At 41.9% G+C, this 144,179-nt stretch overlaps 2 protein-coding genes and 1 long non-coding RNA gene across 9 annotated transcripts; 1 reads left to right on the forward strand and 2 right to left on the reverse strand.

Annotated features, from left to right (window-relative positions):
* Positions 1-1,098: 1,098 nt before the first annotated feature.
* LOC306659456 (5-hydroxytryptamine receptor 2A-like) lies at positions 1,099-79,541 on the forward strand. Of its 3 annotated transcripts, none has more exons than XR_013763302.1 (4): positions 1,099-2,618; positions 5,491-5,691; positions 72,920-73,027; positions 79,528-79,541. XR_013763302.1 is itself a non-coding variant. In XM_079137005.1 (4 exons), exons 2-4 carry the CDS (start codon positions 2,207-2,209, stop codon positions 38,418-38,420), a joined length of 660 nt encoding a protein of 219 aa, XP_078993131.1. In that variant the 5' UTR covers positions 1,099-1,450; positions 1,884-2,206; the 3' UTR covers positions 38,421-39,410. The 3 variants fall into 3 exon arrangements, 2 of the variants coding, with proteins under 2 accessions (XP_078993131.1, XP_078993132.1); XM_079137005.1 differs by lacking the exons at positions 72,920-73,027; positions 79,528-79,541 and adding an exon at positions 38,374-39,410 and having other exon boundaries at positions 1,099-1,450; positions 1,884-2,618; XM_079137006.1 differs by lacking the exons at positions 72,920-73,027; positions 79,528-79,541 and adding an exon at positions 38,374-39,405 and having other exon boundaries at positions 1,099-1,450.
* Positions 39,452-52,858, reverse strand: LOC306659461. 2 transcript variants are annotated; one of them, XR_013763303.1, is made up of 5 exons: positions 52,609-52,715; positions 52,084-52,144; positions 48,993-49,123; positions 47,661-47,806; positions 39,452-39,502 (listed from the first exon to the last, which is right to left on the reverse strand). It is a non-coding gene; the product is annotated as an uncharacterized lncRNA (long non-coding RNA). The 2 variants fall into 2 exon arrangements; XR_013763304.1 differs by lacking the exon at positions 39,452-39,502 and having other exon boundaries at positions 47,577-47,806; positions 52,609-52,858.
* On the reverse strand, positions 76,877-119,319 carry RUBCNL (rubicon like autophagy enhancer). Of its 4 annotated transcripts, none has more exons than XM_079136989.1 (14): positions 118,907-119,319; positions 102,863-103,492; positions 100,151-100,233; positions 99,475-99,685; positions 97,664-97,765; positions 97,136-97,196; positions 96,075-96,207; positions 94,741-94,886; positions 92,802-92,866; positions 87,446-87,684; positions 86,954-87,015; positions 80,300-80,453; positions 79,511-79,601; positions 76,877-77,746 (listed from the first exon to the last, which is right to left on the reverse strand). In XM_079136989.1, the coding sequence occupies exons 2-14, from the start codon at positions 103,365-103,367 to the stop codon at positions 77,634-77,636; spliced, it is 1,965 nt and encodes a 654-aa protein (XP_078993115.1). In that variant the 5' UTR covers positions 103,368-103,492; positions 118,907-119,319; the 3' UTR covers positions 76,877-77,633. The 4 variants fall into 4 exon arrangements, with proteins under 4 accessions (XP_078993115.1, XP_078993116.1, XP_078993117.1 ...); XM_079136990.1 differs by lacking the exon at positions 118,907-119,319 and adding an exon at positions 117,554-118,855; XM_079136991.1 differs by lacking the exon at positions 118,907-119,319 and adding an exon at positions 111,914-112,629.
* Between the last annotated feature and the right edge of the window lie 24,860 nt (positions 119,320-144,179).

A 144,179-nucleotide genomic window follows, 5' to 3' on the forward strand; every position in this document is an offset into this window, starting at 1 on the left:
CCCCAAGGCAGCCCAGGACACAGATGAAGCACCCCTCAACCAAAGAGCATCCACCTTCTATGGGTTGGAGCAGACTGGGGAAACATGCATACAGAGGTAGCACTGGACACTTGGTGGGATCTGGTCATGAGAAGGTAGGAAGAGTCGTGTATTGTCACCAGCTGTATAAATAGGGGATTCCATGAACCAGGAGAAGGAGTGGACACAATCCCTGTGATATAAGTGGGGAAGGGAGGATGACAGACAAGGCTGCAGATGAAGAATTCAGTGGGCAGCCAGATACTTAGGTCTGGAACTGAAGGAAATAATTACCTATGAAGGTACAAAATTTGGCCACAAACATTTTGAAGACCTGAGCGTGGTTGTCTAAGGGAAGAATAAGAAAAGGCAGTGGTGGACAGAAACCTAGAAAGTCCCAACTCTTAAGGAAGGAATCAATTTTCTCATCTGTAAAAATAAGAAGCTACATCTGCCTTCTTTAAACTCTATTTCAAAATATGGAAATTAAAAAAAAAGAACCCTCTTTGGGAAACAGTTTACATATAAGGCATGTTGTCATTAGTGTTATTTCTGAAAAAAAAAAAATGCAGTTTTAAACTACTTCTGGGTGGTACATTTCTGCTGAAGAAAAAATAATCTAGCTGAATGGTGTACATATTTGACCATAAATAAAAATAGCACTAACAGTTTATCGGTGTTACTGCTTTTCCTGCCACTCTGAGCCCAAGTTGCAGAAGTCAAGTAATTCCACTTGGCTGCAGCACAGTTGGCTTTGGATGGAAGTGATGTATGCCTCCAGCTCTCAGGACATTCCATTTTCTTATTTATGTTCTTTCTTCTCCCTTCAAGCTAAAAGATTATCACTGTGTGGTTTACCTGCCTCACCAAGAATCTGTACAAAAGACCATTTCTCCAGTTTCTTTTTTAAAGCAAAGAAAAAGTTCTCAATGTTAACATGTATCAAAAAGGAAAAAAAAAATCCTGTTTGGTCAGCCCTCCCTGGCTGTTGCTACCTTGCAGTTAATGACATACACATAGAGGGAGGTCTGATGAAGTGAAGGAGGCAGCGGAGAGCTGCTCCATTCCCTTGGAAACCAGGAGCCCCTTGTGCAGGCGGCTCTGCCTCCTTTCCCGTGCGGTTCTTTTGTGTGACTTTGCAAGGGGCTTGTGGAGGATTTCTCAATGTGTGCCTGCCCAGGCGAGCCCCACAGGGAGGGAGGACCCAAGCCGAGTGGTGGCAGAGGAAGCCAACATGGACCCCACAGTGCTGGAACAGGCTCGACGCTTGCGTGCAGTTTTTGAAGTCAGCAAAAGAGAAATCAAATTACTATCATTTTATACTGCTAGAAGTTCAAGACGAGGGGATTCTCTACCGGCATAATTACCATGCCAGATGCAGCCAGGCACAGAACAGTCAAGTGTGTCTGCCGTGTGGACCCTGGAGACAAATGTAAGTTCTCGTGCTGCTGTATTTTATTGCTGTGTAATTTTCTCTCTGGTTTGAAATCAAGCTTGGCCAAAATGTAATCATTTCCATGAGAATTTCTGGTGTGGAAAGTTGTCTGCTAATCTTCAGGACTTTCTCTTTTTCCTTTGTTAACTAAGCAATATAATACAAGCTGAAATTCCTGATAGCAGGTATGGCAATTCAGCCTAAGACTGACTGAGAACTATAACCCAAAGTATATCCCATTACTATAGGATTAAATCTGGATGCATTTTTAATGGACTTTCCTAATGCCAACTGCGTACAACCTCACCGTTTTGGATAGCATACTATTTTAACATTTCTGTGGCTAAACTAGGTGACCAGCCTATCCAATCAAATGAGATATAACTATAAGAGATTCCTAGTAGTTACAAAACTTTTCTTCTTTGGCCAGGACCACATTTGACTCCCTGAATTCTCAAAACTCTGCAGCCTCTATGATAAAAGTTCATTCTGCTTATTTTGTCCTTCTTTGGTGGAAAAAATATATAACCCAACAGAAGACTCCACTAAAATCGGGACAGCAGGAAATCTAGAGAGCACTGCCATTCCTTAACTACTCTCATAATAATGGGAGAGGGGAAAGCCTGCAAAGGAGCCCCACATGTACACTAGCATCAGCACAGTAGAGCACGGGGACAGAAAGATGAACGGTGAGCAGAGGCTATAACTTGTCAGTCTTTCAACACTTCATCTGTTACGAGTTCCGAGTCAGACATGGATATTCTTTGTGAAGAAAATTCTTCTTTGAGCTCAACTCCGAACTCCTTAATGCAATTAAATGATGACCCACGGCACTATAATAATGACTTTAACTCCAGAGAAGCAAACACTTCTGATGCACTTAACTGGACAACAGATTATGAAAACCGAACCAACCTTTCCTGTGAAGGGTGCCTCCCACCAACATGTTTCTCCTTACTTCATCTCCAGGAAAAAAACTGGTCTGCTTTATTGACAGCTGTAGTGATTATTCTAACCATTGCTGGAAACATACTCATCATCATGGCAGTGTCCCTAGAGAAAAAGCTGCAGAACGCCACCAACTATTTCCTGATGTCACTTGCCATAGCTGATATGCTGCTGGGTTTCCTTGTCATGCCGGTGTCCATGTTAACCATCCTGTATGGTGAGTGGCGTTAGTTTCCCAGCTGTACCCACACTGATCACAAAGAGCATGTGCATGCAGTTAGCAAATAAGCAGGGGCTCAGCGGGTGAACCCTAAATAGGAGCTTTGTTTATAGACTAGGGTCTACCATCACCCTGTGCTAGTTACTTAAATTTTAACCCTTAAAATGATGTTTCACTTGGAAAAAAAAAAATATTAGCTGATCATTTTGGTGCTTTATGCATACATTTTAGCAAGATAATGATAAAGTTTTGTGCTTTAAAACGTGGACATTTTATGCAGTAATGATTATAAGTATCCCAATACCATCATCAAGCAATAACTTACCCATCATTATGAAACCACTTGATTCTTGGGTCTTTATATTCCCACCCAATTATTCCAGCCTTAGGAAAGAACAGTTTTATCTTTGTCCCACAGTTTTCAGCACTTCTAATGGAGTTGTAAAACCTTCCCAATTACCTTGGAACATTTGCAGAGAGAATATTAGTGGTGGAGTGGGTTTGATGTTAAAACATTCAAAGTCTCCATTAGAATAAATGAATTACTCCCTGACCAGAGAAGCTAATTTGGAAAAGTGCCTTTGAATTACCCTCAACTCTTTAAAAATGCAAATGTATAAAACTCCTCCAGTCTGGTTTGGAAGAGAGTGGAAAAGAAATGGAAGATTAATTTTGCTTTGCTTTCTTCTCCACACAGTTTGACACAGACCTCTCAGCAAGTCGGCAAACACTGGGACAGCTTCACTGGGGAGAATGATATTCTTTCCAAAATATGAGTAATACAGCCAGATTTCTCCTTAAACAGAGAGTGAGGGAGAGAACCTAGAGACTGCCCACATCGGCACATTAGCAATCAGCTGGACCTTAGAGATGGGCTATGAGGGTGCCCGGGAGAGGGGATTTTCTAGCCAAGACTTAAAGTCTAAGTTTTCTTTTATAAAATTCACCTATCCCTGAACAGTGTGAAGGAGGAAGGAGGTGAGGAGGTGAGAGCAGGCATCAGTTTGTACAGGGTCACTGTGATGGCTACAAGGCTAACCCTGGCTTCACCGTGCAAATGTCACACCTAAATAATTTCCTTAAATGTGCCTGTCATTTCCCAGACATTCTGGAGGACTTCTCACTTCCTAAAACCCGCCCCACCCTCAAAGACAAAATCCGGTTGGGAGTGTCGGGGGTGACTGTGCAGGAACCTCCGCAGGAGGGCAGGGTGACCCCTAAGGGTGGGCGGGACCACACCAGCCTGGTTAGGAAAGCGACCCCTCCGCGCTACCCGCTCAGGATGCAGGGGCGCCCCCTGGCGGCAGCCGCTCAGCTCATGACTGGTTCCACCGGGAGTCCAGCCCCCATCCCCAGTCAAGTCCCTATACCTCCTGCAGTCAGAGGGGCGCCCAGCATCTCGCACGAGGAAATGTCCCCGCATCCCCACCTAAAACGCAAACTAAGGTCTGCAGAAGCCTCCTTCCAGAAAGCGGAAAAAAAAAAAAAAAAAAAAAAAAAACCACTCAGTCAACATCAGTTCTACACAGGCAGAGCTTGCTTTCCCTGAGCTGGGGCTCTGCTAAAGAAAAGCACTGCTTTCTGCTCAAACTCTTTGCAAATGCATTTGAAAGTCTCCAAATTAGGCTTGTGTCCCGCATGCACCCTTTCCTTTTCTAAATTAGCCATGGTGGCATCTTGGTAGACAGAGTATGTCCACATACGGAGTGTTTGCTCAGGTTTGTGGTCTGTGGTATCGTGAAGGAAAATGATCTTTACAATTTTCCTCCTCTCGTGCAGGCAGATCTAACACCATTACTTACACTGTTAGCAAAACTAATTAATGCTTTTTGTAGCCGTTGGCTCCCTCCAGAACACACACAGAAACACAACAGTTTGCTCATGTCTGTAAGGCATCTTCTATCTTCCTAACACAGGAGGTAGTCTGCTGTGCTGCCTGGATTGGAAATTTCTGGGGGGCTCTAAAGCCCTTAGGTGTTTGCAGCCCACCTCTGGCCATCCTTCTGTATTATTTAATTTAACTGTTTGCCCTGGGCATCAAAGCCATGTCTAAAGCTCTCCAGCTGATCCTAATGTGGCATCCAGGAGTGAGAACAGCTGTCCATGTTCTCCAAGTGTGGTCCTTAGACCAGCAGCATCACCTGGGAAGTTGGTAGAAATGCAAATTTTTCAGCCTGCTCCATAGTTACTTGATCAGAACCTTCAGAGGTGGGTCAAGCAGTCCCAGTTCTAAGAAGCACCTGAATCACCTGTTCCCTAAAGTTTGAGAACTACTGCCCTGAAACAAAGCTCAGAGAAAGGACACAATTTTCCCCAAGTTTGAGGTCAACACCAAAAGCATCATTGGTAAATAATTTATCATTTTTACAAATAAAGACATAGTCCCCATCTGGATTTTTAACCAATTAGCCACTTGTGCCAATACTATTTATTGCCATCCCTGTGTGACACTGGATGATTGTTACAATAAGATGGGACTAAACTTAGGACCTATAACCTGAAGAAAAATATGACAGTTCAGTGGGAGAAGCACTCCGATAGAGGAACTCCAAACCCATTGAAACTTTGGACATAATTCATTTGAAAAAGCATTTTTGCTATGTGAGTAGGGCAGGGAGAATCCCTAAAGAGGAGCCATCCAAGTTAACCATACCACACTGATAATTCCAGACACCAGAAATGTTCACACCTCTTGTTCATCAGCCAGGGAAACAGTACTGCAGTTTAACACAGTAGCTATTAGAGTTTGTTCAGATACTGAAATTTTCTTGTATCATCCCATGCCACCACTTGTGCCTGTCACCAAAATGGAAATCATTGCCCCAGGAGGCACAAGGCTGCCAACTGATGCTAAGTTTCTGCATTGCAGGGTACCGGTGGCCTCTGCCTAGCAAGTTCTGTGCAGTCTGGATTTACCTGGACGTGCTCTTCTCCACGGCCTCCATCATGCATCTCTGTGCCATCTCCCTGGACCGCTACGTAGCCATCCAGAATCCCATCCACCACAGCCGCTTTAACTCCAGAACGAAGGCATTTCTGAAAATCATTGCTGTTTGGACCATATCTGTAGGTAAGTAGAGCATCTGCCAGAGTCGTGTTTGAAATGACAGTTCATGCCTTCTCAGGAGACTGGTTCTGTTTCCTTGCATTGGAACCTGACATCCCCCTGAATCTCTTATTTTGTGTATTGCAAGATTATGTCCCAACATAGTAATTATCAGATTTGCCACAGGAAAAGAAAATCTGTTTATCTCACTGGCTGACTATATTATTTGTATTGCTTTGCCCAGGTAAGAATAAAAACAGCTCTGTGCAGGGACAAAATTAGGAATATTTGTGCCGTTTTCCCCAGTTCTCACTTTCAAGTTCACTATTCCAAATTCTGAATCTTCCAGAAACCTCAGCTATTATAATTGGATTTGTGATCAATAGAGATGCCCATACTAGAGAACATAAGGCTTCTGGAGAAAGATTCCAGGTTCTGCAACCCAGAGGAGGAGAGGACAGAGAATGGCAGGACTTGGTTAGGAGCCACACATTTCAGCCTGCCCAGTTCCTCTGGGCCCTTCACTGTTTTTATACCACAGGCCACAGGATTTCAACACGCTTCAGTTAGGTTGATTACATACATTCACTTCCTGACAGTATTGATCATCTATCACACACCTAAGTCAGGAAAGCCCAGGTAATGGAAACTGAAGGGACAGCTCCCTAGCAGCAATGTCAGTTGTACCCATCACCTCAGCAACCTTGGTTGTAACCAAAGATTCCCTGAGACTTGTTACAAAGTCTCAAAGCTCCTAAGATGGAAATGCCATATTCACTTAAGGTCACATGAGTGATCATCTCTACTTCTATGAGAGACTATGGGATTTGATGACAAGTTGAAATTCAAGAACTTGTGTAAAGATACAACTTTGTAATAACAATGCCAATCAATAGCAGCCAGTACAGCAATACAACCTCTTGTGTTTACTTCCCATTTTTTTCTGCAAACAGTGGCTATGCACTCAGGAGAGTAGATATCTCTTTCATAGATGGAGAAACTGGGATAAAAGTTTTATCTATTTTCCAGTTTGAACTTTACATGATGGTTTATGGTAGAAAATTCTATCATGCTTATTTGATAAGTTAGGTAATTTGAGAACAGAGGTCTTGTGGCTTTCTGAGTCAGACCTTCAACTTGTATCATGGCTAGGACTCTAAGCTTCTAGCACCAAACTTTGCTCTTTCTGCTGCCGGTACCACTTTCCTTAGGAAAGAGTTTTTGCTCCAGGAAAATGCTGTGGTTTCTGGGCTTCTGCAATCTAGGATCCATTGTACTAGGAGCAAGAGAGTGCATCCAATCCCAGGTGCACATATAATCCCCCTGGAGAACATTGATTTAATTGGTCCAGAGTGCAGCCAAATGATTTTTATGTAGAGCCAGGGTTGAGGACCACTGAGACAGATTGCCAGACAGGGAGATCACTTGAGCAAAGGAAGTTCAAGTATAAGGCAAATGAAGCAGCTAAGTAACTGGTAAAGTTACTCTACTTTTACCCCATACACTATCCCATTGGTGAGACCAACTGGGAGGGTCTACCATCTCTTATTCTCGGCCATACCAACTCCCTCATCTTAGTGGAGCTCCATAATAGTACCATTAATGAAGCTGTTTCTAAACATCGACTACAGACCCAGTAAATGTCCTAAACATCTTATAGAAAATCACCTATTGCACATGATATTGTTGATAATCAGAAGTCAATTCAGGTCAGTTGCCTCCGAAGACTAGGCTTTATATGTTACCCAATAAGGCAGTCTGCATCTGGCTCTTTCTGGCTATCACCCCAGGAGTCAGGCAGGAATGGTTGTGGGGGTGCCAGCCAAGGGTCATCATTCATTCATTTGGCCAACAAAAAATTTATTGCATATCTGCTATGTCCTTGGCACTGGGCATGCTAAAGCTTTCCTGTTCTAAAGCAAATCTGAGGCATGTAATACACATTCAAATCTCACAGTGCAATAGGAGAAGGTAGTTAAGCAAACACATAAAACAAGTTACTCAGCCTCTATTCTAGAAGTCTGCAGCATGTGTGGCTGAGGAGGGAGCAGGTAGTAAGTGTAAAAATGAAAACGTCAGTTCTATTGAGGAGCCTGAAGAGACTCAGCACAAATATTTTCCTGAATTTTCTTCTAGTATTTCTGTTTCTATGGTTGTTATTTTGTTTGTTGTTCAAGGTTTTATGTTTTAGTTTGTTTGCTCCATTTTCAATTTAGATCCTTAGTCTGGTTGGAATTTTTTTATTTTTCCAGTTTTCCTGAGGTATAACTTAAAAATGGATGGATTTTAAGTTTCACAATGTGGTTGATAGCATTTCACAAAATGTAAGCATACCACAATTTCATCATCCCACCCAACTACCTTTAGTTTTGTGGTGACAACATTTAAAAATTGCAAGGATGAGTGCATATTATTATCTTAGTCACCATGCTGTACATTAGATCCCCTGAAATTCCACACCTCCTATCACTTAAATTTGTACCCTTTGACCTACGTTCCCCCTTTCCCTCATTTGCCCCTGGTAACTGCCATCATCCTGTTTCTATGAATTTAACATTTTTAGGCTTCACATTCAAGCGAGACCATGCAGTATGTATCTTTGACTTCTTTCATTTAGCATAATGCTTTCACAGTACATCCATTGCATTATTTGGGTTTGTGTCTGTGTCCTCTATTCTGTACCATTGATCTACCTGTCTATTTTGGTGCCAATACCATGCCATTTTTGTTACTATTGCTTTGTAGTATAGTTGAAGTTCGGGTATTGTGATACCCCCTGTTTCCTTCTTCCTGCTAAGGATTGCTTCAGCTGTTCTGGATTTCTTTTTCTTCCAGATGAATTTCATGATTGCTTGCTGTATTTCTGTAAGGTACGTCATTGGGATTTTAATTGGAATTGCATTGAATCTGTATAGCACTTTTGGTAGTATGGCCATTTTGACAATATTAATTCTGCCTATCCAAGAACATGGGAGATCTTTCCATCTTCTAAGGTCTTCCTCAATTTCTTTCTTCAATGTTTTGTAATTTTCATTGTAGAGATCTTTTACCTCTTTGGTTAGATTGATACCCAAGTTTTTTTTTTTTTTTTTTGAGGCTATTGCAAATGGAGTTGTTTTCCTCATTTCCCTTTCAGCCGTTTTGTTGCTTGCATATAAAAATGCTTTAGATTTATGTGTGTTGATTTTATAGCCTGCTATTTTGTTGAATTTATTGATGAGGTCTCAAGTTTTCTGGAGGAGTTTCTTGAATCCTCTAAATATAGAATCATCTCATCCACAAATAGTGACAGCTTAAGTTCCTCTTTTCCTATTCGTATCCCTTTAATTTCTTTGGTCTGCCTAATTGCTCTGGTTAGAGTTTCAAAGACAATGTTGAATAGAAGTGGTGAAAGAGGACATCCCTGTCTTGTTCCTGTTTTTAAAGGGAATGGTTTCAGTTTTTCTCCATTAAGAATGATGTTGGCCATGGGCTTAGCATAAATAGCCGTTACAATGTTCAGGTATGTTCCTACTCTCCCTATTTTTTCTAGTGTTTTGAGCATGAAGCGGTGTTGTATTTTGTCGAACACTTTTTCTGCATCAATTGAAATAACTATGATTCTTATCCTTAAGTCTATTGACATGATGGATTATGTTTATTGATTTACGAATGTTGAACCATCCTTGCATTCCAGGGATGAACCCCACTTGGTCGTGGTGCACAATTTTCTTAATATGTTTTTGGATACTGTTTGCCAATATTTTGTTAAGGATCTTTGCATCTATATTCATCAAGGATATTGGTCTAAAATTTTCTTTCCTTAATGTGTCTTTGCCTGGTTTGGGTATGAGGGTGATATTAGCTTCAAAGAATGAGTTTGGTAGGTACTCTCCTTTTCTATTTCCTGGAATACTTTGAGAAGTATTTTAATGAGATCTTCTTTGAAGGTCTTGTAGAACTCAGCTGAGAATCTGTCTGGTCCTGGGCTTTTCTTGGATGGTAGATTTTTAATGGTTTCTTCTATTTCATTGCTTGATATTGATCTGTTTAAATTGTGTATGTCCTCCTGGTTCAGTTTGGGAGGAGCATATGTCTCTAGAAATTTTTCAATGTCTTTGGTAGTTTCTATTTTGTTGGAATACAGATTATCAAAGTAGCTTCTCATTATGTTATGTACCTCAGTGGTGACTGTCGTGATATTTCCTTTAGCATCATGTATTTTATTAATTTGAGTCTTCTCTCTCCTTCTCTTTGTTAGTGTGGCTAAGGGTTTGTCTATTTTGTTTACTTTCTCAAAGAACCAGCTTTTTGTTTTGTCAATTTTTTGAATAGTTTCTTTTGTTTCAATTTCATTCATTTCAGCTCTGATTTTAATTATTTCCTGTCTTCTACTACTTTTGCTGTTATTCTGTTCTTCTTTTTCTAGGGCTTTGAGGTGTAATGTTAGGTCATTTAATTGTTGACTTTTCATTCTTTTCTGGAATGCTCTCCAGCAATAAATTTTCCTCTGAGTACCACTTTCATAGTGTCCCAGAGATTTTGATATGTTGTATCATCGTTCTCATTGACCCTTAAGAATTTTTTTATCTCCTCCCTGATGTTTTCTGTTATCCGTGTTTCATTCAGTAGCATATTATTTAGTCTCCAGGTATTGGAGTAATTTCTGTTTTTTATTTTGTCATTGATTTCTACTCTCAGTCCATTATGATCTGATAGAACACAAGGCAGTATCTCTATTTTTTTTTTGCATTTCCTAAGGGCTGCTTTGTGGTATAACATATGGCCTTTTTTCGAGAAGTTTCCAAGTGCTGCTGAGAAGAAAGTGAATCCACTCGTTGATGGATGGAATGTTCTATATACGTCTATTAAGTCTAGGTTATTGATTGTGTTATTGAGTTCTATGGTTTCTTTGGTTGGATTTTGTTTGGAAGATCTATCTAGTGGTGACAGCGGTGCATTGAAGTCACCCAGAATATCATGTTGTGGTGTATGTGATTCCTGAAATTGAGAAGGATTTGTTTGATGTACAGGGATGCACCATTGTTTGGGGCATATTTACTATCATTATGTCTTCCTGATTTATGGTTCCCTTAAGCAGTGTGAAATGTCCTTCTTTATCCCTTCTGAATGACTTTGGCTTGAAGTCCACTTTATCTGATATAAGGATGGAAACCCCCGCTTTTTTACTGAGTCCATGTGCGTGGTAGGTTTTTTCCCATCCTTTCATCTTTAGTCTTTGGATGTCTTTTTCTATGAGATGAGTCTCTTGCAGGAGCATATTGTTGGGTCTTTCTTTTTAATCCATTCTGCCAGTCTATGTCTTTTGATTGATGAGTTTAGGCCATTAACATTCAGGGTTATTATTGAGATATGATTTGTATTCCCAGTCATTTGGCTTATTTTTGGTTTTTAAGTTGGCTTGGTTTCTCCTTTGAGTGGTTTTTCTCTAAGGTAGTTCCTCCCTTTGCTGACCTCCATTGTTGTTTTTCATTTCCTCCTCATGGAATATTTTGTTGAGAACCTTCTGTAGCTCAGGCTTTCTATTTGTAAATTCTTTTAACTTTTGTTTATCATGGAAGGATTTTCTTTCATCTTCAATCTGAAGGTTAGTTTTGCTGGGTATAGGATTCTTGGTTGGCAACCATGTTCTTTCAAAGCTTGAAATATGTTGTTCCAGGCCCTTTTAGCTTTTAGATTTTGGGTTGAGAAGTCTGCTGCTATCCATATTGGTCTCCCCCTATATGTAATCTCACGCTTCTATCTCACAACCTTCAAAATCCTATCTTTATTTTAGGCATTTTCATTATAATGTGCCTTGGTGTGGATCTGTTGTGATTTTGTGCATTTGGTGTTCTGGAAGCCTCTTGTATTTGATTTTCCATTTCATTCTTCAGGTCTGGGAAATTTTCTGATATTATTTCATTGAATAGGTTGTTCATTCCTTTGATTTGTTTCTCTGTGACTTCCTCAATCCCAATAATTCTTAAATTTGGTCTATTCATGATGTCCCATAGTTCTTGGGGATTCTGTTCATGATTTCTTACCATCTTCTCTGCTTGGGCAACTTTATTTTCGAGATTAAATATTTTGTTTTCATTGTCTGTGGTTCTGTCTTCCAAGTGGTCTAGACTTTTGGTGATGCTTTCCATTGAGTTTTTTATTTGGTTCATTGTTTCCTTCATTTCAAGGATTTCCAATGTTTGTGGTTTTTTTTTTTTTTGTTTGTTTGTTTGTTTTTTAGAATCTCTATCTCTTTGTTGAAATGATCTTTTGCTTCCTGCAGTTGCTCTGCCAGCTTATTGGTATTATCATTCATTGCCTGCATTTGCTCTCTTATCTCATCCTTTGCTTCACGAATCATCTTAATCATGTATAATCTGAAGTCCTTTTCTGACATTTCTTCTAACATACTGTCATTGGATTCTATTATTATAGAATCTAGATTTGTTTGGATCATTCTCTTCCCTTCTTTTTTCATGTTGTTCATGTATCTTCCCCTCTAGCAGTACAGATCTGGGGTATTGCAGATTTCCCCCTATAGGCTTATAGTGGCTCTATAGGTTTCCAAAACCCTTTCTTTAAGGGGAGACCAATATTAGCAGTGCCCAAATCAGACACTATGCAATCCTAGACCAAGTAGCCCCTATGGGGACAATAACAAAATTGTTATTGTAAACAGAAAGATTTCAAATATTATCTTCAGTAAAACAAAGAGGTTTGCAATAAGGTTTGCAGTTTCTAATGGAGGACAAAGAGGATGCAGAGGGATGTAGAATGTGGCTGTTAATTGGATAAGAAAAGAATATATAGAAGTTCTAGAAAATAGAAAGTGTGAGAGTATAATCAAAAGAAATCAAATGTTAGCACGCAAAAAAGGGAGAAAGAGACTCTGAGGAAACAGGTAACCAAAAGGAAAAAGAGCAAGAAAAGTAAAGAAATAAAAACTTAAATTTTTTAAAATGGAGAAAAAAGAAAATCTATAGTATAACAGTCATATACTAATGAAACCTCCCAGTCTTCAGTAGCCTGATGCATGAGAGGTACCTGACAATGAGTTTCAAGCCTCCAGCAGGCATCTCAGGATGGGATTTGCCCCACCCAAAGATTGGAGCTATGGCTTCCAGGATTATCCAAGATGTCTACTCTGGTTTCCAAATGTGTTGGCAAATGGGGAGCTGCAGCTCAGGGATGGACATGGTCAAATGGAGGTCCTGGAGAAGGGATGCGGTTGGTTCGGCAGGGGTCCTGGAGATCCGGTGTGTTTGGTGTGGTTGAGGAATCCTGAAGTCTGGGTGCAATCAGTTGGTCTAGGGTCCTGGTGATAGGGTGCAGTCAGTTGGTCCCTGGTGGCAGGGAGCAGGCAGTAGATGTGAGGGCCCCAGAGGCAGGGAGTGATCAGTCGGGCTAAGGGATCCTGGAGACGGGGCTCAATCAGTCTGGCCAGGGGTCCTACGGGGCCTGGTTGTTGTCTCAAAATGGCGGCAGCCACGTGTAATCAAACCTGCAGGTACTGTCACAGTGAACTTCCAGGCGCCGGCAGGCAGCTGTTGCTCCACTGGCGGTCGGCTATCAGTTTGCTGACTGTTGTCGGACCATCAGGAGGTGAACCTCGTGCGTTGGGTGATGGATAGGTGTAAGGCAGGTGATGGACAGGCCAGAGGCAGGCAAATGGCGGATGATAGACGCCTGACAGTGAGCAGTCTGCACTCAAGAAAGGCGTCAATATCCTGGCAGACTGCAGGTGATCACAGCAGACAAATTGGGTAAATACCAGGGGATCGATAAGCAGCAAAAACTGCCTCACTGAGAAACAGATATCCTCTGCTTGAAAGTGGAGTTACAGAGCAACAAGGAACTCAGCCTCCCTCTAGTCCGCCATCTTGGATCCCCTCTTCTAGAAAAGGTTTTTAAAGGGAACTACTTGCTTTGAGTCTGTTTCCCCTAAGGTGTGATATGCTCCAACTGATTGGTTCAAAATTGCAAGTTAGCAATTTGTCACTGAAAAAATGCTAGGGGAAAAAAAAAAAAACTTAAAGGAGACAAAATTATTTTGGTTCCTGATGTTAGAGGTTTCAGTCTGGTCAACTGGCTTCATTTTTTCTGGGCTGTGATGAGGCCAAACATGGCAGAAGAGTGTAGTAGAGCAAAGCAGGTCACCTCATGGCATCCAAGGAGGAAAGAGACTCAAAGAGGATAGGACAGAGAAGGAGAGAAAGGAAAAGATAGAGTCCCTGAGGACCCACTCCCTTTGAGGACTCGCCTCCTATCTTTTTGCACCTCCCAATAGTCTATTCAACTATGAATTCATCAATGGGTTAATCCATTGATGATCTAAGACCCCCTCCTGATCCAATCACTTTCCAAAAGCCCCACCTCTGAGTATTCCTGCATTGGGAATAAAGCCTTCAATACATGAGCCTTTCGGGGACATTCCAGATCCAAACTTAACCCTGCATCTGCATTTTCTACGTGCCAGGAACTGATTGTTGAGGTTAAGTACACTTACGAAAATATTGCAGCTCATTTCACTATAATGGTTCAGATCTGGCAAGGAGTTCAGATCTGGTTCTGTATTTTTGCGTACTTAGACAGAGGTCATTTTGAGGTTCATAAGTAAATTTTTTATGTAGCAAATTATCATGCTCCTGGACCACTGACCCAGGAACTAAAGAAAATATCAAGACAATCTATTTCTGTCATAGAGATAATAAAAGATGGCTATCCCGGTTGGTGTACTTTCAATATTTCTCCTTATCCAGGGCTCTTTTAGGATATAGAGGGATAAAAATGCCTACTCTGACTTTAGTTGGTGAGTTAGTGACTCACAAAATTTTGTTTTAGTCATCAGTTCAGCCAGAGACAAGCCCTCTTCTTCAGAATTGTAATACAAACAAAAATAGGCTTTGCCAATTCCTTTGAGTACTGTTTCCCCTCTTCCAGGTACTAATTTTTCCAAAGTAGTACACGTCACATGATTCAGTCCCTATAAAATTTCCATCCAGGCTAAGATTCTAGTTGATAAGATGTAGTGGATTGTAAGTTACCACCTTTTCTAAAAATGCTTGCCTTTTAAACAGGGAGCCAGAAAGATCGAAATGCTAGAGAGATTCAGAGAATTGAGTCTGTGAAGGGAAAATTTCAGGAAGATGGGGAAATAATCTGAGCTGGAAGAGCCCTTTCCAGTATCTCCCCAACTTTACAGCAGAGGCAAGTTCACGCCTTTGCCCACAGCTGGTTCTGCCCAGGAAAATAACATGTGCTGGCTGATGGGTGTAATGTCATGAATTTGAAGATGATGGAAATGTAATAATGACTTGAAAAATAATGGAAGGAAATTTTTTACAATCTAAAAGTATGTCAGTGAGAAGGAAGTGACTGACCAATGAATCCTTCAGGAAAACAACAAATCACTTCCTTCATAATTAACAGGCCTCCAAATTTCTTAAGTGCTAACACACAGTAGGATTTCATCTTATTGGTTCCCCTGATCTTGCTCTTGAGCTTTTCTCCTACATTCCTCTTTAAACCTGATTGCTTTCAATTTATCGTTTCAGTTTCCCAGCAGTCATTATGAAATAGCCGGGACCTTTTAAAAGGATAAATTCTTATTTTCCCACTTAGCTTCCCACCTCTGCCTACAACAAAAACATCTGGTGAGTTTAAGTAATCAACCTCTTCAGTGTGGCGATTAAAGGATATCTATCTGAATTTGCATTCCATTTGTAGAAACTGCTTGGGAGCCACTTGGTTCCATGTGGCTCCCTGTGCTCTTCATTACTTTCCCTCTCACCCTCTCTCCCTGTGGCCAACCTGCCTGAGTAGGAAGCTCTATTTCACTCCAGTCTTACACTCAGCAATGCAAAACCATTAGACAATGTTAATAATAGTAACCTATCGACTTCATTATTTCAGTAATGGAACCTGTCAAGGTTAGCCACTGATGGCTGTTAATGCCCTCTTTGTTGACAGTCATGGCAATAATATTCATTTTAAGCAAATAAAATATATTCTGATTAAGAATCCATTCGGCCCAGTTGGAATCCAGTTAAGCCAGCTTTGGAAAAAGGCTCGTTCAGGATCTTTCCTCTTAATATATTGCAAAATCAACACAGTTGAAGTTTGACTTCTCCTATTCAATAAGTCTTATCTTTCATTGGAGAAAACATTGTCTTCCATCAGAAAGAAAGTAAAGGTGATTGTTCTGAAATCCTCCTTTGCCCCAGACCTAAATCCTGACCCTAAAGCAAACTCATACACAGACCCAACCATCTACTTCTCATATCTAATGCTATGGTTTTACTTTAATGTAAACATAAATTGTTCATCATTTGCAGGAATCTTTTCTTATATTAATCTAACTATTATTATAATTATTTAATTATTTATAATCCAATGAGTTATAAAGCAAGATGAAAGTAGATTCTGGCTTGGAAGTCTAGCCAAGGATGACAGTCAAAATATTTTTTTTAAGATTTATTCTCTAAATTTATTGGTGCATATTATTCAGAATAGTGGTTTCCATTGAAGACAGTCAAAAATATAAACATGTACAACACAGATACCGAGTTGAAAAAATTCCATTCCTGACCCGAGAGCTAGGGTCTGCTGAACCAGGTGTCAGACCTTAAGTTGTGGATTATGGAAAATTTCAAGGACTCCCAGAAGAAGATAGATAAAAGGATGGATAAGTTTCTAGGGACTTCTACAGCTCTGATCAGTGGCTATTGATTAATGAGAATAGAAGAAGTTCAAATTTTTTACAAATATTTTTACAATATTTAAAATTTTTTTAGATGTTGATGGACCTGTTTTTATTCATTTATTTATATGCAGTACTGAGAAACAAATCCAGTGCCTCACACGTGCTAAGCAAGTGCTCTACACTGAGCCACAACCCCAGTCCCAAGAAGTTCAAAATTTAACTAGTGTGGCTACAGAATGATGCTGGCTGAAAAGAGCCCCAACAACAGGGATTGTGACTCTTTTCTAATGGTTAACCAGTTTTTTGCAGAATGGTGATCATGTGCCAGACACAATGTGGCCATTGGTTATGCCTAGGTAAAGTAGGCAGTTTTTCCACCCTCAAGGACCTAGACATGTACTGGAAGAGAAAGACAATGGATATGTGGACAAACACTTTGTAATTTTAAGGGGATAGAGTGGTATAGATGAAAAGGACATGGTGCCACAATAGTGACAATGGTACCTATTTACTGAAGGTGCTCAGGTAAGTCTTTTCTGACCATTTTTATCTCAGGTGAAGCTTGAGGAATGACAAGAAATCAGCCATTATGAGAGCATCTTGAGGACTTCAACAGATTTAAAAAGCTGTTGCAGAGAAGTAGCTGTATTATTTGGGAAAGAAAGATGTCCTTCAAATACTGAATCATAATAGTATTTTGTCAATTTTTAATATTTTGAGTATTGCCATTTCTTTTAAAAGACAAGGCAGTTTTGCAAGTGAACTAATTCCTGACCTTAAAATTGATGAAAAGAGGTTTAGTGAGGCCACAGGTTTTTGTTTATGTTTTTTTTTTTTTTCACTGCAGATGAAATGATTATTATTGCTGGTTCTTGTAAAGAACACAAATTCTAATACTTTAGTGACTTTTTCATAGGATGTGAAAAAACAGTGTTTATGGTCAATCTGTCCCATTTTCTCACACCTACCTCTTGCCATCCCCCAGCTGGTTGCCTGTCTTATACGGTGACCCACCATTAGCCAAGGCAGGATCCAAAGAAACATCCTGCCATCTTCCTCTTCCTTGCCTTCCATATTTAATCCATTACATATCATTCCTGCAACCTCAAAATCCCTTGCATTCCTCTCCATTCCTTCTTCCTTACCCCCAACTTGGAATTTGATCTTTTTAAAGAAATAGTGCTATGTACTCTTAACTGGTCTGACTTATTCCCAATTCCTGTTCACATTCATACTAGTACCAATCCAATTTCCTAAAACACATCATCAGGTCTCCTGCCTAAAGTCTTGTGTTGGCTCCTTCCTAGTTCTGCATACATAAATCATGACCTGCAAGGCCCATCAGGAAGTATCCCATCTTCCTTCTCTACCCCTCTGTACTACCTGCAATTCCTGATGGCATTGTGATCTCTTTTGCCAACATGCTTCTGCTTCCTAGGGAATCTCTCCCTCTTCATCACCTGACTACTAACACTCATCCTTCAACAGTCAGCTCAGCACTCGCTTCTTCCTGATGCTCCTCCTCCCCCGAGATTCCTGAAGGAATCACTAGCATCTTCCTTTTCTAGGCACAGGTATGTATTGACCAAGCAGCTCTTCTCGGATATACAGCAAGTACTTTCCACATCAGCATGTCCAGAGCTGAATTACCTTCCCTCCAAAACTTACTTCTCTACCGAGTTCTTAAGCTCCATGAGAGGTACCACTCTACAAAGCCAAAATCTTCATCTTCATTTTCTCCCTTGTATCTTTAATCGCGAAGTTCTGCCAGTTCTCTTGGTCTTAGGAAACTCTCAGTCCCACTTCCCTGTCCCCCGCCACTGCTGCCTGTCACTACCCACCTCGTTCACTGCAGCATCCTCTTACTGGTCTACTTCCCTCCTAATCCATCCTCCACACACCCCAGCCATTTATCTCATTCCCACTCTCTGCCTAAAATCATTTAGTAACTACCCACTGCCCTTAGGATAAAGTTAAAACTTCTCTAAATGGCTTGCAAGGGCCTTCAAGATTCGGCTTTTGCGTACCACTCCGGGTTTATCTCTTTTGAGCACCCTTACCTCATATTAAATTACTTTCATTCCTTATTATATGCTGTGCTTTCTTGCCTCTGGGACATTTATCCAATTTGTCTGAATAAATTCTTCATATTCAAGGGCTCGGCTATCACTTTCTAAGCAAGCTATCTTGTTCAGTTCCTAAATCCAAGTTAAGTGTCCCTCCCTAGCTGATACGGTCTGAATGTCTCTCTCCAAATTTGTGTGCTAAAACTTAATCATCCATGTGATATATTAGGAGGGAGGGCTTCTGAGAGGTGATTAAATCATGAAGGCAGAGCACTCATGATTTAGTACCCTTGTAAAAGCAGTCAGAAGGCTGCTTTGAAATCTCTACCCTATGAAGATACTGTGAAAATGCACCATCTATCTTACCAGGAAACTGACTCTTAACCACACACAGAATCTCCTGGTCCTCCATCTTGGAATTTTCCAGCCTTCAGAACTTTAATAAATTTCCACTCTTTATCAGCTACTCAGTCTGTGGTATTGTTAGAGCAACACAGTTGGGCAAAGATACTAGCACTCCTCACAGTACCTTGCACTGTCCTTGTCCTAGGACCTACCACATTGAATCATAAAGGACCCCTACTCAACTGTGAACTCCACAGTGACAGGGACTGTTGTTGCTTGGGACAAAGCTATATCCTCAATGCTTAGCATCATGCTTGACAGAATATATTCAATAAATATATGCTAGTTGAATTAGTTATGGAATCAAATAATGTAACATAAGTTACAAGTCTTTTATTAAGATAACTGACAAAAGTATGTAAGAATCACCATCCCTGATTTACTAATGGCCTCTCAGTCTAATATTGTTACTGAATTCAAGAAAGCTGGAGAAGGACTTGCTGATCTTCACTTTCACAAACTTTAAGGTATAGCCAAGACTCAAATCCACTTAAAAGGCCCATACTCCATAAAGCATACAGACAACCAAGCTTCACATCAATTTCAAAGGCATTTTTCCCCTATTTAAAACCCTGCTATATTTTCTGTCTCTTGAATTTCATGAGATTTTAAGGTATGGAATGAACATTTTCTTCATTTTTTCCTACCTGCCTTTGTTAGGAAAAATCAAGGTTAAGGAATTAGACTTATTAAATTTCATTGGAAAGACAGAATACTGTACCTAGGAATTTCCATTTACTTCAAGCCCTTTCTAAACTGTATATCAATTTGATTATAAATCTATGAGATTAATGTTTTGCTCTTTAATGAATTTTATGGAGAAACATTATTTAAGCTAGATACTCTCACAAACGGGATGAGAAAGCATTGGCAGGGACCCAGGGAATGTCTGTTTCTCGTTCTCAGCCCAGTGTCTAGAACAATCTTTCCATGGTAAGTGTATAACCAGAGACAAAGGCAAAGGATTGCTTTATTCTTTTATTTTGCTTTACTGTTTATTTTGTCCTAAACCCAGGTAAAATCTCCAATTTCCCAATTTAATATGGTAAGGGACATAACAGTCAGGAACAAGGTTTAAATACAAGAACATGGTAAGCAGAGGAAAGACCACTTTCTCCCCTGATCAAGGCTGTCTCATTCCCCTGAATTGAGCACTCCTACTTTTGACACGCCCACTCTCATCATGTCTTATACATTAATGTGTCATATTACACATCACTTACATGCACATCTATCCAGTGGGCATATTTTAGATGTTTAAGTTAATGTTTGCTAATTTTACAATTGTATTTTTTGTACTTTGGATCAATACCTTTTTCCCAAGTCTTAATTTTCATGGACCCTGCACACCACCAAATATTCCAAACTACTTACTGGCTATCCTGCCTCTGTCCTCTTTAGGAAAAAGTTTGGGGTTCTTCCTCCACTTATTCTTTTCCTGCCCATGTGGAATGAACACCACCCCAAAAGCACAAGGAAAAGCCAAAGGAAAATAAGTGGCCAATATGAGCCAGGTGTGGTGGCACACACCTATAAACCCAGATGCCCAGGAGGCTGAGGCAGGAAAATTGCAAGTTCAGGTCAGCCTGAGCAGCTGAGCAACTGTCTGAAAATAAAAATTTTAAGAAGCTGCTGGGAGTGTAGTTTAGTGGTAGACTACTTCCCTGGGTTTCATCCCAGCATCACACCCACAGGCACAGTGTGGCCAGTATGTTTCCCAGGTGGGAGCGCCTTCCTTATCCTCTTGCTCCAAACAGGAAGTGGAAACTGAAAGAGACATCCCTCCACCTAACCCAACGAGATTTACTTATGTCTCACACAAGTCCACTCACTAGAAAATATATTAGGTTGTACCTTGTGAAACTGTCCTTTTATGAAAGTTAAAATGGTTAATCATCATGGTTTTTTTTTTAATACTTCAACCCAAGAATTCAGTGAGAACCCTTGAGTTTGACAAATGTATGGCATCATTTCTCTTGGAAGGCAGAGGGAGAAAAGGTAGTTAGCTTCTCAAGGCTTCTGCAGCAAAATATCAAAGTCATAGGCTTAACACAGGAATTTGTCTCAGTCTGGAGCTCAGTAGTCTGGGATCAAGGTATTGGCAGGGTTGGTTCCTTCTGAAGGTTGTGAGGGAAGGGCCTGTTCCACGCCCAACTCAGCTTCTGGAGGTGTGTGGGTTACCCAGGTGTGTAGATGTCACCTAACCCCTGCCTTCGTCTTCACATCATAGCCTGTGTGCATGATCATTTCTCCTAATTTCCCCTCTTATAAGGTCACCAGTTACACTGTACTCTCACCGTCCTAAAGACCTCATTTTAATTTGATCACCTTCTAAGAATCTATTCCCAAATAAGATCACATTCATAGCTATCAGGGATTATGACTTTAACATCTCTTTGGAAAGCACTTCAACCCATAACAGGGTCATGGGGATCTACAATCAAAATCACTATCCCAGTCAAAATCTATTTTCCTACTTTGAATGCTATCAGAATATGCTAATTATATTACCATATCCCTGTGTCTAGGAGTCTCTGCTGACTTTTGTTATTAGTCTTGGAGAGCTAGAAACCCCAAGGCAAATTTTAGACTAGAAAGAGTTGAGGTCAGATAGGGACAGACCTAGGATGATATTTTATTCCAATAATGGGCCCAAAGTCAGTATTAGAAGTAGTCTATAAAAATCAGTTCCAACAGCATCAACTCTTAGGTGGTCCAGCCTAAAATGTACTAAGCTGGACAAGCCCTATAATGTGCCCCTCTTGCCACATAATAGAAGTCTAATAAAGTAAGTACTAACAAAACCTAATGAACAATCCTAACCTAGGTGTGGTTCAAGGACACTGAGGAACACCCAAGACTCTGCTATTTGCAATGTTGCCTACTAGATGTTTTTAATTCTTCCATCGTCAATTCTCCTGTCAACACCAGTTAATGTTTCCGTCCTGTTCAACCCAAAATGTTTCAAACTCAGCTAATGTCTGAGCATCTCCTAAAAACCTATCACTGCTGGGTGCACTTCCATTTTATTTCATTTAATCCTCCCACTCTATGGGGAATAAAACTTTTTTTAAAAAATCACATCTCAGACTTTGTACTCTTAAACCCATTATGCTCTCATTTCCTCACTATTTTGTAAAGATTCAAAGCAAAATACACATGGTTCTGAGGACCAGGAACCCCTGGCTTAGTCAGACTGGGTTTCCCTTTAGTCTTTCAGGGCTGTAAGAGCAAGAGAGCTCCTAAGTCTTGTTCTGAAGGCATGCAGACTGGGGCTGCAAACTGCCTCTGCCAAACAAAGAAATTGGCAAATCTGACAGTTGGCAAGGAAGCTCTCAGAAACCAGAAGGGCATTAGGTCCACATGTGGGAGAGATGTGCCATCCAGAGAGGAGGAGGGCTGAGAGCCATGGACAGGGTAAACGGGGTCCTGGAATAGGGTCCACACTGCCCTGGGCAGGGCCTGCCTGCCTGGTGACCCTGGCAAAAGCAGAGAGGTGGCAGCAGTGATGGCCCATCGTCCTCTCCAGCCAGTGAATGTCTTCAGGAAGTGACTAGAAGTGCAGATCTCAACCTCAGCAGCGCATCAGAATCACCCGATGCCCTCAGCCCGGCCCTCCCTGAGACTCATAAAATCAGAATCCTTGTGGAATCAACCCAGGTGCCAGGATTTTTTTCAAGTGGTACCAACAGGTTTAGGAAAACAAGGACACATTGAAGAGAGAATGTGGACCATTTAGAGAATGAGAAGCAGCCCAGGTGTCAGTATTTTTAAAGCTCCTAGATTGTTCCACTGTGCTTCCCAGAACCACTGGGAGCACAGTGAGGGAGGAGAGCCACCAGCTGTCCTGAGCCTTTTCTCCTCCTGCTACATGTGGCCAGTTTAAGGGGACTGTGAGGTACAGCTGCCCAAGGAGATGTCCATGGAGGTATCATAGCAAGAGGTAGGCAAATGGGAGACTGTAGCACACACTTTATTGCTAGAGATCCCTGCCTAGGGCCTGTCCTCCTCCCTAACCAAGAATGCCAGGAGGGTCACAGTCCAGGCCTGAGCTGTAGCCCCTCCTCCAGGTGTGCAGTAGCTCTCAGGGCAGCTTATACTCCCAGAGGGACTTAAAGTCACAGGAAACATTCCCAGGCATGCGAGAATCGCAATCTCTAACAAAGACGAGCAGACCAACTTTCACCCAACAATTCAGAAGTGATACACTATGCAGAGGAGCAAAACATCAGATTGGCACAGCCTACAACACTGGATGCAAGGTAACATAAGAATCACCAGGACCTTCATAAGATTAAAAACAAACAAACAAACAAACAAAACTATCGTAGAACCAATAAGGCCTGGTTTGTTGTTTTTTTTTTTTTTTGATGTTCAAAATGAAATCATTTAACATTGTGAGTTACAATCCTTTCGTTTTCCTAAAAATTCACTGACAGTTTCAACAGTTAAGTCCAAATGTTAAAAATATTTTTTTAGAAATATGATAAAGGTGTTCTAAAACATGTATGGAAGAAGGAAGTTCATCACATCCGTAGCCTCCATGTGGAAGGACCAAGGACAGAAACCAGAGCTTCGGCCCTCTCTTATTTCACCCTGGCTTAGCCACAGCCATGACTTGCATTTTACCAGTAGAATGAAATATACTGTATGCAATGCTTTTTATATTTTAGAACAACTATCTTGCTTAAAGAAAGGTTTTAAAGGTACTACATCCATCTGAATGGTGTCAGAACTCATCAAGTGTGTCCCTTGGTCGAAGAATTTTTGTTAGGAATGCTTCTCCAACAGCACAGGTGCTATGATGAGGCCATGAAATTAAGGGAATTCTCAAATGGAAAAATACAATGTCACAGCCAGTGAGACCCAAGATCTCCCAGAGGTGCATTCCCACAGCAGCATCAAGTATCAGAGCCCCAGTGAGTCTAGCAAATGAGGACTAACTTCCTGGTGCCACTGTGACAGTGACCACAAACTTAACATTTTTGTTGTTGGCTGAAAACAACACAAATTTACTACTTACAGTTCTAAGTCCAAAAGTCCAAAACCAGTCAGTCTCACTGGACCACAACCAAGGTGTGGGCAGGGCTGTGTTCTTCCTGGAAGCTCTAGGGAAAAAGTGGTAGGTGACCCCTCCAGCTTGAAAAGGCCACATGTACTCCTTGGATCCTGGTGCCTGTCCTCCAACTGCAAAGCCAGCCAAGGGAAGCTTGAGTCTTCTCACTGAATCACCCTGAAGAGATGCTCCCATGCCCCTCTTCCTCTTTTAAGGAAACTTGTGATTGCATTGGGGCCACCTGGGTAATCCAGGGTTCTTGGCCTATTTTAGGGTCAGCTCATTTGGATATTTAATTCCCATCTGCAACTTTAAGTTCCCATTACTGTGTAACACAACATATTTACAGAATCCAGGTGTTGGACATCTTTGGGGTACCATTGTTCTACCTACTATAAAATACATCAGGTTCAAATGTTCCGCAGATCAGAGTTCAGTAAACAGCTCCCGTTTTACTATCACAAGATCTAGAAAAATGGCACGTATATTATCGAGAAGCTCACCCCTCCTTTAGCTGCATCTGCAACTGCCCCAGGTGCCCAGGATATTGCTAGAAGTAGCACTGCTCTCCAGTTACTCTAAACCCATCTTGTCCTTATACAGGACCTGAAGTGATTTTTTCAGAAATTTCTATTTCCGCTCTATAGATTTTCCATGTTAAAGTGTTGTCCTGGTCTGGCTTATTCCAATCAGCACTTCAATGTTAATACATGTGTACGTAACCCAGCAAATTGAACTCTCCCCAGCATGTTAAATTGAACATGTGTGTGCTTCAGTGCACTTGTGAATTTGAACCAAAATACACAATTTAGCAGGGAGCTCATCCTCTTTAATTTCACTGCATTTCCTTACAAACTCTCTGACTTATTACATTTTGAATGTGACATTACATTTTGTTGTGATTTTTTTTTTGAAATTATAAATTTCTTCCTATTTTCAGAAAAAAGTACTCTCCAGAAGAAGTGGAACTATAAAGCTATAAAGCTATGATTTTACTAGGAAACACAGGCACACACTCTAGACATAGCCTTTGTACATCCAGATCCAGTGATCCAGAATCTTCCATGTGTTACAAAGAATTGGGAGAATTATGCCTCTCCTGGAAATTGTGTATAGTCACATGAACTAAAACTTTTGCATTCATTGTTAAGGGTTTTCTACCCCATCCCCATTCCACCTAGACATCATCTGGAGGTCAAGTTGAAGAAAAACATTCACCATCAGCACAGATATGGTGCTCCAATTAGCTGGACTCAAAGAAAGCAAGTATTGTAAAAGATAGTGGAGGAAATGGCAATCTAAAAAGTAAAAAATGTTGATTTGGAGTTGTGCCTTAAAGACTTACAGTAAAAGATAATTGCTCCTTAAGATCAATCTCCTGCAGACTGGGATTGTGTCTCAGTAGTAGAGTGCTTGCCTGGCATGTGTGAGGCACTGGGTTTGATCCTTGGCATCACATAAAAATAAATAAGATAAAGTAATTGTTTCCTTCTACAACTAAAAAGAAAGAAAGAGAATAAGTTCCTAAAAGCTAGGTTCCATATCTTACCCACTTTTGTATCTCTCTTGTCCATATCTTACCCACTTTTGTATCTCTCCTGTGGGAACCCATAACCAATTTAAATCCTTGTTCAAGTTTCTGCTGATACGTAAAAAGTGGGAAAAATCCACTTTTATGGGTAAATGTGAAATGTATAGCTCTTGTGGCACAAGCACAGACAAAAAGAGGCTTATTATCATAGAGGTATTGCATTGGGCCAGCAGGAATTCTGGGGTCCCAAGCCTGGTGATTCGGGCTCCAAGAACCAGGCCTGAGCACTGTGACTTATTAAGTAGCATCTCTTCTGAAATGAGAGAATCTGACCCCTGAGCCCTGATGGCTAAACTGCTGAGACCAGAGAAGAGCACAGACTACAGAGCCAGACTGACTATGGCTCAAAATTCTACTTTTACTTCTCACTTGTGACCTTAGGCAAGTTACTTAACCTACATGTGCCTCTGTTTTCTCATCAGTCAGTGGAAATAATCATAATGCGATTTCATAGAATTGCTGTGAGAATTATGTGGGTTAATTTATGCAAAGCCCTAAAGACAATTTCTGGAACATAGTAAACTTTGTGTAAGTATTTGCCGCTAATATAATTTTTCTGAGTATTATCACTACCACTACTATATATGGTGCAGTTCTAGGGTGTAGAAATTTTTAAAAACTGTTATTAACAAGGATTTAAGAGAAAGGACAGTGTTGGTGGAGAGATCTCAAATTAAGTATCTTTACCTTCATTTTCTATAAATGCCAAATTTCTCAGAATCTGTTGATTTCCCCAAATGACCTATATTTGGACAATCTCTTGCCCTTGCTCTGTAACTAAGATAATAAGTCTACTATTTAATTGTAATTGTTTTCTTCCCTTCTTTTTATGTTGCATGTGTTCCCAAAGTCCTCTGCATTTCCTTCTTCATTTATTCCACCATCTTTTTCTAATTTGTTCTGATTAGTTATACATGACAGTAGAATGCATTTTGACACATCATACATAAATGGAGTATAATATCTCATTCTTCTGGTTGTACATGGTGTAGGATCACACAAGTCATGTAGTCATATATGCACACTGGGTATTAATGTCTGATTCATTCGATTTTCCTTCCTATCCCCATACCCCCTCCTCTCCCTTAACTCCCCTCTGCACAATCCAACATACCTCTATTCTTCCCTAGCTCCCACCACCATATTGTGGATAAACATCCACATATCAGAGAAAATATTTGGCCTTCAGTTTTGGGGAATTGGTTTATTTCACTTAGCATGATATTCTGCAACTCCATCCATTTACCTGCAAATGCAATAATCTCATTCTCTTTAAGACTGACTAATATTCCATCATATATATATATATATATATATATATATATATATATATATCACATTTTCTTTATCCATTCATCTATTAAAGGGCACCTAGTTGGTTCCATAGCTTGGCTATTCTGAACTGAATTTCTGTAAATGTTCATATGGCTGCATCACTGCAGTATGCTGATTTTAAGTCTTTGGGGTATAAGCTGAGGAGTGGGATAGCTGGGTCAAATGGTGGTTCCATTTCAAGTTTTCTAAGGAATCTCCATACTGCTTTCTATAGTGGTTGCCCCAATTTGCAGTCCCACCAACAATGTATGAGTGTGCCTTTTCCCCACATCCTCACCAAAATTTATTGTTACCTGTATGTTTTAGTGTTCAATTTTAAACACTAGACAGAAGCAGTGCGGCCAGCTCTGGCCTGCCCCGCTGCCAGCTCCGGCCCGCCTGCAGGTTGCTTCAGTGACCAGCAGAGGACGCCAAGGACTTCCCCAAGCAGCCCAGCCCCCTCCGTCCGGAAGCTCCTCTCTAGGCTAGCTTCCCAGGGCAGACCGCCCACTGAGAGCCTCTCGGCGCAGAGCCAGCCACAAGTCCCCAAGCCAGCGGGACCTCCGACCCGCAAGCAGTTTCTGGGACCAAGGTGGGCAGCCAGAGACCTCTCCAGGCAGCCTTGTCCCCCTCCAGCTGCAGGCTTTTTCCACGGGGCGATCCAAGATGGCGGACTAGAGGGTGACTGCATCTCCAGTCGCTCCAGAACCCAGGATTCAAGAAGGGGAGGCATTGAGAGACTCGGACTAAAATAGAACCACCGGATGAGTCTCCCCCACCCAGCGAAGCTCAGCTGGGCGGCAGGCCCCGATTCGAGCAGATTATTAGAGTAGGACAGGGCAGATAGACTCTCCCCCAGGCAGCTCTGTGCACTCTGGTGGTGAGCTACTCCCACAGGGACAGAATCTCCAGCCTCACGGAGCAGGGCCCCCAGTGAGAGCCTTTCTGCACAGAAGCAGCGCAGCCAGCTCCAGCCTGCTCCGCTGCCAGCTCCAGCCCACAGGTTTCTTCAGTGACCAGCACAGGACGCCAGGGACTTCCCCAAGCAGCCCAGCCCCCTCTGGTGGGAAGCGCCTCTCTAGGCTAGCTTCTCGGGGCAAACCGCCCATTGAGAGCCTGTCTGCACAGAGCCAGCCACAAGTCCCCAGCCAGTGGAGACCTCCGACCTGCAACCACGCTGTGGGACCAGGGCTGGGCAGCAAGAGACCTCTCCAGGTCTCTCTCCCTGGAACCAGTAGCCGGCTAGGGTCAGCGTTCTTCAGAAGCACTACATTATGAAGTTAATCCAAGACTTCTGGCTACTGAAGGTTGGTAGGTGATACACTGGAAATCTACAGGGACACTATAAGCCAATAGAGGAAATCTACAATATCACAGAGTCCCACTGACATCTGACCAATATGAGAAAACTAGGGAAGAAAATGTCCAAAACACACCTAGATACTATATCAATAAAACCCAATGACAGCACAGCAGAAGAAATATCCGAAAGGGAGTTCAGAATGTACATAATTAAAACAATCAGGGAAGCAAACGAGGAGATGAAAGAACAAATGCAGGCATTAAATGAACGCACCAATCAACAGTTAAAAGAGCAAATAAGGGAAGCAAAACAACTTTTCAATAAAGAGGTAGAGATACTGAAAAAAAAAACAAACAGAAATCCTTGAAACGAAGAAAACAATAAACCAAGTTAAAAACTCCATAGAAAGCATAACCAATAGGATAGATCAGCTGGAAGACAGAACCTCAGACATTGAAGACAAAATATTTAATCTTGAAAACAAAGTTGACCAAACAGAAAAGATGGTAAGAAATCATGAACAGATACTACAAGAATTATGGGATATCATGAGAAGGCCAAATTTAAGAATTATTGGGATTGAGGAAGGCTTAGAGAAACAAACCAAAGGAATGAACAAGCTATTCAATGAAATAATATCAGAAAATTTTCCAAATCTGAAGAATGAAATGGAAAACCAAGTACAAGAGGCTTATAGGACTCCAAATATGCAAAATTACAACAGACCTACACCAAGGCACATTATTATGAAAACACCTAACATTCAAAATAAAGACAGAATTTTAAAGGCCACGAGAGAAAAGAATCAGATTACATTCAGGGGAAAACCAATAAGAATATCATCAGATTTTTCAATCCAGACCCTAAAAGCTAGAAGGGCCTGGAACAACATTTACCAAGCCCTGAAAGAAAATGGATGCCAACCAAGAATTTTATACCCAGCAAAACTTACTTTCAGATTTGACGATGAGATAAGATCCTTCCATGATAAACAAAAGCTAAAGGAATTTACCAAAAGAAAGCCAGCATTACATTCTCAGCAAAATATTCCATGAGGAAGAGATGAAAAACAACGATGTAAATCAGCAACAGGAGGAACTAGCCTAAAGGAATAGCCAAATAAAGGAGAAACCAAATCATGTCAAAAAACAAAAATGAGTCAAATGACTAGCAATACAAATCATATCACAATAATAACTGTGAATCTTAATGGCCTGAACTCATCAATCAAAAGACATAGACTGGCAGATTGGATTAAAAAGAAAAATCCAACAATATGCTGCCTGCAAGAGACCCATCTCATAGAGAGAGATACCCATAGACTAAAGGTGAAAGAATGGGAAAAAACATACCATGCACAGAGACACAGCAAAAAAAGCTGGAGTATCCATCCTCATTTCAGATAATGTGGGCATCAAGCCAAAACTAGTCAGAAGGGATAAAGAAGGACATTACATACTGCTTAAGGGAAGCATAAATCAGCAAGACATAACAATCATAAATATCTATGCCCCGAACATTGGCTCATCCATGTAGGTCAAACAAATCCTTCTCAATTCCAGAAATCAAATAGACCACAACACAATAATACTAGGTGATTTTAACACACCTCTCTCACCGCTGGATAGATCGTCCAAACAAAAATTGAAAAAAGAAACCATAGATCTCAATAACACAATCAACAATTTAGACTTAACCGACTTATATACAATATATCATCCAACAAAGAACGAATACACTTTCTTCTCAGCAGCACATGGATCCTTGTCTAAAATAGACCATGTTTTATGCCACAAAGCTACTGTTAGCAAATACAAGAAGATAGAAATACTACCTTGTACTCTATCAGATCATAATGGACTGAAATTAGAAATAAATGACAGAATAAAAAACAACCTTCTCCAATACTTGGAGATTAAATAATACACTATTATATGATGAATGGATAACAGAAGACATCAGGAGGGAAATTAAAAAATTCTTAGAAGTAAATTAGAACAAAGACACATCATATCAAAATCTCTGGGACACTATGAAAGCAGTACTTAGAGGAAGATTTATTTCATGGGGCGCATTCAACAAAAGAAGTAGAAATCAACAAATAAACGACTTAACATTACAGCTCAAAGCCCTAGGAAAAGAAGAGCAGACCAATACCAAAAGTAGTAGAAGACAAGAAATAGTTAAAATCAGAACTGAAATCAACGAAATTGAAACAAAAGAAACAATCGGAAAAATTAACAAAATAAATAGTTGGTTCTTTGAAAAAATAAACAAAAATGATAAACCCTTAGCCACACTAACAAAGAGAAAGAGGGAGAAAACTCAAATTACTAAAATTCGGAATGAACAAGGAAATATCACAACAGACACGAGTGAAATACAAACTTAATTAGAAGCTATTTTGAAAATCTGTACTCCAAAAAAACAGAAAACCTCGAAGACATCAACAAGTTTCTAGACACATATGAATTGCCTAAACTGAACAAGGAGGACATACACAACTTAAATAAATCAATTTCAAGCAATGAAATAGAAGAGGTCATCCGAAGCCTACCAACAAAGGAAAGTCCGGGACCACATGGGTTCTCAGCCGAGTTCTACAAAACCTTTAAAGAAGAGCTCATTCCAATACTTCTCAAAGTATTCCATAAAATAGAAGAGGAGGGAACCCTCCCAAACTCATTCTATGAAGCCAATATCACCCTGATACCTAAACCAGACAGAGATACATCGAGGAAAGAAAATTTCAGACCAATATCCTTAATGAACATCGACGCAAAAATTCTCAACAAAATTTTAGCAAATCGCATACAAAAATATATTAAAAAGATAGTGCACCACGATCAAGTGGGTTTTATCCCAGGGATGCAAGGTTGGTTCAACATCAGGAAATCAATAAATGTCATTCACCATATCAACAGACTAAAAGTTAAGAATCACATGATTATTTCAATAGATGCAGAAAAAGCATTCGATAAAATATAGCATCCCTTCATGCTCTAAACTCTAGAAAAAATTGGGGTAGTGGGAACATTCCTTAACATTGTGAAGGCCATCTACGCTAAGCCCATGGCCAATATCATTCTAAATGGTGAAAAACTGAAAGCATTCCCCCTAAAAACTGGAACAAGACAGGGATGCCCTCTTTCAACACTTCTATTCAACATTGTTCTTGAGACTCTGGCCAGAGCAATTAGACAAACCAAAGAAATTAAAGGGATCTGAATTGGAAAAGAAGAACTCAAACTATCCCTGTTCACTGATGACATGATTATATATTTAGAGGAACCTGGAAATTCCGCCAGAAAACTCTTAGAACTCATAAGTGAATTCAGTAAACTAGCAGGCTACAAGATCAATGCTCATAAATCCAATGCATTTTTTATACATAAGTGATGAATCTTCAGAAAGAGAAATTAGGAAAACTACCCCATTCACAATAGCCTCGAAAAAAATAAAATACTTGGGAATCAATCTCACAAAAGAGGTGAAAGACCTCTACAATGAGAACTACAGAACACTAAAGAAAGAAATTAAAGAAAACCTTAGAAGATGGAAAGATCTCCCATGTTCATGGATAGGAAGAATTAATATTGTCAAAATGGCCATACTACCAAAAGTGCTATATAGATTCAATGCAATTCCCATTAAAATCCCAATGATGTACCTTACAGAAATAGAGCAAGCAATTATGAAATTCATCTGGAAGAATAAGAAACCCAGAATAGCTAAAGCAATCCTCAGTAGAAAGAGCGAAGCAGGGGGGTATCGCAATACCAGATCTTCAACTCTATTACAAAGCAATAGTAACAAAAACAGCATGGTATTGGTACCAAAATAGACAGGTAGATCAATGGTACAGAATAGAGGACATGGACATAAACCCAAATAAATACAATTTTCTCATACTAGACAAAGGGGCCAACAATATGCAATGGAGAAAAGATAGCCTCTTCAACAAATGGTGCTGGGAAAACTGGAAATTCATATGCAACAGAATGAAATTAAACCCCTATCCCTCACCCTGCACAAAACTCAACTCAAAATGGATCAAGGACCTCAGAATCAGACCAGAGACCCTGCCATCTTATAGAAGAAAAAGTAGGTCCAAACCTTCAACTTGTTGGCTTAGGAGCAGACTTCCTTAACAGGACTCCCATAGCACAAGAAATAAAAGCAAGAATCAACAACTGGGATAGATTCAAACTAAAAAGCTTTCTCTCAGCAAAGGAAACTATCAGTAATGTGAAGAGAGAGCCTACAGAGTGGGAGAATATCTCTGCCACTCATACTTCAGATAGAGCACTGATTTTCAGAATGTATACAGAATTCAAAAAACTGTACACCAAGAATACAAAGAATCCAATCAACAAATGGGCTAAGGAAATGAACAGACACTTCACAGAAGAAGATGTACAAGCAATCAACAGATATATGAAAAAATGTTGAACATCTCTAGTAATAAGAGAAATGCAAATCAAAACTACCGTAAGATTTCATCTCACCCCAATTAGAATGGCGATTATCAAGAACACAAGCAACAATAGGTGTTGGCGAGGATGTGGGGAAAAGATACACTCATACATTGCTGGTGGGGTTGCAAACTAGTGCAGCCACTGTGGAAAGCAGTATGGAGATTCCTCATAAAGCTTGGAATGGACCCACCATTTGACCCAACTATCCCACTCCTTGGCCTATACCCAAAGGACTTAAAATCAGCATACTACAGCCACATCAATGTTCATAGCTGCTCAATTCACAAGAGCCAGATTGTGGAACCAACCTAGATGCCCTTCAGTTGATGAATGGATAAAGAAAATGTGGCATATATATACAATGGAATATTACTCCGCCATGAGGAATGACAAAATTATGGCATTTGCAGGCAAATGAATGAAATTGGAGGATATCATGCTAAGTGAGATAAGCCAGTCTCAAAAAACTAAAGGACGAATGATCTCGCTGATAAGCGGATGAGGACATATAAGGGGGGCGGGGTAGGAGGGGTTAGTGTTAGGGTTAGGCTTAGGTTTAGGGTTAGGGATAAGGAGGGTGGTAAGAATGGAGGAAGAAAGGAATGTATAGAGGGAAAAGAGGGGTGGGAGGGGAGGGGGGAAGGGAAAAAATAACAGAATGAATCAAACAACATTGCCCTATGTAAATTTATGACTTTTAATTAAAATTTTTAAAAAAGCAAATAGGTAGACAGATGACATAAAAGGGCAAGAAAATAAAAATTTTAAGTTCCACATATATTTACAGGCCTGTCACTCCCTGGGTTAATTCTTTTCCCAGGCCTGTCATTCCCAAATTCCTGGGGAATTTGTAAATCTTAAAGTTAACCATGAATTCGTTCACATATAATAACTACCTTGTGCTCTGTTAGCCAACCAATAAATAAATTAAGCAAATAAAAGCAGATTATTTTGAGAAACCTATATGGACTTTTCAGCAAGCAGATAATTGAGACCATGTCAGTCTAAGGATCCTAAGAATGATCAGACCATCATAATCCATCTCAAGATCACCAGACGGGTGTCATCTTACATACTTTACCATATGTGCCCATCAGGTCTCCTTTAAAAGAGCTGGGAACCCTAAAAAAACAATTCTCTCTTGAGAGAGCCTGCTTTCTCCCTTGAATGTGTATCTGCTTTCCTAAATAAATATGTCTACTCCTCTCAAAAAAAAAAATTTTTTTATTAAACACTATGTACCAGACATGACCTTAGGAAAAGTCTCTCCTTTGATGGTGTTCATCTCACATTCATGGAGATGAACAGCCAACAAGCGATAAATGAATCAACAAAATAGTGTCCTATAGAGACAAAGGCCAAAGGGAAAAACAAATCAGGACAATGGCTGTGGACCGATTCGGGTCTCAGAGGCCAATGTAGGTGGAGTTTTGGGACGATCTCCTGAGGAGAGGAATTTCCTGGGATGCTGGATAATAAAAAGGAGGCAGCCTTGGAAATATTCATGGAGAACAGGTTTGTGGCAGTGGGAACAGCAAGTCCAAGTGCCCAGAGAGGGGATGAGCTCACAGGGTTGAGGAACAGGAGAGTAGCATGGTAAGAAGGGGAGAGAGTGAGTCAGGAAGGAGAGGGAGGCCAGGCCCGGTGGCTGAGGGCTGGAACAGGACGAGGAGTTTGGACCTTATGTACAGTGGGGGTCTGTGGTGGCCTTAAGCCAGGGGTACGCAGGCAAGAGTGGAAGCCATCAGAGCAGTGGGGATGGACAGACCTGAATCTTAATGGCTTAGATCACAGAGTGGCGGTGGGATAGGAGAGATAAATTTGAACATAAACTGTGTTTCAGCAGTAGTAGAAGTAGTGTGTCTAGATGTACCATCTACTGGGATAAGGAAGATGGGGACAAAGTCGCAATCCAGATTTCCACAGCGGGATGCCCACTAGAGGCCCACCAGAGGGGCTAAGTTGGTAGCTGGACATTTAAGCTGCTCCTTGCTTACTACGGCAGTGTGCTGCCCTGGGGGGTCTTATTTGTTTTCTGCTTCCTGTGTCCCATTTCTGTCCCTATGGGCCATGTTTAAGTGATATGAGGACTCACATAATTTTCAGAGGTGTCTCAAAGCTCTTCACAAATAAACACTCTTAATCCTTACAATCTCAAAGTATTAGATAGCAAATAAAAACTATCAAAAAGATACATAATCAATCTCACGTTTTCAAAAGATCAATGACAATACCTCATGACAGCATGGAAAGGCAATAGGGTAGTTTAAAAAAAAATGCACTCAACTACAGTTCATGAGGTCAAGTTCCTAAAATCATGAGGTACAGAGGAAAAAAATCAGAACTAGGTTTCAATCCTAACTGATTTATTTATGAACTATAAGGCCTAGAGAAAGTAATAGAATATATTGAAACCTCCTTTAATTTCATCTGGAAAATGGAAATAATAATTCCTGCCTCATCAGTTCCTTATGGCAATGAAATTTGCCAACGTGTGTAGAGACCTGCAAAGTGTCAAGACACTACCTAATAAATGTGGGTTTTTTCCCACTTTTTACCTATCAGCAGAAACTTGAATAAGGATTTAAATATCTCTATCTTGTTTCATTAACTGTCAAAGAAAGCTGCTTCACTCAATAAACACTAAGCTATTTCTATTGTGGCTCTTCAAAAATATCAATAAATTATCCTTTCGATAGCAACCAGATAAACTTTTCCATCAAAGCTGTGTTTTAGCCTGAAGTCAGTGCATCTTTCTGAAAAATTAAGGGCCTACATATACTGGGGAAGACAGAATTTACACACAGAAATCAGACCACAAAAATACTTCACCACTGTTGTGAAAAAATTTTTTTCTGCCTCCAAATCCTTGAACTAATGTTTTGAGGTATATAGAACTTTGTAAAAGGCAGAGTAAATGAAATTTCATTTAGTAGGGGCTTTAGTTCTGCTTGCTGCAAATACAGTTTGTGAGACACAAAAACCTAAAGCTCTTTATCTCAGGTTTCCCTCAGCTGGAAGCTTGCAGGGTGAGTCAACCAGATGTTGAGTGATGGATGGAGAAACTGTAAAGAAGCTTCTAGAATCCTAGGAGCGCAAAGAAAGAGTAGGCAGTACAAGAGGGAGATAAGCTTAGCTCAGGTTAGAAAAAGGAATTGCTAGTTAGGGATACTCTACACCTCCAAGTAGTGTGGAGGGATGCTGTCTGATTAAGAATTTAGCTTTTCTGTGTGATAACAGTTTTCTTTTCCTTTTTCCTTTTGGTTTGGGAGGGGGATTTATTTGTTTATTTTTCTGAGTTCAAAGGGTCCACATCTGAAACCAACCTGACAAAGACCCTGCATGATCTCAGCACTTAGGAACCAAAACAAAAACCTATTTGAGCCTTGTGTTAGAAATAGCATCAGTTTATTCGGATAGAGACAGTGACCCCAAGTGCAAGGCCAAGGTGAGAGGCCCATAGAGATGTGAATTAAAAAGAACCCAAAGAGTCTCTTTAAGGCTCCAAACCTGCCAGCTAGTTATGCTCCGTAAGGTGCCGTGATGCTAAATTTGCCAATGCTGAACCACTGCTCCTGGGGAAGACAGGCCAGGCACCCACAAATATCTGGTAATTATGCCTCCAGCAACTGATCAATTTATAATCTTATTTCATGTATATTTGTGTTTAAATATACCCTACTTAATGTATTTGGTTGATTCACAACATAGAATTCAGGCCAAAAGCACTATAAATCACATTTTCTCTGTAAGAATAGTCATAACCTTATTTTGCTTGGGAAATACTATTTAGCACCTCAACACTATGCTCAGGGGTCATTTTAAATAGTGAAATCACCAGCAACAACAACAACCAATCACAAAAATGCTACAAACATGGCAGGAAGTAAACCACAAAAGGAATCTTCTGGCCCCTGCACTCTATATTCCTGATCAAACTTGGCAAGAATGGAGGAGAAAAAAGGAAACAAGGGACCAATAGATTTTCCTCATACAATTCATCTTCCCCTACCATCCAAGACCCTAACATCTCCATACCTGTTTGCTGATTGATCAAACTTCACTGAATCCATACCAAGTGTTATTCTACCCATACAGAATAAATTATGCTCATCTCCTCTGACTTCCTAAGACTTTTAATTAAAACAAAACAAAATGTCCTAAAATGGTGGCTCTCAGTCCTCAGGGACATTTGGAAGTAGCCAGAGACATTTTCAGTTGTCACTACTGGAGGCTTCTACTGGCAAGTGATGATGCTAAATATCCTACAAGGCACAGAACATTCCCCACAACCAAGGCAACAGCACTGAAGTAGAGAAATCCTGCTCAAAGAGACAACTGTTCTTCTATCCTGAAAAGTTAATGACACAGAAAAACGAAGAGGGAAATATTCTAAAACAGGATTGTCCAAATAGAACTTTCTGAAAATGTTCTGTATCTGTGCTTTCCAACACCTTAGCCACACGTTTCATGTGATAGTTGAGCACTTGGAATACAGTTAGTGTGAGTAAGGAACTGGATTTAAATTTTACTTAGTTTACATTTAATTTTACATAGCCACATGAGCAAGTGGCTACCACATTGGGTACAAAAGTTCTAGAATACAGCTAACCTGAAAGATAACTAAATACATGGAGTGAAATTCAACTGGAATCTGAATGGAAAAATTAGCCATAATTGATATCTTAAGAGCATCACAAAAAAATGGACTACTCACAGAAAACATTGAATTATTATTATTCATTTTGATTTATCATCCTTATTTTTAGGATATGCTGAAGTAGTAAAGGGTGAAATGTCAGGGTCAGAGTGTGAGATTGGAAGAGACTTATAAGAATGACAAATAAATTCAATGTGATATTCTGCATTAGTTTCTGCAAAAACTAAGGACAGTGGTGAAAAACCTGAAGAAATGTCTGTAAAATCTATAATTAGTGGGATTGCACCAATGCTAATGTCTCAGATTTAACAATTATACTCTGATTACATAAGATGTGGACATTGGGGGAGGTTGGGTAAAAGGGATTTGGGAACTCTCTACTATTCTTGCAATATTTTTATATATCTAAAATAATCTCCAAATATGAAGTTAAAAAAATTATTCCAAAAGCTAGAGGAGGTTTGCAGGAAAAGCCCCAAATTGTTAAGGTTATTAACAACTCAGCCCATAGCTGTGAAAGTCATCTGCAATCTGCCCCTGCCTACCTCTCCAGCATGCATTCTCTCCATTCAGGCTCTCCAGTCACACAGGGCTTCTTTTCAGCTGCCACACACACTCTGCATGTGATGAGCACCCACCTTCCAGAGGACAGTCCCTTCCTTAAACCTTTCATTCCCAGCACCATCCCCCTACAACCCTTATTAGGTTTCCTTGCTGTAATGGAGTTTTACTCAGCCACAAAGAAGAATGAAATTACATCTTTGGCAGAAAATGAAAGGAACTTGAGACAATTATCTTAAGGAAAATAAGCCAAAGTCAGAAAGTCAAGAGCCATTATGTTTTTCTTTCATATGTGGAGGCTACAGAGGAATAAGGAAAAGAAAGGTGAGGGCTGGGGACATTTCATAAAAATCAAAGGGAGATCTGTAGAGGATGGGAAAGATAACAGGAGGAGGCAGAAGGGGAGGGAAAGGAGAAATACTGGCGAGTGATTGGCAGATTATACTTAGATCATGTGCATTTACAAATATGTAACTATCAATCTCACCATGATGTACAATTATAATGCACTAATTAAAAACTGTGAGATAATAGTTCCTTTGCTGTAAATCCCATAATAGTCTCGACTTTCTCTTTCCTTCCACACAGCACCCTTGGTTTTCCTTGCGTGGCTGATGATTATGTGGACTCCATGAAGGCAAGATTTTAAGATTCGCCACCATGCCAGTTCTGTAGACACACAGCTCTGTATTTAAACAAACTCAGGAAGTACTTTAAGAGTTAATGGGATTCATAGTCACCTGTTTATAGTTTTTGACTCATGGCTCTGATATTTACTGAGGCACAAGGACATAGAGGGTAACCAACAGACATGGTCCCTGCTAGACTTACTGGGTAAATTAGTCAGTTTATGAAAACCATTTGTAACTGTGATGCCTGTCAGCACTGTCATCCAATAGAGTAGAGGAAGTCCAGACATATTTCTGCTTTCTATTTTTATTTCTTAAGGTATAGCGCCTGATGGGGTGAAAAGAATTTTCAGTCACAAGTGGGAAACTTGCATTTTTAGCTGGGGAAAGCCTGACTTTGTAGGCCTCAGACCAGAAATGATTCCCTCACACTACCTCCCCAACTCTCTCCAAAAAGCAGGCCAGCTCCTTGGCAAGACATTCATTCTCTCAACAGAAAACCTTTGAGGACCAGCTATGAGCCAAGCACTCTTCTGCAACATATCTGCCTTGCAGATTATAATCTAGTGATGGAGATAGTTGATGAGACAAATCAGAGAAATCAAAGTATTCTAGGAAGAACATGCTAGAATAAAACATAATGACAGTTAATACAAAGTATTCATGGAATTTCTTATAGCCAGTATGGAAAGCTGGGCATTTTCCATAGGGCAGCCAGGGAAGACTCCAAGATTTTTCAGTAAAGATGTCACAAAGAAGTATGTTGAGCAACAACATACTTATGACACAGCCATAAGTATGTTGTGGGGTGGGGTAGATGCTGGAGGGAAAATCTGGAAATACAAATCCCTAAGAGTGAGCTGGCCCCTTGAAGGTACAACAGGGAAGCCATGTGATTGGAGCTAAATGCTTAATGGGAAGATAGCTAGGACTCTGGTCCTTCTGGTTCCTGGTCAGTCACACAACATTGTGGTTGCTCTATCATTGCCTAATAGACAAGCAATCCATTATCTATACTTAACTAGGCTCTATTGGAGTTCCACAGCCAGCACGGAAAAAAAATCTGGACCACTATCACCAGCTCCCTCCTGAGGACAGAAAATGGTGAAAATTACATTTCAGAGGTGGCCAATGGAATATTTTTCACCAATGGACATCATGATGTGTTTGTTAGCTTGGGACCTTAGTTTTGTCACTCTTCATTTGGGAAAAAAATGTTAGATTTACTCAGTATGATTTTCTAATTGAACTATCTGCATCTTTTAAAGGTAGAACCCTTTAAAACTTTCTTCTGTTCTTAAAGTAGAAGTCAGAATCACACATTTCTACTCTACCAAAGGGTCTTTAAGAACTTCTCACCACCCATGCACAGGAGTCTATGTCTACATTACAGTGGAAGATAGCTCAGGAAGAAAGACACCAAAATATGACTGATGTATTTGGAATGGTCACAAATGGATCCAAAGAAATTCAATGAAAAGAGGTAATGGAAGAATAAGGTATCAAACATTTCTTTTTTTTTTTTTTTTTTCAAACATTTCTTATGAGAATTATTCCATGGAAATGCTTCCTGCTGAACTACAATTTCACCTGGGATTGGGAATACAGACAAAATGGTTAAAATTGAATTTGAGTTCAAGGTCAGCAAAAATGGCTACTGCTAAGTCTCTACCCATCTACTTTAGAGAAGACCTAGAGAATCCCTACAGAAAAGATAACCCATGCCAAGGAAAAATGTCCTCTCACAAGGCCTTGAGAGTCAGTGAGCTCCTCTCCCCAAGCAGCTCCAGATACCTTCTTGCCATCCTGTATAAAGAAAAAGACTACAGAATGAGTCTATAAGCCACCTCCATGGGGCCAAGGCAACGAGGCTCCACTGTCCCTTCATGACCCTCTGGAATGCACTTGCCAAATTTAACACAAAGCAAGAGGAGAGGGAAAACAACTTGGTAAAAATGTTTATTCTGTAGTCTTTGGCTCTAATCTGTCATATACTCTCAGAACAAATTAGAAATAGCCTACTACTACTGTGTGTGTGTGTGTGTGTGTGTGTGTGTGTGCGCGCGCGTGTACACGTGCGTGCACGTGTGTGCACTCATATGAATGTATGGTTTATTTACTTCTGCATCATTTTAGATGTTTAGTCTATTTCAAATTTACTATTTCTTAAAGAATGAAGATTTTTTTTTTCTGCTACATTTCTCAATTATAGAAGTGCTCTTCAAGATTAAATTTTTCTTTTTGAAAAGTTAGTCATTCATTTTTAGGACACACTGATTGCACTGGAAAAATGAAATGGTTTAATCTTTCAAATTGTAATATTTGATTTTTTAACCACTTTAAAATATCCTTTTAGCCTATTTAATATTCAGTTGCTATGGAATACTAATAGTTCAGGACCCATAGTCTCATTTTCAATTTGTCAAAACCTGTAGAGCCCCAAAAGCCCATAATGAACATGTCAGAAAAATTAAACCAGTACATATGCACAACTTCCTTTTCCAAATTTCCCTGTGTCCCTCAGGATATTATTTTTTCATTCCTCTACTCCATTAAAGAATTGGCATAGATTGTCCTCCGCCAGGAGGGCTGGGAGCGGGCGGTCAGTCGGCCCTACCTATTCCGGTCTGACCTTGTTGGGGAGTGTCCCCTTTCCTTGTCCCTGGTCGATATCTGGCGCCCAACGTTGGGCCCCTCAAGGCTGATCCACAGCCAAAGCAAAGAGGCAGTTTTGAAACCGAAAGTACTGGCAGATTGGGCCAAGCGAGTTCCGAGGTCCTGGTGCCTGATTTAGGAAAATCAGAGTGCTTGTGCTACTCAGGTGACAAGGGTTTTTTTCTTAAATACTAAGAAATCAAGAGTAAATAATCGGCGATCCAAGATGGCAGACTAGAGGATGACTGCACCTCCAGTCGCTCCAGAAGCCAGGATTTAAGAAGGGGAGGCATTGAGAGATTTGGACTAAAATAGAGCCACGGGGTGAGTCTCCCTCACCCAGTGAAGCTCGGCCTGGGCAGCAGGCACGGATAGGGGCGGCTTATCAGAGTAGGGCAGGGCAGCTAGAGACTTCCCCAGGCAGCCCTGCACACTCGGGTGGTGGGCTACTCCCACACAGACAGCTTCTCCAGCTTCTCGGAGCAGGCCCCCAGTGAGAGCCTTTCTGAACAGAACCAGCTCCAAGTCCCTGAGCCAGTGTGGTGAGCTCCAGCCGCAGGTAGCTTCAGGGACCAGGACAGGGCAGCCAGGGACTTCCCCAAGCAGCCCGGCTCCCTCCAGTGGGAGGCGCCTTTCCAGGATAGCTTCTCGGAGCAGACCGCCCAGTGAGAGCCTTTCTACACAGAGCCAGCCACAAGTCCCCGAGCCAGCGGAGAGCTCCGACCGCCAGCAGCCTCTGGGACCAGGGCAGGGCAGCCAGAGACCTCTTCAGGCGGCCCTGCACCCTTCAGCCGCAGGCTATTTCCACGATACAAGATGGCGGACTAGAGGGTGACTGCATCTCAAGTTGCTCCAGAACCCAGGATTCAAGAAGGGGAGGCATTGAGAGACTCGGACTAAAATAGAGCCACGGGGTGAGTCTCCCCCACCAGGTGAAACTCGGCCTGGGTGGCAGGCCCAGATAGGGGCAGCTTATCAGAGTAGCGCAGGGCAGCTAGAGTATTCCCCAGGTAGCCCTGCTCACTCCGGCGGTGGGCTCCTCCCACACAGCCAGCTTCTCGGAGCAGGCCCCCCAGTGACAGATTTTCCACACAGAGCCAGCTTCAAGCCCTGGAACCAGTAGTGGGCTAGGGGCAGCTTTCTTCGGAAGCACTGCATTATCAAGTTACTCCAAGAATTTAGGCTACTGAAGGCTGGGAGGAGATACACTGGAAATCTACAGGGACTCTATAAGCCAATAGAGGAAATCTGCAATATCACAGAGTCCCACTGACATCTGACCAATATGAGAAAACAAGGGAAGAAAATGTCCGAAACAAACCTAGATACTATATCAATAAAACCCAATGACAGCATAGCAGAAGAAATGTCAGAAAGGAAGTTCAGAATGTACATAATTAAAACAATCAGGGAAGCAAACGAGGAGATGAAAGAGCAAATGCAGGCATTGAAGGAGGAGATGAAAGAGCAAATGCAGGCATTAAATGATTGCACCAATCAGCAGTTAAAAGAGCAAATACAGGAAGCAAGAGATCATTTCAATAAAGAGTTAGAGATACTGAAAAAAAAAAAAAAACAGAAATCCTTGAAATGAAGGAAGCCATAAACCAAGTTAAAAACTCCATAGAAAGCATTACCAATAGGATAGAACACCTGGATGACAGAACCTCAGATATTGAAGAAAATATTTAATCTTGAAAACAAAGTTGACCAAACAGAAAAGATGGTAAGAAATCATGAACAGAATCTACAAGAATTATGGGATATCATGAGAAGGCCAAATTTAAGAATTATTGGGATTGAGGAAGGCTTAGAGAAACAAACCAAAGGAATGAACAATCTATTCAATGAAATAATATCAGAAAAGTTCCCAAATCTGAAGAATGAAATGGAAAACCAAGTACAAGAGGCTTATAGGACTCCAAATATACAAAATTACAAGAGACCCACATCAAGGCACATTATTAGGAAAATACCTAACATACAAAATAAAGACAGAATTTTAAAGGCCACGAGAGAAAAGAATCACATTACATTCAAGGGGAAACCAATAAGAATATCAGCAGTTTTTCAATCCAGACCCTAAAAGCTAGAAGGGCCTGGAACAACATTTATCAAGCCCTGAAAGAAAACGGATGCCAACCACGAATCTTATACCTAGCAAAACTTACTTTCAGATTTGACAATAAGATCCTTCCATGATAAACAAAAGCTAAAGGAATTTACAAAAAGAAAGCCAGCATTACAGAACATTCTAAGCAAAATATTCCATGAGGAAGAGATGAAAAACAACGATGCCAATCAGAAACGGGAGGAACTAGCCTAAAGGAATAGCCAAATAAAGGAGAAACGAAATCATGTCAAAAAACAAAAATGAGTCAAATGACTGGGAATACAAATCATATCACAATAATAACCCTGAATGTTAATGGCCTGAACTCATCAATCAAAGGACACAGACTGGCAGATTGGATTAAAAAGAAAAATCCAACAATATGCTGCCTGCAAGAGACTCATCTCATAGAAAGAGATACCCATAGACTAAAGGTGAAAGGATGGGAAAAAATATACCATGCACACGGACACAGCAAAAAAGCTGGAGTATCCATTCTCATTTCAGATAATGTGGACTTCAAGCCAAAACAAGTCAGAAGGGATAAAGAAGAACATTACATACTGCTTAAGGGAAGCATAAATCAGCAGGACATAACAGTCATAAATATCTATGCCCCGAACATTGGCTCATCGATGTACATCAAACAAATCCTTCTCAATTCCAGAAATCAAATAGACCACAACACAATAATATTAGGCAATTTTAACACACCTCTTTCACCGCTGGACAGATCGTCCAAACAAAAATTGAATAAAGAAAAGCTCATTCCAATACTCCTGAAAGTATTCCATGAAATAGAAGAGGAGGGAACCCTCCCAAACTCATTCTATGAAGCCAATATCACCCTGATACCTAAACCAGACAGAGACACATCAAGGAAAGAAAATTTCAGACCAATATCCTTAATGAACATCGACGCAAAAATTCTCAACAAAATTTTAGCAAATCACATACAAAAATATATTTAAAAGATAGTGCACCACGATCAAGTGGATTTTATCCCAGGGATGGAAGTTTGGTTCAACATCCAGAAATCAAAAAATGTCATTTACCATATCAACAGACTTAATGTTAAGAATCACATGATTATTTCAATAGATGCAGAAAAAGCATTCGATAAAATACAGCATCCCTTCATGCTCAAAACACTAGAAAAAACTGGGAACATTCCTTAACATTGTAAAGGCCATCTACACTAAGCCCATGGCCAATATCATTCTAAATGATGAAAAACTGAAAGCATTCCTCCTAAAATCTGGAACAAGGCAGGGATGCCCTCTTTCACCACTTCTATTCAACATCATCCTTGAGACTCTAGCCAGAGCAATTAGACAAACCAAAGAAATTAAAAGGATACAATTGGAATAAAAGAACTCAAACTATCCCTGTTCGCTGATGACATGATTATATATTTAGAGGAACCTGGAAATTCCACCAGAAAACTCTTAGAACTCATAAGTGAATTCAGTAAAGTAGCAGGTTACAAGATCAATGCCCATAAATCCAACGCATTTTTATACATAAGTGATGAATCTTCAGAAAGAGAAATTAGGAAAACTACCCCATTCACAATAGCCTCAAAAAACATAAAATACTTGGGAATCAATCTCACAAAAGAGGTGAAAGACCTCTACAATGAGAACTATACAACACTAAAGAAAGAAATTAAAGAACACCTTAGAAGATGGAAAGATCTTCCATGTTCTTGGATAGGAAGAATTAATATTGTCAAAATGGCCATATTACCTAAAGTGCTATACAAATTCAATGCAATTCCAATTAAAATCCCAATGACGTACCTTACAGAAATAGAGCAAGCAATTATGAAATTCATCTGGAAGAATAAGAAACGAGAATAGCTAAAGCAATCCTCAGTAGAAAGAGCGAAGCAGGGGGTATCGCAATACCAGATCTTCAACTCTATTACAAAGCAATAGTAACAAAAACAGCATGGTATTGGTACCAAAATAGACAGGTAGATCAATGGTACAGAATAGAGGACATGGACATAAACCCAAATAAATACAATTTTCTCATACTAGACAAAGGGGCCAACAATATGCAATGGAGAAAAGATAGCCTCTTCAACAAATGGTGCTGGGAAAACTGGAAAACCATATGCAACAGAATGAAATTAAACCCCCTACCTCTCACCCTGCACAAAACTCAACTCAAAATGGATCAAGGACCTCAGAATCAGACCAGAGACCCTGCCATCTTATAGAAGAAAAAGTAGGTCCAAATCTTCAACTTGTTGGCTTAGGATCAAACTTCCTTAACAGGACTCCCATAGCACAAGAAATAAAAGCAAGAATCAACAACTGGGATAGATTCAAACTAAAAAGCTTTCTCTCAGCAAAGGAAACTATCAGTAATGTGAACAGAGAGCCTACAGAGTGGGAGAATATCTCTGCCACTCATACTTCAGATAGAGCACTAATTTCCAGAATGTATACAGAACTCAAAAAACTGTACACCAAGAATACAAAGAATCCAATCAACAAATTGGCTAAGGAAATGAACACACACTTCACAGAAGATGTACAAGCAATCAACAGATATATGAAAAAATGTTCAACATCTCTAGTAATAAGAGAAATGCAAATCAAAACTACCCTAAGATTTCATCTCACCCCAATTAGAATGGCAATTATCAAGAACACAAGCAACAATAGGTGTTGGCAAGGATGTGGGGAAAAACATACACTCATACATTACTGGTGGGGTTGCAAACTAGTGCAGCCACTCTGGAAAGCAGTATGGAGATTCCTCAGAAAGCTTGGAATGGAACCACCATTTGACCCAGCTATCCCACTCCTTGGCCTATACCCAAAGGACTTAAAATCAGCATACTACAGAGATACAGCCACATCATTGTCCATAGCTGCTCAATTCACCATAGCCAGATTGTGGAACCAACCTAGATGTCCTTCAGTTGATGAATGGATAAAGAAACAGTGGCATATATATACACTGGAATATTACTCCACCATGAAGAATGATAAAATTATGGCATTTGCAGGCAAATGGATGAAATTGAAGAATATCATGCTAAGTGAGATAAGCCAATCTCAAAAAACTAAAGGACGAATGACCTCGCTGATAAGCGGATGAGGACATATAATGGGGGGTAGGAGGGGTAGTGTTAGGGTTAGGGTTAGTTTTAGGGTTAGGGATAACAATGATGGTAAGAATGGAGGAAGGAAGGACTGTATAGAGGGAAAAGATGAGTCGGATGGGTCGGGGGAAGGGAAAAGAAAATAACAGAATGAATCAAACAACTTTGCCCTATGTAAATTTATGATTACACAAATGGTATGCCTTGACTCCATGTACAAATGGAGAAACAACATGTATCCCATTTATTTAAATAAGAAAAAAAGAGTAAATAATGAGAGTCTTTAAAAAAAAATAAAGAATTGGCATAGCCAGGCATGGTGGCACTTGCCTATAATCCCACTGACTTTGAAGGCTGAGACAGGAAGATCACTATTTCAAGGCAAGACTCAGCAACCTAGTGAGGCCCTAAGCAACTTAATGGGAACCTGTCACAAAATAAGAAATAAAAAGGACTGGAGATGTGGCTCAATGGTTAAGTGCCCTCAAATTTAATCCCTGGTATTGAAAAAGAAAAGAAAAAACAATTGGTGGGTTCTCTCACAATCTGTTCTCGTGGACTGGGGTCCAGGCAGCAGGCTATTTTTATTAAATATATTAATATATAAATATGTAATATTTAAATACATAAATATAAATATATTTAATATATTATATGTATATATAAATATTATATATAAATATATATTAAAATATTTTATTTTCAATTATAGGAATACTCCTCAAGATTAAATCTTCCTTTTTGAAAAGTTACTCATTCATTTTTAGGATACACTAACTGCACCGGAAAAATAGAATGGTCCAGTCTTGCAAATTGTAGTATTTGATTTTCTAGTTTCATTATTAACCACTTTAAAATCTCCTTTCAGCTTCTTTAATGTGCAGTTACTATGCACATAGTTAAGGATGCATAGGCTCATTTTCAATTTGTCAAAACTCACAGAGCCCCAAAAAGCCCATGATAAACAACATGTCAGAAAAATAAAACCAGAAGATATGCACAAATTTCCTTTACCAATTTCCCTGTGTCCCTCAGCATATTATTTTCTCATTCCTCTACTTCAATAAAGAATTGGTATAGCCAGACATGGTGGCACTCGCCTATAATCCCATGGACTTTAGAAGCGGAGACAGGAAGATTGCAAGTTCAAAGCCAGCCTCAGCAACCTAGTGAGGCCCTAAGCAACTTAATGGGAACCTATCACAAAATAAAAAATAAAAAGGCTGGGGATGTGGCTTAGTGGTTAAGTGCCCCCAAATTTAAGCACTGGTATTGAAAAAGAAAAGAAAAAACAATTGGTGGGTTCTATCACAATCTGTTTTTATGGACTGGAGTCCAGGCAGCAGCCTATACTTACTTGAGTGGTGGATGAAGATTAAGTATGATTTGAAATCTAGGGGGGTCCCAGTCTTCAGTCCCTCTGATCCTAGACTTAAATTTAATGTCCTGTACTATATCCATACTGGATTCAAAGTCTTTTCGAACATTTTCTTCATTTACAACCTGCATAACACATGAGAGAATTTAGGAAAACCTTAAGTAGGCATATTTTAAGAGTTTAAATAAAAAACGTTCAAATATGTTTCACATATTAAAATGTATCATGACAAAAAGTGTTTAAATAAAGAGCATTCAAATGTGTTTCCTGTATTAAAAGGAATCATGAGAAAAGTGTTTTTACCTGAACCATGGCAAGAGCCCTGCACCTCCACCTCACCCCCATCAACTACTACTAAGCTCACTTTTCTTAGTAGTACACTTTTAGTTTCTTCCAGATTGGAACTACTGCAACTGGGTCATTTTGACCTGGAATACTTTTCAGAAGACAACAGAAGCCTCCCTCCCTCAGTCAACAGGCTGGGAGGTGCTGACAGTCAGCACCCTCTTGTGGTCTGCTCCCTAGACACAGCTCTGTTCAGATGCTCCTGGCCTATCAATGTTCAGTGGCTCCACTCTGAAGCATTACACTTTCCCACTGCCATTCCTCAGATTAGCCTCCTGAGTACTGCACAATGTGACCACAGTCATTCCATTCTTATTCCCATAAGATCACCGCCCCCTACCCCCACCCACAGATGCACACAAACATGCATTATCAAATCACAAGTCACCCTGCTCAGTAGGATACCAGGTCTCTCCACTGATGCCCTTTGCCTAAAGTACCCATCATCTCATGTTCCTACCTGCCATGGTGTGCTCCAGACTACTAATTGCCAATCAGCCTTCTCAGGTTTCCCTAATAAGATTAAATTCTCCCTCCCCAACATTCCAGAGGGCTTTCTCCCTCCTCTTATTTTAGGCTTTGTCACAAAGTGCTCCACCACCACCCAGCTGCATGCTCAGAGGCGCTCTGTGCAACAAGGAAGCCAGCCTGCATTTTCAAATCAGGCAGCCTGGGACATGACTCCTGCTTGACCACTGACCAGCCCTGCTGAGGTCCAGGTCCAACATTTTAAAATAACAAAGATAAGAGCATCTACCTGATAGGACACATGGGATTAAAATGTGACTCACAAGCACAGTCCCTGGGCCACAATAAGCACTCAATAAATGCTGGTTTCATCTTTGGTTTCAAGTCTCCCCCATGAGGGATACCATATAAGAAATCATAAATATTTGAAAGAAATGGGCTCCGTAAATGAAGAATTTAGGAACTTTTAATTGAAGGCCAATTTACTTTAATACTTACTACTGAGTCACTTGCATTCAGGGAATCTGCCCGCTGACACTTAACTGCTGACAACATGTAGCACTTCTGGAATACTCGGTACAACTCTGGCTAACAGCTTGGCAGAATTGAAGTCTGTCTCATAAGAAACACTAAAGTAAAAAAGAGAAGTAAAACTTGGGTGACTATGGACATGAGGCACAGGCTCAGAGTCTTCCTCAAGTTTCTAACAGTTCTTTCTACCCGCAGCTCAAGGGAGGTTGTTGGGTGAAAGCACTATCAATCACTGGCTGGGTATCTTAAGCAACACAGATCATTCATACTACATGCACAGAGCATCATTTATGTATTGAGGATCCTAAGAATTAAAGGTGAAGAAAACATTAAATTTCAAGTCGCAAGGCCTGAGTGAAGCCCCACTTCAGCTACATAGCAGCACTGTGACCAGAGGCACATCCTGTGGCCTTAATTTCTATGTCTATAAAATGAGGTTTAAAAATAAGAAAACTGTTACTATTTCTTTGTAGTAGAATTGAAGATCTGGTATTGCGATACCCCCTGTTTCACTCTTCCTGCTAAGGATTGCTTTAGCTATTCTGGGTTTCTTATTCTTCCAGATGAATTTCATAATTGCTTGCTCTATTTCTCTAAGGTACGTCATTGGGATTTTAATTGGAATTGCATTGAATCTGTATAGCACTTTAGGTAGTATGGCCATTTTGACAATATTAATTCTTCCTATCCAAGAACATGGGAGATGTTTCCATCTTCTAAGGTTTTCTTCTATTTCTTTCTTTAGTGTTCTGTAGTTCTCATTGTAGAGGTCTTTCACCTCCTTTGTGAGATTGATTCCCAAGTATTTTATTTTTTTTTAAGGCTATTGTGAATGGGTAGTTTTCCTAATTATTTTTTCCAAAGATTCATCACTTATGTATAAAAATGCATTAGATTTATGTGCAATGATCTTGTAACCTGCTACTTTACTGAATTCACTTATGAGTTCTAAAACTTTTCTGGTGGAATTTCCTGGTTCCTCTAAGTATATAATCATATCACCAGCAAATAGGGATAGTTTGAGTTCTTCTTTTCCTATTCGTATCCCTTTAATATCTTTGGTCTGTCTAATTGCTCTGGCTAGAATTTCAAGGACAATATTGAATAGAAGTAACAAAAACGGCATGGTATTGGTATCAAAATAGAAAGGTAGATCAATGGTACAGAATAGAGGACATGGATTCAAACCCAAATAAATACAGTTTTCTCATACTAGATAAAGGGGCCAACAATATGCAATGGAGAAAAGATAGCCTCTTCAACAAATGGTGCTAGGAGAATTGGAAATCCATATGCAACAGAATGAAACTAAACCCATATCTCTCACCATGCATGAAACTAAACTCAAAATGGATTAAGGACCTTGGAATCAGACCAGAGACCCTGCCATCTTATAGAAGAAAAAGTAGGTCCAGATCTTCAACATGTCGGCTTAGGACCAGACTTCCTTAACAGGACTCCCATAGCACAAGAAATAAAAGCAAGAATCAATAACTGGGATAGATTCAAACTATAAAGCTTTCTCTCAGCAAAGGAAACTATCAGCAATGGGAAGAAAGAGCCTACAGAGGGGGAGAAAATCTTTGCCAATCATACTTCAGATAGAGCACTAATTTCCAGAATATATAAAGAACTCAAAAAACTTTACACCAAGAATACAAATAATCCAATCGACAAATGGGCTAAGAAATGAATAGATACTTCACAGAAGAAGATCTACAAGCAATCAACAAACATATGGAAAAATGTTCAACATCTCTAGTAATAAGAGAAATGCAAATCAAAACCACCCTAAGATTCCATCTCACCCCAATTAGAAATGTGATTATCAAGAACACAAGCAACAATAGGTGTTGGCGAGGATGTGGGGAGAAAGGTACACTCATACATTGCTGGTGGGGCTGCAAATTAGTGCAGCCACTCTGGAAAACAGTATGGAGATTCCTCAGAAAGCTTGGAATGGAACCACCATTTGACCCAGCTATCCCACTCCTTGGCCTATACCCAAAGGACTTAAAATCAGCACACTACAGAGATACAGCCACATCAATGTTCATAGCGGCTCAATTCACAAGAGCCAGATTGTGGAACCAACCTAGATATCCTTCATTTGATGAATGGATAAAGAATCTGTGGCGCATATATATATACAATGGAATATTACTCAGCCATAAAGAATGATAAAATTATGGCATTTGCAGGCAAATGGATGAAATTGGAGAATATCATGCTAAGTGAGATAAGCCAATCTCAAAAAACCAAAGGACAAATGATATCGCTAATAAGTGCATGATGACACATAATGGGGGGAGGCGGGGTTAGTGTTAGGGTTAGAGTTAGGGTTAGGGAGTGGGGCAAGAATGGAGGAAGGCAGGACTGTATAGAGGGAAAAGAGGGGTGGGAGGGGTGGGAGGAAGGGGAAAAAATAACAGAATGATTCAAACAACATTACTCTATGTAAATTTACGATTGCACAAATGGTATGCCTTTACACCATGTACAAATAGAGAAACAGCATGTATCCCATTTGTTTACAATAAAAAAAGATCATAAAATAAAAACCTCGTGGAAACTTTGGGACTGGCGTGACTTGAATATATGTAGAGTCCTCCAAAGGCTAAGGCCTTGGCCCCCAGGGTGGCACTACTGTCCAGAGGCATGGGACTCTTGGAGGGTGCAGCCTACTGGGAAGTCCTTAGGTCACTTGCGGTGTGCCCTCAGAAGGAGTGGGACCCTGGGCTTAAGTTGTGAAGGTTCTCCCTGACATACACTTCCACCATGCTGTTCCTCCTTCCACCTTTCTCACCAGAGGACTGTGCAGCTCCCATGCCTTTCAACCTCTCAAGCTGTGAGTTAAGTAAATGTTTTTCAAGTTAGTTGACTTGGCTGCTTTGCTGTACGAACACAAAGCCCCTAATTGGGGCGGTGGGGAGGAGAATGATTCATTTAGATGGTAATCCCCGTCTTCAGAACTGGCTAAACTTGATCTAAGACCCAAAGTTCACAGAGCCTCCAAGATACCCAGCCAGGGGCCTCAGTGCCTACGGGTGACAGTTACCTCTTAGAGGACCCGTAGGAACAACTGCAGGTTTCTCGGATGTCATTACACTCTCCAACTTCTGTGGGAAAATTAAAGAAAGAGTAGTCAGATAGTTCAGTCTGTTTCAATTAATAATAGTCAATTTTGTAAGAAGAACACAAGAACAACTCCCTGCTTCTCAAAAAGGACCAATTATTCCACATCTCTATGCTTTAGATTCTTCTGAGTTTCTATTATGAGACTCCAGTCAATGACCATAGACAGGATTTCATCTGAAATCTCACCAGAATATCATTGAGATATCATTAGATCCTAATGAATATCTGGTTCTTCATTCAGTTCTATAAGTGAGATTAGAGATTATCTGTCAAGACATTTCAAACAAGACAAATAACTTTTAAAAATATCAGAGACATAATTTGATTTGGGGATACGTTTCTTTGCATGCCCTTACAGTAGGGTGCTGTGTGTAATACGTGTTAGTAAGTGTGTGAAGAGCGGTGTGGGGGGCAGCCAGCAGAACCAACAAGATCCAAACCTTACCTACAATAACGAACCCATCAGAGTCGCGTCTGCAGTCCTCGTGCAACACATTATGATGAGTAGGCGTTTCAACAGTCGGGCTGACCTGTAACACCGCACAACCTAGAGAAAGGAGGGAGGGGATTTTCACCATCAAAAAGAGAAAGAAGGATTGGGGATGTAGCTCCGTAGTAGAGCACTTTCCCAGCAGGTGAGGCCCTGGGTTCAATCCCAGCAGTACAAAAAAAAACAATCAACAAAACAAATTGCAACCTGTAATACCCAGTTAAACAGAAAGTGAGGAGTGAAAGAGCTAAGAGAAGACATTAATTTTTTAAAAAATTCAGTTCTAGGAATAAAAAACCAGGCAGCCATTTTCCTATTCTTCAGAGATGAACAATTAAGTGAAAGGCCTTGTCTTTTGGAGTTCCTAATAATAATTTGCCTACTTTTGAGTATGTTTGAAATTTTCATAACATAAGGTTTTAAAAAAATATGAAAGAGGGTTAAAAACTTTCAGCTTCACAAGAAGGCAAACATATAGGCAATGTAAATACTGCACTGGATTGAGTAGTGTCCCCACCAAAATTCATGTCCACCTAGAACCTGTGGATGGTGGATGTGGCTTTATTTGCAAAGAGTCTTTGCAGATGTAATGGTGGGAAAGTAAGCTTCAGTTTTTGATTTTTTTTTTTTGAAAGGAAGCATTGTAAGTGACTATAAGATGACAAGTTTAACATATTCTGTGAGACATTATCTATGTCGTTGTGATTATATCAGCCATGAAGATAGTAAAGTGCTTTCAAGTCATCCAGAAATGAAGTGCTAAGTGACAGGCTCTGAGGGCCAACCAGATGGACAAGGTCAGTGGGTCCCAGCCATATGGAGCCAATGCCTGAAAGAGAGAGGCAGGACTGGAAACACAAATTTGGGAGACTGCAACTGAGAGGCAGAAGAAGAAAGCATTCACCTTTTCTATGTCAGCAGGCAGCACAAATGGCTCTGGTGAGAAGGAAGTCCAAGAAATGGCTCCTCCCCTGATTTGAACAGCACCTGCAATACAGCAAGTCATTGGAAATGGAGGAAAGGAAGTTCAAAGATTAAGAAAACAAAACAATTGTAGGGCTTAGGTGTTAAGTACTGCAAATAAATAAATACATAAAACCTAGAACAATTCTATAATAAATGAGGGCGGCAGCAGAAGAACCCTTGTGGTGGGAGTTCTTGCAGGTTTTGCCTTAGTGGGAGGCTACTGGAGGAACTGGAGGAACTGGGAGGAATCCCCAGAGAGAGTGCAGGAGAGCCACTGGAGTGGAGAACCATGAGACAAATGGAGAGAAGAGGAGAGGAGCCATGAGGTGGGAAAGGCAGAGGAAACATTCCAGAAGCACACTACTAGAATTGCAGGTTCACATCTTGACTTACCACAATTGACCCAAAACTTCTTGTTACATACAAAACCATGTGAAAAAGATCAGCATTGCTTCTCTAAAATGGTCTTCCTCCGGTTACAACTGAGAAGAAAGTGCAGAAGGTACCTCCTGCTGAATCGTCCATTCTGCACCCTTAGCCCCTCCACTCCTGGCAGTGACCAGCCTCAAACAAGCACATTTCTGCCATGTGCTTTCTTACTGAGGCACTGAAGGCAAACATTTCTGTGACAGTCACAAGAGTGAGTGTCCCAACCTGCTAAATGAGAACAAAATGCTGCAAATGTCCTGCTAATCATGCACTTCAGGATGATAACTAGAGGCAAGCAGGATCACTCAAATGCCTTTCTTCCTGTTCAAGAAAGAGTCTAATGCATGGAAAACTGGAGCCTTTGGGCTGTAGAAGGCCTTCTGGTGCTGGCGAACTTGTTTTGGTGAAGGACTAGCTAAGTGAATGTTGTAGGATTTGAGAGCTCTAAGGTATCTGTGGCACTGTAATCAGAAAGCAGCTATTGAGAAAACAAAACTTTTAAAATAAACAGTGGAGGCTAATTGGGCACCATGATGCACACCTATCATCCCAGTGACTCAGGAGGCTGAGTGAGGAGGATCACAAGTTCAAGAACAGCCTCAGCAACGAAGTGAGGCTCTAAACAATTTAGGAAGTTCAAGTCTCAGAGTAAAGAAAAAAAGAGCTGAGGATGTGGCTCAGTGTTTGAGTGCATTTGGTCCTTTACCCAGTATGAAAACCAAAAGAACAGGAAGCTGGGAGAATTTGGCCCACATAACTGCAGACCCCAAGTACAGAAGAACACAGAGAAGAATCAGACAGAGTGGATTCCAGTTCCAGCTCTCTGTTCACTAGCTGTGCCTCAGCCATGCATTTGCTCATCCCTTAAATTGGGATTATCACCTCTTAGAACATTAAGGAGAAAGGGAATGAGAAGGTGTTTATAAATGTGCAGATCTTGTGCAGATAAGAAGAACCAGGGGATTGATTCCTACAGCCTCAGGAAATGCTTTCAGGCTCAGGTATTTCCTGGAAAATGAAAGCTCCCTGACTGCCATTTGAGATGCCCTGGTCCTAGGAATATCCACGTCCTGGTGGCCGATGCCTGTTTTCCTCTTTGCTGCCCAGAACTAAATGAATCGCATCATCAGGACTTCTCTTCCATTTCAGGGAATAATCTGTTTATCAAGGTTGAGAGACTCTCCAAGCACTGAATGGTTTTCAGAGTCACTGAGAAGGGTTGCTGGGAGCCCCTGTATACGGATGAAAGGGGTTGAGCATCTGCATTTTTCTCAGGAAGAAGACAAGACAACAGGATGATTTCAACTTCCACAACTACTTCCTGTAGAGGGGTTCAACAAAGTGGTTTCAAAAAGGGGTATTCTAGGCCCTAAAGATCTTCTGTCAGTGACATTTTATAATTTGTCACTGTGATGGTTTTGGGGGGACAGGGCTTGCCTCCATGAGACACACTAACAGCAGACTAATCTCTTACTTAATAACTCCTAAATCTTCTAGTCATTCTGTCCTGAGTACTATCCAGGCAGGTGGACATGAGAAAGACCTGTAATGAGGGTCATTTTACACGAATTTGGTTTTTGCCTCAAAACCGGACATTGAAAGACTGTCCAAAATCTATTCTTCAGTTATGAATAAAGTGTTAAAGATTGTCATCATCTTTGATTTTTCCAACATTTCCAACAAAACAAATGAACCCCAACTTTTCAGTAAGGAGGAAGAAGGGTTCCTGCTAGGGAGAAGTACACAAAGAAGCATGTGGCAGCAGGAAGGCAAACAGTTTCAAATTATTTTGAATTAAAAAAAAAAAAACTCCATTTTCAGTAGCATCTTGTGTGCAGCTTGAAGTCATTCACAGCAAAATAACCTTTTAGATCACAGGAATTGTCAAAAACCACCAGATTCTACCCACCATCCACCTGAATCTGACTATAAAACGTTTACCAGCACACCACGGGATAAACCCATCTTGAACTATTTCAAAATGTAGAAAATGGGCAAAAAAAAATGAGATGTGTTGAGGAAAGATGCACACTGATAAAGAAAAAGATTACTGACAATATTTAATCAACATAAAAGGGATGCCGTAGGAGAATTTCCCAAACTACTAAACTACAACTCACTAAATGGTAAGCACTTCCTAGGTTTCAGAGTTCAGTTGCTTAAAAAATAAGTTTATTGAATGTTTCTTTTTTTTTTTTTTCATTTAATGAGTATTTCCATCCTGACCAAATGACACCAGTTCTAGAAAAAACACTGATATGATCATGATGTTTAAATTGGCAGGACATTGTTACCACTAGACATCAGCTCACCTTGACCATAGAAGAAGAACCTTGATAAAAATGAATACCCTATTTCACTGGTGATTTGGAAGCCTAGACAAATAAATAATGTAATGATAATAATCAGTCTCTGAAACTGTTGTCAGGGGAGAAAGCTATAACAGGATTTGTACATGTGTAGTTCTTTATATACGTTTATATGTGTTTGTATCTAAGATTCCATATGTTGTATAGAGAGTTTGAACAGTAAGATGTTAGAAACAAAATTTCATCAAGTAATAAAGAGGACATTAAAAAAGAAAAAACAAGCTTAATCACATATCAGAAAATATTACTTTTGTTACATAAGGTAAAATATTTCCAACTAAAGGAGAGTAAAAGCTGTAGGAACAGCATGATATTTGCATGAAAGCAGACATGCAGACAAACAGGACAGAATTAATGGCCTACAATAAACCAAAAAATCAATCACTGACTCATTTTCAACTAAAGTGCTAAGAACATGCAGTGCAGGTAAGACAGACTTTTCACTAAATGTTGCTGGGAAAACCAAGGAATTCATATGCAGAAGAGTGAAATTACTCCTACCTCTCACCAGGTTTTTTAAAAAAATAAATTCCAACTGGATTAAAGACTAAAGTAAGACCTGAAACTGTGAAACTACTACATGAAAACACAGAAATGCTTGAGGACATGGGAGTGGGCAAAAGTTTTCTGAACAAGAACCTATAAATCACTGGAAACAAAAACTAAAAATAGACAATGGGGTTGCATCAAACTCAAAAGCTTCTGCACAGAAAAATAAAAAATGAGCAGAGTGAAGAAACAGCCTAAAACAATGAGAGAAAACATGCAAACTCTACTTCTGGAAAAGGGCTAACGTCCAGGATCTATAAAAAACTCCCAGAAATCAAAGGCAAAAACCCAACCCAATGAAAAGTGGGCAGTAGACCTAAATAGACATTTCTCAAAAGAAGACAGACAAATGGTCAACAGGTACATGGAAAAAGTGTCCCATCACTAAATATGAGGAAAGTACATGTCAAATCCACAATGAGATGTCACCTCACTCTAGGATGAATGGCTAGAATGAAAAAGACAGCAGCAAGTGCTGACAAGGATGTGGAGTAAAGGGGACCTTCCACACTGTTGGTGGGAGCAGCTGGTGAGCTCGGTCATCATGGAAACAGTATGGAGGTTCCTCAAACTTCATAAGCAGAACTCCCACATGATCCAGCCATCCCCCTACTGGGTATGTATCCAAAGAAAATGAAATTAGTGTGTCATAGAGACCTCTGTACCCCCATGACTGTTGCAGCACTATTCACAACAACCAAGATAGGGAAACAATCTAAGGATCCATCAGCTGATGAATGGATAAGAAAATGTGGTAAATAGACACAATGGAATACCATTCAGTCACAGAAAGGATGAAATCCTGGCACTTGTGACAACACTGATGAAACTAGGGATTAGGTGAAGCCAGATGCAAGAAGACAAGTACTACATGATCTCACAGATATGAGGAATCTAGAACATTTAATCTCATACGAGTTGGAAATAGAATGCTGCTGACGAGTGTTGATCAAAGGGCACTAAGTCACAATTAAGGTAGGAGCAAGGACACCTGATGTGCTCTTGTACTACTGGGTAACTACAGACAACAGTTATGAACAGTGTTATCAGCAAAAGCCAAGAAGGTTATGTATTTCTTTTAACCATAAGATTGTGTCTAGGAAATAGATATATTTAACTTGATCTAAACATTTCACAACGCACACATGTATCAAAATATCACATGACACCCTGTTGTGTGTATGATTTTTAAGTCCCTATATATCATTTGAAAAAATAAATTTAAGTACAAACATACACTGATGAAAATCCATTTTCTTTATTTGCACTCTGAAATAGTCTAACCACTTACAAAATTTCGTTATTTCTGATGTTTCAAAGAGGAAAGTAATTCTGAAAGCAACCATCTTTGTCATTGACACTGGCAGTCTCCTGTCAAGATGATTTTCTACTTCTCTTTTCTGTCCAATAAAAATCACAGGATAACTAAATAAGGAATGCACATAAATAGGAAAGATACTCTCTCCAAAAGACTGAAACCTGCCTGCTATTATGGCTAAAAGCAGTTAAATGGATGTGGCTGTTTTCTAATCAAGATGTTACTTCAAAAGCAAAGAGACTACCCTCCACTACCAGCATAGACAGACTGCCTGTAGGCACTTCATATCTTGCTTTCATATCTCATGAGGACACCTAAGCATCCACTTAACTGGTTGCCTTGTTGACATCCTATTCTGTATTTATTCTTATTTAAGCTTGAAATCAAACATATCAGGAGTCACTTGAGAGTGAACTTGGTCGGCATTGAGGTGCATGGAGAATCTGTGCTCTTCAGCCCTCTTGTGGTAGAACTTCCAGTGGGCCTTCAATAGTGTGTTCCTATTATATTTTCAACCACTCTATATTCAAAGGATATCTATACAGATATTCTAAGGCTAATAAAAATGATTTAGAATGATTAATATTGCTACTACCTTCAATGTGCATAGTAATATTCACAAATCTGCCTTACACCAAAATATACAAAGTCCTTTGAAATTATGTTAATGCAACAAAAGATGGTATTTCACTTAATAGGCTTATTGTGATCCACTAGAACATTTAGAAAACTAGTCAATCCATGTAAATCAGTAAAGCTTTCTGATATGAATAATTAATAATGCAACATAGCTATTTAAAATGTATCACTTCTAACTTAAAAATTATAACTACAATCATGGGACCTATAGAAGGTCTCTGATCAACTATTTCTAAACCTACTACCTACCTCTCTTTTAAACTACAGAATAGGAATCATCAAAATCATTATTACACCTACTCGTGTATATTACATATAAACTAATTCTCTTTAAGGTTCCATGTAAAGAGACATTAGACCAAATCTCTGTATTTTTCAGTCATGTAATTCACTTTAGGAATGAATTTTACAAAATCAGAGAGGTGGGCAATACTGTAAAGACTTCTCATGTCTGCAGTCCTAACTGAGGTTTATTGAAATCCATAGATTTCTACAAAAGTACAAAAGTTTTCATCAGTGTAAGAAACAAACAGGAAAATAAAAAGCTGTCAACTGATCAATAAATGATCCACCTTCAGGAAACAAAGTCTATAGTGTTAGCTCTCTCTGTCAGCACAGCACCATCAGACAGTACGTGGTTTACCTACACACTGTGTCCATGGGGAATGAGACCTGTGTTGATGCTGCTTCACAAACACCAAAGAGGGAGGTCAGTGTGACATTAGCATTGGAAAACACCAAAATATAGTATTAATTTAACACAAAATTATGTGTGTTTGTGTGTATGTGTGTGTGTATGTGTGTGTGTGTCAAAGAGAGAGAGAGAGAGAGAGAGAGAGAGAGAGAGACTGGAGATTGAGCCCAAGGGTCCTCCACCACTGAGCTGCATCCCCAGTCTGTTTCATTATTATTATTGTTTAATTTTAGTCTGAGACAGGGGCTCCCTATTTTGCTATGGCTGCCCTTCAGACTGTGATCCTCCTGCCTCTGCTTGCCAAAGTTTGGGGATTATAGGCAACATGCCAGGACAAAATCTGCCTCTTAAAATTCTCTAACAGGACATATCAAACTCTTCTCTTTCTTAATTACTTTAAGGAAAACTTCTATGATCAATTTGCATTTCCAAGTAGGGGGTCTCAATGCAGGCTAAGAGACAAAGAGGTAACCGAAGAAAGAAAGGGAAAGAGAGAGAAAGGCAAATGCAGAAAAGGGGAGAGAGCAAAGAGCAAAACTAGAATCACAAGATCCAAACCACCCTGGAATGTTAGAAAGCAGATTAGTCTTCAACATTCTGCTATTGCTTGCAGAGACACAGGATGAAATCAAAAGTATGTAAAGTGGTTTCTCATTGGTTTTAGGAGGCAGATATAGCCAGTCAACTCAATGAGCAATGGAAATATTAGCCCGACTTAGATTTCCCTCCTGGTCAAAGCAGCATATCTCTATCAAGTATGTTTCTCAAACAACGACCTTTCCACACTTTTTCAAAGTTGATTAAAGTTGTTACCTATCTTCTCAAACGTGCTTCATAGGAAGGAAAAGACAAATGCATCATGGATTGTAAGAGCTGGGTTAAATCTACCAGGCTGTAATAGCAACTCTATCCAGTGAAATTCTCTCAGGATAGGAGCCATTTCTTATTCAACCAGGAACTGGGGTGGACTAAGCACTCAATAAATAGCTTAGAAAGAAACTGAATCCTATTGTGTCTAGTATATTATAAAAGGGCCATCCAATGTAGGGAGAAAGGTACAGTCACACATTGTTGGTGGGATTGCAGATTGGTGCAACCACTTTGGAAAGCAGTATAGAGATGCCTAAGAAAACGTGGAATGGAACCACCATTTGACCCAGCTCTCCCACTCCCCAGTTTATACCCAAAGGACTTAAAATCAACTGCAGTGATGCAGCCACATCAATGTTTCCCCAGCTCAATTCACAATAGTAAAATATGGATCCATCCTAGATGCCCTTCACCAGATGATTGGATAAAGAAAATGTGGTACATACACAATGGAATATTACTCAGCCTTAATGATGAATAAAATTAGGGCATTTCCAGGTAAATGGATGGAACTGGAGAATATCATGCAAAGTGTAATAAGTCATTCCCAAAATACCAAAGGTGGAATGTTTTCTCTGATAAGCACACGGTCATCCATGTTGGGGCTAGGTAGGGAAGTATGAAGTATGAAGGAACCTTAGGTTGTACAGAGGGGAGTGTCGGGAGGTGTGGTTCAAGTGGGAATAGGAAGAAGAGTAGACTGAGACAGACATTATTACCCTATATACATGTATGAAAAGAATTTTTTTAAATTTATCACTGTAAATAAATAAATGACTAAAGGGTCATCCAAGAGAGATTACTAGGACACTTAGAAAGACCATCTAGATATGACACCCAGGTCTACACACTTACTTCATAATGTAGAAAAGGTCATAATAGGACACTTACTTCTTCTAGGCAGCATTGCTGAGCCTGTCTCCACGTTGATGCTGAGAGTGACAATTCTGATTTCAGAACTGGTGTCCATACTGACCCAAGCACAATGAGTGTGGATTCCCTCCCTACATCGCACTTTAGAATGGGAGTGACTGCTGCTCAAAGTGTGCATCTTCATTATCACTAAAATCAAGTGCTCATTAGGTTCAGTCAGTGTTTTTTTTAATGGACTCACTGTGTGCTTGATGCTGCACTAGACAGAAGAAATGTGAAACTGAATTAAATACGTACTGTGCCCCTGAAAGCATCACAGACTAGCGGTTAAAACAAACGTGAAGCAGAAGCGTTTGTACAACGCAGTAAGTGCTGTAATCATGGTGCTATGGAAACAGAAGTAACATTTCTCTCTCTCCTGTGATTTCAAAGCCACTCATGTCTGACCAGTCTTGAAGGTTAAGTCATAGAAAGAAGTTTCTACTGAGAGAAGACACACAGTGACATTAGCCATAAAAGACATGGCCTGTGAAGAACGCCACAGGTAGCTGAATCACAAGTTCAACCAACCAAGGAGGAAAGGTGAGATCTTGGAAAACTTACAATGTCTCAGGCAACAGGAAGCCACAAAGAAGTGGACATGTGTGGTAGGTAGGGTAATCACCCTTCCCACAAAAAGAGATATTCAACCTAACCCCAGGACTCAAAGCAAAGAGCAATTCCAAAATGGGTACATTTTGCTTTTATATAACTAGATCCATGAGATGACTTGTCACCTCCACTCCCCAAACCCATGTACTCCCTTCTCTGTACCTTCAACAGGAACCCTTAAGTGACTTTGGGTGGTGAGGCAGCATGGCAGGTGGTGAGGCACACAGTCCCTGCTGCAAGCAGGCCCACCCTTCACCCTGGCCCTCCTCTGCCTTACCTGCAAAAAGGATGAAGGGGATGACGCCATATGACTCTGGGTCTCCAATACCTTCTCAGAAGTGATTTCTCCAACAGTGGCCACCACCCTCTCCACAGACCTCTCTTCTACCAGGGCCCACTGGCTGTTTCAAACTCAGTCATGTCTACACTGGATCTAGGGCAAACCTCCATTCAACTAGGTTAAGGGGAGCAAGTCTACAAGGCACTAGGTCAAAGCAAGTGAGTACTCATCTACACTGGCTAGAGGAAAGAGACCCGCTACACCAGCTAAGGCAACTGAGGCCCCATCTACACTGGCTCAAGGTGATCAAGTCTATCTACACTGAACAGGAGAGGGAGGAACAGGGGTTCAGGCCTGGAGAGGACGCCTGGTGGGCTCCAGCCTCACTCGGAACAGCCTCCTCCCATTTATTTACGTCAGTCTTTTTTTTTTTTTTTTTTTTTTTTAATCTTTGGAATATCAACGTGACTGTACCATTTGAGAGAAATAGATTTATTAGTAAATATCTCTGCCATCCCAGGAGATGGGAGTAAGGACAGAGAAGAGCAGGGCAGGGGAAATGTCCCAGGGAAAACAGTCTCATCTGATGTCTTTCTCAGGTGAGGGCAGGGGAGACACCTGATGTCCAGGTAGATCCAGATGTGCTACTGGCTGGACCCCACAGGGAGAAGTCCAAGCCAGTGAGCACACTGAGTCCTGCAGCTGTTTGAGTCCCCGTGACCAATGTCCAAATAGTGACAACAGCATCCACGGAGCAAAGGGTCCTCTGGCTGGCTGTGTGTTCGTTTGGTCCGTCTGAGGTCTGAATTTAGATAGGAACTACCCGATTTCCAAACTTCGCAGGTCTCTGGTCTCCCTGTGTCTCAGCCACGTCTTCGCTAACACATGAGGGTATGCAAGAGCATAGTCGGCGGAAGCAGGCGGCGATCCTCTGCCTCACCCGCTTCCAGCGCCTCCTGTGGCCCTGGGGATGGGCTGTGGTGGCATCTTGGGAGACATGGCTGTCGGCTGATATGCAGGGTCCGGGTTTGTCGCACACAGAGTCAGGCTGGGAGGCTAGGCTGGGAGTGGGGGTCTTGTCATGCAGGAAGCGGAGTCTAATGGCAGGCACGCTGCAACTTCTCTCAACCTTCTGCCCGGACTCTTCGGCCTCCTCAGGTGGCTGAGGTTCACAGGGCAAGGGGGAGGTGTGTAGGGCAGGCTCACTCGCCCTCCTCTTTGGGAGGGCAGGGAACACAGAAGGATCCCTGGGGCACAGCTGAGGCACCACCCTCCGCCTCACAGGCTTCATGCAGCCTGTCCCCTGGCTTATCTGCTGCTGCACTAGGAGATACGCAGCCATGGCATCGTCAAACCTCCTCTTGGATAGAGACACCCAGGTAGTGTATGGGTCAAAGCCCATGTCGAAGAGGACCGTCAGTACTGTGGGGTCTGAGAGGCTGGGGAGGGGCTCATCATGGGAAGATGAGTTCTCCTCACCCTGATTCAGCCAGGGGTCCTTCAAGATGTCCTCTACGGAGAGCCTGCTTTCAGGGTCGTCTGCCAGGATTTTCTTGACCAGTTCTTGTGCTTCAGCAGACACGTGCTGGGGAAATTCCAACTCAGCTTCGGAGATACTACGCGGGCGGTCACCCGTCAACACGAAATACAAAATGATACCCAGTTTCCAGCTGTCCTCTGCAGGGCCCTCCAGAGGGCCCCAGGACTCGTTCTGCTGCTGCCCAGGCTTGACAACGGTGCTTAAGCCAAAGTCGATGAGTCGGATGTCTCCCCTGGCATCCAGCACAATGTTCTCGGGCTTCAGGTCTCCATGCACGATGCACATCTTGTGGCAGTAGCACACTGCACACGTGATCTGCCTAAATAGTCTCCTGGCCTCCTCTTCCTCCTGCATGCCCCCATCTGGGATGAAGTCAAATAGCGATCCCCTGCCTCCATGCTCCATCACCAGGTAGACATGTTGGTCAGTGTCAATAACCTGTAAGAGCTGGATCACGTTCGGGTGGTTCAGGGTCATCAATGCCCGTTTCTCAGAGCGGGCCAAACTCTTCCACATTCTCTTCTCCAGGACTTTCACTGCCACCTCTGCCCCAGTGAGCAGATGGCAGGCGAGGATCACCTGACCAAATGCCCCATGCCCAATGGCCCTCAAGACCTGGTAACGGTCTGTGAAGGCCTCCTCCTGCACCACTACACTAGTCTCTCTACTCTTCCTAGCCATCCTAAGCAGGAACACCCACTAAGGAAGCTAGCTAAAAAAAAAATAACAAACCAAAACAACAAACCAAAATCAAAAAACAAAACAAAACAAAACAAAAAACCCAAATCAAAGAACCAATCACCAAAGTCCACAGCCACCAACCACCAACCGCCAACCACCAAACGCGCTAACTATCTGGGAGTCCGACAGGTCACCACCAAGAGCTTCCTGTACTTATGGACAAAGACCCAGCCTCAGCCAGTCAGTTATATACCTGCAGTTTGACATTCCCTCACAATGGCTCCTTGTGAGGTCAGAGCAAGTAATGACACAGTCACATCTCTCATCACCCCCACTGGCCATCTCCCTTTGGGTCTACAGGAACTTTTCCACTTTCAGAGTAAGAATAAAAATGGACTCCAAAAGTTATTTCTTCAATGCCATATGGAAACTGATATGTATTTTTTAAATATTAAAAATTGAACAGTACTTCCGTGGACTTTTCATTTGAAATCTAAGAGTCTCTGATAACTTAGCCTTGGACAGACTTTAACAAATCTATGCTCATGGTATTCCACTTCCTTTTCTTTCATCCAGCACTGAATATGGGTGTCGTAAAGATGGCAGCCCCTCACTCACATAGTGATAATGTAACAGAAGACTCTTCCCTAAGACACTCTAGAACACGGTATGCACACCTACAGGGTTGAGAGGGAGGAAGGGTTCATCATAATTTCCCCATCAGGTCTCATAAGATCTCTCATTAGAAACCCTGGAGCATAAAACACAGTGGGAGAAAATAGTCAAAGTGATAGAGGGAAAAGCCTGGAAACAATAGTGTGTCCTTCACAGAGCGGGAAGAAATGGAGCCAATCTCAGATGACTGGGTCCCTCAGTGCTGTTTTAAGGAAATATGTTAGACTGGGTAATTTATTAACAAATTAACTAGTCCCAACTCTGTAGACTAACAAGTTCAAGATCAGAGCACTTTGTTGCTGTGTCCTCACACGATGTTAGGGAAGAAGAGTGGAATACATTGCCTCAGGAAACCCCCAACATTTTTCTTTCTTTTCCTTTTATTTATTTACTTACTTTTTGAACATGCTTGCAACTCATGCCATCAACCCAGAGCCTCTCACACTTTAAGCAAGTGCTCTGCCATTGAGGTACATCCCCAGCCTATTTACTGTGAGACAAGATCTCACTAAGTTGCTCAAGCAGGACTTGAACATGTGATTGCCCCTGCCTCAGTGTCTGGAGCAAATGCCATTACAGCCAATATGGTTTAAATATGAGGTGTTCCCCCAAAGCTGCTGCATTCATGCAGGAATATTCAAAGGTATAATGACTTGATCGCAAGAGCTGTACCTCGTCAGGCCTTCTTTGCTTCAGTGGACTACCTGGGTGTAAACTATAGACACTGGAATAAGACTGGAGGAGGTGGGTCATTGCAGTAATGCCCTGAAAGGGTGATTCTTCTCTGTGTCTCTTTTCCTCTCTTTCTGCTCTCTTTTCCCATGAAGGGAGTAGCTTTCCTTTGCTTGGCCCTTGCCCCATGATGTGTGGCCTCATATTGGGCCCAGAGCAATGTTTTCAACCATCTATGCACTAACACCTCTGAAATCCTGAGCTTCAGTTAACCTTTTCCTACATATGTTGTTCTTGCTGTGAAGTGTTGTTACTGCACAGATGAAGCTAACAGAAACAGAAATTAGTGCCAACACTTAGGGTCATTGCTAGGACAACTGGACCAAAGGATCAGAAACTTTTGGGACCTGGTTTGCAGTAAGAATTTCTCCCAGTTTAGAGAGGCAAGACTGAAAAGTTTTGGAAGGTATTAAGCAGAGCTTAATGAGCAATTCTGGGTGGAGCTCAGAAGAGCAGAATACCAACAGAAATGCAGACCATGCTAGTAATGAGTTTCCAGAAGGAAATACTCTATGTGAAATTGTACTAGAGGCCCCTTGTATCTTTTTCTGTCAAAGAACTTGCTTGAACTTTGTCCATATCCTGAGACTCGAGGTATGAATTGAAAGCAAAGGACTAATTAATCAGGTGAGAGGAATTTCAAGACAGCACATTTAGTCACAGCCATGGATGTTGCTGGAAACTTAGGGCAGCAAACACACCTAAGGCATTTTTGAAACTTGCAGTTTAGACAGAAAAGCACATACAAAGCTGAGGCTTAGTTAAGATGTGCTGGTTGAAGATATTACAGACCCTAAACAGATGCTAAGTTCATTGCACAAACCCAATAGGGGAAACGTCTTGAGAATATCTCAGGAATTTGAAAGATCATACTCAGGAGGCCTACTCCAAGATACAGAAGAGAATTTTTCTTGAAATAATGATCATGGCATCCTCTAGTGACCCAGAGGATGCCTAAAATATTGTTTCAACATATAAAGGTACAGAGGTCCTCAGAGGTCACTTTAGTGTTGATTCAATGCACAAGGCATACATTTGTTATATTCCTCACATCAAGAACCACGGGCGATGGATGCAGATATATAGAAGCAGCATTCTTCATGTTACTGAAGTTAGACTGCTATATGTTCACATCTGACTGGTTTCTCTTTCTCAAGTTAAAGGGACCCTCATGGGATCCACAAATAAATACCTGAAGAACATAACCAAAATGCAGGGTATGGGAATTCAAATGTTTCACTACCAAAATGAACTAGTTAGGAGAGAAGATAATCACGGGAGGATGAAAGTCACAGGGATTCAAGAGATTGCACTGTTCTCTGTATAGAGATCCAGTTCCAGTGAACTCGCAGCCTGGACCACAATTCTTATAAGGACACAAGTCCCAGTGAAACAGCTTTCCACCCTACTCTCCTTGTAAGGACAAAAGCGCACCTGTTCCATCATCCCACTCTGCTCTCCTTATAAGGAAGCAAGTCACACTGAACCAACAGCTCATTCACTTCCCTTATGACTCAATTTTGGGGTAATGACATCATAATATAATGATATTTCTAAAAAAAAAAATTCCTTTTTCTTATGCCTGGTTTTAGAATCTAAGCATGCTCTGCAAGGATATAATTCAACCCATATCACTATCTATTCCTGTTTTTTGAAGGGTTTTTATTTTTAGGTATGCATTTTGTCATGTCATTTTTGAACTTTCTTGTATAGGAATTTCCATTTTTATTCTTGATGGAGTTTGACCAGTTAATTTTGAGTTTCTTCCATTGTCTTATTTTGGCACCATCTTTTCTGGTTTAATGATCTGGTAATGCCAGGCTGATAAAATAATTTGTGAATTACTCCCTGCTTTGCTCCTTCCCAGATATGAGTGTATAGGATTGCACTGAGTCATCTTTAATTGTGCAGTAGAATTCTCCAGTGATATCATTTATATTCAGATATCACTTTGGAGATTTTCAAATTAAGAACATCAGTTCCTAATTGTCATTGGGCCCTCGAAGGTTGGTGTTCTTGGGGTAGTTCATGCTTTTCCAAAAAGTGCTTTAATTCATAACAATTGTAATTTGTGGGTTCTGTTCTTCAGGTATACTACTCCACTTTCTGTTACCCTTATGAGAGTAACAAGTTATCTCTAAGTGGCTCAGACTTGGAGGGAATACATGATCCCCTGCCCCAGTGTCTGGAGCAGAGAGGCGTACAGCCGTTTGTGCTTTAAATATGAGGTGTTTCCCAAAAGCTGCTGTGTTAAAACATGAATGTTCAATGGGAAAATGACTGATTTGCAAGAGCTATACCAAATCAGATCCTCCTTTTTTCAATGAAATAATTGGATATAAACTGAAGGCAGGTGGAACGTGATTAGAGGAGGTGGGTCACTGGAGTAATGCCCTGAGAGGGTGCATCTTCCCTGTGTCTCCTTCCACTTTTCTGTTCCCATGTTACCATGAAGCAGCAACTTTCCTTTGCTTGGCCCTTGCCCCATGATGTGCTGCCTCATGTTGGGCTCAAACAATGTTTTAGGCTCTCTACCAAAGGTCACCTCCAAATTCCCAATTCACATAAAGTTTTTGTCCCTGAGTTGTTCTTGTTGGTATTGTGGTTGTAGCACCAAATAAGGCTAACCAAAACTGAAATTGGTACTGAGAACTTCACTACATCTGCTCATGCCTGAGACTCTTGAGGATGCATTGGAAAACAAGGAACTAACTAATCTGGCAGGGGAAATTCAAGACAGCACAGCATTCAGTTACTGGCATGGATAGTGCTGGCAACATTAAGACTGATTTACTCTGAGAATGGGAGAGGAAAACAGAGCTAAAAGAATTTAAAACTTGTAGCCTGGACAGACCTTGGGAAAGGGAGTTGACTGTGACCATTTGCTCTTGGTATCGTGGCATTTCCATCCTATGGTGTTTCTTCTCATGTCTCTTAATAGTTGCAAGCTGCTAGTTTCTGCCTTTGTAATCATGCTGGCCCAGCGGCTGTGACAGGAATGAGACCTGCCTGGAGGAAGAGAATGAAATCAAGAAAGCCTAGAAACCCAGAGGTCAGTACTGTAAGAAAGATACTGAGAGCAAGTTCTATGCTCAGCCTTTGGGAAAGACGCCACTGGGTCCACATTGGTGCTGAGGAAACCTGCTCTTCTGCACCTCCGAGTGCTGCTTGTCTCTTCCCAGTTCCCTATTTTCCACAGCATTGGCTTGCAGATATGAGTACTTGGTGCTCTGCAAGGCCGTTCTCAACCCTGAAATCCACACACAGTGCTGAGGACACCAGCTCTCACTCATATTATCCTCACCCTACATGTTTTACATTTACAACTCTTTTACTTTTCACAAGTACCTCACATGGTAGGTGCTAGTCCCTCCCCCATTTTATAGATGAGGAAACTGAGACACAAATAGTTAAATCATGTCCCATCATCACAGGACTAGAAAATACAAGAACCAGGATTGAAATCCTAGTGTTCTGAACCCTGATGTTCTTCCCCACCCCACCCTCTCGCTCCTCCATGACTAAACACAGTCACAGCAGCATTATGACAACAAGGACAATTGGGATTAACAGGAAGCCACTCATAGTATAGTACTGTGCTTTGAAATCATCAAAAAGGCAGGAAAAAAAAAAAACCAACTTTTTATTTGAATAAAGAGGCATGTTGTCCCCATGAGAATAAACAAAATCTGGTCAATTTGTTTAGTAAAAAATTATTCAGTTTAGCCCAGTTTCTTTAACTAGATCCTCTGTGGTACAAATGAGGAATGCATTGCATGTTGCATTTATGGAAATGCTTCATGGTTTCATAGGGGTATTCACATGACTATATATAATTGTCAAACTTCATTAAAAATGCACTTAAATGTTATTTTGTGGTATGTAAGTTTTAGCTCAATATAGTTAATTTCTTTTCAATGTTCTGTATGTGGGTCCTAAAAAAAAAAAAAAAAAAAACACCATCACCAGAACTTTCTAGACAGCCAAACAGAGAAGTACCCTGTTAAACAGTGCTTCTGAGACAGTGAAAGTTTTAGTGTTCCAGTTAAGAATGCAGCTGTCATGCACACACATACAAACTGAGAGCTTGAGATTTCTGCCAAGAAGTCAGCCTGAACATAACTTTTCTTTTATATGTACCTCTAATGAAAGAGCAAAAAGATTGCTCAAAAACAACAATGAAGGATTAAAGACCTGAATGGATGGTCTATTAGTAGGGTTCCCTAGAGGAAAAGAATCACCAGGAAATATGATTGTAGAAAGGGGCTTTATTAGACTAGCTTACAGAACCGGACGGTGGGAGTCCACAATGGCCTTCTGCAGGCTATAGAACTAAATGAACCAGTATCTGTGTTGTTCAAGAGGTTGAAGCCACAGAGAGATCAAATATGCTACCCATATCTGAGACCAAAGCTTTCCCGTTACTCCCCAGAGAATCACAGGCAGGGTCTGCTGTGGAAGAATAAAGAGCCAAGAGTCTGATGTCCTCAGGGGATCACAGTTGCAATCAGGAACCCATTCAAGAAGAATGGATCTTGCATCTGCTGCTGCTTCTTTGTTCTTCCAACTGTTATTCTAGCCAAGCATTCAGTCCATTAGACTGTGCTATCCCACATGCCACACATTCCTAAAGTCACCCTCAGTGACACACCCAGAAGCCTCTTCATCTTCAGCATCTCTTAATCCAATCACATTCACCATGACAGATGGGGAGGAGAATCACCAAGAAAACTCAGGGAGGTGCAAAGCCAGTATCTATGTCTTAACTGAACCTGCCATGTCTGGAGCGAACCTCCCATTGTTGTTGCTTTTCTTCTGCAGGGAACTGCTAGGAAGGCATGGAAACCCAACATGGACCAACTACCTGGAGGGGTGAGAGGTGGGGGTCTGGCAGGGGGCATCTAGGATCAGTCCTGCCAATTTGACCATCTGGGAACTAAAACAGAGACACCATGTCACATGCTCATCAACTTCAGGATGGAAAGGAGAAGATGTGGTTAAGAGAAGGGACCTAAAACTTGAGGTCTGTTTTCCAAACATTGAGAACTCTGTGCAGATCCACAAGCCATCATCATGCACAGTTGACCATGGCCACCGTGACCAGCCCCCTGGCATAACTGGCTAAGAAGTGACAAGTGCCCTGGAAGACTTAGCTAAGGAGAAGCATCCATCCAGCTTCCGGGACAGTTCAGGCTTGCCAGAAAAACACAAGGATTACACAGAACATACTCATAGTAAAATCATACTCATTTTTCTGATGTTCAAATTTAACTGAGTGACCTGAATTTCCCTTTGCCAAATGTGGCAACCCTGATAGGGCCTGTGCACTACCCACCCCAATTCATTAATACAAAGGCAGGCACCAGGGAAGATAGGTTGAATGTGGACAATCTGGGTTCCGACAATGACCAACGGCTTCCTGAAAGGACTGAGGGAATCCAATGGCAATTGACTTGTGCTCTGAGGTGAAAACCACCAGAACCAGGTTTTCATCAGAAGGGAGTGACTGACAATTCAAAGTTACCCCTTTATCATGATTTCCATCGTAACACCTTCACTTACACAGACTTATCACTTACATGATTTTGATGCCCACACCACCCTGCAAGCTCTGTGCAACACCCAATGTCAAAGCCTCAGACAGGTCAGGTAACTCGCCCCAGCTGCACTACTGCAGTGTCTGAGCCCCACTTGACTCATGGGTTTCCTGACTGCTAACCTTCTGCTCTGTGTTCTCAGGATGCTCAGGCCAAAGAATCACCTTCACATCCCAGAGACAAGTTCTCAGTGGGAAAGGAGACGTTGAGACACTTATTCCTTCTTATGGAAGACTCCTAGGGTCAGGTCAGTGGGAGGGAAGGAGAGGGATTGAGATGTGGGAATTAAACCAGGACTGAATCAAGAGGGAGAGAGAAGGTCTGACACTGGGATGGGCAGCAGTGCTGGGAGGCCTGAGGATGAATTTTAAATACAAAGTGTTAGATATTTTTAATAAATTTCATTATTAATTATCCCAAGGCCCACTGAGATAGTTTACCATTGTTCTACAAGTAAGCAACCGGAGTATCTAGAAATTTGAGCAACCTGTCACAGGTCATTTTATTGAAGTGACAGTACTTTCTCATTCTGACCCTGCATCACCATAACTCACTATGTCCCAAGAGAAACTGTGTGAAGATTTGAGGGTACAATGAGGGGAAACTGTGGAAAGGGCAAGAGGAAATTCAGCAAAGAGGTGCCTGACGGTGGAAAAGTGGAAAGTGTTTCCCTGCCTTTCATAAAATAAGAGGAGGAGGAGCTTGGACACCAGGCAGCACCTCCACCCTTGTACCCACTGAAGATGAGGTTGAGGATGGTACCCAGGAGAGGACAGAGAAATGGAGGCATCACTCTCGCTATTTTTTTTTTTTTTTTTTTTTTTTTTTTTTGGTACCAGGGATTGAACTCAGGGGCGCTCAACCACTGAGTCACATCCCCAGCCCTCTTTTGTATTTTATCAAGAGACAGGGTCTCACTGAGTTCCTTTGGACCTCACCATTGCTGAGGCTGGCTTTGAACTCTGGATCCTCCTGTCTCAGCCTCCTGAGCTGCTGAGATTTCAGGTGTGTGCACCCCTGCACCCGGGAGCTTCACTTTCTGTGCAGCTGGAGCACTGATCTGATCCTTAACGTGTCATCTGTTCTGTACAGTAAACTCATGAAAATTTTCAAAATAATTCTAATCCCACTTTACAGAGAATTAGTGCCATCGTTAAAATACGATGAACTTCAAGTCAGGCATGGAGGGACATTCCTCTACTCTTGGCTACTTCTGAGACTGAGGGACAAGGATCTTTTGAGCCCGGGAATTAGGAACCAGCCTGGGCCACCTAGTAAGACTCTATGTCTAAACATAAGTCCATATGAATAAAATATTTTGAATTTTAGAGTAGCCTGCCTTCTCTGTTGATCGTTCTAAATTTTTACAATGGGATTTGATGGCAACTTTTTTTTTTTTTAAGGAGAATGCAGGTAACTGTGGCAGATATTCCTGAGACAGAGGCAAAGAAGTGACTATGGGATTTGGCCGTGAGGGCATTATTAGTGAACTGCACGTTCTGGTGGGACAGGTGGGACAAAAACTCTAGTGAAAGTGGAACATGTTGAGGAGAAAAAAGGAGGGTGGAAGTGAACACAAAGCACAGACTTCTTTAAAAGTGTTGATACACAAAAGAGCAGAGCAGTGGAACTGAAGGTGACTGAGGGATAAGGAGCTGCCTCCCTCTGCTCATTCATTGATTTCCAATATGAGGAGGTCCAGCCACAGTGGGTCACGTAGAGGCAGGAGCACTTGTCATCTGTGTGCTGCTGAGGATTGAATGTTGGTGTCCCCCACAAATGCCCATGCTGAAATCCTCACCCCCAAAGTGACAGTATTGGCAGACGGGACCTTTGGAAAGGGATTAGGTCATGAGGGCAGAACCCTCACAGGTGGGTTGGTGCCCTTACAGAAGAGGGCCCCGTGAGGCCTGTGTCCCTTCCAAGAGGTGAAGACCCAGTGAGAAGGCAGGAAGCAGACTCTGAGCAGACAATGGTAATTTAAGGAATATTTATCTAAAGTTGGAAATCTGGCCCTTCAATGCTAAAGACAGGGGAATTTTCAAGATGGCAGACTAGAGGGTAACTGCGTTTCATGTTGCTCCAGGATTCAGGATTCAAGAAAAGGAGATACTGAGAGACTCAGGACCAACTCAGAGCCGCCTGGTGGGGCTCTCCTACTGGATGAGGCTCTCCAGATGGGCAGTAGTCTTGGAATGCAGGGAACTTTATGGAGTAGAGTTGCCCAGCGACACTCCCTCACTGGAGCGGTGAACCCGGACAATCAGGAGCATTGTAGAGGAGGGCCGCCCAGCGAAAGGCTTAGGCGCAGAGTGAAGGTCCCAGCCTGGGCGGCAGGACTGGACCCCATGGAATGTCGCAGAGGAGGGCTGCCCAGCCCAGGCAGTTGTTCTGGACCAAAGGGAATTTCTTGCAGGAGAACTACCGAGTGAGACTTCCCCACCAGGTGAACTGAAGGTGGAACTGAAGGTGACTGAGGGATGGGGAGCTGCCTCCCTCTGCTCATTCATTGATTTCCAATATGAGGAGGTCCAGCCATAGTGGGTCACATAGAGGCAAGAGCGCTTGCAGTCTGTGTGCTACTGAGGATTGGGTGTTTGTGTCCCCACTTATGCCCAGATTGAAATCCTCACCCCCAAGGTGACAGTATTGGGAGACGGACCCTTGGAAAGTGATTAGGTCATAAGAGCAGAACACTCACAGGTGGATTAGTGCCCTTACAGAAGAGGCTGCAGTGAGGCCTTGTCCCTTCCTTGAGGTGAAGACCCAGTGAGAAGGCAGGAAGCAGACCCTGAGCAGACAATGGTCATTTAAGGGGTATTCAGCCAAAGCTGGCAATCTGCACCTTCAAGCTGAAGACACCAACATAAAATAACAATGTTATCCAGGATTTTCAGAGATATCCAACTGCCAGTAAATAAAGCATCCTGTTCCAAATCCCCAGAGTGGTGCCTAGAAGCCTCCAGTCAGTCCATAAACCTACAGTCAGCCTGATTCCAGGAACAGCAAAACCTCACACACAGATTGCCCTCCTCAGTGGGAGCTGTTAGTCCATCATGGGAACCAAGGTTCCCCTCTAAACACAGGAATCATCTCAGGGAACCCACTTACACCTTTGAGTGATATTGATGACTTCTCCAGACCTCAAATAACCAGACTTGAGATAGTGATCAACCATACCAGTTTGACCAAGGCTGCTAACTTATGCACAGCTCTGGGCCTGCCCCAGTGCTTCCTCTATTTAAACACGAAGCTCTTGTCAGTATCCCCAATGACAGGGTTGAAGAGGCTGGCCCCTTGTCTCCCAGTTCAGTTCTACAGATGTAACTGCCTTTCCTGCCTTCACCACTGCTCTTTGATTGGCACGTTAGCACAGGAAGCAGAACCTAGTGTTTTGGGACCTGCTGGTGCTTGGACCTTTGCCCTAAAACTTTCATAGCAAAGGCTCTGAGGAAGAATCTCTTCCATGCCTCTCACCCAGCTTCAAGTTGCTGCCAACTATTCTTGCTATTCCTTGGCTGGTCCATATGTCACCCAGTCTCTAACTCCATCCCTCTCTGTGTCTTTTGTATCTAGATCTCTGAACCAAATCCCCTCTTCTTATAAGAACACCAGGCATTGGATCAAGGCTGATCCTAATCCAGTATGACCTCATCCTACCTTAATTAACTCTGAAAAGATCCTAGTTCCAAATACATCAGGAAAAGGTGCCTGGAGTGAAGGACTTCAATATATTTGGGAGACACAATTCAACACACAATAGCAGGTAATGTTCTCATCTTTAAACTGTAGACTGTAAACTGAGAGACAGTAATTTACCTGTGGATATCCAAAAGAGATGGTATGGCTCAGATTTTAATCTTTCTCTAATTATTTCGACTTATTGGGATCTTGCTTGTCGTAGGCCCTCTCCTGGGTGATTCATTTCCATTTCTAATCCTCAGACAACTAAATATGATTATTATCTCCAATTTTATAAACAGAGTTCAGACCACTGCAGAAGCTTGACCAGAGGTACACAGGTAGGAAGCAGGATATCTGGACTCAGTCCAAAGTCCTGGCCAGTAATTCCCACCCAGGTCAACATAGCAGAATGTCTTTGGGAATGCTTCCCCTCTCACCCCACACCCACTTCCTCAAAGTAATATAGCTCCCTCCTTCCTACAGGTGAGAATCACAACTGTAAGAGACACCTTACCAGAACTGTCCAAGAGAGGAGTGTAGAGACAAGAAATTCATCATTGAGGATCACAGCGCTGCAACCCGATGCCTCATGTGTGTGACGATCTGATGGGAAACCTCAAGTACTCATCCTCCTTACAGAAGCCAAGGGGGAGTTCGATGCAAAGACACCAATGAGTAAATCTCAATAAGCAGCAACATAGGCCACAATTAATTACGCCCCTACTGAGTGCTGCACACGTGCTGAGGATCACTTCTGTCCAGGCTCTTCCAACAAGCCTCAGCCTCAGCAGCTCCCTTAACACAAGGGAACAATGGGAAAACACCCCACCCCATGCCAGCAACAGAGGCTTGACTAGCATGAGTTAGCATAGGATCTGCTTAGATTATCTCAAACAGAGCCCACAGAAGTTGGGGCTGGGAACACAAACTTTGGAAGCAGGCAGACTGGAATGCCAAAACCAGTTCTAATAAGCACTGTCCAGGAGAACACAGCCCAGTTACTTCTCCTCTCTAAGCCACACTTTCCATACTTGCAAAATGGAGATACTCACACTTGCCTCAGAAAGGTGTTCCCAGGGATACAAACGTGCTGCTCTGACCCTTGATTCCCAACACGGAATAGGAGCTATGCTAAGAATGAGACAGTGCTTGAAATTTGATATTATTTCCCTATGTGCCTAAATTTCTACTTAAAAGAGAATCTGGTTCAAGGGAACAATGTGAACACAGCTTTGGCTGAAGGACTGGAGATGATGAGAAAACAACTGCAAGACAAGTCACCAGACTGATAAAAGACACTCAGTAGTCTTTCAATAGTCTTAATATTGTCTCACTGAATACAACACACACAGGGCTTGGCAGGTGTAGGGGACAACCTGTAGCACTTTACTGCCTGCCTGGGCTGCTTGAGAAGCTCATTCAGAGGAGCTTTACCCAGGACATGTGGATGCCAGGGAATACCACACCCAAGTCTGACATCAAGAATCACTTGGCCTGAAGATGTCCCAGGAAGGGACCTGAGGCTGGGTCCCTTTCTCAAGTGGGTGAATGTAAGCAGGAGATAAAAAAAAAGTTCACAAAATTTTCTGATTCACCTAATTTTGTTAATTGATACCTGTGATTTTAATGTCATTACTAGAATCACATTGTTCATTAAGAGTATTTCCCCCCAGTTTACTCAAGTCCTCAAATACCCATGCTTGGTTTTGTGTCTATGTTCCAAAGAGCAGGGATGAAGTTTTACTGCCAGGTCTCCCTTGACTTAGCAGGAACTCATGTGGAACAGAGATGGCAAACAGGCTGTGTGTGCCATTGCAACACTGCCACCTGGAGGCAAACATGTCTAATGGCATCTCCGGACCCACATGCACATGCTAAGTCATATGTGCTTTGGAAGCAAAGCCTGCAATAGGTATGGAAGGCTGACAGGATTACAAAACCGCATTTAGGTAGGAGTCTGTTTCTTGAAGGAAAAAAATCTTGAGCAAACAGATTTTGGGTTGCATTTTTGTTCATTGAAAGTACCAATTTCACCAAATAAGCTTTAAAGAAGAGGCACCGAGGAATTCATCTAGTCACTTACAATTTATACAACAGGCTCCAAGAGTAACTAAAGATAACTATTACAATACAACTTATGAATTGTCCAAAAAACTCTTAAATAATCCAAGCAGCAGCAAAAATGTCGCACGTATAAACACACCAATATATTACTGTGTAAACACATATTAGTAACAAAAATATGCTTCATAACAACAATTCTGCATTTTTAAAACATTAAATATGTACATGTATGTACACAGTGAAGTGAATTTGGCCCATCATTTTCCTTAAATTTAAAATTCCTGATACCAAAATCGAAGTGACAGTACTAGACACAAGTTGTTTTTCTCATAAGGCATGTTGAATGATGGCTCGCCATGCTCAGGGTCATCATGTTGCTGCGGAGGGCAAACTTTCCAAGAGTCTTCTCCGAGTGGTGATCCTGGCACATCGAGGGCACCTGGAGGACTGGAAGCACTGTTTGTGAAAGCAAGCCCTGCATGCTGCAAGCAAGAAGATCAGTTGTCAGCAAACACACCGTCTGGTTTTCTCATATACAAACGATGCTCCCTTCCAGGCAGGCAGGGGTGTGAATCAGAACCCAGAGTCTTACAATAGGTAATCAGTCAGGTTAAAACTCACAGGGGTTATAAATTACCCAACAAGTTAAGAATATGATGCCCAGAGGGTCTGATGGACATAGAAGATGCCACACAGTGTCCTCAGATCTTCCCAAGCATGGAGGCACGGGTTCCCCCATCCCTTAAGAGAATTGGTGGCTGATGGCCCTTGGGAGTTGGCACTGCTTCACTGGCAGTGGCCTTACATGGAGAGAGTTGCCTCATTCATCCTGCCAACTTCCTGGCAAAAGCCTGCATCAAGTGACTGGTCACTGTGCAGCTCGGAACCCAGCCAGCTCTCTGTCCCCAGATTGGGACAAGGCTGCAAGGCACCCCAGGTCCAGAGTTCCCCATGGGATGGGCTTTGGGCTTCAGTGTAACCACATGACACTTCAACTTTTCCCCCTGTCCACTCCCACTGCCTTCACGGCTCCCACAGAGATGTTTTCAATGCAGATTCTTGCCTCTGAGTCTCTTGCTGGGGAACTGTCCTGCAGGCCTGCAACACTGCTTAAACGGACAGGAGACACCACCCTGGGATGGCCTCAGAGGAGGGTGCACCCACACCGAGGGACTCATTGCTAAGATCTCTCCTATAAAACATGAATCCAGAGCACAGGATTCCATTGGGCACAGATAACCTAGAATAATCAATCACCTCCGGTCTTTTTGTAAAGAGCCAGAGAGTAAAGGCCATGTGGCTGTATAACAGCTCCTCAACTCCTCCAACAAGACACAAATGGAGCAGGAGACAATACTTCAATGTTCAAAGTAACTGTGATCCAATTACAAAACAGGGGCAGGCCCAGGCAAAGGCAGGAATGTGTCCTCTATCCAAGCCCCCAAGAGATCTCATCCCTGCCCAACCAAATACTCCTCTTGTGTACCCCAAACTGAGTCATCCCCAACCTACAACACAGCCACACACCAGGATCATTGTACTTTTAAAACATACCTATGCCCAAGTTAGTAAGCTATTATGCAGCTGAAGTTAACTTTGTGATTCAGTCATTAAACTTAAATGAAGTTTGCAACAAAGCTAAGCTATTAGTAAGCTGTGTGATGGGCTGACAGATCTGGTTCCATGAGAATGTGATAGGCCAGACTCTAAGGGAAATGAATAAACAAACTCTATTTTGCTCTGAGACTCCATGTTATGTAGGAGATAAGCTTCTCCCACGGGAACACCCCGCCTCTGTGCCCATCATCAGTTACTTAGTGTGACATGTTTAATAATATACAATGACAACTCCTATGTAGTAAAGAATTGCTCTCTTCTGATTCCTATTGCTCCTAAACAATGTACCATATGAATAGTGATTGTGTGGATGTTAGCAACCATTCTTTAGTTTGTACCTAGGTAAGGGTCATTTTGACCCACTTCCCCCTCTGTTGCTGATCTCACAATGTTAGTTTGTAATTTCGAATCATAGCAACAAACACTTATGATTAATGTGATTTTTGATGTAAGAACCCCTACAACCCTGTGGTCGGGCTATTCTCCCACTACCATTTTTGGGGGCATTGTGTGAGACAGTCAGCTGGCCAGCTTAATAAATACTCTCAAATTTGGACTTCTCAGTGGTGATCGGTCTGTTCTTAAGTTGTGCCCCATAACAAGCTGGTGCTCTCCACTCATTAAAATACCTGAACATCTTCTACAGGTTGCCGTCTGAAACGGGAAGATGACAGTTGTGCTCCGGCAAAATTCGCAAATGAAGCCCTTTCCCTGACAGAGCTGTAAAAGAAGGCACCAGAAAGTCAGGAACTGGAAATGCTTCTCTTGATGCAGAAACTGAGTTGCCACTTTACAGAACTTGATAATCATCAATTTTTGAATGTCTATGATTTTAGCCTCTGAAAGAACAGATCAGAACTGAAACATAAAAGGGCATATACATCGATTTCTCACCAACACACTTCGAAGCAGAGAAAGATCATGATTTTATTATTCATGTGTCCCTTGATAGTTGCCCAGGCTGGCCTCAAACTCCTGGGCACAAAGGATCCTCCTGCCTCAGTTGGGACGACCGACGTGTGCCACCACACCTGATGCTAAACTTGGGTTCTTACGTGATGGCATTTCATTTCCATGCTACACTTGAATCCTCCAGTCCATGTAGACACAGAGCTTCCTGCTCTGTTACATCCTGAGTCCACGTGGCTACTTCAAGCAGACTGGGATCCAAGCCGCACCAGCACCCAGACTGAGTCACAAGGCCTGGCTTGCAGCCCAACTCTAGCAGTAACCAGCAGGATGATTGGGGCCTGTTACTTCACAGCTCTGAATGTCAATCTCCTCATCTGTAAACAACATCCAGGGCACTGCTTTCCGAGTTTGTGGGAGTTAGTGGGCTCATGTACTGAGCATACTGCACAGGCCCTACCCAGCATGGGAACAGGTCAGGGACCCACCTGCTTCTGGACAACCCTCACCTCACAGTCAGCCACGTGCGCAAGGGCTGCTTTCAGAACGTCCTTGAGCCAGGGTGCCAGCAGCCCTCTCTTGGTCCTGAGGAGGTCCTCCAGGGAGAACAGGTGGAGCTCATCAGTCAAGTGTCTGGGAACCTGCTCCAACTCCTTTAATGCACTGCCAGAGAGGAAGCAGAGGAATTCAGGAAGCCACCCACACAGCACACAGGGACAGGAAGGACAGGCCACGTGCTTTTACTTAAAACTCATGACAAATTTTTTTAATCAATTTTTCTAAATTGCCATGAGAACACCAGTGAATCTTGCGTACCACTCTACTTAATGCAAGTTTGCCTCAGTGGCCGGAAGAAATTGAAATTGCATGAAACGTGATTCCCAGAAAGGAATGAGCAGAAAATGCAACTCTGGCAGGTTGTCCAAGTTCTCGTTGCCCAGGAGAAAGTGGAACACTTTATTTTATTTTTCTTCCTTTCCTTTTCTTTCTTTTTTCAATTTTTTTTTTTATTTTTACAGACTGCATTTTGATTCATTGTACACAAATGGGGTATATCATTTCGTTTCTATGGTTGTGCATGATGTAGATTCACACCATTCATATAATCATACATGTACATAAGGTAGTGGTGTCTGTTTCATTCCACCATTTTTCATACCCCTACCCCTCCTCCCTCTCATTTCCCTCTATGTAATCTAAAGCTCCTCCATTCTTCTCTCACCCCCCAAGTCCCCACCCCCATTACATATCATCTTCCACTTATCAGGGAAAACATTTGGCCTTTGGACTTTTGGGATTGATACTGGAGATGGAGCCCAGGGTTGCTCTACCACTGAGCTCCATCTCCAGCCCTTTATATTTTTTATTTTGAGATGGGTCTAGCTTATCTGCCAGAACTGGCTTTGAACTTGTGATCCTCCTGACTCTGCCTATAGGATTACAGGTATGTGCCACTGTGCCTGCTGGAACAATTGATTTTCAAGGCTTAAACATACGTAGCTAGGGGCTGAGGAGATAGCTCAGTCGGTAGAGTGCTTTCCTTGCAAGCACAAGGCCCTGAGTTCAATCCCCAGCACCGCAAAAAAAAAAAAAAAAAAAAAAAAAAAAAAAAAAAAAAATATGTAACTAGTACCTCTTGATTATCATGAAATCAAAATGACTACACTGTTCACGCCAACTTGATCCCAAGGCTACCTGTGCCAGTGACGGTTGTCTCAGCCGGCAGGAGAATGACTGCTCACAAACAGGTGTGTGACTCCAGACTCATGAGTCCAGCACTGGACCAAGACTCAGGCATCCTAGTGCCAGCAGTCATGGCCACCTGAGTGTCCCAAAGGCAACTGAGCCTTAACCTGCTCTCCTCCTGAATGTCCTATATCAGTCGTGATGGCATGGCTCAATGTCTTCCAAGACAGCCAGCGCCTGTTCTGCACCTGGAACTCTATTAACACCATAGTGGTCTTAATTCCCCATCCAGCATGGGACACTCACCCACGCTGCACCCTCCGGGGAAGGTCTGGATCCCTTTTTTTGATTCCTTCTTACCCTTCAGGCTCAGGTTTTTCCCCCAGGAAGCCTTGCCTACTCCCACCCCCACTCCATCCCTGAATGAGCTCCATGCTGCCTCTGTGTCCTCAGGGCACCAGGAACACGTGTGTGACACGCAGTCTGACAAGGAGCTGTCTGACTTGCCCCCTGCTGCTCACACAGATTTGCTAATTTTTTAATTTGAATCATGGAATTGCTACTCCAGAAGGTTTTGTAGGAGGGAGAATGTGTGGGTTCTGCCAATGTCATGAACGAAAAAAACGGAGGCCCTCAGAAGCATTAACCCGTCAGGCTCCTGTCCAGCAGCCACAGATCCACACACACAGTCCTTCCAAGGAAATTAAATCCAAAAGCAACCTATCACCGTGAACAAAGCTATAAATCTAAACAAAATATTTTAAAAGTCTATGACTTCATTTATTATAAGGAACATCTTAACCCCCTTGACTCACTGACTCTTCTTCCACTTAAAAATCAACTGCGTTCCTGTACATCAGTGATGAATCAACCAAAAGCAAACTTAGGAAAACCATACCAGTCACCATAGCCTCAAAAAAAAAAAAAAGTTGAAAATCCTTCTAACAAGAGAGGTGAAAGACCTCTTCAATGAAACAACAGAACACTAAAGAAGGAAATTGAAACTTTAAAAGACAGAAAAATCTCCCAGGTTCTTGGATAGGTAGAATTAATATGTTCAAAATGGCCAAACTACCAAGAGCACTACGCAGATTTAATGTAATCCCTATTAAAATTCCAATGATGTTCTTCATAGAATAGAAAAGCAGTCATGAAATTCATTTCAAAAAGTAAGAGGCAACAAAGCAATCCTTAGTGAGAAAAGTGAGGCAGGAGGTATCACAATACCAGACCTTAAATCATACTACAGAGCTACAGTAACAGAAATGTCATGGCCAGGCACAGTGGCACATGCCTGTAGTCCCAGCAGCTCTGGAGGCTGAGGCAGGAAGATGGCCAGTTCAAAGCCAGCATCAGCAAAAGCGAGGCGCTAAGCAGCTCAATGACACCTTGTCTGTAAATAACATACAAAATAGAGCTGGGGATGTGACTCAGTGGTCGAGCACCTGAATTCAATCCCCAGTACCCCCCAAAATGGCATTGTATTGGCACCAAAATAGACATGAAGAACAATGGTACACAAGAGAAATACATATAGATACAGTTCTCTCTAATAGACAAAGGTGCCATTAACATACATCGGGAAAAAAATAACCTCTTCAAAAATGGTCCGGTATAACCCAGAATAGCTAAAGCAATCCTTAGCAGGAAGAATGAAACAGGGGGTATCACAATACCAGAACTTCAACTATACTACAAAGCAATAGTAACAAAAACAGCATGGTATTGGCACCAAAATAGACAGGTAGATCAATGGTACAGAATAGAGGACACGGACACAAACCCAAATAAATACAATTTTCTCAAACTAGACAAAGGTGCCAAAAATATGCAATGGAGAAAAGATAGCCTCTTCAACAAATGGTGCTGGGAAAACTGGAAATCCATATGCAACAGAATGAAATTAAACCCCTATCTCTCACCCTGCACAAAACTCAACTCAAAATGGATCAAGGACCTCAGAATCAGACCAGAGATCCTGCATCTTATAGAAGAAAAAGTAGGTCCAAATCTTCACCTTGTTGGCTTAGGATCAGACTTCCTTAACAGGACTCCCATAGCACAAGAAATAAAAGCAAGAATCAATAACTGGGATAGATTCAAGCTGAATAGCTTTCTCTCAGCAAAGGAAACTATCAGTAATGCAAAGAGAGAGCCTACAGAGTGGGAGAATATCTTTGCCACTCATACTTCAGATAGAGCACTAATTTCCAGAATATATAAAGAACTCAAAAAACTACACCAAGAATACAAATAACCCAATTAACAAATGGGCTAAGGAAATGAACAGACACTTCACAGAAGAAGATCTACAAGCAATCAACAGATATATGAAAAAATGTTCAACATCTTTAGTAATAAGAGAAATGCAAATCAAAACTACACTAAGATTCCATCTCACCCCAATTAGAATGGCGATTATCAAGAATACAAGCAACAATAGGTGTTGGAGAGGATGTGGGGAAAAGGTACACTCATACATTGCTGGTGGGGCTGCAAATTAGTGCAGCCACTCTGGAAAGCAGTGTGGAGATTCCTTAGGAAACTTGGAATGGACCTACCATTTGACCCAGCTATCCCACTCCTTGGCCTATACCCAAAGGACTTAAAATCAGCATACTACATAGATACAGCACATCAATGTTCATAGCGGCTCAATTCACAATAGCCAGACTATGGAACCAACCTAGATGCCCTTCAATTGATGAATGGATAAAGAAACTGTGGTATATATATACAATGGAATATTACTCAGCTATAAAGAATAATAAAATTATGGCATTTGCAGGTGAATGGAAGAAATTGGAGAATATCATGTTAAGTTAGATAAGCCAATCTCAAAAAGCCAAAAGACGAATGATCTCACTGATAAGCGGATGATGACACTTAATGGGGGGTGGGAGGGGGACAAGAAAGGAGGAAGGAGGGACTGTATAGAGGGAAAAGAGAGGTGGGAGGGGTGGGGGGGAAGGAAAAAAATAACGGAATGAATCAAACATCATTACTCTATGTAAATATATGAATATGCAAATGGTATGCTGTTACTCCATGTACAAACTGAAACAACATGTATCCCATTTGTTTACAATAAAAATAAATTTTAAAAAAATGGTCCAATAAAACTGGAAATTCATATATAACAAATAAAATTATACCCCTATCACTCACCCTGCACAAAACCCAAATCAAAGAGGATCAAGACATAGGCATTAGACCAGAGTCCCTGTGCCTAGTAGAAGATAAAATAGGACCAACTCTCCATCGTGTTGGATTAGGAACTGAATTCCTCAACAAAACCCTGAAGTGCAAAAGGTAAATCAAGAATCAATAAATTGGATCGTAGCAAACCAACAAGATTCTTCACAGCACAGAAAACAATCAAACACGTGAAGAGAAAGTCCACACAATGGGAGAAAATCTTTGCCACCTGACACTTGGATAAAGCCTTAATCTCCAGTGTATTCAAAGAACTCAAAAAACTGAACACCAAAAAAAAAACCAAAAAACAAACAAATAAGCCTATCAATAAATGAGCGAAGGAACAGGCACTTCACAGAAGAAGAAATATGATCAATCATGAATACATGAAAAAGTCTTCAACATCTCTAGCAACTAGAGAAGTGCAAATTGAAACCACATGAGATTCCATCTCACTCCAGTCAGAATGGCAATTATCATGAACACAAGTAACAATAAAAGCTGTCGAGGATGTGGGGAAAGAGGTACACTCATACATCGCTGGTGGGACTGCAAATTGGTGCAACCATTCTGGAAAGCAAAGCTTGGAATGGAACCACTGTTCGACTGAGTTATGCCACTGCTCAGCATATACCCAAAGGACTTAAAACCAGCCATACTATAGGGATGTGCCACATCAATATTCATAGCAGCTCAATTCACAATAGCTAAGCTATGGAAACAACCCAAGTGCCCCTCACAGAAGAATGAATAAAGAAAATGTGATTGTATACATATAGATTATACATATATATAATATGTAAGGGATAATACTCAGGCATAAAGAAGAATGAAATTATGGCATTTGCTCATAAATGGATGGAACTGGAGAGTATTAGGCTAAGTGAGATAAGCCAATCCCAAAAACCAAAGACCCAATGTTCTCACTGATATGTGGGTGCTAACACTAAAGGGGGAGAGGGATGAATAGAAGTTGATTGGATTCAACAAGGGGAATGAAGGGAGGGTGGGGCGATGGGAATAGGAAAGAGAGTGGAATGAATCAGATATAACTTTCCTATGTTCATATGTGCAAAAATGATGAGTGTAACTGCACATCATGCACAACCACAAGAAAAGGAAGTAATGCTCTGTGAACATTTACTATGTCAAAATACACTCTACTGTCATGTATATCTAAAAAGCACAGAGAAGGAAAACCTCTCAGGGAATTCACACCGAAACCTTTACTGATCGTTTGGCATTTCATCCTATGAGATGAGGTATCAGTGTAAGTACCATCCTATTACTGAACACCTGGCAGATTTTTAACATAATTTCGTATTCTAAAAACTACATCAAAGTAAAACCTCTGTCCATATCTGCAAGCATATGCTTCGGATAGGCTTCTAGAAGGAGAATCATGAGGCTGCGATCCCGCCCAGGTTGGACGTGCCTCCTGCCCCTCTGTCTGGGGATTTACACAGGCCCCACGCTCATAGCAGCATTATTCATAGAGGAGGGAAGCCACCCAAGTGTCCTCAGTGCATGGTTATAGACACACAGGAATGTTGTTCAGTCTTATAAAGGAAGGAAATTCTTTTTTTCATATTCTTTTGTTTTCATACCTGCATTTTATTTATTTTTGCATGGTGCTGGGGCTCCCACCCAGTGCCTCACACATGGTAGGCAAGCCTTGTGACTGAGCCACAAGTGCAGCCCCAAAGGAAGGAATTCTGACACATGCTACAGTGTGGATGAACCTTGAGGACGTTATGTTAAGTGAAATAAGTCACAAGAAGACAAACACTCTATGATTCCGCTTATCTGAGGCACTGAGAGTAGTCACATTATGGGGACATAAAGCAGAAAGGTATTTTCTAGGGATCAGGGTGGAAGGGGCATTGTGTTGATGCATATGTAGCTTCAAGTTTGCAAAAGAAGAAGAGTTCTGCAGATGGAGAGTGGTGAGAAGAGCACAGCAACGTCATGGACTCAGCACCACTGGACCGCACGTTTAACATGATCAAGGTGTAAACGTGAGGTCATATATATCCACCACAATTTACTCATAATGACTCAAAGGCCACTGGCTAGAGTTGCTTCATTCTTATCCTGACCCACTCTTCTTACTCCACCACTGATTTAGCAATTTTGAGAGGTGGTCTGCATTCCCAAGGACAGCCATGAGGTAATCACTGTGCTAAGAAGCCCTGTGAACTAGGGAGCTGGTCCCCAGAGGCACTCAGAGGACCAGCAGCTGAGGAGGGAACATCGACTGTCCCAGGCCAAAATCATACCTGGCAGCAAACCTGCAAGTCTTCAACAGCTTCTTGATATGAAAAAGCTGCTCCTGGAAGTCCTAAGGTGAGGAACCAAAAGAGGGGAGTTGGATATGGTCAACAGCACTGGCAATGTACATCGTGTCAAAGTGTTTTTGGAGAAAACAAGACTTTAAACAAACTCTGTCTATAGCAGGGATGCGGAACAGAGTGTACGGATCCACAGAGGGTTCTGCATGGATCCAGGTTTTGTGGAACCTGAACTTAAACTGCTTTGGGACTTTCCTCAAGAAAGACACCAACTATGTATAAGTGTAAAAATTCAGGATGGGGCTCCTTAGGAAGGAGCCCACGTAGGTGAGAGACCACAAAGACCAAGCTCCATTTACTTCACAGTTCATCGGCCTTTCAGAGGACCTACCTGCGATTGCCCTGAAATTAGAGAGAGGTACATTTCCTGCCTTGAGACATTTGGCTGAGCTCACATCCCCAGCAGAGGCACCCACTCACCTTCACCCTGTCCAGTTCCTTGACTTTTGCAGAGAGATGCTGGCTGACGCTCAGCAGATTGAAAATGGGTCGGTGCCATATGCTATCCAGCAGCTGTTTGGAGAAATTGCTGACAGGGTACTTCCTGAAGTCCCACATCATCAGGATCCGTGCAGGGATGCAGGACTCTGCATACGAGTGGCAGCAGTCACAGAAATACTTCCCCAGGTATTCACAGTACCGGAGCCTCTTCACAAACTCTGCCAAGCACATCAGAGACTGAGTGTCACACACCAAGGTTGGAAGTCCACCCAGATCTGCCTGCCACCTCCAATTCCTGTGCAAGGTTCACAGACTCCAATGGTTGTTTTTAAGTTGGTAAAGCCATACTTGACCTCATGGCAGCTGGGAAATTTTTGGCAAGACTTGGGAATTTAAATTGTGGGGAAAAGATGTTGGAAAAATAGAATCCTCCCAAAATATTCCTGGATTAGGAAGGTGCACAAAGCAAACTGTAATGTAGCAAAGAGAACATTCCATTTGGGATCTGTAAGTCAGGTTGGGAGAGAAGACTCCACCTGCCACTAACAGAGACAGATCAGAATCTCTTCAGGTCAATTGTCCTGAAACCACAAAATGCAACTCAGAACTGGATTCAAGGTCACACACAGGAAGAGTGCTTTGTAAATACTAAAGCAGTACCCATACAATGCCAGGAAGCAGCATCCAAAAGAATTCCCTGACACATCAGGGAAAAATACAAACCTGAACAAAGGGTGGGAACAGGTCATATATGGAAAGAAAAGCAGATAACCAATAGAGACATATAATCCGTATGTCTCTGTAACAGTTAGGGAAATGCACATTACAGCAGTGAGATACTCTGTTCTCCTCTGTAGGGTCACACATCTAGAAGATCCAGGGCAGGTGACATACAGGGAGGTGGCTGCAAATCCCTGCTGCTGAGGGAATAACCTTTTAGGAGGACATCACTGGGCATGTTTCACTGTCACATGTGCAGCAAAAATCCCACTTCCGTGACTCCATCAGACAAATGCCAACAGGCACATGGAGACACACAAAGGTACTCACTACGGTACCTCCAAGACTGGGAACGGGGCTGCGGGATGTGGGCAACCGCAGAGTGCATCGAAAGGCGACTTGCTGCATATGTGCAGCACTCTCAGTGTGAAGTGCTACAGACCAGGGCTGAGCGGGTCGTCTCAGGAGGCGCACCCCCGTTACAGGTAGACATACTGTGGTCTCGGTCTTGTTTTTAAAGAATACATACATATGCAGTCTAGATGGCCACCAAAAGCCAATGCTGAGAATTTCTGGAGAGTGGGTGAAAGTGATTGGTGCTCTTCACACTTTTTTATTGCTGAAGCGCACAGGCATTGTTCAGGAAACCTCTCTCATAAAACACATCAATAAACGGAAGATGTAGAGATGAATGTGACAAATGTGCTCACTCTTCCACTAAGAGGAAAACGGTCCAGCTGGAGTCTCCTAGGTGCCCCTCCCTCACCCTAGGGAGGGTAACTGAGCCCAGGTGGAGAGTTGGGTATTTATCATCCTTGGTTTGACACTTGCCTCTTTCCAATTAGCATGCCTTGAGGCGAATACCAGGTGACATACTCACTGACCTACACTGTGAGAATCAATGAAATAATGATTGGGAAAGCAGCTACCACAGCACCAGCACACTGCAGATTCTGAGTAAGGTCCCCAAAGAGTGGCCTGGAAAATGTCCAAGGCCCAAGGGCCACATGGCTTGAATGTCGGACATATCTTCTCTCAGACTTGAAACCGTGTGAGGCGGGGAATGTTATTTCCTTATTTCACTGATGAGAACACAAATAACTGGAGTCAAGTCAAGGCAGGGGAAGCAAGCAGGAAGCAGGCAAGCAGGATTCTAATCCAGGCCTGGGCCGCCATGCCCGCTCCTCCTCGGCTGCATCTGGCGGAGGGAAGGGGAGGAGCTGGCACCCCTGCATCTGCCCATACTATCCCTCAGGCCCAGGGCACACGAGAGCTGATTTTTAAAAGCAAGCTAATACAGCGGGCCCTCACCGTGGGCACTAGTTGTGCTCCACAAGGTGCCGTGGTGCTGAATTAGCCAATGCTGAACCACTGCTCCTGGGCAAGACAGGCCAGGCACTTATGAGCATCCGGTAATCACGCTTCCAGCAACCGATCAATTTATAACCTTATTTCATGTATATTTCTGTTTAAAGACACCCTAGTTAATATATTTTGTTGATTCATAACATTGAATTCAGGGCAAAAGCACTATAAACTGCATTTTCTCCGTAAGTATAGTCCTAACCTTATTGTCCTTAGGGACACTATTTAGCATCTCAGCACTATGCTCAGGGGTCATTTGAAAAAAAAAAATCAACAACAACAAATCACAAAAATGCTACAAACAAGGCAGGAAGTAACTACAAAAGGTATCTTCTGGCTTCTGCACTCTACATTCCTGATCAAACTTTGCAAGAATGGAGAAGAAAATGGGAAACAATGAGCCAATAAATTTTTCTCATGCAATTCATCTTTCCCTAATATCAAAGACTCTAACTGCTCCATATCTGTTCACTCATCCATCAATCTACACTGAGTATTATACTAATACAGAATAAATTATGCTCATTTCTTCTGGTCTCCTAAGACTTTTAATTAAAACAGAACAAAGTGTCCTCAAATTGTGGCTCTCAGCCCTCCAGGGACTTTTGGAAATACCTGGAGACATTTTCATTTGTTACCACTAGGGGCTCCTACTGGCAAGTTATGCTACAAAATATCCTACAAGGCACAGTACACTCCCCACAACAAAGGCAACAGCACTGAAGAAGAGAAATCCTGCTCAAAGAGACAACTGCTCTTCTATCATGAAAAGTTTATGACATGGAAAAAAGAGGAGGGAAATATCCTAAAACAGAGATGTCCAAATAGAACTTTCTGGAAATGTTTTCTATCTGTGCTTTCCAATACCTTAGCCACATATTACATGTGATAGTCAAGTAAGTGTGAGTAAGGAACTGGATTTTAATTTTACTAAGTTTAAATTTAATTTTACATAGCCACATGAGCAAGTGACTACCATATTGGGTACAGAAGTTCTAGAATACAGCTAACTAAAGAGAGAAGACTAAATGCATGCTGTGAAATTCAACTGAAATCTGAATAGAAAACTTAGACATAATTGAAATCTTAAGAGCAGCAAATAAAAATGGATTATTAGCAGAAAACATTTAATTTTTGTTATTTGTTTTGGTGTGACAATTGTTTATCATCCTCATTTTTAGGATATGTTGCAGTAGTAAAGGGTGAAATGTCACATTCAGATTTTGAAACTGGAAGAATGACAACTAAATTCAATGTGATATTCTGCAATGGTTTCTGCAAAAAATAAAGAACAGTGGTGAAAAGCCTGAAGAAAAATCTGCAAAATCTGTAATTAGTGGGATTGCACCAATGCTAAAGTCTCAGATTTAATAATTACACTCTGATTATATAAGACACGGACACTGGGGGAAGCTGGGTGAAAGGGATTTGGGAACTCTCTACTAGTTTTGCAATACTTTTACATATCTAAAATAATCTCCAAATATGAACTTAAAAAATTATCTCAAGAGCTAGAGGAGGTTTGCAGAAAAGCCCCGTTTGTTAACGTCATTAACAACTAAGCCCATAGTTGTGAAAGTCATCTACGATCTGCTCCCGCCTACCTCTCCAGCATGCATTCTCTCCATTCACGCTCTCCAGTCACGCAGGGCTTCTTTTCAGCTGCCACACACACTCTGCATGTGATGAGCACCCACCTTCCAGAGGACAATCCCTTCCTTAAACCTTTCATTCCCAGCACCATCCCCCTACAACCCTGATTAGTTTCCTTGCTGTAATGGAGTTTTACTCAGCCACAAAGAAGAATGAAATTATGTCATTTGCAGGACAATGGATGGAACTTGAGACAATTATCTTAAGGAAAATAAGCCAACTCAAAGTCAAGAGCCATTATGTTTTTCTTTCACATGTGGAGGCTACAGAGGAAAAAGGAAAAGAAAGGTGAGGGCTGGGGACATTTCATAAAAATCAAAGGGAGATCTGTAGAGGATGGGAAAGATAACAGAACAGGAGGAGGCAGAAGGGGAGGGAAAGGAGAAATACTGGCGAGTGATTGGTCAAATTATATTGTTATATCATGTGCGTTTACAAATATGTAACAATCAATCTGACCATAATGTACAATTATAATGCACCAATTATAAACTATGGGAAAATAGTTCCTTTGCTATTATGTAAATCCCATAATAGTCTCGCCTTTCTCTTTCCTTACACATAGCACCCTTGGTTTTCCTTACATGGCTGATGATTATGTGGACTCCATGAAGGTAAGACCTTATTTAAGATTCGCCACCATGCCGATTCTGTAGACACACAGGTCTGTATTTAAACAAACTCAGAAATACTTAAAAAGTTAGTGAGATTCACAGTCACATGTCTCGTTTCTGACTCATGACTCTGATATTTACTGAGGCAATAGGACATAGCAGGTAACCAACAGACATGGTCCCTGCTAGACTAACTGGGTAAATGAGTCAGTTAAAGAAAACTAGATGTAACTGTGATGCCTGTCAGCACTGTCATCCAATAGAGTAGAGGAAGTCCGGACAGATTTCTGCTTTCTATTTTTATCTCTTGAGGGATAGCTCCTGATCAGGTGGAAGGAATTTCCAGGCCCAAGTGCAAAACTTGGATTTTTAGCTGGGGGAAGCCTGACTTTGTAGGCCTTAGCCCAGAAATAATTCCCTCACACTACCTCCCCAACTGTCTCCAAAAAGCAGGCCAACTCCTTGGCAAGACATTCATTCTCTCAACAGAAAACCTTTGAGGACCAGCTATGAGCCAAGCACTCTTCTGCAACATATCTGCCTTGCAGATTATAATCTAGTGATGGAGATAGTTAATGAGACAAATCAGTGAAATCAAAGTATTCTAGGAAGAACATGCTGGAATAAAACATAATGACAGTTAATACAAAGTATTCATGGAATTGCTTATAGCCAGTCATGAAAGCTGGGCATTTTCCATAGGGCAGCCAGGGAAGACCCCAAGATTTTTCAGCAAAGATATCACAGAAGTAAAAGAATCAGCCATAAGTATGTTGTGGCATGGGGTGGATGCTGGAGGGAGAAATCCAGACATGCAAATCCCTAAGAGTGAGCTGGTACAACAGGGGAGCCATGTGACTGGAGCCAAATGCTTAACGGAGAAACAGCTAGGACTCTGGTCCTTCTGGTTCCTCGTCGATCACACAAACTTGCGGTTGCTCTATCATTGCCTAATAGACAAGCAATCCATTATGTATACTTACTAGGCTCTATTGGAGTTCCACAGCCAGCACAGAAAAAATTCTGGGCCACTATCACCAGCTCCCTCCTGAGGACAGAAAATGGTGAAAATTACATTTCAGAGGTGGCCAATGGAACATTTTTCACCAATGGACCTCATGATGTGTTTGTTAGCTTGGGACCTTAATTTTGTCACTCTTCATTTGGAAAAAAGTTAGATTTACTCAGTAAAAATTTCTAATTGAGCTATCTGCATCTTTTAAAGGTAGAACCCTTTGAAACTCTCTTCTGTCCTTAAAGTAGGAGTCAGAATCACACATTTCTACTCTACCAAGGGGTCTTTAAGAACTTCTCACTACCAATGCACAGAACTCTATCTCCACATTACAGTGGAAGACAGCTCAGGAAGAAGGACACCAAAAGATGATATCTTTGCAAAAGTCACAAATGGATCCAGAGAAATTCAATGAAAAGAAGTAATGCAAGAAAAAGGTATCAAACATTTCTGTGAAGAATTATTCCATGGGAGTGCTTCTTATTGAACTGCTATGCACAATTTCACCTGGGATTTGGAATATAGACAAAGTGGTTAAAATTCAGTTGTAGCTCAATGTCAGCTAAAATGGCTAATGCAAAAATATGCTGTCTCTGTCTATATGCCTTAGAGAAGACCTAGAGAAACCATGGAGAGAAGACACTCCATGCAAAGAAAAGTGACCTCTCACAAGGCCTAGAGACCCAGAGAGGTCCTCTGCCCAAGCAGCTCCAGATACCTTCTTGTATTCTTCTCTAAATAAAAAGACAATAGACTGAGTCTATGAGGCTCCTCCATGGGGCCAAGTCAACAAGGTTCCGCAGTCCCTTTATGACCCTCTGGAATGTGCTTGTCAAATTTAATACAAATCAAAGAGGAGTAGGAAAAGGACCTGGTGAAATGTTTATCCTGTAATCTTTGTGTATAATCTGTCATATACTCTAAGAACAAATTAGAATTAAACTACTGCTAGAGTGTGTGTGTGTGTGTGTGTGTGTGTGTGTGTGTGTGTGTGTGTGTGTGTGTGTGTGTGGATGTGCACACGTGCCTGCACACAATCTTGTGAATGTATGATTTATGTACTTTTCTGCATCATTCTAGATGTTTAGTCTTTTTCAGATTCACTATTTCTTAAAGACTGAAGATATTTTTATTAAATATATTTATATATATAATTTTTAAATACATAAATATAAATATATTTAATATATTATATGTATATCTAAGTATTATATATATAAATATATATATTAAAATATATATTATTTTCAATTAAAGGAATACTCCTCAAGATTAAATCTTCCTTTTTGAAAAGTTATTCATTCATTTTTAGGACACACTAACTGCACTGGAAAAATGGAATGGTCCAGTCTTTCCAAATTGTAATATTTGAATTTTTAGTTTCATTATTAATCACTTTAAAATCTCCTTTCAGCTTCTTTAATGTGCAGTTACTATGGAATACTCTTAGTTAAGGATGCCTACGCTCATTCTCAATTTGTCAAAACTCACAGAGCCCAAAAAGCCCATGATAAACAACATGTCAGAAAAATAAAGCCAGAAGATATGCACAAATTTCCTTTACCAATTTCCCTGTGTCCCTCAGCATATTATTTTCTCCTCCTGTACTTCAATTAAGAATTGGTATAGCCAGGCATGGTGGCACTTGCCTATAATCCCACGGATGTTGGAGGTGGAGACAGGAAGATTGCAAGTTCAAAGCCAGCCTCAGCAACCTAGTGAGGCCCTAAGCAACTTAATGAGAATCTGTCACAAAATAAAAAATAAAAAGGGCTGGGGATGTGGCTCAGTGGTTAAGTGCCCCCAAATTTAAGCCCTGGTATTGAAAAAGAAAAGAAAAAACAATTGGTGGGTTCTATCACAATCTGTTTTCATGGACTGGAGTCCAGGCAGCAGCCTATACTTACTTGAGTGGTGGATGAAGATTAAGTATGATTTGAAATCTAGGGGGGTCCCAGTCTTCAGTCCCTCTGATCCTAGACTTAAATTTAATGTCCTGTACTATATCCATACTGGATTCAAAGTCTTTTCGAATATTTTCTTCATTTACAACCTGCATAACACATAAGAGAATTTAGGAAAACCTTAAGTAGGCATATTTTAAGAGTTTAAATCGAAAGCATTCAAATATGTTTCCTATTATTAAAATGTATCATGACAAAAAGAGTTTAAATAAAGAGCATTCAAATGTGTTTCTTGTATTAAAAGGAATCATGAGAAAACTGTTTTTACCTGAACCATGGCAAAGGACCTACATCTCCACCGCACCCCCATCAATTACTACTAAGCTCACTTTTCTTAGTAGGACACTTTTAGTTTCTTCCAGAATTGGAACTACTGCAACTGGGTCATTTTGACCTGGAATACTTTTCAGAAGACAACAGAAGCCTCCCTCCCTCAGTCAACAGGCTGGGAGGTGCTGACAGTCAGCACCCTCTTGTGGTCTGCTCCCTAGACACAGCTCTGTTCAGATGCTCCTGGCCTATCAATGTTCAGTGGCTCCACTCTGAAGCATTACACTTTCCCACTGCCATTCCTCAGATTAGCCTCCTGAGTACTGCACAATGTGACCACAGTCATTCCATTCTTATTCCCATAAGATCACCGCCCCCTACCCCCACCCACAGATGCACACAAACATGCATTATCAAATCACAAGTCACCCTGCTCAGTAGGATACCAGGTCTCTCCACTGATGCCCTTTGCCTAAAGTACCCATCATCTCATGTTCCTACCTGCCATGGTGTGCTCCAGACTACTAATTGCCAATCAGCCTTCTCAGGTTTCCCTAATAAGATTAAATTCTCCCTCCCCAACATTCCAGAGGGCTTTCTCCCTCCTCTTATTTTAGGCTTTGTCACAAAGTGCTCCACCACCACCCAGCTGCATGCTCAGAGGCGCTCTGTGCTACAAGGAAGCCAGCCTGCATTTTCAAATCAGGCAGCCTGGGACATGACTCCTGCTTGACCACTGACCAGCCCTGCTGAGGTCCAGGTCCAACATTTTAAAATAACAAAGATAAGAGCATCTACCTGATAGGACACATGGGATTAAAATGTGACTCACAAGCACAGTCCCTGGGCCACAATAAGCACTCAATAAATGCTGGTTTCATCTTTGGTTTCAAGTCTCCCCCATGAGGGATACCATATAAGAAATCATAAATATTTGAAAGAAATGGGCTCCGTAAATGAAGAATTTAGGAACTTTTAATTGAAGGCCAATTTACTTTAATACTTACTACTGAGTCACTTGCATTCAGGGAATCTGCCCGCTGACACTTAACTGCTGACAACATGTAGCACTTCTGGAATACTCGGTACAACTCTTTGGCTAACAGCTCGGCAGAATTGAAGTCTGTCTCATAAGAAACACTAAAGTAAAAAAGAGAAGTAAAACTTGGGTGACTATGGACATGAGGCACAGGCTCAGAGTCCTCCTCAGGTTTCCAACAGTTCTTTCTACCCGCAGCTCAAGGGAGGTTGTTGGGTGAAAGCACTATCAATCACTGGCTGGGTATCTTAAGCAACACAGATCATTCATACTACATGCACAGAGCATCATTTATGTATTGAGGATCCTAAGAATTGAAGGTGAAGAAAACACTAAATTTCAAGTCGCAAGGCCTGAGTGAAGCCCCACTTCAGCTACATAGCAGCACTGTGACCAGAGGTACATCCTCTATGGCCTTAATTTCTATGTCTATAAAATGAGGTTTAAAAATAAATATGCACATGACACTTAACAAGCCCATTCATGAGGATCAAATGAGAATGTATACAACAGCCTCACACATGCTGTAAAACCTCGTGGAAACTTTGGGACTGGCGTGACTTGAATATATGTAGAGTCCTCCAAAGGCTAAGGCCTTGGCCCCCAGGGTGGCACTACTGTCCAGAGGCATGGGACTCTTGGAGGGTGCAGCCTACTGGGAAGTCCTTAGGTCACTTGCGGTGTGCCCTCAGAAGGAGTGGGACCCTGGGCTTAAGTTGTGAAGGTTCTCCCTGACATACACTTCCACCATGCTGTTCCTCCTTCCACCTTTCTCACCAGAGGACTGTGCAGCTCCCATGCCTTTCAACCTCTCAAGCTGTGAGTTAAGTAAATGTTTTTCAAGTTAGTTGACTTGGCTGCTTTGCTGTACGAACACAAAGCCCCTAATTGGGGCGGTGGGGAGGAGAATGATTCATTTAGATGGTAATCCCCGTCTTCAGAGCTGGCTAAACTTGATCTAAGACCCAAAGTTCACAGAGCCTCCAAGATACCCAGCCAGGGGCCTCAGTGCCTACGGGGGACAGTTACCTCTTAGAGGACCCGTAGGAACAACTGCAGGTTTCTCGGATGTCATTACACTCTCCAACTTCTGTGGGAAAATTAAAGAAAGAGTAGTCAGATAGTTCAGTCTGTTTCAATTAATAATAGTCTTACAATTTTGTAAGAAGAACACAAAAAGAGCTCCCTGCCTCTCAAAAAGAACCAATTTTCCCTGTCCCCATACTTTAGTTTTTTCTGAGTTTCTGTTATGAGACTCCAGCCAATGACCATAGATGGGATTTCATCTGAAATCTCACCAGAATATAATTGAGAGATCATTAGATCCTAATGAATATCTGCTTTTTCATTCAGTTCTATAAGTGAGATTAGAGATTATCTGTCAAGACATTTCAAACAAGACAAATAACTTTTAAAAATATCAGACATAATTTGATTTCAGGAGATGTTTCTTTGCAAGCCCCTACAGTGGGGTGCTGTGTGTAATACGTGTTAGTAAGTGTGTGAAGAGGGGTGTGGAGGTGGCAACCAGCAGAACCAACGAGATCCAAACCTTACCTACAATAACGAACTCATCAGAGTCACATCTGCAGGCCTTGTGCACCACATTATGGTGAGTAGGCGTTTCAACAGTCGGGCTGACCTGTAACACCGCACAACCTAGAGAAAGGAGGGAGGGGATTTTCACCATCAAAAAGAGAAAGAAGGATTGGGGATGTAGCTCAATGGTGGAGCACTTTCCCAGCAGGTGAGGCCCTGGGTTCAATCCCAGCAGTACAAAAAGTAATAAAAATAAAAGTTCAACCTGTAACACTAAATTAAACAAAAGAAAGGAATCAAAGAGCCAAGAGAAGAGATTACTTTAAATTATTTTTAAATTCATTCTAGAAATAAAAAATCAGGAAGCTATTTTTGTATTCTTCTTAGATTCACAATTAAGAGAAACACTGATTTGTATTTCAGAGTTCCTAACAGTAATCTACCTACTTTTGCATATGTTTAAAAAAAAATGAAAGAGGGTTTAAAACTGTCAGCTTCACAGGAAGGCAAACATATAAGCGATGTAAATACTGTACTGGACTGAGTAGTGTCCCCACCAAAATTAATGTCTACCTAGAACCTGTGTATGTGCTTTATTTGAAAAGAGTCTTTGTAGATGTAAAGGTGGAAAAATAAGCTTCAGTTTTGATTTTTTTTTTGCAAGGAAGCAGGTTGTAAGGGAGTATAAGATGACTAGTTTAACATGTTCTGTGAGAGGTTAACTATGCCCACTATGAGTATAGTAGCCATAAAGAAAGTAGAATGTTTTTAAGTCACCCAGAAATGAAGTGCAACATTACAAGCTCTGGGGGCTGACCAAATGGACAAGGTCATTGGGTCCCAGCCTTATGGAGCAAACACGTGGAAGAGAGGTGCAGGACAGAAAACACAAATTTGGGAGACTGCAATGGAGAAGAAGTAACTGAAGCTGGGCAGTGACTGTCAGGAAGCCAGATATGGTGCTGAACGCCTGTAATCCCCGTGGCTCAGGAGTCTGAGGCAGGAGGATCACAAGTTCAAAGCCAGACCCTCAGCAATTTAGCAAGAACCTAAGCAACTCAACAAGATCCTGTCTCAAAATAAAATATAAAAAAGGGCTGGGGATGTGGTTCAGTGGTTAAGCGCCCCTGGGGTGAATCCCTAGCACCAAAAAGAAAAAATAAATAAATCTGCCAGGATGCAAATATAGAAAATAAAATAGGACTCAGTGCAGGATTCAAATTTAGGAAATGCTATGAGAGTAAAAATGCTCACATCAGCTGCCAGCTTAGGGGCCCTTTCCTCCTGGAGAACTCCTGGACCCCACAAGAGGCGAGCTGCTCCTACTCAGGGGCCAGGTGCTGAGTCCTCCTCTCTGCCCAGCAGGTGAGCTCCTGGAGGGAAGGGTGCACCCTGTCCACAGCTCACCCTCAGCACCCACCCACCCACCAAGCATATCACAGGCTCACTGTTTGCTGAATGAAGGAGAAAGAACTACTTGGAAAATGATTAAAATATATAGATAGAAAGCTAAGAGAATGCTCTGTGGAAAAGAAGGAAAAGGAAGAGGGGTGGGGGAGGAAGAAGAGGAGGAGAAGAAGAGAAAGGACAATAGGCACTGAAAAAAAGAAATAGAAGTCCAAGAACAAAACAAAACAAAACAAAACACAGGATCTGAAAATTGGACGGAGCGTGATCACCAAGCCCAAGGCAAGATGGCAGCCATGCGAGGCTTACATAGGGTACTCAAGAAGTTTTGGACAAAAGGTTGAAAATGGACATACTTCAGCACAGAGGGCAGGAGAAGTAGACGGAGACAGCAGCAAGGTTCTCGCATCCGCCCAACTTGCCTTCACAGCCACTGTCGGAGGAAGGGGAAGACCCGGATTCTTGCTTTGGGTTGGTATAAAGGGTCACTTCAGAGTCAGCTTGGTCACTCCCAAGGGACCCGCTGGCTTCCTCTATGCTCCAGCTCTCTGCCTGCTGTTGACTCAAGATGTTGCACTTCATTTTCTCCATGGCTGATATAATCATATCAGCAACATGAAAGTGGGCATTCTCCTGCAGAGATAAAAATCAATTAAAATATTCACAAGCAAAATCTACATTTTTAAATGGAAAGTATGTTAGATTTGAAAAAATCTAAAAACTCCACTGAAGTGAAGTTAATGTATTTTTAACTAAGTGTTTGTAGGTCATCTATGGCTTATACCCACATCACCCAGAGACATACATCTACCCCCTGGTAGTCAACAGACGACCCGAGTTGAACTTGTTGTCATACAAATCCCTGCATTGGTGGTGGCCCCACAGCTGACATTACTCATCAAGCTGAGGTTTTCCAGCTGAGCAGACCTGCCTCCAAGCCTCTGCCAAGCACTCCGGCATCCTCCACGGATCAGACTTTGAAATGACACCTATTGGCTATGCCTCACCAGGGTGGAGCTTCCAGATTGAAATCAGAACAGCACTGCCTAAGGATTAAGACTGGGTGTTCAAATAGAGGCAGAAGAAGAAAGCATTCACCTTTTCTATGTCAGCAGGCAGCACAAATGGCTCTGGTGAGAAGGAAGTCCAAGAAATGGCTCCTCCCCTGATTTGAACAGCACCTGCAATACAGCAAGTCATTGGAAATGGAGGAAAGGAAGTTCAAAGATTAAGAAATCAAAACAATCCTAGGGCTTAGGTTTAAAGCACTGCAAATAAATAAATACATAAAACCTAGAACAATTCTATAATAAATGAGGGCGGCAGCAGAAGGACCCTTGTGGTGGGAGTTCTTGCAGGTTTTGCCTTAGTGGGAGGCTACTGGAGGAACTGGAGGAACTGGGAGGAATCCCCAGAGAGAGCACAGGAGAGCCACTGGAGTGGAGAACAATGAGACAAATGGAGAGAAAAGAAGAGGAGCCATGAGGTGGGAAAGGCAGAGGAAACATTCCAGAAGCACACTATGAGAATTACGGTTCACGTCTTTGACTTACCGCAATTGACCCCAAACTTCCTGTTACATATGCAAAACCATCTGAAAAAGATCAGCATTGCTTCTCTAAAATGGTCTTCCTCTGGTTACAACTGAGAAGAAAGTGCAGAAGGTACCTCCTGCTGAATCGTCCATTCTGCACCCTTAGCCCCTCCACTCCTGGCAGTGACCAGCCTCAAACAAGCACATTTCTGCCATGTGCTTTCTTACTGAGGCACTGAAGGCAAACATTTCTGTGACAGTCACAAGAGTGAGTGTCCCAACCTGCTAAATGAGAACAAAATGCTGCAAATGTCCTGCTAATCATGCACTGCAGGATGATAACTAGAGGCAAGCAGGATCACTCAAATGCCTTTCTTCCTGTTCAAGAAAGAGGCTGATGCATGGAAAACTGGGGCCTTTGGGCTTTAGAAGGCCTTCTGGTGCTGGCAAACTTGTTTTGGTGAAGGACTAGGTAAGTGAATGTTGTAGGATTTGAGAGCTATATGGTATCTGTGGCACTGTAATAAGAAAGCAGCTATTGAGAAAACTTATTTTTTTTTTTTAATAAAAAAAGGAAGCTCACAGAGTATGGTTGTGCACACCTAAAATCCCAGCGACTTGGGAGACTGAGGGAAGAGGATCACAAGTCCAAGGCCAGCCTCAGCAACTAAATAAGGCTCCAAGCAACTTAGCAAGACCCTGTCCATAATAGAAACTAAAAATGGCTGTGGATGTGGCTCTGTGGTAGAGCAACCTGGGTTCAATCCCCAAAAAAAGAAAAAAGAAAAAATAGAAGCTGGCAGAATTTGGCTCACAGACCATAAGTATAGACCCTAAGTGCAGAAGAAGCACGGAGAAGAATCAGAGTGGATTCCAGTTCCAGCTGTTCACTAGCTGTGCCTCAGCCATGCATTTGCTCATCTCTTAAATTGGGATTATCACCTATTAGAACATTAAGGAGAAAAGGAATGAGAAGGTGTTTATAAATGTGCAGATCTTGTGCAAATAAGAAGAACCAGGGGATTGTTTCCTACAGCCTCAGGAAATGCTTTCAGGCTCAGGTATTTCCTGGAAAAAGAAAACTCCCTTGCTGCCATTTGAGGTGCCCTGGTCCTAGGAATATCCACGTCCTGCTGGCCAGTACCCATTTTCCTCCTTGCCTACCCAGTACCAAATGGAGTTAAGAACCAGTTCATCAGGACCTTTTTTTCTCAATTCCAGGGAAGGAATCCCTTTACCAAGTTTAAGAGAGACTCTCAAAACACTGAATGGTTTTTAGAATCACTGAGAAGGAAGCTGCGAGTCCTTGTGTGTGGACAAAAGGGATTGTTGGCATCTGCATTTTTCTCAGGAGAAAGACAAAAATATAGGATAATTTTAAATTGCAGAACTACTTCCTATAGAGGGGTACAACAAATGGTTTGGGGCAAGAGTATTCCAGGCCCTAAAGATCTTCCTCAGTCAATGACACTTTATAATTTTTCACTGTGATGGTTTGTGGGGAAAAGGGTTGCCTCCATAAGACACTCTAACAGGAGACTAATCTCTTACTCAGCAGTCCCTAAATCTGCAAGTCGCTCTCCTGACAGGTGGGCAAAAGACAGAAAAAAGGCCTGTAATGAGAATTATTTTGTTCAAATTTGATTTTCATCTCAAATTAGAAATTGAAAGACTTTCCAAAATCTATTCTTAAGTTTTGAATAATGTGTTGAAGATTGTCATCATCTTTGATTTTTTCCAATATTTCCAATAGAACAAACAAACCCCAACTTTTGAGTAAGGTGGAAAAAGGGTTCCTGCTAGGGAGAAATACACAAAGAAGCATACAGGCAGCAGGGAGACAAACAGGTTTTAAAATTATTTTGAAGAATAGAAACTTATTGCAGAGCATGAACAAAACATAATGGATGTTTAAAAATAAAATGAGTACTCCACACGGAGTTGAGAGAGAGTAAATTGACTCACAGACAATTTCATAAGCTGTAAATTCCAAAGTAGACACAAGCTCAAAGGTGGAATGTGGCATTGATTATCAACTATGCTGAGCTAAAAAGATGACTCCTGTAGCCCTAGAAGAAAGCAAATACTTGATTCTCCTGTTGTGACCATGCAGGTGTCTGAGCTGGTGATAATGTTAAATAAGCTAATGTACCAGCTTCTTGTCAAAGTGGAAGCCCATGAACTTTTTTCTTATAGGGAAGACAATAGACAGACTTTTGACCCAAACTAACAAGCATGTGAGCAGATGGGAATAAGGGAAGTCACTGACTAAATACCTTCATCAGCAGAAGCAGTCAAGTGGGAAGACTCAAAAGCAGCACTTTCAATTTCAGGAAATGGGGCAGACGCCAAAGTCGCATGGCTTTTGAGCAGAGACACTTGCTGAGAAGGTGCTGGGAACGCCTGCAGCTCTTCTCTGGCAGTAAAGAAGTGGTTCTTCTTTTCACCTGAGCCCATGGAGTCCGTAGTATCCTCAGACAATGGGGTCTCTGCCAGGGGATCCCCAAGAGATGATGGTGAAGGTCCCAAGGAAGAGGCAGCATCCACCACAAAATGCTTCCCACTAGTCTCCACTGCTGACACCTGGTGGGGTAAATCCGGCAGTTGTTGCTGCACACACTGGGGGTTAATCCAGGAAGCTTTGTGCCTTGTAAGCCTGATGTCTAATTGGCAAGGAGGGTGGTCAGTGTCCAGGAGGTTGGGTGAGCCGTTAGTGTCATGGCTGATCCCTTCCCAGAGGTCTGCAGGAGAATCCCGTGGGCCTGTTGACTGTGACACCATCCTTCCAGGCTTGGAGCTGGTGTGGGACCGGGTCAGAACAGATAGGAGTTCTCTGATGGCTGTGGTACTCCCTGATCAGGTCTGTGAACTCACCACATGGCCAGCTGGAGGTCTGAAGAGCTGGCCTGAAATGAGCAAGAACCATTCAAGATCAATAAGGGTTCGATTAATTTTTATTTCAATTTATTGTAAGGAGGCAAAAGCCAAAAATTTAAGTTTGTGCTTTGCACTATAGACAAGGTAAATTCCACTTGTATTTACAAGTCAAAAATAAATATTAACTACATCAGCCAGAAAATTAGCAGCAAACCTATAAGGCTCGACATTGGGATACAAAAATTTTGCAAAGCATAAAAATAATTGAAGAAGCAACAAAGATCAACCAAAACGTGTAAAAATAAATTTCCATATCAGAATTATTCCAATAAATTTAAATGACAGTACCTCTGCTCACTTTTAAGCTCAGTTTTAGCTACAGTAAATAATATAACGAATATATATTAGAAATAATATAAAAATAATATAAAAAATATAATATAAAAATATAATAATATAAAAATAATATAAAAAATGAGTTGCACAAATCAGAAGCAGTCCTGTCACTTTGAGCATAGGCTCAGCAAATTGTTTCTTTTTACTGTTTTCCCATTGTACTTGGCATCTTGAAGTTAAAGGCAAAAGCAACTCCAGCAAAGGAAAAGCCTAGAGACAGAAGCGGTCGGTCTAGGTAAGTCTAGTCCAAATGAAGGGTGGCATAGCCCGTGCCCAGCAGTGAACATGAGACCATGGAGTCAATTCAGGGGATTAAATACCATCACTACGTACATCTTCCCTCCAGACCACCCCTGAACTCCAGGCTGGCATATCTTACTGCCTATTTGACATCTGTCCAGGGTACCTCAACCTGATAAAACTGATTTTCCCCAAAATCTGCTCCTCCCTTGCTTTCCTCATCCCAGGAAACACATCCCCTGACCTGTGTTTCTATTCTTCACTAACTGTCCATCTGCAATCCATCAGCTCTGCTACCCCCCTCTTCTGTCACCCTCTTCTTCCGCTTGGACAGCCATCCATCCTTCCCAGTGTGTTCCCCTGCTTCTACTATTGCCCATTCATAGCAACAGATATTCAGAGAGATCTTTCATAAACCGAAACCAGCAGGTCATTCCCCTAATTAAAATTCCCCAATGGCTTCGCATCAAATGCTGGACAACATTCATACTCCTTACCTCATCCTTAAGGCTTGACATGATTCTGTCCCTGCTGACCACTCTCATGTATCTTCACCAGGGCTCCTTAAGTCCCAACCACACAGCAAGTGCTTGAACTTGACACAATTCTAGTTCCCTCTGCCTGAAATGCTCCTCCTCCAAATGATCACTCACATCTGGTCTCCCTCGTCATGTATGCCATGGTTTCTGAATTTACTTCCTCAAAGAAGTCTTTCCTAACTACCACTATAAAGGCGTTTCCCTGCTCTCTCCCTATCACATAACCCTGTCTAGTTGACATCACAGGAGTGCTCACTTCCTGATTTTTTCTTTACTGTCTCCTCTCACCTCTGCCCCTGCCTGATGGGAAGCTCCAACAGAGCAAGGGAGTCATCTGTTCTCCACCAGCTTGCATCCCCACACCTAGAGGTGCAGAGGGGGCTCAGTTAATGTTTACAGACAAAATGAAACAATCCAACAGAGTGGAAATTAAGTCAATAGATAGACAGAAGACCTCTGGGTCGAAACAACTGTTCCACTATGGTGAAAGAATTATTCATTCAGGGCTGGGTTGTAGCTCAGGACTAGAGTGCACGCCTGGCATGTGTGAGGCAGGGTTCAATCCTCAGCACTGCAAAAAAATAAATAAAGGTATTGTATCCATCTACAACCGAATAAAAATGAAAAAAATCAAAACCAAAAAACTAACATATTTTTTAAAAAAGCTTTATACGTACAGGGATAGAAGAGAATCCATGCTTCTGAGAGATATGAATTTTTTTCTCAACCCATGCTTATATTGCTACAAGTTCAAATTACCCCAAAGGAAACTATGTATGAAAATTGTTCTTATAATTCTTCAGTTTTCTTTATTTGGGAGCCCTGTATTCTAGGTCATTCCTTTTGGAGTGATATATATGTGTGTGTGTGTGTGTGTGTACACCCATATATACAAAAATACACATATATCTCCTGAAAACATTGTCCAATCCCCAAGTCACCATTCGTAGAATATCATAGGATGAGGGCACCCATGTCAACTGTCAGAACTCACTACCCACCAAAGTGCCTCATCTTCCTTCTCCCTCGCTCAATTTCCATCTGGTACTCCAATTTCTCTTAGCCACACATCTTTTTCTCTGCTGTATTTTTGGATTTTAAAATTACAAAAGGAAACCATGATTATGTCTCATAAAAACTCCCAAACATGGAACCTAGAGCGAAAAGGGAAGGGCTTCCAACACACCCAGCCCCACCAACCCTAGGTCATTCTCAGAAATAACACTGTTAACCATTTTATTTCTTCCTGACCTTTTTCTATGAATTAACATACTTAGGTCAGATCCAAAGATCTGTTTTATTTTCTCTTTAAAAAAAAACACACAAGATCATATTGGATACATCCCACAACTTATCTTCTTTTTCTCAGTAGTGGCTCTGGAGGGTATAACATCATTCTTAATTGTTTGATCACTTTCTGTAGTACAAATGTACTGGCATTTACTTAAGCAGACCCTATGGATACAAATTTATTTCTAGTTTTTCACTATTATAAAATATACTTTAGTAAATATCTTTGTTTAGGACATTTTTTTTGTTGGCTTTTCCTTAGTAGTTCCAACTTAGTCTGAGTCCATAGTTTATGACAACCTCATTATTTCCTAAAAGGTAAAGCTATATAAGTCATGGTTTACTCTCTTAATTTTCTACACATCGCCTCTTGTTTTTGTAGTATGCAGGGGGAGATGATTATAGATGTGAAACCACATGAAAAATATACTATCTCAAATGGTAAGTAATCTCAGTGTGTTTAAAAAAAAAAACAGATTAAAGTCAATAGTTAAAAGAGAATGACATTATTTGCAAGCTTCCCATATATGGAATTGACCTCAATGCACTAAGCAAAAACAAACTTCCTTAGAAAAAGCAATTTTCAGAAGCAGGTGCTTGTTCTGCTTTCTTCTATAAAGGTATTTTTGTTTCACACAAATAACCAGCGAGTGTTGGCTTGGCTGGATTATAAAATCAGAGCATATTAAAGCTGGGATAGGCCCACAGAGCTTCAGTGTCTGATGTCACAGCTGGGCAGTAGCAGAGAGAGGACAAAAAGCCAGATTGTACACTCATTGGGGACTTGAGTTTCTCTGCAAGGCAGATTTGGCATAAAGGAGAACGATAAGACTGGACAGAAAGTCCAGGCCCTGGTGACAGGAGATCAACTCCATTTCTTTCATCTTTCTGGGAGCAAGTAATTCATGAGGTTCTATCACATAGCTGCTGGGTATGGTGCTTGTCAAACTGCTTGTAGTCTGTTATTCAATTAAAAATACAAGGGTGGTGACTGAGACAGGGTCCCTGCCCTCTAGGAGTCTATGTCCTCATGGAGTAGGGAGAGAGGGCAAGGAGTAGACACAGTCAGAGACTGACAGGCGGAAGGTAATATGGGTCTAAGCAACACCTGGCATCTTTTTAGAGTACCTCCCTCTTCATAAATGAGGTCCTCTGACTCAGAGATGCTCAGGTAACACAGACAAAATCCATTTCCCAAAGCATTTTAAAGGACGAGAAGTCAAGACTCAGAAGTCAAGTCTCTGTCATTCCTACTGAGATTTTCATATTGGGACCAAAGGGTAAACACAGTCCAGACTACTAGTCAATACTTGCAGCAGCAAAAGCCCTGACAAAGGACAGAGGACAGAGCCCAGGACTCCCCAGCCCAGCCACTGTGACTCCATCAGGGTAGATGCCCCATGGAGAATGACTACAGCACTAGAGCCACCACAAAGACGCAGCAGTCACTTCAAAGATGCAAACTTTGCAAGAGGGGCAGATGCTGCATTTAGGCACAGCCACCACGGCTTCAACAGTGACCTCACAAAAGTCTCTCAGAGGATAAGCAGCTAGCCCTTGGGCGGCAGAGGAGCTTTAGCCCTAATACCCTTAACAATCTTAAACTCGCTTCATGAATAGGTACAAGCATATCCGATTTAGGATTTAGGATTTTCTCCGTCCCATACCTAACTACTCACTGAATACATAATCGGGAGCACTGGGAAGAAAACCCATCTTAAATGTCACCTTTTTCAGCGAGGCTTCCCTGGAGACCCTACCCTATAAAAAAGGGCAAATTCCCCTCCCCAACGGGTTCATCCCCCTTCCCAGTTCTGTTTCTATCCTTAGCATGAATTCCTGTTTTACCTAACTTCAATCATGGGTCCTCCTGGGAAGGTAAAATGATGGGGGCAACTTGTTTAAAATTGTTTTGACTTGTTCAGAGTTACTTTGCCTGCCGCTGTGTCCAGAACCTAGACACCTGCACATGAGAAGTGCTTAATAAATGCATTAAGTGGTTTTTTTAGTTGGATAGTCAAGTTTATTTGTCAATTTAGTCAACACACATAACTGACCTGAAAACTTCAATAAAGGATAAATTTAAAAACCATTTGGAAGGCCACCTCTATACAAGGGAGTTTCCCAGGACAGTAAATAACCAGATGTAATCTAGCCCAACACCATCTTATTTGCAGAGGTCCAGTAAACCTGGAGCTGCCTGCTCCTCCCCGCAGCAAGTTTACACTGAACTCCACAAGGGAAAAATCAACCCTTGGTAATGTTTCCTCTTAGAAGAAAACCTAGTTCTGAGAACAACTACGACCCAATGAAAAGCTGAACTAAATTGCCGCATCTATTTCCTACCACTCCAGCACTTGACACGGTTCTGCTGAGAGATCATCCTCCCTCTTGGAGGCCACAGGCGTGGCATGTCTCCATGTGCAGTTGCTTCTAATACTAATAATCAATGTGTCCTTAGATTCAGATTATAGAGAATACTGGGGAGATTTCATGGTGCTGGGACACAAAATAACATACAATAAAGTTTAATTTAATACTTAGATGAAATAATAAATAAGTAATTATGGTTTTCTCAAATTTGTAAGGCGCCTGTGATTTCTTTAGTATACAAATTCTCTAAAAGTCATATATAGGTATATGAGAGTGTACTCCTCTGAGCTTTGATGTGGTGTTTGGTCTCCATTGCTTTCTTAATGTTTATGATTAAGTTTAAAGATATTTTTTTTCCACCTAATAAAAAACTAAGTAGGTTAATCATAAGTACAATTTGTATTCTTCCTATGTCTAGTTCTTTAAAGATCAAAATAGAGTTTTAGTCCGTCACTAAGTATATGAAATAAATAGTAACTATAAGCTGATCCCTCTATTCTCTGTTAGTAATAACAAAACCTTTCCACTGTTAATAACTAGCATTAGAGTTCTTGGAAAGGGTAACTTCTATAGAAACTTAATGACGTATTCTTTCAGGGAAATGAAAACTAAACAGAGCACGGTACCCTCTACCTTGCTGGGAACTGGGTTTTTTATTTAAGCTATCATACAGTAAGAATGTTTCTTGAATAAGATCGTTAATTATACTCCTGAGGATTTTTTACTTAACCTTTCATGGTATTAACCATGAAATGATGTAATCAATACCAAAGAAAAAACATAAAAAAGACTCTGTGAACAATAAAGATTCAGACTCAGCCTCAAACACTTGGTGTCTCTGTGTGCTGTTTCTCCACCGGGTGGACGTCCCCCATCCACCTAGGACCCCCAACTGCTGCTAGGGCTGGACCCCGGCACTAAATAGAATATTAGTTAACAGAGGATGCTGGTGTGAATAACTCATTTTATTCTAAAGCCCTTATAAATAAAATAGCCCAGTTAGTGTATGTCTTATCAGCTAGAGGGTTAGTTAATGTGGTAGAATGAGGACTTATGCAAGGTATATTACACGTAGCATTTTACTACTAGGAAAACAAGTGCAGTCTCTAGTTAGGAGAAAACTGGACTCTAATTTACACACACCTTAATGACAAGACTTCCAACCACCTACAAATATAAAACATTTAATTTTAAAATGTTTATACTATAATATATAAAATAGCTATTATAAATGTACATAGTGTATTTTTAGCTGCCAGGTTTACTTTTATGGGCGGGGGAGGTTTACTGGTTGTAAGTGACACTGTGGTTAAGACTTGTATCTTCATCCTTGAAAAAGCCCACATTCTATCACAGCAATGTGTGGGACAGCCCAACTGTTAAACACTTGGATCAAGTCATAACCAGTTTTATTGCAAAAGGATCCTGTTCATATTTATCAATCCTAGTACCATAACAGCTACCTACAAGTCATTAACATACAGAAACATGCATCATGAGAAGAAATATCACCCATTCTTCTGCATATGAGCAACCTGTCACTCCTGAGCAACAGGGCTCACATCACTGAGGCCTGTCAACAGTCATCCTGAGTGAAAGATGGAATGACTGAAGTACAAATACAATATTATAACTATTTCTTACTCAAAAAAAGTCACAAATTTAAACCGAAGTACTTTACAGAACTTACTACAAAACGCCATAAAAGCTGCCTTCACTTAAGCTCTCTCCATATCCGGCGAGCCACCTGGGGGTCTCTGGCCACGATGGGGCTCTCTTAGGAGGGTGGCATGCAGATTAGCATCTTCAGACACACCCACCAGGAGGCTCCGCCTCCCCCGACTGCGCCAGTGGCTGCACTCTGAAGCCCCAAGTCGGTGTTGAATCCCGGATGATCCCTCAGCCACATCTGGAGAGCAACTTCGGGATGAGGTGCTGGGTGGATTCCTGGTAAGGCCCAACCTCCCCTGGAAGCGCCGGTCCCAGGCCCCCAGGGTGAGGCCGCTTCGCCCGCCGGTAGAGGGCGCGCTCTTCCAAGCACCTGGGCTGCCGGGTGTCTGCAGGGCCTTTCTGCTTGGATGGGGCCATTTTCTCTGACCCAAGCCCAGTCACCCAACCCGGGTGCCCAGCTGCTGCCCCAAGACCCCCAGCTGCGGAGGGGAAGAACCACGCGACCCCAACCGACGACCAACGGCTCTGTGCGCTCCTGAATGTTTTAGTGAGAGAAAGAGCAAACGAATGAAAGGCACCTCGGCAGGTTATGTGGGTTATATCTGCTGCCCACCAAAGGAATTCAGGAATAGGTATCACTGGAGAAGAAATTCAACATCGTGGCCTGATGCCTACTAAGTACTTCTTTAGAATAAAAGAAAGGATGGAACACAAATCACAAAAAAGTATTCAGGGTAAAAGATAAAACTCATTTTTAAATGAATAGATAATTAATTTTGTTGTGCTACTGGAGTTGAACCCAGGGACACTCTACCACTGAGTCACATCCCCAGCACTTTTTATTTTTTTATTTTGGGATAGGGTCTTGGTAAATTTCCCAAGCTGGCCTAGAACTTGCCATCCTTCTGCCTTGACTTCCTGAGTTGCTGAAATTACAGGCATGTGCCACAGCACCCCGTGCTAAATTTATTTTGAATTAACAAAAAATGCATATATTTATGGTGTACAAGACAATGTTTTGAAATACCTATGCATTATGAAATGGCTAGCTTGAGCTAACATATACATTCTCACAGACTATTTTTTATACATGTGATGAGAACATTTAAAATACACTCTTTTAGCAATTATACAGTATTAATTGTAGTCACCTGGTTGAAAACAAATAGCTGGAATTTATTCCTTCTAACTAAAATTTTGTACTTTTTGATCAGCATCTCCCCAATTCCTTTTCCTCCCTCAGCCCTTGATAACCACTATTCTGCTCTTTGCTCTTAAGTGTTCCACATTTTTAAAAATTCTACATAGGAGTGAGATCATGTAGTATTTTTCTTTCTGTCCAGATTTTTTTCATTTAGCAAAATGCCCTCCAGGCTTATGCATGTTGTCACAAATAAGAGGTTTCCTGTTTTATGGTTAATAGTACTCCACACTGTATATGCACTACGTTGTTTTTATTCATTCGTTGATGGATACTTAGATTGATTTCATACGTCGGCCACTCTAAGTGTACTTCCACAGTGAACAGGACAGCGCAGACGTCTCTTTGACATACTGATCTCATTTTCTTCAGATATGTATCTAGAATTGTTACTAGATCACTTGGTAGCTTTATTTTCAATTTCGTGAGGAAAATTCCATAGTCCATAACAGACGTACTAAGTCACATTCCCCTCAACAGTGTAAAGGGATTTTTTCTCCATGTCCTCACCAGTGAAATTCATTGTAACCAATTTTATGATATCTTGCTAAGTACATCCACTTCTAAACAAATGCAAGTGATCAGAGAAGGAAATCTTACCAAACCCTGTGAGCTGATTATTTAATGCAGTTCCTCATAACTTTTTTCCATCTCTCTCTAGATCTACTTCCCTTCATGCTCTGATGTGAAGCAAAGATTCACATCCCCAAAGATGCCAACAGGCACAAAAATCAGCATACCTTATGTCAAAGAGAAACCATGAAGATGCCCAATAGCATAGCTCCAAAGCTTCCACAGTGACAGCCAGGAATCGGGGTAAACTGATTTTCATAGGGTCGCAACTTCACCACAACATGTGAACAGTGTTGTAACAAAGGCAGCAGGAAGGACACAGCGCCCTATTGCAATGGTGCCTGGGTGGTGTGTCAAGAGACTCCTGACTGATTTAGTCTTCAGCAATGACTCTTAAACTTGACGGTTGAGAACACCAAAGAAGGACAGAAAGCAACCAAGAACAATAGGCACAGTGGAGTAAGGAAGGGAAGACACAACAAAGACCCAGATCAGAGAACACTAAATATTTCACTTAACCACAGATTGCCTACGACACACAAATGACCAACTTCCTATGGTCACTGCATAGGTCATACTTACCACTCTCATTCTGCACCATGAAAACTCACAACATTTCAGGTGATGATGTGCTAATTTGAGAAGTGAAATGGATACCACTAAGGAACTTGCCCAAAGTTTCACCATTAGTAATGAGCAGAAGTAGGACAAAAATAAAAGTCTGACACCCGATTCATCGCTCTTTCCCCTGGAATTCACGTTGCAAGTGGGCTGAAATTAGAAGATTATTTTCAATTTCATTGGCAAAGTAATTCCAAGAACTCTTCTATCAGATTTGTCACAAGACAGGATTAAGAACTATGCAGCTATCTGGTGTGGCAGGGCCCGCTGCCTGGAGTCCACAGCCTTGAGAGGCTGAAGCAGGAGGATCACAAGACCTCATATCTCTCTCTCAATATCTCTCTCTCTCTCTCTCTCTCTCTCTCTCTCTCTCTCTTTCTCTCTCTCTCTCTCTCTCTCACACACACACAAAAAAAAGACCTACAAAACTATTTTGAATTCATGTATCTATAAGAGTTGCCCCCAAGATTTTATGATTCTTCCACTCTATTTATATAAAAAACAAAAACCCTTGAAAATAAAACTGTAATATAAGAATATTTACAAATCTTCTACCTTTACATCTATTAAAGACACTACACAATTGTAAAGCATATATGAAATAGTATTTTGTTCTTACTTTCCAATGAATTCTCTAGCAAGATTCATACATTCCACTTTGGGGACCACAGTTCAATTAATGTTCTACTTAAAAGCGTTACGTGCCACACACATCCACACACACACAACAGTAAACAAACAACAGCAGTGACAAAAACTGGACAAGAACATTTTAGAGAAGGAAAAGTTTATTTGGCTCATGTCATGAGGTCTCAGTCCATAGATGGCCAACTCAACAGCTCTGGGCCCAAGATGAGGCTCAATATCAAGATGGAAGGGCCTGAGAGAAGAAAGCAGCTCAGAAGAGGAAGCAGAGAGAGAGCTCCCCTCAGCAGGGACAAAATGCATATCCCCAAAAGGCACACCCTTAATCAATGCCCTCCTTCAACCACATCCAACCTGTCCACAGTTATCACCCAGTTAATCCCTATCAGTGGATTAAGCCATCAGTTAGGGTAACCTAATCATTTCTCCTCTGAATGTTCTTGCATTGTCTCACACAGGAGCTTTTGGGGGACACCTCACATGTAAACCAAAACAAACATAATTACATAACTAAGACTTTGAAAAATAGGTATTAATCCCAAAATTGACACAAAGTAAGGGTAGGTACCTACACTTGAAAGATGGCTAGATTTCCATGTATGGAAAAATAAAATGAGATGCCAGAAAACATCTGGCAGTTCCAAAGTTAACATAGAGCTGCCACTTGATCTAGCAACTCCCCTCATGGGTATATACCTACAAGATATGAGAATATACATTCACACAGAAGCTTAACCCTGAGTATTATAGCAGCATTATTCATTACAGCCAAAGAGTGGAAACTACCCAGAAAATGTCCATCAACCAAAGAATGGGTAAATACTGTGGTATGTTCATATATGTAATGTTATTCAGCCATAAATAAAAATGAAGTACTGCCAGGTACAGTGATGACATAATCCCAGTGGCTTGGGAGGTTGAGGCAGGAGGATTGAGAGTTCAAAGCCAGCTTTAGCAACATAGCCAGGCCCTAAGTAACTCAGCAAGACCCTGTCTCTAAATAAAATATTTTTAAAAAAGGACTGGAGATGTGGCCCAGTGGTTAATGCCCCTGGGTTCAATTCCCAGTTTAAAAAAAAAAAAAAAAAAATGAAGTACTATATATGCTAACACGGATGAGCCCTGAAACATGATGTTAAGCTAAAGGAGCTGGACACAAAAGACATTTTGTATTTATATATATTTATAAAGCATCCAGAATAGGCAACTCCATAGAAACAGGGAGTAGATCAGTGGTTACTTAGAGTGGGGGAAGGATCAGAGTAGCTAAAATGCACCAGGTTTCCTTCTGAGGAGATGAAGATGTTCTGAAAACCATGGTGGCATCAACTGGTGAATACCATGAACATAACTGACCATGCACACTAATCATACAGCATGGAAATTCTACCTCAATCTCAATAATGCTACTTTTAAAAATGAAATGGGGAAAGTGTTCATCTCTCTTCAAAAAGACCTAGGAAGTCTAAGTGAGCTGGTGTTCCATGGGCTACACCAGGCAAAGAAGCACCAGGTACAAATTGGGCTTTGAACAAAAACACCAAAAGGAGGGAGAAAGCTAAAAGGTGGGGGAGAGGAGAGAAAAAGGACGGCTAAATACATGTCTAAAATTGGTATGGAGAAGAGAGGAAGTAAAAGTGAAACTTCCACAGAACCATCTAGAAAAAGAAAAATACATCATGGGCTGGTAAGGCAACATCATCAGTGCAAAGTTTACCTATCAGGCACCACCACAAGAGGCTAGATGGTCTGACTTACAGATGGGAAGCAAGGCCAAAGAAGTGAAGAGTTGTGGTTCTGTTTTGCTAAATACCTGTCTTGTAGAAATCTATGCAGAATAATTTAGAAGTAATTGACAGGATTTTTTGAACTTGCTATACAATAATGCCAGCAAGAAATGAGATATGAATAAAACCCAACTGATCGGGTTGATAATTGCTGAAGTTCGGAGAAGGGAGAGATTTGCTCGTTATATTATTCTTTCTACTTTTTAAGTGTGAAATTTTACATAAGAAAATTCCAAAAGTATGTTATTTAAAACTTTCAACATTTGCTAGATGTGTCCATGTGCCCCAATGTGGCCCCTCTGACCTCCCTCCTTCTATCTGAACACCACTGTACTCTCTCTGTACCCACTGCTGGCTCTTTATTTAAATGCTATCTGCTGACTGAAATTTCCCCATCATGCTTTTCAAAACTACATCCTTAGGTATATGCTATTCCCATTTACTGCCCTTTTCTCTACAGCACTCATCTTCCCACACGTCCTCCTCACCCGTTTATAACTAACATTTCTATGGCATCTATTTTGTGCCAAGCACTGCTCTGAATTTTACAAACACACACACACACACACACACACACACACACACACACACACACACACATTTCCTTATCACTTGATTAGGTCAGACCCCTTCAAAGTGTTTCAAATTAGTACCAACTTAGCCCAGCCCTCAATAAAAATGATCTCCCTTGGTTTCTAAATAACAACCTTCAAAGGGGAACCGCAGGATGATGATAAGGTAAAGATTATTAAAGAAATTTAATTAAGTAGTAGTTGATATGTGAGCAAAGCCCACAAATCCAAGGGGCATTGTTTGGAAAAACAGCAAGAAAACTAACGTCTTTGTCCTCCTGGAAGAGAGAGACTTGAAGTTAGTAACAAATTGGTCCTGTATTAAGGCACGGTTGAGGGATGGTTTTCAAATGAGTAACTGAGAAGGGCCCACGTAAGCTCATCCTGCTTTAATTCCTCAGAAACAGGGGGTGAAGGGAAGACCTTTAAATCTCATGATCCAATATACCAGTAGTCACCAAGCATGGAGCAGTCTGCCTACAACTTGGCAGTGTCAGACATTAACAAGTTTACTTCCCTGAGCCTGAATCTCCACAAAATCCAAAGTGTAAGAGTGAAGTTCCCCCCACCAATCCAGATTTTTATATAGGTCATAGGACAACTCAAATGACTTGACAATTTAACTGTATTATAAAATACTCTTTAAATATGCATATATAAAAATTCAAGACTCCTTACCAGAGTTAAAGCAGCCATCCCAAAAGCTGTCTTCTAAAAATAATTTCCAAATAAAGAAAGAGAATAAGGAAGTACCCTACATACCTTTTCAGAACTCGGTTTTCAGATCCACTGGAAAAAAGTAGAGAAGCATGAGGAGAAAAAATATCTCCACCCTCCAATTTTCATCACCTAATATCACCGAGAGAGAGAGAATATTACCTGCCCACCAGGCAGGATTTTCAATGTTACTGCCCAAACAAAGCAAAACAAAAAGGTCTGATTTACATAATTCTCTTTTAATAAATATAAAACTAAGGATCGGATACCAGAGTTCAAGCATTGTTTAAAAAAAAAAAAAACAATTTGAATCTAAGTGTTAAGCAATTCACATTAAGGGTATAGCTTTTCAGCTTTTATTTGCCATTTTCCAGCTTCATGTTACAGATGACAAAAACACTTGAATCCAAAATTTCATATTACATTCTGAGAAGTTTTCTTCTCAGTTCATACTTCATGTCCCATTAGAAATAAAGCATTCACTCATTATGAGATTATTACCACTATTTTGTGGATCAGAAAATGGAGACCCAGAAAAAAGTGATGATTACAGTCACTCAATAGGCTGCTCAGGGGTGCAAACCCTGGAACCTTGCTCCACAGCCCCTGGTCTCATCCTGTATACCACCTTCCCATGAGTAATAAAACCCAGTGCAGAAGTTAAAACACACACACACACACATACACACACACACACACACACACACACACACAAAACAAACCTAATCCATAATTTTATGTCAAGGGCCAAGATCTTGGGTGTATCTTAGTAGTAGAATGCTTGCCTGGCATACACAAGACCCTGGGTTTGAGCCCCAACCACACAAAAAATAATGAAAATAATTTATGCCAATCTAGGTAAATCACTTAGCTATGTAACTTGAGCACTTAACTTCTCTGAGCTTTACTGTTATTACAGGATTATTGTGAGAACCAAATGAACTGTAGCATATGTATCTCAGTCTGGTGCACAATATTCTGTAAAAGTTAACTTTAACATCATCAGCATTATTAATGCATAAAGACTTACAGTTTAGTATAAGAGCACAACTAAGGAGGCCTAGTTTTATTTCCCAACCTCTTAACTGAGTCATCCTTTAACTCCTTTTTAATAACAATGGAAAGCTCAATCAGAGATCTGATCAGGTACCATGAAAAAGCACAATAAAACTGAGAGGCACCAGGGTTGCTTAAATTTGTTATTTCTGGGAGTCAGAACCCACTTACTTAAAAAGAAAATTTTAACAATAACACAACCAACCATGTGAATCTCTCCTTTCCATTTAGAAAAATGAATCTAGATTTAGTAACAAAGGAAAGTATTCAAATTTGTCAGTGCTATTATCTCTGCACCTTCAAATTCTGGGGTGGGAGGGTAGGGGAGTTGTAGGGTGCATCTGAAAGCAATGCATTCTTTTCTTAGCTCTTCTCTTATCTTCCCCTAAAGACTAATGAAAATGCTTACCCTTGAATGTTTCTCCTTGGCTCTGATAGAACTTCGCTGTGTCAGAAAACAAGAGCTCAGAAAGGGACATTTTCAGAGTTTAATTGTTACATGAAGACTATATCTAATCATATTTAAACGCCAGGGTCCATGACCCTCAATTTTCAGCAAGGATTCTAACATCTCATGTACTTGGTACAGATCCTAAGGAAGTTGATGAAAAAGCCAAAGTTCCTGTCTTCTGATGTCACACTGTGATGAGCAGTTTCAGGTGGCAATACGAAAAGGAACTTCAGCGATGGAGAAACAAATGCTCCCTGACACTTAGGTAATTATGAAAACCCCAGCGTTACCATGAAGTCGCTGCCTTTAACCTCTCTCCATAGGAGGTTGTGTTGGAAGCCGGTAGGAGAGTAGTGTGGACAGAACATGGTGATACCCTCACTTTTAGAGACCATAATTCATACTTTTGGGGAAAACACTTTTCTCCCTCCAATCCATTTATCTTTTGAACTCTGGATCTTCCCTCACCTCACGCAAGGAACTAAATTTCTAGGACCTGTCAAGACCTCATGGCTATCTGGCTTCAGGACTAGGTGTGAGGAACCCAAATTGGCCAGTTCTCAGTCCTCCGCGCTTCCCACTACGTGTCACTTCAGGCATCCTTCCAAACTCCATGGTCAATAACACAGTGCAAGCTGCTTGAGCATGCTCTTTCCTTTGGCTCTTAATTCTAATTTAGGGCAAAAGAACCCCTCCTCTGAAGGTTCTCCTCTTCTCGCAGACTGACAGGCTTCACAGCGTCGCCTGGCGGCAGGGGTAGGGGTGAAAGCAGCAATTCCGTATTCCAGGCTGCAATCTCAGCAGGTGGGTTTTCCATGGGGGCGATCTGACCCAGCAACATGCCGATCTTCATACTCCCACCTAGCTCCGGCTTAAGTCGCAAAATGCTTTGCTGCTATCGCCTATGCGTGGGTTTGCGAGTGGGGTGGGGGTCGTCTGCAGGCCTCCGCCGTCTCTTGGGGGAACCGAGAAAAGCCATCACGCCGGGAGAGCAGCGCCCGGAACCACGCAAGGTGCGGGCTCCGCTCACTGAGTCGCCCTGCCAAAAGTGTCCTGAGGCCGGACTCCCCCTGCTGCACCTTCCCGGCCCGAGCCACGCACAGGGTCGCCCTCGCTCTGCAAAGTCAACGCCTCAACAATCCGCCTCCCCGCGACGATCCCTGCCAAAGGGGCCCGGCCGCTGTCCGGGCCCACCCTGAACTCCCAGGTCTCCGCTCAGCACCGGGCTCGCGGGCGCCCCTCCCGCCACCCCACCTCCTCCGCGGCCTCTCCATCCCCATCTGCCAAGCAGGGATGCCTGGCCCGCCTCACCCCGGCCCGGAAAGCTGCGCCAGGTGAGCGCTGCGCGTCTGGTCCTCGCTGGCGCGGTACTGCCTTCAGTGGTCACAGCGTCGCCCAGGGCTGCCGGGAGACCGAGAGACGCCGGATCGCCGCCGCGCCCCCCGCCACCCGCCACCCTAGTCTCTCCTTGGGGGCTGCCGCAGCGATCCCAGGGAAGCGAAGCGCCGCTGCCGAGCCTGCTGCACGCAGGGAGATGCGGCCAAGCCTGAAGGCACGTGGGTCCCCAGTGCCCCCACACCCGCTCGGCGGCGCCCCAGCCGTGCGCTACGCGGCAGGCCCGCAGGAAGCACCTGTGCGCCCCTCTTCCCCTCCTACCCCCGGAAATCACGCTCTGCCCTCCCGCGGGCCCAGAGGCAGCCGCCCCTCAGAGGTGGAAATGAGAGGACCCGGCAGAAATGAGTTCCCAACCCCGAACGCTCCAAGCAGCGGTATGTAGCATTCGTTACAAACGCTTGAAATGAAGAACGAGTGGCCCAAGTTTTGTGCTGAAATCAAGCGGCCCAGCGGAGACCGGCGACTCACTCACCCGAACGTCGAGCTGCATCATTCGGATCTCATCTGTCTTCTCCACCCGCAGCCCGACCCAGAGCTTGGTCGTCAGCGTTGGTCCAACCTAATCGTCACCGTGTCCTCTTGCACGAGAGTTTGGAACGCCATCACAGGAGTGCCGCAGATAGCTCCGAGATCTTGAATGAACTGAGAGAAGCTGCCAGTGAATACAGAAAGTTTTTGAAATAGAAACAACCCTGCCTGATAGTGGGACTGAGCGCAAGGCGTCCCTCCGCCTCTAGGAGGCTTAGCGCGCTCTCCAAGTCCCCTGACCCCTCTCGGGAGAGGATAGCTGAGCCACCTGCAAGCTTAACCGACCCTGACTTTCTTAGGAGTCCCTTCTGCTTGGTAAAATCAAACTGTCTCACTCTCCCTGTTCCTTAGCTCTGTCCTTTCTCATTTCCAGGTTATGGAACAAAAGCACTGGTATTTTGGGCATTGCTCTGCCCCACTGCCTGGCACATCCTGGCATGTAGTGGTTAAGGAGAGGCACCGATTACTAGTTTCTGCTTTCTTCAGAAGTTAGAAATCACTGTGACAAAAATGGGGGAATACTAGCTACCAGTCACTGCCTCCCGCTTCTGTTGTGGGCAGTACGTTTGGGGCAAGCTGAGACCTGAAAGAATTCTGAGTTCTTGGGGTTCTCCCTCAGGAATTCAGGTCAGCTGAATGCCACCTGAGAAGAGCTTACATTAAAAAGAAAAGAGCAAGTGAGTGCTAACATTTGCCCAGTACTACTCCCTATGTGCCCAGTACTTCTGATTATTTTAAGCAGGAGAAAATGCTCTACCATTGTAACATATCCGGGACACTAACAAACCATTGCTTCCACTTCACAAACGGGGCATCTGTGGCTTAGAGGCTAAGTAACCTGCCCAGGTTCACTCAGCAAGTAGTTAGCACAGTCAGGCTTTGAAGGCAGAAGTGTCTAACACTAAATACCATGCCACCACAAAGACAGAGAAACAGTGAAATAAAGGGTCAAGCAAGAACTTGTGTAAGGGATGTTTAAAAGGAAAGAGTAGTAAGGAAAAAGAATCTCAAAATAAAAACAAATGTAGCCGAAGATAATCAGTGAGTCTATTTGTTAAAGAACAAAAACAAAGGTGCTGTGGGCTGGGGGGATACCTCGTGGTGGAGTGCATGCTAAGCACGCACAGGCCCTGAGTTCAACCCCAGCCCTGGCGGACTGTACTAGGTAGTAGTAGACATAGTCCTACTCAAGAAAAGCATTCTGGGGCTTGGGATATACAGCTCAATGGTAGAACAAGCCCAGCAAGCCCTAGGCTCAATCTCTGGCCCCACACAGATAATAATAATAATTGCCAGGCACAGTGACACATGCCTGTAATCCCATTGACTAGGGAGGCTGAGGCAGGAGGATCTCAAGTTTTTGAGGCCAGCCTCAGCAAGTTAGCGAGACCCTGTTTCAAAATAACACATTAAAAGGACTGGGGATATATCTTAGTGTTAAAGAACCCCTGGGTTCAATATACCCATTAATTATAAATAATTATTATTATTGATTATTATTTATATTGTTATTATTTTGATACTGGAGGCACTTAACTACCAAGCCACGTTCCTAGCCTTTTTTATTTTTTATTTTGAAAGGGTCTCAATAAGTTGTGTGGGGGCCCCTCTAAGTTGCTGAGTCTGGCTTCAAAACTTTGGATCCTCCTGCTCAGCCTCACAAGCCACTGGAATTACAGGCATATGCCACCATGCTCAGCTATTATTATTATTATTTTAAAAAGTAAAGAAAAAGAAAGGCGTTCTTATAGGGTGACTAGGAAATTTTGGCTCAAGATGATAGGATTTGGTCAGTCCCCTCTGATGCCACATTGAAATCACTTTTACCCAACTTGCCATAAGGTTGGCCTGGGTGCCGCTATATAGTTATCCTAACAACTCGAGTATATTTTAGTCACCATCTAGTTACAAAGAATCTCAATTCTGAAAAAGTATCTCTGGGACTAAGAAGGAAAGTTCAAAAATAGATCTGTAAAGTTAGGAATACTCACTGGATATCTGCTTGCTCTGTCCCATCTGGGATCTCGAAGGAGTATTTCCCAAGTACTTAAAAGCTGAGCAGTAACTGCTGAACTGACTGGTTTATTCTCAGAAAGTCAAGGAAAAACACAAACCGAGTACCACCCAGCACGATATTGTTGGGTTTTTTTTTGTTTGTTTTGTTTTGTTTTGTTTTGTGGTGAGGGGCCGGGGGGGAGACGTTCTCATGAGGAAGGTCAACGTCAAAGCCATAGTGCCCTCCAAGACCTTGAACTTGAAAGTCCTAAGAGTGCCAGGGACACCTCATAATGTTAGCTAGGCTAGCTGGGCTCATGCCCAACAGCAGTTGGAAACACACAAAGTTCTGTTGTGGTCAGGACAACCTCATAGAAGGCTGAAAGCCTGTCAGCTACCCCCACCCCGCAAACTCCCCCAGGCCTCACAAGAAACCATTTGTGCTGTGAGCAGAGCTTTGACCCTGGCTTTGAACTCAGCTGACAGAGTCAGCCATGGGGAAATCAGTCTGTAGAAAACAGGAAGGAAATAGATGAAACCACTGCATAATAAGCTACGAGAAGGAGGCTAATGGTGTCAGGAGCACACAGAAATCCTAGGAAGAAGGAACAGTGATTCTGCATGGAAAGGAAGCCAAGACACCAGGCATCAACCGGGAAAAAACAGAAGGAGGGAAGCTGTGTTTGGCTTGTCTATTTCTTTTCCTCCTATCTGCCTATCTTAAACACCATATTCTGCAAAAGGACAAGTGGTTGTGTTTCCACTTACATAAGGGACCCAGATAGACAAATTCAGAGAGACAGAAAATAAAACAGAGATTACTAGTGGGGGGGGGGGGCGGGAGGGGGAATGGTGAGCTGTTTTAATGGGTACAGAGTTTCTGTTTAGAATTATTAAAAAGTTCTGGAAAAGGATAGTAGTGGTGATGGTGGTGCAATAACATAAATGTACTCAATGCCACTGAACTGTACAGTAACCAATGGTAAAGACAGTAAGTTTTATGTTACATACACTTTAACAATAAAAACAAACATGTGGCTAGAGCTGAAGCTCAGTGGTAGAGCACTTGCCTGGCATGCGTGAGGCACTGGGTTTGATTCTCGGCACTGCATATAAATAAATAATAAATAGACTTTTTAAAAGGTAAAAAGGCACGTATATTAAATTCTATTATCATGATGCATACTTGCTTGGAGTAAAAGCCCAGGTGAGACAATATGCATACACACACACACACACACACACACACACACACACACACATGAGCTAAGGAACCCTACCCTTGCCAATCTTTTTTTTTTAATGTGTGTATGTGTGTGCTACTCAGACTGAACTCAGAGACGCTCTACCCCTGAGCCACATCCCCAGTACTTTTTATTTTTTAATATTGAGACAGGGTTTCACTAAATTGCTGAGGCTGACATCACACTTACAATCCTCCTGCCTCAGCCTCCCAAGTCACTGGGTTACACCAAGTCACTGGTGCCACTATATCCAACAGGCAAATCTTTTCTTGAATGTTACTAATCTTCCTTAATCTGCCTTTTGTTAGGGTGCTTCTGCTGAGAATAAGCAGCTTGGGGCTTCAGGGACATATTCAGAGATGCTGTGCCCTGAGAGAAGCTCTTACCATTAAGAGATGGAAAAAGTTAAAACAAAAGGATTATAGACACATGGCAAAGCACTGTTTGCTTCCAGTCAGCCAAGAGTAACCCTCCATACAACTTCAAGACAATCCTGATCCCCAGGGTCACCTGTGAGGGAGATAATGAGGTCCTTGAGCACTTGGTCTGACAGATAACAGGTAAACTTTGTCTTTCAGGCCTTCCTACTCTCTCTGTATTACATGAATTCCAGTTTCTACTCTTCCTCTTTGAAGATGTTTTTAGTTGGACTAAAGACCCAGAAGCGGCACCTATTTTGAGGTCTAATTTTAAGATTAAATATGCAATACACAGAAAAATTTGGGATCCCACATGACTGCAACAGTAATCTGCCATTAGAACTACAATTTGCACTGGGTGTGCTCAGTGGTAGAGCACTTGCCTAGCATGTATGAGGCCCTGAGTTCCATCCCAGCATTGTAAGAAAAAAAAAAAGGAGAAAAAGAACTAAAAATACTGTTTTCAGTCTGTCATGCCCACTGGATTGTGAAGCAAGAGCACCTTACTCATTCTTGAATTCCTTCCCCCACATTGCTCCCCCCCAGCAACTAACCCTGTGTTTTATATGTCTTAGGAGTTTTATAAATGTTTGTAACTGCTCACATGGCTTGTGGGGTGTGAGTTGAACCCCCTCCTACAAAACAGAAGGGCTAAGATTAGCCAATGCTTAGAAATAAGAATATGTCCAAAGTTCTGTGTCTTGGACTAGCATTTAAGGTGTTCTCTACTGTGATCTGAGCCCCATTTTCCGTCTCTTCTCTCACCCCTGACTCTTATCCTAAGTCTGCAATGGCCATCCACAGCTCTGGGAATAGGATCCAGATTTTCCCACCTTTGCCCCTGGGGCCATGGACCACATCGTACATTCCTCACATTCCCCAGCTGGCTCTGACCCTTACCTTGGTGTCTCATGCCTGACATTTCACTCATTGTATGGTAGCATTCCAGCACTGCTCAGACAACCTCCCCAGTCATTTCCATGCGGACTGTTTCTTAAGGAAAGGCTGAAACACAATAAAATTCCAGGGAGCTGGAATGAATTTTATATATGACTCTGACACAAAATTTTAAAAGTCACATTACATTATTTTTAAATCAGAATAAGGTGACTTGATACCCTTACTTAAACAAGTAGCAAGAATTATCTGTTGGGTTGGAGAGCCTCTGCCCACTTCCCAGAGATTCCCAAGGGCCCAGGTGCTTATGTAACATCTGGAGAAAGGTTTCTAGTCTTTGTTCAATCACAGTCACCACAGAAATTTCCATTTCCTGTATGTGTAGGGGTGCCAGGCTAGCTCAGGCGCAGGTAAGGGCCGCAGAGTCAAGATCCCCAGACTCCAGGAGTTGGGTGGAAGCAGGCATGTGGCGAGCAACCTACAAATTCCTTTATTGCGGAATAGCCATACATTTTATAGGTTTTGTGCCCAATCACAATGTGCCACAGGGTATCAGACCACCAGTCTCCTATACAGGTTCCCTTGGTAACACTAGGTCAACTTGGGCAGTTGTTTACTTTCCTAGGTAGGAGAAGCAGAATGCAAGTTTACACACTTGAGATATTAACTGCTGCGAGCCAAGAACTAGGATTTCTCCCAACATTTCCCCCATTTTTATTAATTTGGACAAGGGATTCCTTCAGGAGGACCTGATTGACCTGAACCCTTGTGAGTGTCTTGTTGAAAATGGACCACAAACATTTAAAACTGCAAGTATGAAAAGGAAGAGTATTCAGGCTAATCCTAACATTACAGTAGGATTTAGTATATTAAGCAGGTTTTATTTAAAGGTAATAACGCAGACCTCTCCCAGGAGGGTGAAGGGGCCCACGGCTGATGTTCTAAACCCCAAGAAGTGAGCACACCTTACATCCTTTATAGGTTAAGTTCTCTTTTGTTCTCCAGTTCTTTCCTCTTATCTCTCCTTCTTGCCTATGTGATTAGGCCTAATTTTGCAGGTAAGAAGCGAATGGGCAGGGGAAGGGCCAACGTGATTCAGGTAAATCTGGTAAACAGTGGGCTCTGCAGATCCTTGACATTCCGTTCTCCCAGGGGCAGTCTCCAACTTCCAGAGGCAGATGGCTTACATGGCCTCCGTTTCCTCCATTTGACTTGATCCTCTATTTCTATACTAACTGCCTGTCCCCAATTCTGGCTTCATACAAGAACAGGACAGTTCCATCGTTGTGTGCCAAATGTGGGGATAGGGTCCTTCACCAGGCCCTTGGGGGTTCAGTTACTCAGAAACTAGATGCTTTCCCTTTGGAAAGTCTGTCTCTCTCTCCCAGGACTCATTCACTATTCTCATCAAACATACAAACACGGGGCGATCCAAGATGGCAGACTAGAGGGTGACTGCATCTCCAGTCACTCCAGAACCCAGGATTCAAGAAGGGGAGGCATTGAGAGACTCGGACTAAAAGAGCCACGGGGTGAGTCTCCCCCACCCTGAAGCTCAGCCCGGGCGGCAGGCCCAGATTCGGGAGGCTTATTAGAGTAGGGCAGGGCAGCTAGAGTCTCCCCTAGGCAGCCCTGAGCACTCTGGCGGTGGGGATTATCACCTATTAGAACATTAAGGAGAAAAGGAATGAGAAGGTGTTTTATAAATGTGGCAGATCTTGTGCAAATAAGAAGAACCAGGGGATTGTTTCCTACAGCCTCAGGAAATGCTTTCAGGCTCAGGTATTTCCTGGAAAAAGAAAACTCCCTTGCTGCCATTTGAGGTGCCCTGGTCCTAGGAATATCCACGTCCTGCTGGCCAGTACCCATTTTCCTCCTTGCCTACCCAGTACCAAATGGAGTTAAGAACCAGTTCATCAGGACCTTTTTTTCTCAATTCCAGGGAAGGAATCCCTTTACCAAGTTTAAGAGAGACTCTCAAAACACTGAATGGTTTTTAGAATCACTGAGAAGGAAGCTGCGAGTCCTTGTGTGTGGACAAAAGGGATTGTTGGCATCTGCATTTTTCTCAGGAGAAAGACAAAAATATAGGATAATTTTAAATTGCAGAACTACTTCCTATAGAGGGGTACAACAAATGGTTTGGGGCAAGAGTATTCCAGGCCCTAAAGATCTTCCTCAGTCAATGACACTTTATAATTTTTCACTGTGATGGTTTGTGGGGAAAAGGGTTGCCTCCATAAGACACTCTAACAGGAGACTAATCTCTTACTCAGCAGTCCCTAAATCTGCAAGTCGCTCTCCTGACAGGTGGGCAAAAGACAGAAAAAAGGCCTGTAATGAGAATTATTTTGTTCAAATTTGATTTTCATCTCAAATTAGAAATTGAAAGACTTTCCAAAATCTATTCTTAAGTTTTGAATAATGTGTTGAAGATTGTCATCATCTTTGATTTTTTCCAATATTTCCAATAGAACAAACAAACCCCAACTTTTGAGTAAGGTGGAAAAAGGGTTCCTGCTAGGGAGAAATACACAAAGAAGCATACAGGCAGCAGGGAGACAAACAGGTTTTAAAATTATTTTGAAGAATAGAAACTTATTGCAGAGCATGAACAAAACATAATGGATGTTTAAAAATAAAATGAGTACTCCACACGGAGTTGAGAGAGAGTAAATTGACTCACAGACAATTTCATAAGCTGTAAATTCCAAAGTAGACACAAGCTCAAAGGTGGAATGTGGCATTGATTATCAACTATGCTGAGCTAAAAAGATGACTCCTGTAGCCCTAGAAGAAAGCAAATACTTGATTCTCCTGTTGTGACCATGCAGGTGTCTGAGCTGGTGATAATGTTAAATAAGCTAATGTACCAGCTTCTTGTCAAAGTGGAAGCCCATGAACTTTTTTCTTATAGGGAAGACAATAGACAGACTTTTGACCCAAACTAACAAGCATGTGAGCAGATGGGAATAAGGGAAGTCACTGACTAAATACCTTCATCAGCAGAAGCAGTCAAGTGGGAAGACTCAAAAGCAGCACTTTCAATTTCAGGAAATGGGGCAGACGCCAAAGTCGCATGGCTTTTGAGCAGAGACACTTGCTGAGAAGGTGCTGGGAACGCCTGCAGCTCTTCTCTGGCAGTAAAGAAGTGGTTCTTCTTTTCACCTGAGCCCATGGAGTCCGTAGTATCCTCAGACAATGGGGTCTCTGCCAGGGGATCCCCAAGAGATGATGGTGAAGGTCCCAAGGAAGAGGCAGCATCCACCACAAAATGCTTCCCACTAGTCTCCACTGCTGACACCTGTGGGGTAAATCCGGCAGTTGTTGCTGCACACACTGGGGGTTAATCCAGGAAGCTTTGTGCCTTGTAAGCCTGATGTCTAATTGGCAAGGAGGGTGGTCAGTGTCCAGGAGGTTGGGTGAGCCGTTAGTGTCATGGCTGATCCCTTCCCAGAGGTCTGCAGGAGAATCCCGTGGGCCTGTTGACTGTGACACCATCCTTCCAGGCTTGGAGCTGGTGTGGACCGGGTCAGAACAGATAGGAGTTCTCTGATGGCTGTGGTACTCCCTGATCAGGTCTGTGAACTCACCACATGGCCAGCTGGAGGTCTGAAGAGCTGGCCTGAAATGAGCAAGAACCATTCAAGATCAATAAGGGTTCGATTAATTTTTATTTCAATTTATTGTAAGGAGCAAAAGCCAAAAATTTAAGTTTGTGCTTTGCACTATAGACAAGGTAAATTCCACTTGTATTTACAAGTCAAAAATAAATATTAACTACATCAGCCAGAAATTAGCAGCAAACCTATAAGGCTCGACATTGGGATACAAAAATTTTGCAAAGCATAAAAATAATTGAAGAAGCAACAAAGATCAACCAAAACGTGTAAAAATAAATTTCCATATCAGAATTATTCCAATAAATTTAAATGACAGTACCTCTGCTCACTTTTAAGCTCAGTTTTAGCTACAGTAATAATATAAAATAAATATATATTAGAAATAATATAAAAATAATATAAAAATATAATATAATTAATATAATATAAAAAATGAGTTGCACAAATCAGAAGCAGTCCTGTCACTTTGAGCATAGGCTCAGCAAATTGTTTCTTTTTACTGTTTTCCCATTGTACTTGGCATCTTGAAGTTAAAGGCAAAAGCAACTCCAGCAAAGGAAAAGCCTAGAGACAGAAGCGGTCGGTCTAGGTAAGTCTAGTCCAAATGAAGGGTGGCATAGCCCGTGCCCAGCAGTGAACATGAGACCATGGAGTCAATTCAGGGGATTAAATACCATCACTACGTACATCTTCCCTCCAGACCACCCCTGAACTCCAGGCTGGCATATCTTACTGCCTATTTGACATCTGTCCAGGGTACCTCAACCTGATAAAACTGATTTTCCCCAAAATCTGCTCCTCCGCTTTGCTTTCCTCATCCCAGGAAACACATCCCCTGACCTGTGTTTCTATTCTTCACTAACTGTCCATCTGCAATCCATCAGCTCTGCTACCCCCCTTCTGTCACCCTCTTCTTCCGCTTGGACAGCCATCCATCCTTCCCAGTGTGTTCCCCTGCTTCTACTATTGCCCATTCATAGCAACAGATATTCAGAGAGATCTTTCATAAACCGAAACCAGCAGGTCATTCCCCTAATTAAAATTCCCCAATGGCTTCGCATCAAATGCTGGACAACATTCATACTCCTTACCTCATCCTTAAGGCTTGACATGATTCTGTCCCTGCTGACCACTCTCATGTATCTTCACCAGGGCTCCTTAAGTCCCAACCACACAGCAAGTGCTTGAACTTGACACAATTCTAGTTCCCTCTGCCTGAAATGCTCCTCCTCCAAATGATCACTCACATCTGGTCTCCCTCGTCATGTATGCCATGGTTTCTGAATTTACTTCCTCAAAGAAGTCTTTCCTAACTACCACTATAAAGGCGTTTCCCTGCTCTCTCCCTATCACATAACCCTGTCTAGTTGACATCACAGGAGTGCTCACTTCCTGATTTTTTCTTTACTGTCTCCTCTCACCTCTGCCCCTGCCTGATGGGAAGCTCCAACAGAGCAAGGGAGTCATCTGTTCTCCACCAGCTTGCATCCCCACACCTAGAGGTGCAGAGGGGGCTCAGTTAATGTTTACAGACAAAATGAAACAATCCAACAGAGTGGAAATTAAGTCAATAGATAGACAGAAGACCTCTGGGTCGAAACAACTGTTCCACTATGGTGAAAGAATTATTCATTCAGGGCTGGGTTGTAGCTCAGGACTAGAGTGCACGCCTGGCATGTGTGAGGCAGGGTTCAATCCTCAGCACTGCAAAAAATAAATAAAGGTATTGTATCCATCTACAACCGAATAAAAATGAAAAAATCAAAACCAAAAAACTAACATATTTTTTAAAAAGCTTTATACGTACAGGGATAGAAGAGAATCCATGCTTCTGAGAGATATGAATTTTTTTCTCAACCCATGCTTATATTGCTACAAGTTCAAATTACCCCAAAGGAAACTATGTATGAAAATTGTTCTTATAAATTCTTCAGTTTTCTTTATTTGGGAGCCCTGTATTCTAGGTCATTCCTTTTGGAGTGATATATATGTGTGTGTGTGTGTGTGTGTACACCCATATATACAAAAATACACATATATCTCCTGAAAACATTGTCCAATCCCCAAGTCACCATTCGTAGAATATCATAGGATGAGGGCACCCATGTCAACTGTCAGAACTCACTACCCCAAAGTGCCTCATCTTCCTTCTCCTCGCTCAATTTCCATCTGGTACTCCAATTTCTCTTAGCCACACATCTTTTTCTCTGCTGTATTTTTGGATTTTAAAATTACAAAAGGAAACCATGATTATGTCTTCATAAAAACTCCCAAACATGGAAACCTAGAGCGAAAAGGGAAGGGCTTCCAACACACCCAGCCCCACCAACCCTAGGTCATTCTCAGAAATAACACTGTTAACCATTTTATTTCTTCCTGACCTTTTTCTATGAATTAACATACTTAGGTCAGATCCAAAGATCTGTTTTATTTTCTCTTTAAAAAAAAACACACAAGATCATATTGGATACATCCCACAACTTATCTTCTTTTTCTCAGTAGTGGCTCTGGAGGGTATAACATCATTCTTAATTGTTTGATCACTTTCTGTAGTACAAATGTACTGGCATTTACTTAAGCAGACCCTATGGATACAAATTTATTTCTAGTTTTTCACTATTATAAAATATACTTTAGTAAATATCTTTGTTTAGGACATTTTTTTTTTGGCTTTTCCTTAGTAGTTCCAACTTAGTCTGAGTCCATAGTTTATGACAACCTCATTATTTCCTAAAAGGTAAAGCTATATAAGTCATGGTTTACTCTCTTAATTTTCTACACATCGCCTCTTGTTTTTGTAGTATGCAGGGGGAGATGATTATAGATGTGAAACCACATGAAAAATATACTATCTCAAATGGTAAGTAATCTCAGTGTGTTTAAAAAAAAAACAGATTAAAGTCAATAGTTAAAAGAGAATGACATTATTTGCAAGCTTCCCATATATGGAATTGACCTCAATGCACTAAGCAAAAACAAACTTCCTTAGAAAAAGCAATTTTCAGAAGCAGGTGCTTGTTCTGCTTTCTTCTATAAAGGTATTTTTGTTTCACACAAATAACCAGCGAGTGTTGGCTTGGCTGGATTATAAAATCAGAGCATATTAAAGCTGGGATAGGCCCACAGAGCTTCAGTGTCTGATGTCACAGCTGGGCAGTAGCAGAGAGAGGACAAAAAGCCAGACTGTACACTCATTGGGTACTTGAGTTTCTCTGCAAAGCAGATTTGGCATAAAGGAGAACGATAAGACTGGACAGAAAGTCCAGGCCCTGGTGACAGGAGATCAACTCCATTTCTTTCATCTTTCTGGGAGCAAGTAATTCATGAGGTTCTATCACATAGCTGCTGGGTATGGTGCTTGTCAAACTTCTTGCAGTCTGTTATTCAATTAAAAATACAAGGGTGGTGACTGAGACAGGGTCCCTGCCCTCTAGGAGTCTATGTCCTCATGGAGTAGGGAGAGAGGGCAAGGAGTAGACACAGTCAGAGACTGACAGGGGGAAGGTAATATGGGTCTAAGCAACACCTGGCATCTTTTTAGAGTACCTCCCTCTTCATAAATGAGGTCCTCTGACTCAGAGATGCTCAGGTAACACAGACAAAATCCATTTCCCAAAGCATTTTAAAGGACGAGAAGTCAAGACTCAGAAGTCAAGTCTCTGTCATTCCTACTGAGATTTTCATATTGGGACCAAAGGGTAAACACAGTCCAGACTACTAGTCAATACTTGCAGCAGCAAAAGCCCTGACAAGGACAGAGGACAGAGCCCAGGACTCCCCAGCCCAGCCACTGTGACTCCATCAGGGTAGATGCCCCATGGAGAATGACTACAGCACTAGAGCCACCACAAAGACGCAGCAGTCACTTCAAAGATGCAAACTTTGCAAGAGGGGCAGATGCTGCATTAGGCACAGCCACCACGGCTTCAACAGTGACCTCACAAAAGTCTCTCAGAGGATAAGCAGCTAGCCCTTGGGCGGCAGAGGAGCTTTAGCCCTAATACCCTTAACAATCTTAAACTCGCTTCATGAATAGGTACAAGCATATCCGATTTAGGATTTAGGATTTTCTCCGTCCCATACCTAACTACTCACTGAATACATAATCGGGAGCACTGGGAAGAAAACCCATCTTAAATGTCACCTTTTTCAGCGAGGCTTCCTGGAGACCCTACCCTATAAAAAAGGGCAAATTCCCCTCCCCAACGGGTTCATCCCCCTTCCCAGTTCTGTTTCTATCCTTAGCATGAATTCCTGTTTTACCTAACTTCAATCATGGGTCCTCCTGGGAAGGTAAAATGATGGGGGCAACTTGTTTAAAATTGTTTTGACTTGTTCAGAGTTACTTTGCCTGCCGCTGTGTCCAGAACCTAGACACCTGCACATGAGAAGTGCTTAATAAATGCATTAAGTGGTTTTTTTAGTTGGATAGTCAAGTTTATTTGTCAATTTAGTCAACACACATAACTGACCTGAAAACTTCAATAAAGGATAAATTTAAAAACCATTTGGAAGGCCACCTCTATACAAGGGAGTTTCCCAGGACAGTAAATAACCAGATGTAATCTAGCCCAACACCATCTTATTTGCAGAGGTCCAGTAAACCTGGAGCTGCCTGCTCCTCCCCGCAGCAAGTTTACACTGAACTCCACAAGGGAAAAATCAACCCTTGGTAATGTTTCCTCTTAGAAGAAAACCTAGTTCTGAGAACAACTACGACCCAATGAAAAGCTGAACTAAATTGCCGCATCTATTTCCTACCACTCCAGCACTTGACACGGTTCTGCTGAGAGATCATCCTCCCTCTTGGAGGCCACAGGCGTGGCATGTCTCCATGTGCAGTTGCTTCTAATACTAATAATCAATGTGTCCTTAGATTCAGATTATAGAGAATACTGGGGAGATTTCATGGTGCTGGGACACAAAATAACATACAATAAAGTTTAATACTTAGATGAAATAATAAATAAGTAATTATGGTTTTCTCAAATTTGTAAGGCGCCTGTGATTTCTTTAGTATACAAATTCTCTAAAAGTCATATATAGGTATATGAGAGTGTACTCCTCTGAGCTTTGATGTGGTGTTTGGTCTCCATTGCTTTCTTAATGTTTATGATTAAGTTTAAAGATATTTTTTTCCACCTAATAAAAAACTAAGTAGGTTAATCATAAGTACAATTTGTATTCTTCCTATGTCTAGTTCTTTAAAGATCAAAATAGAGTTTTAGTCCGTCACTAAGTATATGAAATAAATAGTAACTATAAGCTGATCCCTCTATTCTCTGTTAGTAATAACAAAACCTTTCCACTGTTAATAACTAACATTAGAGTTCTTGGAAGGGGTAACTTCTATAGAAACTTAATGTCGTATTCTTTCAGGGAAATCAAAACTAAACGGAGCACGGTACCCTCTACCTTGCTGGGAACTGGGTTTTTTTTATTTAAGCTCTCATACAGTAAGAATGTTTCTTGAATAAGATCGTTAATTATACTCCTGAGGATTTTTTACTTAACCTTTCATGGTATTAACCATGAAATGATGTAATCAATACCAAAGAAAAAACATACAAAAAGACTCTGTGAACAATAAAGATTCAGACTCAGCCTCAAACACTTGGTGTCTCTGTGTGCTTTCTCCACCGGGTGGACGCCCCCATCCACCTAGGACCCCCACTGCTGCTAGGGCTGGACCCCGGCACTAAATAGAATATTCGTTAACAGAGAATGCTGGTGTGAATAACTCATTTTATTCTAAAGCCTTATAAATAAATACCCAGTTAGTGTATGTCTTATCAGCTAGAGGGTTAGTTAATGTGGTAGAATGAGGACTTATGCAAGGTATATTACACGTAGCATTTTACTACTAGGAAAACAAGTGCAGTCTCTAGTTAGGAGAAAACTGGACTCTAATTTACACACACCTTAATGACAAGACTTCCAACCACCTACAAATATAAAACATTTAATTTTAAAATGTTTATACTATATATATAAAATAGCTATTATAAATGCACATAGTGTATTTTTAGCTGCCAGGTTTACTTTTATGGGGGGGGGGTTACTGGTTGTAAGTGACACTGTGGTTAAGACTTGTATCTTCATCCTTGAAAAAGCCCACATTCTATCACAGCAATGTGTGGGACAGCCCAACTGTTAAACACTTGGATCAAGTCATAACCAGTTTTATTGCAAAAGGATCCTGTTCATATTTATCAATCCTAGTACCATAACAGCTACCCTACAAGTCATTAACATACAGAAACATGCATCATGAGAAGAAATATCACCCATTCTTCTGCATATGAGCAACCTGTCACTCCTGAGCAACAGGGCTCACATCACTGAGGCCTGTCAACAGTCATCCTGAGTGAAAGATGGAATGACTGAAGTACAAATACAATATTATAAACTATTTCTTACTCAAAAAAAGTCACAAATTAAACCGAAGTACTTTACAGAACTTACTACAAAACGCCATAAAAGCTGCCTTCACTTAAGCTCTCTCCATATCCGGCGAGCCACCTGGGGGTCTCTGGCCACGATGGGGCTCTCTTAGGAGGGTGGCATGCAGATTAGCATCTTCAGACACACCCACCAGGAGGCTCCGCCTCCCCCGACTGCGCCAGTGGCTGCACTCTGAAGCCCCAAGTCGGTGTTGAATCCCGGATGATCCCTCAGCCACATCTGGAGAGGCAACTTCGGGATGAGGTGCTGGGTGGATTCCTGGTAAGGCCCAACCTCCCCTGGAAGCGCCGGTCCCAGGCCCCCAGGGGTGAGGCCGCTTCGCCCGCCGGTAGAGGGCGCGCTCTTCCAAGCACCTGGGCTGCCGGGTGTCTGCAGGGCCTTTCTGCTTGGATGGGGCCATTTTCTCTGACCCAAGCCCAGTCACCCAACCCGGGTGCCCAGCTGCTGCCCCAAGACCCCCAGCTGCGGAGGGGAAGAACCACGCGACCCCAACCGACGACCAACGGCTCTGTGCGCTCCTGAATGTTTTAGTGAGAGAAAGAGCAAACGAATGGAAGGCACCTCGGCAGGTTATGTGGGTTATATCTGCTGCCCACCAAAGGAATTCAGGAATAGGTATCACTGGAGAAGAAATTCAGCATCGTGGCCTGATGCCTACTAAGTACTTCTTTAGAATAAAAGAAAGGATGGAACACAAGTCACAAAAAAAGTATTCAGGGTAAAAGATAAAACTCATTTTTAAATGAATAGATAATTAATTTTGTTGTGCTACTGGAGTTGAACCCAGGGACACTCTACCACTGAGTCACATCCCCAGCACTTTTTATTTTTTTATTTTGGGACAGGGTCTTGGTAAATTTCCCAAGCTGGCCTAGAACTTGCCATCCTCCTGCCTTGACTTCCTGAGTTGCTGAAATTACAGGCATGTGCCACAGCACCCCGTGCTAAATTTATTTTGAATTAACAAAAAATGCATATATTTATGGTGTACAAGACAATGTTTTGAAATACCTATGCATTATGAAATGGCTAGCTTGAGCTAACATATACATTCTCACAGACTATTTTTTATACATGTGATGAGAACATTTAAAATACACTCTTTTAGCAATTATACAGTTATTAATTGTAGTCACCTGGTTGAATAACAAATAGCTGGAATTTATTCCTTCTAACTAAAATTTTGTACTTTTTGATCAGCATCTCCCCAATTCCTTTTCCTCCCTCAGCCCTTGATAACCACTATTCTGCTCTTTGCTCTTAAGTGTTCCACATTTTTAAAAATTCTACATAGGAGTGAGATCATGTAGTATTTTTCTTTCTGTCCAGATTTTTTTCATTTAGCAAAATGCCCTCCAGGCTTATGCATGTTGTCACAAATAAGAGGTTTCCTGTTTTATGGTTAAATAGTACTCCACACTGTATATGCACTACGTTGTTTTTATTCATTCGTTGATGGATACTTAGATTGATTTCATACATCGGCCACTCTGAGTGTACTGCCACAGTGAACAGGACAGCGCAGACGTCTCTTTGACATACTGATCTCATTTTCTTCAGATATGTATCTAGAATTGTTACTAGATCACTTGGTAGCTTTATTTTCAATTTCGTGAGGAAAATTCCATAGTCCATAACAGACGTACTAAGTCACATTCCCCTCAACAGTGTAAAGGGATCTTTTTTCTCCATGTCCTCACCAGTGAAATTCATTGTAACCAATTTTATGATATCTTGCTAAGTACATCCACTTCTAAACAAATGCAAGTGATCAGAGAAGGAAATCTTACCAAACCCTGTGAGCTGATTATTTAATGCAGTTCCTCATAACTTTTTTCCATCTCTCTCTAGATCTACTTCCCTTCATGCTCTGATGTGAAGCAAAGATTCACATCCCCAAAGATGCCAACAGGCACAAAAATCAGCATACCTTATGTCAAAGAGAAACCATGAAGATGCCCAATAGCATAGCTCCAAAGCTTCCACAGTGACAGCCAGGAATCGGGGTAAACTGATTTTCATAGGGTCGCAACTTCACCACAACATGTGAACAGTGTTGTAACAAAGGCAGCAGGAAGGACACAGCGCCCTATTGCAATGGTGCCTGGGTGGTGTGTCAAGAGACTCCTGACTGATTTAGTCTTCAGCAATGACTCTTAAACTTGACGGTTGAGAACACCAAAGAAGGACAGAAAGCAACCAAGAAACAATAGGCACAGTGGAGTAAGGAAGGGAAGACACAACAAAGACCCAGATCAGAGAACACTAAATATTTCACTTAACCACAGATTGCCTACGACACACAATGACCAACTTCCTATGGTCACTGCATAGGTCATACTTACCACTCTCATTCTGCACCATGAAAACTCACAACATTTCAGGTGATGATGTGCTAATTTGAGAAGTGAAATGGATACCACTAAGGAACTTGCCCAAAGTTTCACCATTAGTAATGAGCAGAAGTAGGACAAAAATAAAAGTCTGACACCCGATTCATCGCTCTTTCCCCTGGAATTCACGTTGCAAGTGGGCTGAAATTAGAAGATTATTTTCAATTTCATTGGCAAAGTAATTCCAAGAACTCTTCTATCAGATTTGTCACAAGACAGGATTAAGAACTATGCAGCTATCTGGTGTGGCAGGGCCCGCTGCCTGGAGTCCACAGCCTTGAGAGGCTGAAGCAGGAGGATCACAAGACCTCATATCTCTCTCTCAATATCTCTCTCTCTCTCTCTCTCTCTCTCTCTCTCTCTCTCTCTCTCTTTCTCTTTCTCTCTCTCTCTCTCTCTCTCTCTCGCACACACACACAAAAAAAAAGACCTACAAAACTATATTTGAATTCATGTATCTATAAGAGTTGCCCCCAAGATTTTATGATTCTTCCACTCTATTTATATAAAAAACAAAAACCCTTGAAAATAAAACTGTAATATAAGAATATTTACAAATCTTCTACCTTTACATCTATTAAAGACACTACACAATTGTAAAGCATATATGAAATAGTATTTTGTTCTTACTTTCCAATGAATTCTCTAGCAAGATTCATACATTCCACTTTGGGGACCACAGTTCAATTAATGTTCTACTTAAAAGCGTTACGTGCACACACACATCCACACACACACAACAGTAAACAAACAACAGCAGTGACAAAAACTGGACAAGAACATTTTAGAGAAGGAAAAGTTTATTTGGCTCATGTCATGAGGTCTCAGTCCATAGATGGCCAACTCAACAGCTCTGGGCCCAAGATGAGGCTCAATATCAAGATGGAAGGGCCTGAGAGAAGAAAGCAGCTCAGAAGAGAGGAAGCAGAGAGAGAGCTCCCCTCAGCAGGGACAAAATGCATATCCCAAAAAGGCACACCCTTAATCAATGCCCTCCTTCAACCACATCCAACCTGTCCACAGTTATCACCCAGTTAATCCCTATCAGTGGATTAAGCCATCAGTTAGGGTAAACTAATCATTTCTCCTCTGAATGTTCTTGCATTGTCTCACACAGGAGCTTTTGGGGGACACCTCACATGTAAACCAAAACAAACATAATTACATAACTAAGACTTTGAAAAATAGGTATTAATCCCAAAATTGACACAAAGTAAGGGTAGGTACCTACACTTGAAAGATGGCTAGATTTCCATGTATGGAAAAATAAAATGAGATGCCAGAAAACATCTGGCAGTTCCAATAGTTAACATAGAGCTGCCACTTGATCTAGCAACTCCCCTCATGGGTATATACCTACAAGATATGAGAATATACATTCACACAGAAGCTTAACCCTGAGTATTATAGCAGCATTATTCATTACAGCCAAAGAGTGGAAACTACCCAGAAAATGTCCATCAACCAAAGAATGGGTAAATACTGTGGTATGTTCATATAATGTAATGTTATTCAGCCATAAATAAAAATGAAGTACTGCCAGGTACAGTGATGACATCTATAATCCCAGTGGCTTGGGAGGTTGAGGCAGGAGGATTGAGAGTTCAAAGCCAGCTTTAGCAACATAGCCAGGCCCTAAGTAACTCAGCAAGACCCTGTCTCTAAATAAAATATTTTTAAAAAAGGACTGGAGATGTGGCCCAGTGGTTAAATGCCCCTGGGTTCAATTCCCAGTATAAAAAAAAAAAAAAAAAAAAAAAAAATGAAGTACTATATATGCTAACACGGATGAGCCCTGAAACATGATGTTAAGCTAAAGGAGCTGGACACAAAAGACATTTTGTATTTATATATATTTATAAAGCATCCAGAATAGGCAACTCCATAGAAACAGGGAGTAGATCAGTGGTTACTTAGAGTGGGGGAAGGATCAGAGTAGCTAAAATGCACCAGGTTTCCTTCTGAGGAGATGAAGATGTTCTGAAAACCATGGTGGCATCAACTGGTGAATACCATGAACATAACTGACCATGCACACTAAGTCATACAGCATGGAAATTCTACCTCAATCTCAATAATGCTACGTTTAAAAATGAAATGGGGAAAGTGTTCATCTCTCTTCAAAAAAGACCTAGGAAGTCTAAGTGAGCTGGTGTTCCATGGGCTACACCAGGCAAAGAAGCACCAGGTACAAATTGGGCTTTGAACAAAAACACCAAAAGGATGGGAGAAAGCTAAAAGGTGGGGGAGAGGAGAGAAAAAGGACGGCTAAATACATGTCTAAAATTGGTATGGAGAAGAGAGGAAGTAAAAGTGAAACTTCCACAGAACCATCTAGAAAAAGAAAAATACATCATGGGCTGGTAAGGCAACATCATCAGTGCAAAGTTTACCTATCAGGCACCACCACAAGAGGCTAGATGGTCTGACTTACAGATGGGAAGCAAGGCCAAAGAAGTGAAGAGTTGTGGTTCTGTTTTGCTAAATACCTGTCTTGTAGAAATCTATGCAGAATAATTTAGAAGTAATTGACAGGATTTTTTGAACTTGCTATACAATAATGCCAGCAAGAAATGAGATATGAATAAAACCCAACTGATCGGGTTGATAATTGCTGAAGTTCGGAGAAGGGAGAGATTTGCTCGTTATATTATTCTTTCTACTTTTTAAGTGTGAAATTTTACATAAGAAAATTCCAAAAGTATGTTATTTAAAACTTTCAACATTTGCTAGATGTGTCCATGTGCCCCAATGTGGCCCCTCTGACCTCCCTCCTTCTATCTGCACACCACTGTACCTCTCTCTGTACCCACTGCTGGCTCTTTATTTAAATGCTATCTGCTGACTGAAATTTCCCCATCATGCTTTTCAAAACTACATCCTTCTAGGTATATGCTATTCCCATTTACTGCCCTATTTTCTCTACAGCACTCATCTTCCTACACGTCCTCCTCACCCGTTTATAACTAACATTTCTATGGCATCTATTTTGTGCCAAGCACTGCTCTGAATTTTACAAACACACACACACACACACACACACACACACACACACACACACACTCACACACACATATTTCCTTATCACTTGATTAGGTCAGACCCCTTCAAAGTGTTTCAAATTAGTACCAACTTAGCCCAGCCCTCAATACAAAATGATCTCCCTTGGTTTCTAAATAACAACCTTCAAAGGGGAACCGCAGGATGATGATAAGGTAAAGATTATTAAAGAAATTTAATTAAGTAGTAGTTGATATGTGAGCAAAGCCCACAAATCCAAGGGGCATTGTTTGGAAAAACAGCAAGAAAACTAACGTCTTTGTCCTCCTGGAAGAGAGAGACTTGAAGTTAGTAACAAATTGGTCCTGTATTAAGGCACGGTTGAGGGATGGTTTTCAAATGAGTAAGACTGAGAAGGGCCCACGTAAGCTCATCCTGCTTTAATTCCTCAGAAACAGGGGGTGAAGGGAAGACCTTTAAATCTCATGATCCAATATACCAGTAGTCACCAAGCATGGAGCAGTCTGCCTACAACTTGGCAGTGTCAGACATTAACAAGTTTACTTCCCTGAGCCTGAATCTCCACAAAATCCAAAGTGTAAGAGTGAAGTTCCCCCCACCAATCCAGATTTTTATATAGGTCATAGGACAACTCAAATGACTTGACAATTTAACTGTATTATAAAATACTCTTAAATATGCATATATAAAAATTCAAGACTCCTTACCAGAGTTAAAGCAGCCATCCCAAAAGCTGTCTTCTAAAAATAATTTCCAAATAAAGAAAGAGAATAAGGAAGTACCCTACATACCTTTTCAGAACTCGGTTTTCAGATCCACTGGAAAAAAGTAGAGAAGCATGAGGAGAAAAAATATCTCCACCCTCCAATTTTCATCACCTAATATCACCGAGAGAGAGAGAATATTACCTGCCCACCAGGCAGGATTTTCAATGTTACTGCCCAAACAAAGCAAAACAAAAAGGTCTGATTTACATAATTCTCTTTTAATAAATATAAAACTAAGGATCGGATACCAGAGTTCAAGCATTGTTTAAAAAAAAAAAAAACAATTTGAATCTAAGTGTTAAGCAATTCACATTAAGGGTATAGCTTTTCAGCTTTTATTTGCCATTTTCCAGCTTCATGTTACAGATGACAAAAACACTTGAATCCAAATTTCATATTACATTCTGAGAAGTTTTCTTCTCAGTTCATACTTCATGTCCCATTAGAAATAAAGCATTCACTCATTATGAGATTATTACCACTATTTTGTGGATCAGAAAATGGAGACCCAGAAAAAGTGATGATTACAGTCACTCAATAGGCTGCTCAGGGGTGCAAACCCTGGAACCTTGCTCCACAGCCCCTGGTCTCATCCTGTATACCACCTTCCCATGAGTAATAAAACCCAGTGCAGAAGTTAAAACACACACACACACACATACACACACACACACACACACACACACACACAAAACAAACCTAATCCATAATTTTATGTCAAGGGCCAAGATCTTGGGTGTATCTTAGTAGTAGAATGCTTGCCTGGCATACACAAGACCCTGGGTTTGAGCCCCAACCACACAAAAAATAATGAAAATAATTTTATGCCAATCTAGGTAAATCACTTAGCTATGTAACTTGAGCACTTAACTTCTCTGAGCTTTACTGTTATTACAGGATTATTGTGAGAACCAAATGAACTGTAGCATATGTATCTCAGTCTGGTGCACAATATTCTGTAAAAGTTAACTTTAACATCATCAGCATTATTAATGCATAAAGACTTACAGTTTAGTATAAGAGCACAACTAAGGAGGCCTAGTTTTATTTCCCAACCTCTTAACTGAGTCATCCTTTAACTCCTTTTTAATAACAATGGAAAGCTCAATCAGAGATCTGATCAGGTACCATGAAAAAGCACAATAAAACTGAGAGGCACCAGGGTTGCTTAAATTTGTTATTTCTGGGAGTCAGAACCCACTTACTTAAAAAGAAAATTTTAACAATAACACAACCAACCATGTGAATCTCTCCTTTCCATTTAGAAAAATGAATCTAGATTTAGTAACAAAGGAAAGTATTCAAATTTGTCAGTGCTATTATCTCTGCACCTTCAAATTCTGGGGTGGGAGGGTAGGGGAGTTGTAGGGTGCATCTGAAAGCAATGCATTCTTTTCTTAGCTCTTCTCTTATCTTCCCCTAAAGACTAATGAAAATGCTTACCCTTGAATGTTTCTCCTTGGCTCTGATAGAACTTCGCTGTGTCAGAAAACAAGAGCTCAGAAAGGGACATTTTCAGAGTTTAATTGTTACATGAAGACTATATCTAATCATATTTAAACGCCAGGGTCCATGACCCTCAATTTTCAGCAAGGATTCTAACATCTCATGTACTTGGTACAGATCCTAAGGAAGTTGATGAAAAAGCCAAAGTTCCTGTCTTCTGATGTCACACTGTGATGAGCAGTTTCAGGTGGCAATACGAAAGGAACTTCAGCGATGGAGAAACAAATGCTCCCTGACACTTAGGTAATTATGAAAACCCCAGCGTTACCATGAAGTCGCTGCCTTTAACCTCTCTCCATAGGAGGTTGTGTTGGAAGCCGGTAGGAGAGTAGTGTGGACAGAACATGGTGATACCCTCACTTTTAGAGACCATAATTCATACTTTTGGGGAAAAACACTTTTCTCCCTCCAATCCATTTATCTTTTGAACTCTGGATCTTCCCTCACCTCACGCAAGGAACTAAATTTCTAGGACCTGTCAAGACCTCATGGCTATCTGGCTTCAGGACTAGGTGTGAGGAACCCAAATTGGCCAGTTCTCAGTCCTCCGCGCTTCCCACTACGTGTCACTTCAGGCATCCTTCCAAACTCCATGGTCAATAACACAGTGCAAGCTGCTTGAGCATGCTCTTTCCTTTGGCTCTTAATTCTAATTTAGGGCAAAAGAACCCCTCCTCTGAAGGTTCTCCTCTTCTCGCAGACTGACAGGCTTCACAGCGTCGCCTGGCGGCAGGGGTAGGGGTGAAAGCAGCAATTCCGTATTCCAGGCTGCAATCTCAGCAGGTGGGTTTTCCATGGGGGCGATCTGACCCAGCAACATGCCGATCTTCATACTCCCACCTAGCTCCGGCTTAAGTCGCAAAATGCTTTGCTGCTATCGCCTATGCGTGGGTTTGCGAGTGGGGTGGGGGTCGTCTGCAGGCCTCCGCCGTCTCTTGGGGGAACCGAGAAAAGCCATCACGCCGGGAGAGCAGCGCCCGGAACCACGCAAGGTGCGGGCTCCGCTCACTGAGTCGCCCTGCCAAAAGTGTCCTGAGGCCGGACTCCCCCTGCTGCACCTTCCCGGCCCGAGCCACGCACAGGGTCGCCCTCGCTCTGCAAAGTCAACGCCTCAACAATCCGCCTCCCCGCGACGATCCCTGCCAAAGGGGCCCGGCCGCTGTCCGGGCCCACCCTGAACTCCCAGGTCTCCGCTCAGCACCGGGCTCGCGGGCGCCCCCTCCCGCCACCCCACCTCCTCCGCGGCCTCTCCATCCCCATCTGCCAAGCAGGGATGCCTGGCCCGCCTCACCCCGGCCCGGAAAGCTGCGCCAGGTGAGCGCTGCGCGTCTGGTCCTCGCTGGCGCGGTACTGCCTTCAGTGGTCACAGCGTCGCCCAGGGCTGCCGGGAGACCGAGAGACGCCGGATCGCCGCCGCGACCCCGCCACCCGCCACCCTAGTCTCTCCTTGGGGGCTGCCGCAGCGATCCCAGGGAAGCGAAGCGCCGCTGCCGAGCCTGCTGCACGCAGGGAGATGCGGCCAAGCCTGAAGGCACGTGGGTCCCCAGTGCCCCCACACCCGCTCGGCGGCGCCCCAGCCGTGCGCTACGCGGCAGGCCCGCAGGAAGCACCTGTGCGCCCCTCTTCCCCTCCTACCCCCGGAAATCACGCTCTGCCCTCCCGCGGGCCCAGAGGCAGCCGCCCCTCAGAGGTGGAAATGAGAGGACCCGGCAGAAATGAGTTCCCAACCCCGAACGCTCCAAGCAGCGGTATGTAGCATTCGGTACAAACGCTTGAAATGAAGAACGAGTGGCCCAAGTTTGTGCTGAAATCAAGCGGCCCAGCGGAGACCGGCGACTCACTCACCCGGAACGTCGAGCTGCATCATTCGGATCTCATCTGGCTTCTCCACCCGCAGCCCGACCCAGAGCTTGGTCGTCAGCGTTGGTCCAACCTAATCGTCACCGTGTCCTCTTGCACGAGAGTTTGGAACGCCATCACAGGAGTGCCGCAGATAGCTCCGAGATCTTGATGGAACTGAGAGAAGCTGCCAGTGAATACAGAAAGTTTTTGAAAATAGAAACAACCCTGCCTGATAGTGGGACTGAGCGCAAGGCGTCCCTCCGCCTCTAGGAGGCTTAGCGCGCTCTCCAAGTCCCCTGACCCCTCTCGGGAGAGGATAGCTGAGCCACCTGCAAGCTTAACCGACCCTGACTTTCTTAGGAGTCCCTTCTGCTTGGTAAAATCAAACTGTCTCACTCTCCCTGTTTCCTTAGCTCTGTCCTTTCTCATTTCCAGGTTATGGAACAAAAGCACTGGTATTTTGGGCATTGCTCTGCCCCACTGCCTGGC

This window comes from Sciurus vulgaris (assembly GCF_902686455.1).
Source record: "Sciurus vulgaris genome assembly, chromosome: 4".
Lineage (NCBI taxonomy): Eukaryota > Metazoa > Chordata > Mammalia > Rodentia > Sciuridae > Sciurus > Sciurus vulgaris.

Bases quoted from the DNA above. Each gene is read 5' to 3' on its own strand.
- LOC306659456 (XM_079137005.1), top strand. From the start codon at position 2,207: ATGGATATTCTTTGTGAAGAAAATTCTTCTTTGAGCTCAACTCCGAAC. The intron at 2,619-5,490 runs GTGAGTGGCGTT...TCTGCATTGCAG, and splicing joins CATGTTAACCATCCTGTATG to GGTACCGGTGGCCTCTGCCT. The intron at 5,692-38,373 runs GTAAGTAGAGCA...CCTTCCACACAG, and splicing joins TGTTTGGACCATATCTGTAG to CACCCTTGGTTTTCCTTGCG.
- RUBCNL (XM_079136989.1), bottom strand. From the start codon at position 103,367: ATGGTGTCACAGTCAACAGGCCCACGGGATTCTCCTGCAGACCTCTGG. The intron at 100,234-102,862 runs GTATTTAGTCAG...GCTGTATTGCAG, and splicing joins GACTGCTTCTGCTGATGAAG to GTGCTGTTCAAATCAGGGGA. The intron at 94,887-96,074 runs GTAAGTATTAAA...TGTGTTATGCAG, and splicing joins TGAATGCAAGTGACTCAGTA to GTTGTAAATGAAGAAAATAT.